A 144,179-nucleotide genomic window follows, 5' to 3' on the forward strand; every position below is an offset into this window, starting at 1 on the left:
ATCAATATAGTTAACAATACAGAATATTTTCAAGGGCTGCAAGGCGGACAAGGTTTTAGGACTAGTCATCCAAGCTAAAGAAGGAGACTGCATTTCAGTCTCAGAAAGAAACACGTTGTAGAACAAAAATGAAGAGTTATGAGGATGAGAGAATTTAAACAAATGAGGCAGAACGAGCCTGGTATCTGGCCGTAGAGCGATGCCATTCTTCAATACTGTGTATGATACTGCCCTAACGCTGAGGTACATTTGATAATCCTAAAGCCTCTTGTGTTCATAACATTTGGCCTTGTTTCTCTTCTCCCTCAACAAACTTCTTTCAGATGTATCGATCATTTTTTAATATCCTTTCTGACATGAAACTCTGTAAGAATGATAAATTTACATTTCTGAATAGAAGAATAAGGTATTTGTAGCACTAATTTACCATTACAGCATTGCCTACATCAGCAACATTAGAAACAATTAAAAATAAAAAGTAGCTGGAACGTCAGCCGCAGCTACAAGAACTGACGTCCAGATAGATGAGATTTGGTAAACTTCAGCTTGTTCCTGCTGCTCTACTTTCAGACAATAACAGACAAATACAAACAGAAATAAATTTCCCAGTATCTCCTACTCTTAATGGGTAATTTCACAGTAATTATAAAGTCAGCATTTGCCACACTTCTTCAGAGTTGATGTCAGATGGCGGAATAAAGGGATTTCTTTAAAATTATTTTCAGTAAAAGCCCATTGAAACTGTCAGCTGTTCATCTCCATTTTCTTCCTACGTCACGCTTTCCTCTGGAGGAACACCGGTTCCAACCTGAGTTGGAAAGCATGACTTGCTTTGGTTATCACACGAACACATGTTCAAGCAAAGGAATTTCCTGCAAGAACGTCAGCTCCTGGGTCAGCTCATGGGTCGGGACATGGATCAGTGGGGTCCACAGGCAGGCGGAGCCACGGCCGGGACAGGGCGGCAGAGAAGCACCACCATGGCATAGGACATGGGCTCAGGTTGGGCGCCAGTTAATGTTTTAGTTTCGGCTGCCACTGGCAACAAAAGCACCACACGGCCGCCCCTCCCCCCGCCGTGGTGCGGAGGAGAATGGAAAGAAACAGGCAGAAAACCGGTGGGTCGGAATAAGGGCAGTTTAACAGAACAGCAGACAAAGGGAACAGTAACAACAACGATACAGATAAGGAGAAAACACGACAAAAACAGACCCGCTCTCTCAGACCGCACCGCCGCTGCACGCTCCCGAGCCGTGAGTGAGCTCCCGCCGCGCCGCACCGCACCGCACCGCACCGCTCCCCCCTCCCCCCCGCCCCGGAACCCACCGTGACATCACATGGTATGGAATACCGGGCTCTGTTTGTCCAGGTGGGGTCAGCCCCCACCCCCCAGCTGTGCCCCTTTCCTGGAGTCCGGTGAAAATTAACCCTGTCCTGGCCAAACCCAGGACAAACGTTCCAGACATTAGCAAGAAGAAGGATCAAAAAAAAGGAGGGGGGGAAGTATTTCTTCCAAAATACATTTTTTTTACCATAGATCTCATTACCACTAGATTTCCTGAATACCAGCTGTCCAAAATGGTTCAGTAATTAGACAAATTCATGAAAAAAGGTTCAGGAAAATTTCTGATTCAGATGATGTACAAGTAATCCCACCAGCACTAGTGCCCACCTTCTGGAAATCAGTAAATGGCAAACTGCCAGATGCTGGAAGACTGTACAGTAGAAGTGACAAAACATATCTCTATGTGTTTTGTTTTGTACTTTCCTAAGTACTTGCTAGGACAGATGAACCATTGGTGTGACGTGGTACAGCCACTCATACGGTCTTGCATAGCAAGCTATCTGTTCGTTTTATCTTGTGGATACAATGACCACAAAACTGGATTGAACTTTCTTACTGACACAAATGTTTTGCCAAGCCCTAAGCCAAGCCTGTATCTTGAATCTCTGTCACATGGTCAAAATTTATTTGTGTCTCTTGATTCATCAGTAAATTCTACCTGTATTACAGCAATGCTGAACCACATATTTTGAAGCCTTACTCCTCTATGCCTGTGAGATGCCGAGTGATTGTGGTCGCAAGTACTAAGAAACACGACTGGAAATAAATAAGTCTCTGAAAATTTGTGTCTCATTTTATGCCTATTAGATGAAGTCCTATTTCGCAGCTTCCCTTACTCCTACGTTCCTCACTTTCTCACACTTCAGACTCTTCTTAAAATGTAGTATTGTGAAGTGGCGTCGTCTGGAACCAAGCCGGGCTAAGAGCAGGATCCACTGATCTGTGAGGACAGGCTGGTCTGACCTGCAGGATCAGCAGGGCCTCTGAATTTGTGGTTTAGAAGTAGGCTTCTAACTCCTTCACTCTGTCCAGTTGGACAGATGACCATAAGGGGCATCCAGATGGTCAAACCATCATGTCCCCAGGTCAGTGGAGAGGATCAAAGACAGGTGCTCTAAATGAAAGGCAGGCTCTAAATAAAAGAAACAAGGTTACACCAGAGCAGAGCCCTTACCTACATCAGTGAAAAAAGTGGTATCTCTGGGAGAAGAACTATTTCTGTAGAGTCAGAGAAACATACTTCCACATGGTAGTCCCATTCACCAAGTCGAGTTTTAGCTAAAGACTCTCAGGAGGAAAGAGCTCTGGAGTGAGATAAGCAGGTAAGAAAAGCTGTGTACACACCCTTCATCTGAACAAACCAACCAATATAATCACTGAATCACAATATAGCAACAAAATCCCAGCAGATTTTTCTTGTACAGGATTCATTCTTGCACATATTGGCAGCACCGAGAAATCCACACAGGACAAGAGCTGCGAAAGTGTTCCAGCCAAGGTTGGACCAAGCCTAAAATTGAGTATGTTCAGAGGATATTGTTAGTGCCTAACAGAAAAGAGAGAAATGAAAGATCACATTTTGGAACAGCAGGGAAAACAATATACTTTTTAAAATGTTTTCAGTCCCATCCATCTTCTGACAGTAAATTTTGGCAGTCTTAAATGTGTTAGTTTGCATGTTTTTTCGTTGCTCACTTGCATAGTCTCTCATAAGAAATGTTATACCTATACATACATATCTATATGTATATATATAAAAGCAGGCTTTATTCCATAACTTAATGAATGGATAGAGATACTTCCAAGGGATGTTACTCTGCATTTATCTTACAATAAAATATTTTTAACATGGAACACAACAGCATCTGCTTTCTTTTTCTCCCTGAAATCCCACAACAACCAACACACAAAATGCCTCTTATCAAAACATTTGTGGCACTAATGGATTTAAAAGCTTTGCCTATCCTTTGACTCTGAAACCACAAGATTTCTCAAAGTAAAAGCTATTCACAAAAATAGCAGAAGATACATCTGTTATTTATTTTTGTAAGAGTAAGCAGTCTTCAGTAAGAACATGTATTTCTGAACAGCTGTTGAAATGCTGAGGCAACTACAGTTTCTACGTAAGAGCCAAATGGAACTTTAGATATGCTGAAAAAATATCATAAAGCTACTTCTTTTGTAATTAAATAGCAAAACCAGAAATCTTAAAATATATGTAAAGACATCTAGTCAACTCCAAATTGACTAAATATTCCCTCCTTTTGACCTACAAGTTCATTTCTGTGAAGGGCTACTTTGTCATAAATTAAGGGAACTTTGAGTCAAAATGTAAAAGAACTCTATTTTTCTGTAAAGGATTTTCATTTCAGGACAGGAAGCAAGTTTTCTGGCAAACTAACACTGGCCCGCATCCACATTAGAATGGAGCACAGCCCAGTAGAAGCAGATTATGGGACAACACAGCTCGCATGGAGGAGCTTAAGGTCACATTGTACACACTTGGTTGGGAGAGGGACCCGAACTCAATATCTATTATAGAATCATAGAATAGTTTGGGTTGGAAGGGACCTTTAAAGGCCATCTAGCCCAGCCTCCCTGCAGTAAGTAGGGACATCTGCAACTAGACCGGGTTGCTCAGAGCCCTATGCAATCTGGCCTGGAATGTTTCCAGGGACAGGGCATCTACTGCCTCTCTGGGAAACTTCTCCCAGTGATTCACCACCGTCATCATAAAAATTTTTTTCCTTATATCCAGTCTAAATCTGCCCATTTTTGGTTTAAAACCATTATTAGTACTAGCACAGCAAAGATCTCTGGCAGTATAGATCTCTTGGTCAGACATTGGAATAGGCTGCCCAGAGAGGTGGTTGAGTCACCATCTCTGGAGGTGTTCAAAAAACGTGTAGATGTGGCGCTTCGGAAGATGGTTTAGCAGGCATGGTGGTGTTGGACAGATGGTTGGACTTGATGATCTTAGAGGTCTTTTCCAACCTATGAGTCTATGATTCTGTGATTCTATGATACAGTTTGTTTAGCTTCAGATGAAAGAAATCCACTTTGTACACTGCAAGACTGCTCTGTAAAATGAGTCAAAGTGCGGCAAATGGGGATGACTGTTTGACTCAAATGAGGAAACTGATTGATTCAAATGAAAGCACCATTGTTTCTCATATCTTGCCTGCTAACCTCAAATGAAGTCGATACCAGATGTGTACAGATGAGTAAGTCACAGGATTATATTCCAAGAGAAATTCACTTTTTAAGAATTACACCTTTGGCCTTGTTCAGGTTACCTGTCAAACTGTCCAGCATAAAACTCCCCCTTCTCCATCTTCCCCAAACATATGCAATAACTATTTCTTTCTTCCCAAAGAGCACCTGCCATAATTACACCTTATCTAGGTTTGCTAGGTGAAATCCCTGGAGTTAGCATCCTCACCCTTGGCATTCAGTCCACAAGCCTGCTTCCCTACCCTAGTTTTACTATACCCTTCATTGTCTTCTTTATTTCCTGGAAGACAGTTGAAATCCTAACAACTGAATTGTCCCAAGAATCTAATTTTTGCAAATGCTGGCAGTTATCTAGATGCCAAAAAATTTAATGTTTTGTCTCCAAAAAGATATATTTCACAAGAGCTTATTTGTATAGCCGACTTTATAATTCACATGTCCTCATGACCTTTGCTGGAAGTTACTCTGGATAAATTTAACTCAGATTTTGCCAGTGTCAGTTTTGACATCCATCCATTCAAATGTCTCCTCTGGAAAAATTCATGAGGCTAATAAACACATCTTGCAAACCCCAGTCCTAATCCTAACCTCAGAGCTGCCAATCCATTTCTTGGAGTCTGACAGACTGTATCTGTTGGGTAAAGTCACTTTTCAAATACTTGCACACTTGCTCATTCACTGGATTGTACTGCTTCTGCAACAGCAACAATGAAGCAAAAAGCATTTCTGAACTACAGCCATACTACTTAACAGCCTGATTTATTTGAAGTACCAAAAATTGTTCATAGACTAGGCTAAACAGAAGTGAGGACACATCTTATTTTGTCCCTTCCGTTATGAAAATGGTAACACCCAGCAGAGGAGTGGAGGGAAGAGATGGATGTGGTAACATCTGACACTGCCTCTGCTAAAAGAGACAATCACAGAATCACAGAATCACAGAATAGTAGGGGTTGGAAGGGACCTCTGTGGGTCATCTAGTCCAACCCCCCCGCCGAAGCAGGGTCACCTACAGCAGGCTGCACAGGACCTTGTCCAGGCGGGTCTTGAATATCTCCAGAGAAGGAGACTCCACAACCTCCCTGGGCAGCCTGTTCCAGTGCTCCGTCACCCTCAGAGGGAAGAAGTTCCTCCTCATGTTCAGACGGAACTTCCTGTGCCTCAGTTTGTGCCCATTGCCCCTTGTCCTGTCACTGGGCACTGCTGAAAAGAGCTTGGCCCCATCCTCCTGACACCCACCCTTCAGATATTTGTAGGCATTTATAAGGGCCCCTCGCAGCCTTCTCTTCTTCAGGCTGAACAAGCCCAGTTCCCTCAACCTCTCCTCGTAGGGGAGATGCTCCAGTCCCCTCACCATCCTTGTAGCCCTCCGCTGGACTCTCTCCAGTAGCTCTTCATCCTTCTTGAACTGGGGAGCCCAGAACTGGACACAGTACTCCAGATGAGGCCTCACCAGGGCAGTGTAGAGGGGAAGGAGAACCTCCCTTGTCCTGCTGGCCACACTCTTCTTGATGCACCCCAGGATCCCATTGGCCTTCTTGGCAGCCAGGGCACACTGCTGGCTCATAGTTAACCTGTCGTCCACCAGGACACCCAGGTCCCTCTCCGCAGAGCTGCTCTCCAGCAGGTCCACCCCAAGCCTGTACTGGTGCATGAGGTTGTTCCTCCCCAGGTGCAGGACCCTGCACTTGCCCTTGTTGAACCTCATCAGGTTCCTCTCTGCCCAGCTCTCCAGCCTATCCAGGTCACGCTGAATGGCAGCACAGCCTTCTGGTGTATCTACCACACCTCCCAGTTTGGTGTCGTCAGCAAACTTGCTGAGGGTACATTCTAACTCTTCATCCAGGTCGTTGATGAAGAAGTTAAACAAGACTGGGCCCAGTACTGACCCCTGAGGGACACCACTTGTCACCAGCCTCCAACTAGACTCAGCGCCGCTGATGACAACCCTCTGAGTTCTGCCATTCAGCCAGTTCTCTATCCACTTCACTGACCACTCATCCAGCCCACACTTCCTCAGCTTCCCCAGGAGGATATCATGGGAGACTGTGTCGAATCCATGAGCAGAGGCTGAGGTTGGGTCTAGATCTGGAATTTAAGAGTAGTTATATCCATAAGTAAAAAAAAAATAATAAGTATTTGATGTCTTCACTAGACAAGCTAGGTCAGTCTATTCTATGGGCCCATATTTAAACTGGAAAAACTACATTATGATTAAAATATCCGAAGGGTGGGTGTCAGGAGGATGGGGCCAAGCTCTTTTCAGTGGTGCCCAGTGACAGGACAAGGGGCAATGGGCACAAACTGAAGCACAGGAAGTTCCGTCTGAAGATGAGGAAGAACTTCTTCCCTCTGAAGGTGACAGAGCACTGGTACAGGCTGCCCAGGGAGGTTGTGGAGTCTCCTTCTCTGGAGATATTCAAGACCCGCCTGGATGCAGTCCTCTGCAGCCTGCTGTAGGTGACCCTGCTTCGGCAGCGGGGTTGGACTAGATGACCCACAGAGGTCCCTTCCAACCCCTACCATTCTGTGATTCTGTGATTAGCGTTAAATAATCAGAATCAAAGTTGAGTTGCCAAGGAAGAGTTGACTGCCCAATTATTGGGGCTAGTGTGGTGACTAGACAGGATGGATAAGCTAAGATTAGGACAGGCAGTGCCCCTGGGGAACTGGCAAGCGTTGTGGCAAAACGGGCAGGCACCACCAGCTTAAAAGTGATAGCTAAGCCCCAGGATCAAGGTAGCAAATTTTGGTGAGTCAGTAGACCACCCAGGACTGGCAAAAGTAACCAGGTGAATTTTAAGGCCATGGTTGGTTTTGGGGTCCCCAGCAGGTGTCAGCAAGCTAGGAACAGCTTTTGTGTCAGAAGATGTTTCAGGGTGTGTTTAGGATGGGTGCTGCCAGGCATCACACAGCACAGGTGTCGATATCTTAGAAAAACAGTTCAAACCACTAGTTGCAAAGCAGTCACCAAAGTTTTATTACCATTACTACATCTCCATAACTTTAGGCTTCAAATGGGACAAAATCACACATTCCCCATCATATGACTAATTGTAGTAGCATTAACAGCTAAGCAACATATATGACAAGGCTCTGAAGTTCAATGAATGGAGAAAAATTGGCTTTTAACATTTATAAAGATACTGAAAAAAGACATTTTTTAAATTCTAGATTGGAATCCTCCCAGTCTACTGAACATATTTTGTATTTAAACTGATGTAAAAGGTAAGAAGGAGACTTGGTAATAAAAGTTGGATAGCCTGAGCAGGGCTGTGAACATCGGGTCACAGCAGATTCCCGAAACACAGCTGCTGTGCTGCCTTGACCACTTGCGTTTCAGTCTAGGTACCGGTGGTATTGTAAATTCTGAGTCCTAGCCACTGTGAACAGGCTTTGCTAGCAGATTACAAATATTGTACTCTCAGGTCTGAACCCCAAATGGCTGCGAGTGCCTCTGCTCTTTATTCTTTTAACAGTTGTTGACAACAGTGGAAGTGTGGCTCAGTTTCAGTTGTGGAGGGTCAGGCTGTCTGTTGCCTTGAGGTCAGATCCATCCGAGGTCCATGTTTGAAGATTCTAGCTCACAGCAGCATATTCCATTATCTAACACTGGCCTCAGCACTGGTCTTTGTACAATTCATCTGCTTCCAGGATGGGATCTTCCAAAGAGGTGAAACTGGCAGCATCAGACCATTGGAATAAGCTTCAGCTTGTGGGAGAAGGATGCTGTAAGACTCTTCCCAACTGACAGTCTCCTACCTGTCTGTTGTCGTCAGTTGTTATACACTTCAGGTATTCAACATATTTTTCTGCTATTAAAAGTATCTTAAAATAATTGCACTGTTCATTTATTAGCTATTAAAAATCATGTGTCTCTTTTGGGGCAATCCCACCTCAGAGACATTGTTCACAGTAAAGTGTGGGCTTGTGAGTGAGGCTTCAAAAAAAAAACTGTCTCATCATACAAGAAAGCAGCACTTCTAACCTACACAAGTGAGACTCATTGATTTCAATACGTTTTAGAGTCTCAGAGTTGTTCATTTGACTTGTGACTAGTATTAAATCATTCTGTGGTTTGAGGTTTGGGGAATTTTGAACAAAAGAAATGTGCATTGCGGCCAAAACTATTCAGCAAATTTGATACAAATGTACGAATATTTTCCATCAACCTGAACCAGCAAACTGTGCTGAGCACCGAAAAAGCAGTAGTGTGAAACCAAAAATTACTAACACGGGTCGTTTGCAAGCAACATTTCTCTGAACTAAGAAGACAAGTATCCCATGCTCGTACATGTCAGTATTATTCTTCCCACGTTCTAGGCTGAGAGTAACCAAGGTCTGAGAGAAGAATGCTCTCTCAAGTTAAATTAAATGTTCCGTAATGAAAGCCCTTGGAGATTACACACCAGGAAAGGTCATGACACAATACAATGCACACTTCCACAGTGCAGTAAGATAGAACCTTTCACCCAGAAATACACTTCAGCAGGAAACAAAGAGGATTTTTTAATCGGGTTTTGTATAGCAAGATCTCATCAGTAACTTCAGGCGCATCAAATGATTGCCTATATTACTTCCTTTCTAATGGAAAGTCCATCAAATCTAATGCATAATTTGGATATTTGCAAGACTGCTAATGTTTTGCCACTTTGAAGATTTTTTTTTCCACTTGAAAAAGAGGTAAAATATCAGCAGTAGCTGCTGAAGCAACCACAGCAAGCTTGTAGAAAAGTATTCTTAAAACCAAATATAAAGTCTTCCGTGGGGGTGGTTCACCACTTCCTTTGGCTGCCATGCAGGAACTCATTTAGCAGAGAAGATAAAAACAAGAGCTGAGAGCAGAATAATCAGAAACTACAGATGGCTCTGGATCGGGATTTCTTGACACCGTGTACTAAAGAATTACATCCTCAGTTGTTTGTGAGGCACATGTAAGATGCCCCACATTTGTTATTGTTAATTGTGGATTATTTCTTTCTCTGCAGCATAATTTTGGTTTTATGATGTGCAATGACAATTCAGTTTCAACTTCAGCTTTGTATAAATTTCAGCAGAAAGATAATATTCTAATAGGAGAGCCCCAAAACGGGAGTAAATCCCATAAATCTTTGTTGTATCTGCCAGACACGCATTTACAATGATTATTTTCCCAAAAAGCCCTTTGTAAGTATTTGCATCACACCCAAGCAAACCATCACAACTCAGAATACCAAGTGTTAATATCTCTAGCATTTTTTTGTTGTTGTTCTTTTCACATTACTGAATTTCCTCTTCATGTTAGAAGCACAAAGGAGGACCACAGATGAAGAGCCACTCAAATGGTATTCCTTTTCAGGCAAAAACCAAAACATTATGCTTATCTTGAAGGCAGCCTATGGTTGTAGAGTCTTCAGTCCAGTCAACTAAAATGCAAATTGTTTGTACAGGTTCTCTTAACAAGAATGCATTCAAATCCCCACAAGAATACATTCAAATCCTAACAAAAGCCATAAAAAAAGAGGTGGAATAAATACACTTTGGAGAATAAATATTCATTCTGGTCCTTGAGATATGGCAGACTGGAGAAATCAGTGTGCTAATGTAAGGGTCTGAATCCCTTTGAATGGTCAAACCAAAGCCTCCAGCTCAGTGAACACCTTGTGCTCCGCTGTTTAGTTCCTCTGACTCCACTGGAGATAAGGCACAGCTAAGATGAGACAAAATTTACATGGAAAAAGAGTCCCCTGCAGCTTGAGAAAGTAAGTTACCAGGTGCTTCCTATAGGTCACAGTTCTGCTGTAAATGTTAGGGAATGACAGAGTTTCAAGTAATGTGCTCCAGTCCAGAGTGATCTGCATGCTCCACAAAGACATGTGACAGTAGTAGGTACTGTCCATGCTAAACGTTTGTGGCTGGGAAAGGAGTCAGGGTGAATTAATTACTGTCCTTGACCTGTCTTCACTTGACTTTGTCAAGCATCAGTTCAAGCACACAAAAATACCTGTCATTGCACCATTCTACGACAAAGGCCCAGGCTACTGCACTAAACGCAATGATACTTCCACAGGGAAGTCATGGGGAAGAAGTGGGAAGTCCTTTTGAAGCCAGTTTATCCTGAAGATGTATCAAAATGTCACCTCTAATGGCAGGAGCCTTGGAGCCAATGCCCTAGGAAAGAAAGGGCAGCATATTGCCATTATTTCCATAGACAATATTTAAAGCATAGGGACTTTGGATACCAGTAGGTGTGCAGCTGAAAGAACTTTTGCTTCCGCGAGGTTTAGCGCAGAACCTAAGTGAGAACGTTACTTAGTGTCTCAGCATAGACTTTGAGGAGACATTTTGAAAGGCTTGAATAAGAGAGAGTTTTTTCTGAAGTGAGTTATATAACCTGAAGAGTGCATATAAAGCTTTTGTTGGTAATGTATGCAAACCCTCAACCCCATCCAGCATTGATGTAAAATTGCTGCCCATTCAAACTTACAAACTATTTTTAAATTAAATATTATAATTTACCATTCTGTGACCTTCTGTTGCCTTTATATATGTCCAAAGGCACTTTGGATACCCATTCACTGGGACAGTAAAAATAAATATTATTTCAGACACATTTCCAGCAGCCACAGTCTGCAGACAAACATTTACGGGCACCCCAAGCCTCCACCACAATCGTCCTAACAAACAATACGTCAACATCAAAATGGCTAGTTATGAACCAACACCAATCCAAGCTTAACAGGTTTTGAATCATAATGCGAGAGCAATTGTGCTAAGTCCTTACATGAGTCCAAGTCATCTGCCCCCTCATACGAAAGTCTGAGAATTGCTTTTGCCACCTGATATCTGTATACCATCTGTCCCTCTCCTCGAATATCATGTGTGCAGCAGGTGCATTAGAGTCAGTGGTGGCATGCACCATACCAGGCAAATCAGATTTATATTTTTCTGTATCTGAACACTGTGAACACAGAAATCCCAAAGCAACCTCCAACAATCTGTCCTGAAACACAAGCAACTGAGCCATCAATATTGCAACATCCCAGCAGAGACTATGGGACATTTAATAGAATTAAACACATAACAACATTGACTTTTACCATCAAGGACACATAAGAGGCCACTCCGTAATCATTATCACCTTTAAATCAGGTCACTGGAAAGAAGGAAGATGGCTACAGGCGAGCTTTAGTTCAGCTCCACTCTACATGTTACGAAGGATCACAGAATCACAGAACAGCACAGGTTGGGAGGGACCTCAATGATTATCTGGTCCAGCTTCCCGTGGGAAAGCGAGCCTAGATAAGATTATCCAGCACCCTGTCCAATTGCGTCTTGAAAACCTCCACTAAAGAGGGATCTTCAGTTTCTCCTCATCGGACAGGTCCTCCAGCCCTTTGATACACCAAAGCTTAGCTTGGACGCACCAAGAAGCACAGTAAAGGCAAGTTTAGCACATGTTACTAGAGCGGATGAAGGCAGGACGGTTCTGCTAGCAACACAGATGTCATCACTGGATGCAAACCTGGGCATTAAGATGGTTGTCATCATAGATGTTCCATCAACTGAAATATAAATCTTTGAAAATTAAATCTAAGTAAACTGCCATCTTTCATTGCCTGTAAAATTACTGAGGCAAGCTGTATGTACAATTTGAAGCTTTTGCTTTTCCCCTCAAAATAAGTTTCCGGAATTGTTACAACATTGCTCTAGGGATTCTGTTCAGTGTATGGATGTTCACAGGCTGCAAAGTAGGCACAGCCTAGCTACCAACTGGTAGACGTTTCAGAACAGCTCAAGGGAAAATGAAGGAATGCAATTCAAAGCTGTGTACAGAAGATAAAACTTTCATGTCCCTTATTTTAAAAAACTAAGTAGATATTTGTGCATTCCTTGCAGATGGCTTTGATAATCCAGCTCTTATCTTCCATCGGCATTTCTGTGTTCACAAAGTAAGTCCAACTGCACAGTTGAATTGTAACACTCAATCTAGCATCAGAAACCACATCATTTCCACCTCTCACGTAAAGATCTAAAGAGAATTTACTCTTTTTTTCTTTTTTTTTTTTTCATCCTGTGAGGGAATTTGAATTCATTGTTTCCAAAAAGACTCAGAGTTGTCCATACTGAATTCAGATTTCAATTCTCCTTGCCTCTTAAAGATAGCTTTGTAAAGTGGGAAAAGATAAGGTCTTTCTGCCCACATATTTAAAAAAAAAAATTCTTTCTCAATTATTGCAATTTTTTGTAACAGTAACAAATGAGATTATGAACATTTACATACACATGCGAACATATATAACTTGAAAATTCCATTTTATTTGCAACTTGCTAGCAGAGCAAGCATCTATGCTTTTATTGGGGTAATAAATACAGATATACAATGCTGTAATAATCTTTCATAAATGATGGTTTTGTCAGTTCTCAGAGTAAATAAAAAGCCATTATAAGTTCTCTTCTCTTAAAGGCCATATTGACTTCATTCTCTGTATCAGCAAAAAGCAGGATGGCAAAATAAGGAGGACAGAAAAATCTCTTGTTTTTTTCCCTGAGGTCTTCACGGGGCTCCAGATAGGAAAAAAAGGATGAGAAATACCACAAATTTAGAACATCCAGCTCCTTCAAGCAAGGGAAACTGTAGGTTCAGATTTGAAAATCTACAGGTTGAATTAAGAGTAATAAACAGTATCTGCTGTTTGAGCAGCACTGGTAATTTGTTCAGATTATTCCACTCTCGTGGTTTAGCCCCAGCTGGCAACAAAGAACCACGCAGTTACTCTCTCATTCCTCCCCCCCAGTGGGATGGGGAGGAGAATCTGAAGAAAAAGGCAAAACTTGTGGGCTGCGATAAAAACAGTTTAACAGAACAGCAAAGGGAGAAGAGAAGAAAATAACAAGAAAAATACTGATAAAAAGAATATACAGAGTACAGTTTTCTCACTGCCCGATGCTCACCTTGCTCCTGAGTAGCAACTCACCCTGCTCCAGCCAGCTCCTCCACTTAAATACCAAGCATGACATCACATGGTATCCAATATCCCGTTTGACTGGGAGGTCTGGGTCAGCCCAGCTGGCTTCTTGTGAAAATTAACCCTATCCCAGCCAAACCCAGGACATCCATGTTTGTATTTCCTTTTCCTGAGTGGAAAATAAGTTCAACATCAACTCTCGTATTCACATGGATTTTTCACATTAATATCCTACATGCTTATTTTTCCTCCAGCATTTCTCCCAATGGGAAAAACAAACCCATTTTAGAAAACAGATATTTCAGAATTATCTTATGAAATCCATCAATATTAAACTAGTGCTGGTATATGAAATACCACATTGTACACAGAGGGTTTGAAGCGGCTTACAGATCTTAGACCTACGTTTTCCTTTGTTTACTATCTCCTCATATCCAGTTCTTCAGATCTCCTACATTTGGCACTCAAATGTACTTACCTTCCAGTGAGTAATCATTGTACCTCATGTTCCCTGGGGTACAATCATTTACACCTGCTTCCTAGAGTACTCCTTCTCAACATCCTAGATGTGTTACTTGCATGTCTGCTGAACAAAGACTGATGCTTTCCTTCCAAACCATCCTTATATTCACCTCTCAGACAGAAGCAGATCTGGTACAAGCATTCCAATAAACTTGAGCTCTGTGCTTGAACTTCTTATTGATCTTTCACCATCATTTTCTACCATTACTAGTTGGAACAAACAAGGGTTTATACAACACTAGTAAGGTCAAATCAGACGGGTTTTAACAAAAGCTTAAGATTTTAAGCTATAAATTGTCCCTAGGTGAGCAATCAGGATGTTGTTGTTACCACTTCCTCTAACTCTGACTTCAGACACGTGCTGACCTTGCACAAAATTTATATTTGTTTACATCATAAAGCTGCGATTTAATGTTACACCAAATAAATTCAACCTTCACCTAAACTTTACCCTTCTATGCTATTTGTATAGTGCTTGAGACGCCTTTTTGTCTAGAGCTGTTCTCTTTAAAAGAATACATTGCTTCTAGCTCACCTTGAATCTAAGACAAGTAATTTTGCAAGTAACCTTTTGTAAAATTAATGAACTTGCTTTGCAATTTATTTCCAGTCAAACAATATTAAAAAAAATGACTTCATATTTGAAGAAGTATAGATCTGCTGAGAACATCTTCCACAAAGAAATATTGCTGGCAGTTGCCCAACACAAACTGGTACTCACTTCATTGAAATCTTTTGGTGAAAAAAAAAAAAGATTTTTTTTTTTAAATTGCACAGTGTTAAAAAAGGCAATGTATGGCACTGTATAGGCTTTTCTCTTCTCACCGCATCACAAGTGATTTTTCAGTTATTACTGCTTGGACTGGGTCTGGCTGGGGTGGAGATCATTACCTTCACAGCAGCCCGTGAGGAAGGACAGCTGACCCAAACTGACCAATGGGATACCCCCTGCCATATGACATCATGACAGCAATAAAATCTGAGCAAAGAGAGTTTTCGGGGAGGGAGGCTTTGCTTGGACACTGTCTGGGCATCAGTCTGCTTGTGGGAGGTGGTGTGTGGTTGCCTTTGCACCACTTGTTTTGCCAGGCTTTTTTTATTTTCTTTCCTTCACTTAAACTATGCAAAATCATGAGTTTTCTCACTTCTGCTCTTCCTGTTGTCTCCCCCATCCTGCATGGGGGGCAGTGAGCAAGTGGCTGTGTCGTGCTTAGCTGCTGGCCCACCACACTGATTTAACACACAAGAGGTTTTAGCACTTGACATGAACTATTTTCCTTAGAAGTAATGACAAATTTGATTTCTGATACCATAAGAACAGGCAGCGGGCCTTGAATACTGCAACAGATACTTGCATTTTCAGTTCAATTCTGAGAAAGAGATATTGAAAAGCATGGCTGGGATGGACTGTTCCAACTGCAAGTTTCAAATCGCTAGATGTTTTAACAGCGGACTCCTCTAATGGGTTCCACTGGGTACTTTCCAGCTGAGCAGAGGCAATGTAACGGCTACCATGCAGTAAATTACACTGACATTTTGTTAGATAAAGGTTGTGTTGGTTTTGATAATTCATTTCTTTTTCACCTTCACAACAAAATTCTATCTGTGGTTACTAGAAAAGCTGCTGTAAAATGAAGGTCAGTAGATATTACTGGGGAAAGAAAGAATACTTTGTAAAATGGCTGCATCTCTGAAACGACTAATGACCGGCCACAATGACACTTGGATCTACCAATTCATTGTTTCACTGATTTGCTTTTCTTAACACTCTCAAGACTATATTATAAGTAAGAAATACAAAAGGAAGGAAGCTAAAGAAAGGCAGAGCTGTTACACTAAAAAGTGTGAAGATGTGGGGGATAATGCCCGTCAGTCAGTACTGTAGGTTTCCTATTACGAAGAAGAACACCATGCTAGCTGCAAGAATTCATTTTTAGCTGGTGTTTGTTTGATAGCCTCAAGAATGTTTCCAGTGGCATCCCTAGAGGACAAGTGTCACATCAGAGAAACCACACTGAGCTAGATATTACCTAAGGTTAATAAATAAAAAGTTGAAGCCAAAGCCTGAGAGAAAATGATAGCTGAACTATCAAGGAAAGCAAAGAGTACCTAAAGAAAGAACATTTCTTCTCAGTGACTGCTAAATAACACTTAATAGTGAAAAAAATGCCCACAAGGTCAGCCACCATCTGATGAGTTTGTGGAATTTTTTTCCTAGCAGATTACAGCAGATAATTCCAGAGGTACTTGTCTTTGAAAGCAAAAAAATATGAGATGATAAATCTGTGACTGTTTTGGCATAGCTGCACTTGGGCAGAGAATTTAAATGCCAAGATGTAACTCACTGGCAGTCCTTGAAAACCAATGGTATTGTAAATCAACGTCAGGGTGTCGCGTCTACTCTCCATCTCTTCCTCTTACCACTTCATCGCACAAGGTGGAAAAATGAAGACTTGCTGCACAGCTGACAGGAACTAAAGAATATATCTCTACACAAGTGTCCATTACATTCCAACTCAGGCCTTCATATATTTATTTTGCAGAGAGAACCCAAACGACAGAAATGCGAGGAGCAATGAGAGCTGTGACTTTCAGTAAACTCCAGAAGCACTGCTGTAATAAGCCCAGTGGGCAATCTCTGGCATAGAAACAGCTGATCAACAAAAACAAAGGTCAGGATCTAAACCAGCTATCCCACAGTCCTTATCCAGATACATCTCTTATAAAATCACAGTTTGGTTGAGAAGTAGGTGGTAAATGATTGATAAACCAATTTTACAAGAATAGCATCACAGGGGAGAAAGAAGGGTTTTTTTCATTACCACTCTTCTAATAGAACTAGTCTAGAAAATGTTCCCGGTACTTCTACAAAAAACAAAAATAACACAAGGTTTACAGAATTGGCAGTTATTTATGAATAAGAAGAGTTACAAATAACACATGTATTAGGCTAGTATCTGGTTCACCCCGCTGAAACAGCAAAAGGGTAAGCAAGTTAAAGGCAATTTGTCTATATGCTACAAATCTGCAAGGAACCAAAGTCAGGGTCCCAGTAAGTATAAAACAAATAAAAGTAAAAAGAGCAGATCACGATTCTACATCATGGAAGACACTGAACATGAGAGATTGAAACTAACAGTATTACTGATAGTTACCTAAGCCTGCATGTCATTCTTGAGGCAAACAGAAACACTTTAGTTTTAGAAGAAGATGAAACAAATCTGAAGAAAATAGACTGCATTCTCAGGGGGATGTCAGCTTCCGCTTCCTGGCTTAGATTCTCTTTCAGTTGTAAGTATTTTAGCTATCTTTACAGAAAAAAAATGGGGGATGACCTGCTTTACATTTATTAATGGTTTCTTTTCTAAATGCAAAGAGCTGACTGTACTGCACCCAGACAGCTCCTCGGTGACTGACACGGACACATGAGTTGACTCACCCTCACCCACATGAATATTTTTTCATTTGCTGGAATATGACATCCTGACATTCAAGGAAGCTCACAATGCTCAAAACATAAAGTCTCACAGACTCTCCAAAGTCTTCTGAAATGAAGCTTTCACCAGTCTTGTATAGAGAGTGCTAGTACTTGACGCTGGCAGCAGATCTATCTTGGTGGTAAGCTATCTCTTGCTAACATCTGAAGGCAAGATGCAAAGCCTACTAAAGTCAGTGAACAGCTTTTCAGTAATTTTAACAAGATCTGCATCAAGTTCAGGAAGACTACACCTGACGTGCAGAGATGACCTACAACAAATGCTACTTACAAGTCCTGTCAAAACCAGAAGATTTAAATTCAGCTCTTCAGCTTGGATTATTGCAGAAAACATGTACCTTGAAACAAAATCTGAAATCCAGGTTCTTCATGAGAAGACGAATGTAATATTGATGCCACTTTCTGTGTTGGCTAGGCACTTTGTTGGCTAAGTTTCATTTACACTTGTATGGCTTAGTGCTCTGCATTTTGTTGCAGCTATAAAATCCTCGTTCATACTTTGTTAAAAAAAAAATTGCTTTCTGCCTTTTCCTACCAGTAAAATATCATGCCAATAGGCAGTTAGGTGCCTCTGGAAGAAAAGAAATGAAGTTCATATTAGATCAAACAACAGACTTTATTTTTAACATCACCTGCATCAGGGAATGAAATAAAACACATTTGTCACTACATCAGTGAAAAGGCAATTCTAACATGCAGCTCTGTCAGTTGGAAATCTGATTTCTATCAGCATGGTGAGTCCGAAGGTGTCAAAAATAACTACAAACTCTCTTAGGAGATTTTGTAAAGCTGATGCAAACGACATGTCCATTCTAATGTCTCACTATTAGATAGAAGCCCAAAACTTTATCATTAAAATGCATCACAATTTGAAGAAAACCTAGGTATTTTTTTCAAGTTACTAAGAAATAGCTAGAACCTCTTGACTAAAAACCTATACTCTATGAACCAACCAAAACCCACCCTCAAAATTTAGATGCATTTCTTTCTCCGTTTATCTGGATTTTCTTTCTTTACTGTGAATTCTGTCTCCTCTGACAATACCCAGCAGGGGGACTCCCGTGTGGCATCACTGCGACCATACCCAGGTGTCAGGCAACTTCTTCTTTCTTCCAGTACTGAAACAGCCCACCCCAAGCCTCACATGAACATGGGCAGACATCTACGCGTGCTTCCCCAAACTTTCAGCAAAAGCCAAACACCTCTTCCTGTATTTGCCACGGAGTGCTGGGTTGTTGCCAGATAACTGTGTGGGTGGCAAACCAGGCTGCCAGCTGTCACCCTCCTGACCCAACAACCACTGCTGTGGGCAGTGGAGCAGAAGATTTTACTGGGATCTGCTATTCCCAGCCTTTGGCAGATGGACAAATAACCCAAAGAAGACCTTCCAGGATATTGCCATAAAATGAAAAATACACTGTGATACTTAGAATAGAATAGCATAGAATAAAATAGAATAGAAACATAGAATCATTAAGGTTGGAAAAGACCTCTAAGATCATCAAGTCCAACTGTCAATCCAATACCACCATTCCTACTAAACCATGTCCTGAAGTGCCACGTCTACACGCTTTTTGAACACCTCCAGGGATGGTGATTCCACCACTGCCCTGGGCAGCCTCTTCCAATGCCTGACCACTCTTGCAGGAAATGTATTTTTTCTAATATCCAATCTAAACCTCCCCTGATGCAACTTGGGGCCATTGCCTCTGTCCAGGGTGTTTAAACAAGAAAATATAAACTAGGAAGATTACGGTAACACTGTATTTGTTGGTGGTGGCATTGGTGTAGTGTGTGGTATGAAAAAAGCAAGAGACCTCAAAGAAAAATCATGTGGCTAATTAGAGGACTACAATCCACTTAATTTATGCAAGTGAGACTTTCACCATGATATTTTCATCTGAACCAAAATTTGGTAGCAGAGAGATCTTCCACATAGCACACAATGGTTTAACAAGACTCCATGGCTGGAAATTGAAAGCAGAGCCACAGGAAAAAAATTGTATTTTTTTAACAGTGAGGACAGCCTCACTGGAATTGTGGGGGACAGTAAGTGAGAATCACTTCACCTCATTTTAGCTGGACAGAAGTTGAATACTTAGTTTAAATTAGGGTGGGTGCCCTGTATTGCCAACAGATAACATACAAAGGGTGATTCCTCCCTTCTTTAACATCTATCTCACGACACACTGGAGGTCCGTGTGTGCCTCCATTGATTCTGAAGAGCTCACTGTGAAGCAGTGGGCAGGATACCTGTAATAAAGAGCTACAGCTAAATAAGATGAATCCCACTCTACATGTGTGTGTATATACATTATATACATTTACATGGTATATATACATGTATACATACAAGTATACACACATACATCACGACACATTATTGAGCCCAGCGATATCAAATAGACTTAAAAGGGAAGTCCTTTTGTTTGAATCTAGGAATCTATTTTAGCAGCTTTCAGCAATGCAGTTCTTCCTCTGTCAGAGCTCATGCTTCGGTTTCTTGTAGCTACCTGCAACCTTCAAGCTAGTATCCCACTCAGCTTCTGATTTCCTGCACACCAGCCAGTTCAGACAGTCCTAATGGAAGGATGATCTCCGTCCTCACCTGCCTTCAAGCGCATTACTGGGAGACCAGATACACTGACAGACTCCTTAGATTTGTGCCGTTGTCAGGAAAAAGACTGCATTAGTTAATTTTATTTCTTCTTCCTATTCATTAGGGGGTTAGCACTCACAGTGATGTTCTATGGCTAACAGCAACCAGTTATAAGCATGACCGTGTACTCATCTGAAATGAATTTGTTATGATGCACCCATCCACCACTTATAAATGAGGAAGAATTTCTAAGTAAATCAGGTGGTATTATACCAAAGCAAGTAAATACGATCAAATTCTTTTGGGAAGAAATATCTGAAGAACTGAAGCAATATGTGTGTGATGTCACTTCCCTCTATTATGAGAATGAGGTAACTTTTCTAGACCATTCATGATTTCTTCTGCTCAAAACCGGGATCATCCTCTTATAGTTCCCAACTGAATAAACTTTAGTGGAAAGGTGTCGTGTGCAGCAGTGCTATGTGACTTTTACTTTTAAGCCACTATTTCACTCACGACTTGGTTATTACTCTTGTCTGCTTGCATTCATTCAAAGCAATCCATTTCATCAACAGCAGAAAAATCTGAGTCCTTAGTATACTTCATTTTTATGCAGCACAGTTCTCATGGTTGACGTTTCTCTCACAATCCTTTTCGCTTCTGTTTCTATTTACATATTATAAGTCACTGAAGCCCAAATATACAGTGTATGCTGAAAGATTTAAAAATATATCATCAGTTTAAAACTTGCAAGATGACAAGCAGAATTATTTGCTTCATGGTGGCCAGAGTGACATACCCATAAACTGCTAGTTGTCAGTGTCCAGGTTTTGTTCATCCCATACGCTACATCAGAATACCCATACTCACCTTTCACGCATACCTTACTTTTACAATTTTTGTACGGAAGTACGCTTTCTGAAGCAAAGATCAAATACAACCATCATATATATACATATAGAATGTAAGACTACAGATACTAATGTAATGGGATGAGAGATAAGAGTGTTACAAAGCAGAAACGGATCCACAATAATAAACAGAGTTTGATTGTGGTCGCGATATCCATGCCAAACAACAAAAGATGCTTGCACAGCAAACAGTTCTCCATAAGCACAAATCACCTACAAATGATGGAGAAAGTGGAGCCATTTTTATCTCATTTTGTGACCGAATTGAGGTTGATCTGCATTGTGTGAGATATTGCACAAGGACAGCAAGAGGGGCAGCCTCACTCGGAAGAAATTCAGTCCAAATAATCAAGAGATGGAAGGAGAATCAAGACCCTTGAAGAGTTTAAAGAGTCCCACCAGATGAAGTGACCAAATGAAGGCCACAAAGCAGATAAGCAAGAACACACTCAGTCTCCTTCCCATCTACAGAGTTAATGCCTTTTTGTTGAGCACATGACTTCATTGAACTTCAAATAACAGTGCTGTGTTGTACTCCTTTTACATTGATTTCTACATAAAAGACAGCAAGAGGGGAAGGAAGACATAGGAGAAGTACACCTTAGGTACAATGCACCACAAATGCTGTAAGAGCTGTGAAAAAGCAAACAAGCAAACAAAATACAGTGCTGCAGCTCTGATATTCCAAGGGAAAAAGATCTTCTTGGTCCTTATGTTACTGGAATAAAACAGTATTTTTAGGTACAGAACTGTGCCAGTCTTTATCCTCTTCCAGCCAATATTCTGTTTATGAACTTTGATTTCTCTCAGATCCACCTTGATCCTTACATAGCAATTAAACACTGGGCATTATTGAGCCATGTACCTAATGGTCCATGACAGGGTTAGTTTATTACCTTGATTGTTAGACTTAGATAAGAAAGCACACTTTTTTTTTTCCACATGGATGCATTTAATTTTTTTCCTGTACTCATTCTGAGCAGCTTTTTGAAGACCTAAAAATGAAATGGACAAGTAACGTTATTAAGATCTGGGATCTACGTCCTCAGTGCATTTTTAAATAATAACCTGTGCTGCTAGCCTATTTACAGATATCAGCCTTTCTAGAGTACTGCTGTATCTGCATACACTACTGATACAAAATACTATGCCTGTAAAAAGGAGAATAGTAAAAGCACCTGCTACTGTACTTCTCTCATGTAGTCTAGGGACATCTCTAATTACTGTTTTCAACTATGGACTCAAAACACGTGAACTATTGACCAGGAGATGCTAATGATTATTGCTGTCACACATTATAAAAGCTTGAAGGTTAGTAAAATACTTCTGCCCATAAGCTGGTAAAGAGCTGAAGTAATCTGATGGAATCTGAGGTGGGTGCCCAGCTCACTAGCGTTTGAATAAAAGCAGCAAAACTTCCTTTTATCTGGCACAAAGAGAGACACCATCACCGCAGTACATGAGAAAAAAGGCAGGGTTGTGTTAAGCTATGTGATGCTACTAAATAACTAAATACCTAAATAGAAAAATACTGAATACTAAATACAAAAGGAACAAAACTTCTAGATTGTTTAATACAAAGGGAAAGGGTAAACAATAACTTCATTTCAGAACAAGTGGCAGGAAGAACTTTATTTCCTTTGTTCTTCCTTTATCTTTTCTTTCCTCAGTTTCAGAAACGCTAATTAAACTCAGATACAGTTCTTCAGGATTTAAGCTCTAACTCATTAGTTGCAACAAAAAATCTCAGGTCAATGGACAATAAAATAAAAATTAAATACAACCAGGAGCATGTTACTGATACAAATCTTGACCTGACGTGGCAAGAAAGGGAACAATTAAACAAGCTTGAAGAAAGCCTACACAAGAATTATTTTTTGTTTATTCAGTATATTTGGTCCCATTAATAAAGTAGCTTTGTAGGGAAGGTTAAATACGGATGTCTTAACTTATACTGATATAAAACTTCAGACTTCACACTGCACCAAGCATGAATTTTGTATTTACTAAAATGTAAAAATAATGTGCCTTTGGCTCAGAAAAACAAAAAAGTACTCTATTAATTTCAGGGAGTTACTGCAGAGACTAATTTCACCCAATACTATTAAATTCTATGCAAGCTATTTTCCTTCTTCTCTCTGAATGCCATGCGTAGAGATTCAAATCCACCGCAGCTGTATCGCTCTTTGTCTGTGCTTTCACAGCTTCTTTCGGTCTACTGCTTCTACATTTGAGGCTTCTAAGTAAGAGCATAATTAAAGAAGTAAACAGAGTGCAAAATTCATTAATGAGTCTCACTCACAAAGCAAGGAGCTGCTCTATTTAACTCTTCTGGCTTGTTCCTGGAATCTGTTTTGGGGGACGTACACCTCCAAAAATTGCTTCCACAGCTTTTCAGCAGAGGGGCCATGTCATTGTTAAGTGGTTTAATGAACGCTTCAGTGATCCAAACAGTCTTCAGCTGCTAGAAAATAGCAGTGAGATTAGCAGTGAAATCACAGAATCACAAAATCACAGAATGACAGAATGGTAGGGGTTGGAAGGGACCTCTGTGGGTCATCTAGTTCAACCCTCCTAAATAAACAGCATACCAAAAAAAAAAAAAAAAGAGAGCTACTAGGAAACATCCAGTCTTTCTCTTTCTACAATTCTGCAAATTTTGAAGCATGTAAAAACACACAGATTCTAAAATTAACTCCTTGTGTTAAGGGATACAGTACTACCTGCGGAGAAAGTGAGACGAGAAGCAGTGAATGCACTGACATTTACTGACGAGGCTTTCCCCCGAACAGAGATCTAATACCTTGTTTGTTTCACAATGAAATGACGATTTCGCTGTTTAATGCAGTGTGCCACAGGGTCTGTTGCCTTCAGGAGTCTTTTAAAAGACAGTTACTTCAGAAACTGAATGCTGCCTCCATGTTCTTCCTCCCTCCTTTCAATTCAGTTCTGAAGGAACAGATGCATGGTCAGGTAGAATATCGATCTCCATCAGCCAGAAGAAGCTTTTTTATATGTAAAACAAAAGTGACAAGATTACCGTAAAACTATTCCTAAGAACTACAGACTTCAAAACCCCAGAAATCTGGAAAACTATTTTCACATCTAAAAAGCTGTATTGGTCCACCTTCCAGCTCCTGACACAAGTTTCTAGGTTTAGTTGCAGAATATCTAGTTACAGAAACAATAATTTAGTTGCAGATCAGGTGGAGGAGAAAGGTCCATGGAATGTGGGAAGAGGGGCAGGCCACTTGGGAAGAGTACAGGAATGTGGTCAGAGCTTGTAGGGATGTGATGAGGAAGGCCAAAGCCCACCTGGAATTGAAGCTGGCAAGGGATGTCAAAAACACAAGAAGGGCTTCTTCAACTACATCAGTAGCAAAAGGAAGGCTTGGGACAATGTGGGGCCGCTGCTGAATGAGGCGGGTGTCGTGGTGATGGGGGATAAAGAGAAGGCAGAGCTACTGAATGCCTTCTTTGCTTCAGTCTTCAGTGCCAAGCCAGGCCCTCAGGAATGCCAGGTCCCGGAGGTAAGAGAAGAAGCCCACAGAGAGGATGACTTTCCCTTGGTCGAGGAGGACTGTGTGAGGGATCGCTTAAGCGATCTGAACGCCCACAAATCCATGGGCCCCGATGGAATGCACCCACGAGTGCGGAGGGAGCTGGCGGATGTCACTGCTGAGCCACTCTCCATCATCTCTGAGAGGTCCTGGAGGACAGGAGAGGTGCCCGAGGACTGGAGAAAGGCAAATGTCACTCCAGTCTTCAAAAAGGGCAAGAAGGATGACCCATGGAACTACAAGCTGGTCAGCCTCACCTCCATCCCGGGAAAGGTGATGGAGCATCTTATCCTGGAGGTCATCAACAAGCAAGTGGAGGAAAAGAAGGTTATCAGTAGTCAGTATGGACTCACCAAGGGTAAATCATGCCTGACCAATCTGATAGCTTTCTACCATGGCATGACTGGCTGAGTAGACGAAGGAAGAGCCGTGGATGTTGTCTACCTAGACATCAGCAAGGCTTTCGACACAGTCTCCCATAATATCCTCCTAGGGAAGCTGAGGAAGTGTGGGCTGGATGAGTGGTCGGTGAAGTGGATAGAGAACTGGCTGAATGGCAGAACTCAGAGGGTTGTCATCAGCGGCGCTGAGTCTAGTTGGAGGCTGGTAACTAGTGGTGTCCCCCTGGGGTCAGTACTGGGCCCAGTCTTGTTTAACTTCTTCATCAACGACCTGGATGAAGAGTTAGAATGTACCCTCAGCAAGTTTGCTGATGACACCAAACTGGGAGGTGTGGTAGATACACCAGAAGGCTGTGCTGCCATTCAGTGTGACCTGGACAGGCTGGAAAGTTGGGCAGAGAGGAACCTGATGAGGTTCAACAAGGGCTAATGCAGGGTCCTGCACCTGGGGAGGAACAACCCCATGCACCAGTACAGGCTTGGGGTGGACCTGCTGGAGAGCAGCTCTGAGGAGAGGGACCTGGGTGTCCTGGTGGATGACAGGTTGACCATGAGCCAGCAGTGTGCCCTGGCTGCCAAGAAGGCCAATGGGATCCTGGGTTGCATTAGGAGGAGTGTGGGAAGCAGGTCGAGGGAGGTTCTCCTTCCCCTCTACACTGCCCTAGGGAGGCCCCATCTGGAGTACTCTGTCCAGTTCTGGGCTCCCCAGTTCAAGAAAGATGAGGAGCTACTGGAGAGTGTCCAGCAGAGGGCTACGAGGATGGTGAGGGGACTGGAGCATCTCTCCTACGAGGGTAGGCTGAGGGAGCTGGGCTTGTTCAGCCTGAAGAAGAGAAGGCTGAGAGGGGACCTAATATATGCTTATAAATATCTCAAGGGTGGGTGTCAGGAGGATGGGGCCAAACTCTTTTCAATGGTGCCCAGTGACAGGACAAGGGGCAATGGGCACAAACTGAGGCACAGGAAGTTCTGTCTGAAGATGAGGAAGAACTTCTTTCCTCTGAGGGTGACAGAGCACTGGAACAGGCTGCCCAGGGAGGTTGTGGAGTCTCCTTCTCTGGAGATATTCAAGACCCGCCTGGACAAGGTCCTGTGCAGCCTGCTCTGGGTGACCCTGCTTCGGCAGGAGGGTTGGACTAGATGACCCACAGAGGTCCCTTCCAACCCCTACTATTCTGTGATTCTGTGATTCTGTGATACCTGTCCCGTACCTGTAAGCTGAGTGCATGATCGTGGGATATGTACCTCAACGGCATTTCAGTCTGTACTCCTACTTCTTACACCTGCAGCCTACAACATTTAAAATAATATTTACAACGACCTTCCTTTTTATGCTTTCAAAAGTGTTCTCTTGTAATGCTATCTTGCACAGAAACTATGGCAATATAATTATACTTACATGAACTCTGAAATAACAAAGGGAGAGGAAGAAATTTTAACACCTCTTGATGGAAGATGGGCAAATGTTAATGTAAAAGACAAGATAAGGATCAGAAGTTAAGCAGTTGAGGTAAGTAAGAAATCATGAAACACTTTCCTAGAAGAGGAAATTGTGTCTCTAAATGGAATGCTGGGCGGGAAGTTGTACAGGGAGAAGATTCAAATACCGCACTACTTGTTTGTTTAATTGTATTGGGCCTTTGATATAATAAAACAGCTAAGACACCGGAAACACTACTAGAGAAGGGAGAGAAGGGACACTGGAGGAAATGAAAAGAAGTTCAGTACTACTATCACTCCTGTAGTTTTCCGTTTCTTTTACTATTATTATTAGTATTAATAGTAGCAGTATTAGAAGCAAAGAAGTTTACTCAGTAGTGCTAGTTAAATCTATTTAACCTGAAATCGCCCTTCCTGATTTACTCAACGGGTTTCTCGGCTTATTTAAGACTTCTTTTACTACTGCTATAGGCAACAGCCTCCCCCTGTCAAACCACTGGACAGAAAGTGCCAATTGCATCACTGACATAACTCCAGTAAGTCAGATAACAATACTGGAGGGAAAAAAAGAGAACAAAAATCTACAACAACTCATAAAATATCACATTTTGCTTCAAAATTTTATCCTTTTTTTTTTCCCTAGAGACAGCAAGGGCATGAATCAGAAACAGAAAAAAAAGGCTGGTGTAGATAACTCACATGGTAAGCACACCACAAAAGCAGCAACCTGATGGAAATCACATTCTGAGACAGAACCTTAATGACTCAGATATTCTGAATTACTTTTCAAAAGGAAGTGGTTATTTCTGTATGGGGGAAAGTGTATCGACTGTCACATGACACTTCATTATACTGGCACTCAGGGCTCTGCTTCAGTCATCTATTATTGCTAAAAAAAATGCAGAAGGCACTTTACACATTTCTTAAAACTGCCACTGCAGGAGTGCGAGATCAAACCCTACACTTGTGTCACCTGGCAAGATGCTGTTCTTCAGGGTTTCTTTTCAGCAGTGGGACTACCAGAGTACGGGTGGACAAAAGACCTCACCCTGCCCAAGGATGAGAATGGAACTGAGGTGCACACTGCCAATAGACATGAACCATTGTGTTCAGCGTAGGCCAAGACATGCTGGTAACCAGTTTGGTTGTCCAGCATTTAGTGTCTTTGTTCATCCTCAGCAGCTGCATGAACCAGGAATCTGACACCACTGAGGATGTCTTTCTCATTCTTGCCCTAATCCTCCTAATCTTAACACTAATCTTAGTTCTCCTGCAACAAAAAGTTCTGTCTTCCCTTGTTGGTCTGGCGTTAGCTGTTAAAGCAAGAAAGTTCTGACTTTAAAGGGGAAGTGCCAGGCTTTTATGACCAGAGACAATTCTTCCCTCTAGGCATTCATTTATATAAATAGAAATAGGATCAGCGGAAGGAGCAATGGGACAGAGTTTACCTTCTTTAGTCGAACCTCTGGCCTTGTGGGTTTCAAGTGTTGGAGCTCATAGCTTTGATACGGATGGAGGACTTGCTGAAGTCTCTCTTGCACATAGATCTGGAGAAGGAAAGTCATGCATTCATTCTCCATCATTTAGAGATGCACTGGACTCTGAAGGAGGACCACGGTAAGGTAACATTATTATAGAATTTTGTATGATACAAACATCTTGCTTTAACCTCAAAGCCAAATGTCACACCAGCCATTTATTATTGGTCTTGTGAGATGATTGCATTTTTATACCTGACTTCTTACAAGAACAGGCAATAACTCATTAATTCAGCGCCTGTCCGCTCTCAAGCCACGTGAATGGAGCTAACATCTTCGCAAACGATCTGGATGGTGGGGCAGAGTGGACCCTCGGTTTGCTGACGATACCAAACCGGGAGGAGTGGTTGATGCTGGGAGGAATAACCGATATGCCACTGGCTTGTGCTGTCATCCAGAGGGAACCTCAACAGGCTGGAGAAACAGGCTGACAGGAAGACCACACAGTTCACCAAATGTGAAGTCCTGCACATGGGAAAAACAACCCCAGGCACCAGTATACGCTGGGGGCCACCCAGCTGCGAAGTAGCTCTGCAGTAAAGGACTTAAGCGTCTCCGTGGACTAGAAGTTGAACATCAGCCAGCAACATGGTCTTGCAGCAAAGAAGGTGAATAGTATCCTGGGCTGCATCAGGAGGAGAGTTGCCGGAGGTCGAGGGAGGTGATCTGTGCCCTCTGCTCCACACTGGTGAGACACATCTGTGGTGCTGGGTCCAGCGCTGGGCTCACCAGCACGAGACAGACATGGGCATACTGGAGACAGTCCAGCGAAGGGCCACCAAGACGAGTAAGGGACTGAAGCATCTCTCCTGAGGAAAAGCTGAGAGCTGGGACTCTTCAGCCTGGAGAAGAGAAGGCTTGGGGGGATCTTATCAATGTATATAACCACCTGTAGGGAGGGTGCAAAGAGGACAGAGCCAGGCTCTTTTCAGTGGTGCCCAGTGGCAGGACCAGAGGCAACGCGCACAAACTGAAACACAGGAGACTCCTGTCTGAACATCAGGAAACACTTTTTCACTGTGAGGGTGACCAAGCACTGGCACAGGTTGCCCAGAGAGGACGTGAAGTCTCCATCCCCAGAGATATTGAAAAGTCATCTGGACATGGTCCTGGGCAACTGGGTCTGGGTGGCCCTGCTTGAGTGGTGGGATGGACAAGATGACCTCCAGAGGTCCCTTCCTACCTCAGCCATTCTGTGATTCTGTGAATGCACGTGACAAAGGACTCTCGACAATGTGGATATGCTAATGAAGGATTAGGCATGAGATATTTGCATACTGATGTAGATGAAAAAACACCAGAAATAGATGACTAGCATTCATCTGTTCGTATCACATACGAAACACGCAGCAAGAGGACAGTCAGGTTGCTGAAGTAAGCACTCAAGAGTCATAAACTGGCAGAATTAAGATTAATGGTCCAAACTTTTTTTGTGCACGTACATATATTACAAGGCTGATTATTAAATACATCATACAGTGTCTTCTCCGCTCCTTCTGGGACTTTACATATGAAAAAGACATTGGAGTATTTTGCTCCAAATTGTAAAATCTGATGGTAAAATGTAGAACAAGGAAATACGTTCCATGAGCAATTAAAAATATACAGCTCAGAATACAAGAAATCATAGAAATTGTCTTGTAAGCAGAATAAACATAACCTCCTTAAATGCTATACCTCTTGTTCATTTCTTATTACTTTGTCAGCTTTTTTCCTTTCAGTTTCATCTCCCAAAATACCCAGAAAATTGGGTTCTCTGTTTTCTACTAGAAGAACTAGGTTTTCCTTGCATTTGTTAAAATCTGGGTATATATCACCCTCTGAATGGCTAGATTTGCTCTTCTCTGTAGGAACTGATATTTCCATCTGATATTGTAAAAAGAAAACTCAAGGTTAAAACATGTACTTCGGAAAATAAACGTTATCCACATCATAAAGAACTGAAAGAGGAAAAAGAGGACACATTTTTTCCTTTCCTTTTTGATTTTCCTTACAAAAGCAACCAAACAGACAAAACCAAACCCATTAAACACAAAGAGTGGAAAGAAAAACCACTGCCTTCGTTGATCAGCAATCAAACAGTTATTTTCAGAAGGATGTGTCTGAACAAAGCTCTCCTTTTTCTATAGTACAAGATCTTGCCAGACAAATGGAACAGTAGATAATGACAATAATCCAGGACTGTAGTAAATGTGAAGTATAAACAAATGAAAGTGTAAAAGCTATAGTCTATTATCTTGAAATGTAAAACCTTTACAGTTACCTTTAAAACTGTGTGAATAACACCACGTCTGAGCACGAGTTGGAGAGAAAAATTTTAGCATGCCCTGAATATAAAGAATGGCAATTCTCTCATCAGTGAGACACAGTGGCATTATTCTGGAAGACAAGCTTAACAAAAACATAAATTACTGAGGTTTTCAATGAAAAATAACACTTTTGTTCAACAGCGTAATGGCTGATAACTGAAAGCTATGTAAAATATCATTAAGGCTTGGGGGATTTTACTGAGAATTACAAAGCTGAGTTAAGAGCATTCCAAATGAAAGGAATGAGCTAATGCAGTAGCTTCAGTGACACCTTCCTCTAAAACTATAGACGGACAGTGTGGGATAAGGTTCTGTCAGACAAATGTCAGAAAGTCAATAGGAAAAATAAATCTTAAATACCTTCAGACAGGTCTCTGTCATTTTTAGCATCAGCCAACCTACCTTCTAAACAAAAAAGCTCCATGTGCCTCACTCATTTTATTACCGATTCAGTCTCTCTCAGTAAGGTTACACACACTGGGACAGAGGTAGGATCAAGCTAAGCAGGCACCAGGATTTGAGCTTGCATTTTCGGACAGTGCTGAGCTGTACCACACAAGCAGGAGCACATTGCTCAGCACTAACTCAGGTTTCTTGACGTGGCACTTCTTACTTTGCATGGGAGCTAGTTTCCTCAGCAGAGTTTCACTACAGTAAAAATACAAACACTCTGCAGCCAAGTGAGGCAGCGATATTGAAGCCTATTCACAGTATAGCCAACATCTAAAGAGAAACAGATATAGAATGTTGCTCTTTCGTTGGTGTAGTGTGATTTTCCCTGAGTGAGCATGCTTGAAATACATTTCAGGTGTGTCATATATTAAATAATTTCAGCAACATTTATTAATTTAAAAAATTATTCCCACTTTTCACACTGATTAAACATGAAATACTGTTTCTTTTATAAAACAGCACTGTTTTAACTGCCAAAACCAGAAAATTGCTTTGACGTTAATCAGCCAAGATAGATAAAACCGAATTTTTTGTGCTAATAGTGGCATACAGACTCAAAGCAGTTCATCCACTCTCTTCTCTCTCCTCCTCAATTATCTCCTTTTCATGTACTTCCTTATCCCCTGTGCTCAAAATGTACTCACTGCTTATTCTTTCCAAATTTCTCTCAGCTCATCTGGAATTCCAAAATATTGAATACTTAGTTTTTGTAGGCTACTGATAGAGTTCCTGGCATGATTATAAGAAATGCCTGATGAATGGATGCTTAACTCTTTTCTTCTGAGCTGGGTAATACAATTCAAAAGAATATTCTTCAAAGTAGTCTCTCCAAAACTCCAGGACACTTAGGGTTCTTTCCTTTTCTCATACGTGTAAACCCACCGTTACTCAAGTCTTCTCACATACAGATTTTAGGGAATCTAACCTGCCCTTAGATGCACATTTCAACAGTCTTTGGTGTCGTGTTTCACTGCGTAGGATTTGAGTGTTTTCACATAAGTTGTTTTGATATTTTTTTGTAGTTCAGATACACCTCTATCCAATAAGTGACTACAGACGTACAGGTGTTTGCACTCAAAGAATTCAGTTTTTTGAAGGAAAGACTGTGAAGTGGTAATTCAGATGGAGCTTTTGTACACTTTTTCTTTCAGATGGTATTTTGGGTTGTTTCAATCCCTGCTCTCACAACCTTCTCTTCTTTTGTTTCTATGTAAATGTCAGCCAATTTGACACGTGTGAAGAAATATTCATGGCATACGATCATATTCTTTGAAAAACAGACACACTGATCTTCCTTTTCAAAAAAACCAGCTGCCTAATTATACATGCAGAGGGCATAAGCAATTGTGTAACACACACTCTCTGTAACTATAAGCCACTTTATACGTGGTTTCCACTACAGCAGATAGAAAAGCATGTTGCCTAAATAGGTGTTAAGGAATGACATATCCCACCCGTATCTCTTAGATGGTCATCCTTCATATTCCATTTCTATGAATGGAGTGAAACACACAGTTCTAGAAAGAGATTCTAAAAAAGATTGCTTAGAATAAGCAAAAAAAAAAGTATCTAAAAAATGCTGAGATCGTCTATAACCTTGTTTAAATGGAAACATATACGGTTTAATCCCACATCAAGGGCATGATTGGGATGAGCTGTTTTCTCAAAGCTGATGTGGCATTATTCCATATGAGTTTCTTATACAGGCTACCACGAACTTTATCTTTTATCTTTGACACTGAATGGCTCATACATAAAATGTGCTAACATTTAAAACTGGCAGAATTGGGTAAGGCAACACTCTTTACTGGTTTGTGTATGTGTAAATAAAGCACTGGTCATATCAGTGAAAAAATAAACAGTATTTGAAAAATAAGACTTGAAAAGTGCAAGTAGCTTTTAGCAGTGATTATTAAGACCATATAATTTTTTATTAGTTCATGTTTAAAATCCATATATTCCAGTTTGCTGTGTACTAACATCAGATAAATATTATATATAGTATTACAAGAATTGTCTTTTCATCATCAAGTAATTTATACACTAAATTCTAAATTAGAGGAACCAGATTATGCTAACTCTAGGAACTGCACGATCTTTTTTTCAGTGATTGCATCTCCTGTTGCAGTAGGAGTTGTGGAATTGCATATGACCCTCAAAGATAACTGAACATTGTTTTTTTGTATATGTTTTCTGTACTTCTGAGAACTTGGAGAAACTGTTGAGGATGGTGGTCTGTGCGGTATTTGAATTAGTTCCTTTGCACACTGAAAGAGTTTTATTGAGTGCATTGTGCGTGCACCTGAAGCGTTGCACTGATTTTTAAGCAATTGTGTGAATTCGGTGTACATATTCAGCATTGTACCAGATAATCCAGTGCAAAGAAAGCTTAATACTCTATCAAACTGCATTACAGGCTGAGTGAAATTACTCTTAACTGTCTGTTTTTGAATCTGACAGTTGGAGAGAGATTACAGATATGTATCAGGTATATCATTGTAGTCAATTGCACTATTAACTGAAGCAAAACTTTAATAATATTTCTGTGCAGTAATAACAACAATCTTTTTTTTTCCTTCTTTCTACTTCTCTCCATTGTTCCTTCAACTGATGGTCTTCCTATAATTGGAGGGGCATTTAAGAACATGAGTATTAATGTTAGCATTTAATTCTAGCTGGTTCAGCCCAAGCAAACAGCTGCTAAGAGTCATTGCCTCCACATACAGGGTTTTTCCCCTAAGCACGCGTAAATGTCAGGAGTGGGTATCTCACAACGATTGCTTCTACTGCATGTGTGGGAGTATCTAGCACAACCAGGCAGCAGTCTATTTATCCTATAAGTGCCCATCAAATTCTAAAATCATTCTAAAAAACATCTTCCTGAAGACCTGTATAAATTTTAGCCCAGATAAGAAGCCAGTGTGAGTCATTCATTGATTCAAAACTATTAGCACTCAGTCCCTGACCACTGCCACTACCCAGAAGGTTCTAACCAGTTTGACACAGACAGTTCTGCGTCTGTGACTGTTGGGGTAATGTGCAGCCACTAAAGAGGTAGATTTCAGTTGCAAAGCTTTCAACAATTTCTAGTTGTTAAAAATAGTTTGCAAACATAGAGTTCTCCAGTCACATTCATGCAATTAACAGACCCCACGCTCTATCTGTAATCTATCCAAATCCCCATGCATATAGGAGCTCATCCATAGCAAGGTGATTTTCTTCAATGTGTTCTGAAGTCTGACTGTTTTTATAAGTTCCATTAGCGTTATTGCAGGTTAGCCTAAATAGCCTAAAACCCCTGTAATCTGAAATTTCCACACATTCGTACTTGTTGAGTGCAATGGCAAATTACTGGCTTGTTACAGAAAGTTATGCTTTGGAAATGAATGGTGTTGGCATCTCTCTCCTATGCCAGAAGACTTTGCCTGTCCTCTAGCAGCATGGCTGATGAAAACTTTTATCAGATTAGAAAAGAATTAACTGTCATGAAAGGGGATGAGGGGTGATGGAGGGGTATGCTCTTGGGAAACTGATAGGTAGACAGCAAGTGTACCCAGGATTCTCGATGCAGCAAGCAATACCTGCCTTGAATTACAAGCATATGTATGCTCAGTACCCCTGAGAAGCAAAGGAGAGAATTCTGCAGAGCTGAGAAGCTGCTTTATATGGCAGTTCACTTTTGGACTGCTAGGAATACGTCTGTGTACCTGCTTTGAAAAATGAGCATGTTGTTTCGTAAGTTTTCACACAGTTACACTGTGACGGGCGTTTCTGGCATTTACTTTCTATGAAGTTCTTGCCATGGAGTTAGCACGCCTAACATGCTGCTGCGACTGAAGCAGGATTCCAGTGACACCAATGGTGGACAGTGACCAAACAAGACCATAAGCACTGACAACAGTTTTTACCAGTTCCCCCCGCTCCCGACCCCAGTAATGTGCGCGACATAATTAACTCCATTTTTGGAGACAAGCAGCCACTCTCCGTGACAAAGTGGGTCACGTATCCGTTCCCTTCCCCACATTATCAGGCCCTGAAGGTCCTGTGCACCAAGCAGACAAAACACACACGTCTCTTCTTCCCCTCCTTCAAGGTTCCTGGATGCCTGGTCGGTTACTCCCCTCCTCACCGGCCTTGGAGGTCCCAGGCACGTGGCCATTGCAGTGGTGGTGATGGCCCCGGCACTGGAGAGGGAAGAGTAACAGAAAAAGGCTGAATATGGCCAAACCCCAGCATTCAGATAAGGAGGCCATGTCAGACATTCATGCTGTCCGGGTACGCTGTTCCCCGGGAAACAGAGGTGATACCAATAGGTGGATTGGCAGGTTAGGACAGTGAGGTAGTCGGAAGGGTGAGAAAGCAGGGCTGGAAGGCAAATGCTGAATTGCTAGAAAGTTTGGCACAGATGCAACTAAAGAAATTTATGTCAATGCAAATTACTTTTCATTCCCAGAAGAATAAATTCTCCAGAGGAAATTCGAGTTACAGAAATGTGAGCTATATGTAAGCTGTAAACTGGAACAGTATCGTGTGCACTGCTGTAAATCTCTCACATACAGAAGCCCGTAACTTTTTTCAGTTAGCATGTGCTTTAACTTGAGGCGTGGAATTGCCAGACATGTAAAGGCAAGACAGCTAAGGGTAGGAGGTAACAGTAGGAGGTTATCTGTCAGCCACAATTCACCTACTCATACACAAAAACTCAGAAGCACAAACGTTTAGAAGCACCCTTTGTTAGTGAGAAGGGACAGCTTGGTTGTCTTGCGCAGATCTAACAGGAGCTAACCTGTCCCTAAAGAGAGATTTCTTCCTACAAGCAAAACCAGATTTTCAGTGATGGTGCAGTAGGCTCAAAATCCCACACAGACAAGCACCAGTGAAGTCCCACTCCCAGTGCCAGCTCTAATTCCATTAGAAAGGTAACTTTAGCCTTGTCTGAAATCTGCCAGTCTGACTTGATTCCTCCTGGAATTGCTGGCCATCATCTTGCATGAGTTTAGCCAGAAGCCAGAACCCTTTGTTCCACAGAGAGAAAACAGCTTCTGATTTACTGCAGCTCAGTTGGAGATAGGCTGGCGCTTGTCTCACGAGCCCAGGAGGAAAACCTCCAGTCCCTAACATTCTGTATCGGAGAGACAGTGAGTGTCCACCGCACGCTTTGCTGACCTTCCACTAACCACCAGACGCAGGGGCAGCTTTAGCTTACAGCGCTTTTTCAGCTGCAAGCTGCTTTTCTCGGAAAGCAAAGCCTCTCAGAAAAACAACTGGACTGTATCAAGATCATCTGCTTCCTCTTCTTTCTGAAGCACTATTAAACCGTTTTCTTTCTCAGCGTCACTGACAGTGGAACATTCCATCACATCACCTCTCTGGTCTCCTTGCGCAGGGACCCAACGTGCTTATTCCCTGTGTATGTCAAGGCAGCTCCTTGTTTCACAGACTTCTCCTAACTGCGCATACTGCAACGTCTCATTAGTCAGAACAGAAGGATACTAGTATTCAGCCTCTCCCAATTTTCTGTTTGGTGTACTAGACTCTGTTCCTGTTATAAATTCTGTGCGTATACAGCTGCTTACATGGTAAAAATTTCAAAATGGAGACAAAAGTTGGTATATTCTTATTATATACTCTGTGATTGACACAATTCTCCAAAGATTTGCACTTTTCACTGTTCTAGGTACATACAAAGAGAAAGATCAATGCATGACTGCTGATCATGTGGAAGTCTATATCCTTGTAAATAGCACTATGTCAACAAAGGTTGTGGTGAATGACTTCACGGACCCCAATCTTGTGCTCGATCAGAATCATTTTACTGCTCAAGTGAATACCTTATATACTAATACAATAGTTACTAGAGCCAATCAGGTTTGGGCTCGTGGCCTTGCGAATGGCAGTTCATGGTTGCTGTTTTCCAGGATCTTTTGCAGCTGGATGTGTGAAAACAGCTTATCTCCTGAGAACAGAGAAGGGAGGTGCAGGACGCGCTGATCTTTCAGGGTCATGAGACAGTGCTGTTCTGTCTCAAATTATATGGTTTCCCACAAAAGGTCGCAAAGATATTCACCGGGGCCGCAAAAGCCGCAAATGAACTAACTGTATCCCAGCACATCTTGGAAAATATTAGGTGAAGTATAAACAGTGTGTATCAGTCAGCATTTAAACGTAGAGGGTAACTAAGAATATTTATAACTAACTGCTAACTGCTGCTACAATAATTGTCCTCATGTGCAGATGCCATACATCAGATGCAATGTTTGAACCTCCCATCTTCCTAAAAATCAAGAATGTCGCGTTGAGGCATATATATCAGACTTTTACCCCTTCTAACATAATTAGTTTCAGCAGTGATTTCACTATTACCATTTGATCCTCAGATATCTCTGACTTAAAATCAAACAGTAGGACAACAGCTAGTAATTTCTTGCTTAATACCTCATAGCATTTGATTCACAATTAGTTAAAATCGAGTAATCACTCTGTCATAATGTTTAGGTTACTCTGGAATGAGGGATACCACACCTTAAATCTATGGCCTACTTATGTTTCTGTTCCGAGAAGATTCTTACTGTGGATCTGATTCCTAAGTCAACCACAGAAATACAACTAGCTTAAACAAATTGCCTTCATACGAGTAAATACTATCATAACCAATAAATAGAATAGTAATAGAAAAGTAATATGTGCACTGTCTGAAAAGTGTACATTTAGATTAACACGTTGTAAGGTCACTTCACCTATTAATTTTTGCAATTAGATTAAAACACTGTGTTCAATTAAGCCCTTGTATCCTACAACAAAAAGAGCTAAAAATTGGTTGTAGCATATTGGATTTTAACATTTTGTTCCTTCTTTCTAATTGATAAACACTTCTTAACTGAAAAATTCATCCTAGGATGGAGGACGTATAGGAACTAACCTGTAAGTAGAAGAACAGGACACCTAAACTATCCCAGTGTGACACTTGAAGGAACTTGTTCCATGGGAGTATACACATAAGGAAGTAGGAATCTTCATATACAGTATGGATACTTTAGATGTGTAAATATGACCTCAGACATAGTTACCAATTTTTCAAATATATTTCATATGCCTCACACGCAAATACTTGTTTCTGTACAGTCAGTAAGTATATACACAAATTTTGTTGGCACCATGTAGGCAGCCATTTTAAAAAGTTACTGGCTTTATGCAGATCTGATGCCCATGAAATTAGATCTAGCTATAACTTAGCTAAACTCACATCCATTACATAAAACAGTACTTCCTTTCCTGATTTTTCAATTTTCAATGACACCATACATGAAGCTGTTAATTTAAAAACATAGGCCAAAAAGAGTTGATTATTATTTTCTGGTAACTGGAAACTTGAGTGAAATTTTAAAATTAAAAATTTGGTAATTTCCATTGTTATTATTTTATGAGCTCCACTATACAAAGATTCCTTGAAAAAACCAATATATAGCTATTTCTTACTTGTATTACAGCTACATCTAGAAATACTCTAAATTGTTCTGTTAGGCAAGGATGTAATTGCTAATACGAATGCAGAATATGAGCCTGCTGAGTAATATACGCATTACAGTCTTCTGTTGATTTTTATAGGTTATGCATACAATTTCATTTACAGGAACAACTGTTAGCTCTGCCTGATAGAAATATTTATTTAAAGACAAGATATAGGTAGGAGGCTTATATTAAGTCATTGCAACTAATAATCACAAATTGAGAAATTGTTTTACGAAAATAATGAGAATGATACATTCCTCAATAGTGTGATTAACTGTTTGTTTAAAACTGTCAGGGTAAACAGCATGAAAAATTGCCCAAGCTTGAAATGAAAGACAGTCCCCCACGCAACAGCTGGGATTATCCTGCACAGGCTACATCACGGGTGTCAGAGGAAGTTCTGTAGGTATGACGAGTGTAATCACATCTTCCTGTTTGTTCATTCTTATGGGACTTTTTTCCTTTCTCTAGCTCCTGTAAAAGCACCTATGCAAACATCCAAAGGATACCTAAACAGCTGCAAAAATACAAAGATGTTTGTCAATGTGCAAATTTTTGTCCATCAACAGTCAGAGATATGCTGCATAAACCGAAGCTCATTCATTACTGAGAACCCTTATGGAAGTTGGCTGTAATTCACTAAGCAGGGAAAATTATTACATGCAAAGTATTTTCAAATTCGAAATGGGACAAAAAGTTGTGTGTCCTTTGAAAATCAGTTTCTTCTCTCTTCTTACGGAAGAAACTTAATAACCAACAAATCACCTTCCAAAAATGAGGATACTTTTAGCGTTGCTCAAAAAATAATGTAACTGCTGAGTATACCTGATAATGGCGTCACTCAGTACGCTGGGCTCAAGACAGAAATCCATACTTGTTTTATGGAAAGGCACCAATTGTAAATGCAGACAAGTATAAATTGGCAGGTTTTTCTCGCATTTAAATATAGGCAATAATACGGAATTGAAATTAAAGGACCACAGTTAGACTGACAGAGCGTTCATGTAGCACTTGTTCCCATGCTACTGAAGTTAGAGGGGTGTTTCGCCACGGCCTTTCAGGGACATAAACTTCAGCTTGCAGAAAGGAGAAAAATGCTGGTGCTGCTTAGCTGATTATTACATACTAAAAAAGACAGGCAATCTGTCAGAGCAGATACCGATAAGGACAAAGACATACATGAAAAATCACATTTGGAAAATGACAAGCAGTTTTTCAAAGCAAACAAATGGATTTTTACGTGTGCTTCAGCCCCAACCCTCCCCCCCCCCCCCCCTTCATTTTTTTATTATGATTTGACTCTTACGTTTCCTTTGGAAAAATACACCATTTGCACAGCTGGTCTGTTTTCTGGGCCCCGTATCCACTTACGCCCTTGCAGTTGCTGCCCTGTTTCATGTGGAACACGCATCGTGGCAGCTACAGCTGCCATGCAGTGTTCTACGAAAAGCACACTCCCGCTTGCCTCTGGTGTGCTAAGATAATATGCCACCACCTCTGTGACTGAAACTTACCGCTTTGTTATTTTTTCATCTGTAGCACGCTTTATAGACAGCAATTAACTAACAACAGCTTTCCTTGGGAATGCCAGATATATGACCGTGCAGTCTGGGTTCCGCTTACCAACCAGTTGCATCCAGTCTCTAGACTTGTTCTTGAATTTTCAGGTTTGTCTGTAAATGAAAACACAACACTGACAATTCCGAGTTAGTACCGACCCAGGGCTGTGTAAGAGCACGCTGCACCGTACAACGCTCTGAGAACAAGCCAGCACAGGTGCACCCGGATTTGAATGTGGTATGCCTCAAATAACGAGCCTGATCTCTGACATATACCGCTTTGTCAATGTATTTTCTGATAGTTACTGAGAAGTAACAATTACACCTAGAAAATCTAAATGCAAGAACCAGTAACATTTCATTATTTGTGCCTATTTTTAAAACATCTACAGCAAGAGGTTTATGTGCAGCGCTAGGACATCAGCCTAAACCTAGCAGGTAAAACAGATCTGAAAGTCAAACCACAGTGGCTTTTCTAAAAACCAAAATCCTGCAACCTCGTAAAAAGCTGTAGAAAGATGCATCAGTGAATATGCATTTTCTCAGACACATACAGAAACGAGTGAAAAGCATTTGGCCACAGGAAAATACTGTAAGTAGAACAATTTGAGTATTCTGATGCACTACCGCATTGGCTTTGCCCTACACAATATCTTTTTTTCGCACTCTCCTATGCTATGTATACTTTTAATGGCATTAGCCTTTAACGGCATGTTTCCGTAGAACTCGATTAGGATTCGCGGAAGAAAACACTGTCTGTTTTGTCGCTGTAGCAGGTCTCAAACACCCTCCTCTTCAAAGGTCTGAAAGAAAAAAAATTGGGCACTGACTCACCAGGCGAAGGGTGGCAGCAAACAAAACTGCTCGCTCCCTGTCAGCACAGGCCAAGGTGCGGCCAGGAGGCTGCACAACGCCTCCAAACCGGGCACTGCTGAATGCTGCTCTCTTGCTTAAAATGGTTGTTCATGAATAATTCGCTTGCCGCTACACCATATGACCTAAGATGCATATTCATTCAGATGAATATAGTAGGTTTCCATCGGCATGTCGCAAAACACCACGTTAACTTTCAGGAAGACAGCAAATGGTCTAAAACCAGAAATGTATCGAACTGAAAATACAGTACGAAATGCACAGTATTTTGAAAATTCGCTGGTAACGTGGTAATAATTAGATTATAATGCATACCGACACCAGCGTATTATGCTCAAAAAAACCCACAGATTTTTTAAAAGTCAACAGTAAAATAGTTACTCTTCGATTAAACTAGTAAGTTCTGCACAACATTTAAATGGTAAGGCACAGAAAATGTATGCTTTCTAATTCTCCAGAAAACTGCAACGCAACAGGTTCTGAGCAAATCTGTCAGGATGTACAAATAATAGAGGTAGGAAAAGCATTTCCATTGATGTTCACGACTGGGTTGTGAATCATGGCCACACTCAGATCAGCAAGGAACAAGATTTGCCAGGAAGACAAGATTTTGAGCATCAATATTCTAACTAACATAAAGCTTCACACTCATGAGGCTGAGTATCGAACTGTAACATCAACTGGTTGCTGAACGGAAGAAGATTTGCTGCATGCACTGAGGGCTCTTGAAAAGGGACTGAAGTACCACACGTCTATTTACACCAGCAAACCTATGAAATATGCAAAATTAGAGGGGGGAAAAAAAAGGACTTCTTTTCCAGATGCAGCCTGAAGACAGACAAGCAAAAACCTATGCCCCTATGTAATGGTGCTGATCTAAAACTGAAAAGACAAAGTGAACAATTAAAGGCAACTATACAACAGCTTTAAAAGCCACTTGAGAAGGCAGACAAAATAAACCAAGAGAACGGCATCACATAGTAATAAAAATTGATACCTTAAGGTAGTTGGTTCACATATATTTTTGCATCTGCTTAAGAGACAAAAATAAAGGTAGTAACTCAGCAGTAATTTCTTTACAAATTTTAAAGTCGTACACATACTGTCTCTTAAGATAGGATACAATTTCTATTGGTATGGGGATTTTAGTCTTTTATTTGGGCTTGATTCATCTTCAGCCTAAACATTTATTTGAAAGGATATCAAACTACATGAGAACGAAATGTGTAGGGACAAAAGGTTATGGAAGGGTTTGGAGTTGGAGAGAGATAATTTCTCATGTGACAAAAATATTCTTGAAAACCAGTAATAATCAGGAAGTCATTAAACAAAAATAACATTTGAAAACTGTTGATCTTTGAAAAAGAAGGGAAATATTTTTAAAACAGCTTATCATTAATGATCTATTCAGAAATTCAATGAAAACAAAATATTCAATGCAAACAAAAGTTTCTGATTTGTACCACGAACATGGCAGAACCAACAGAACAGACCTAAAATTAAATATGCAGACAGCAATGATGACTGTTCAATGATTACCTTATGATAATCATTCTGGGAGCACAATCAGCTCTATTTGATAAGAATAGAAGAAAATATAAACAAGATAGAAATAAAGAATTTAAGTCACCGGAAACACAAATATCAGTATTCAAGTTCTTGCCCAGACTCTGCCCACCATTCTACCTCCCCAGCAATACACGTGGCCTCCCACGGGGTTATTAACAGCTACGCAGGTAGGAAGAATTAGCACTCACGAGGAAGAACTTCACTCTGAGGGTGACGGAGCCCTGGCCCAGGCTGCCCAGGGAGGTTGTGGAGTCTCCTTCTCTGGAGATATTCAAGACCCGCCTGGACAAGGTCCTGTGCAGCCTGCTGTAGGTGACCCTGCTTCGGCAAGGGGGTTGGACTACATGACCCACAGAGGGCCCTGCCAACCCCTGCCATTCTGTGATGCTGTGATTACACTTGTTCCTCCGTCCAAATACATTCATGTAAATACAGCCCCACGAGGGCTTGTATAACGGGAGTAAACCTGCAAGCCTTCAGAAAGAGGAAACACAGGGCGATGTGCGTTACCTGCAGCGCCAAGCGACCCGGGACAAACAACTTTGCCTGCAAAGCGAATAGAAATGGTGAGCCAGGGGCAGCGATGCAACAGCTCGGCTTATCTTACTAGAAGCTCTCATTCCTTGCCAAATTTAAAACTGCTCTCCCCAAAGTAAATCTCCTCCATGAGTGCCGCAGCCACATGACCCGCTCCTGCAATTAAATTCTTAGCACAGCTGTCCTTCCAGTTCCCACGCAAACATACACATGCTCCTGCCCTGGAAGGCACTTGGAAAAGCCTGCCTTCTCAAGGGAATCTTATAAATATTTACACTGCATTTCTATATTTAGGCATATCACTTCTACAGCAGCAACTATGCTGCGTTAAAATCATTTTATTTAAGCGTCTGTCACGGAAAGCAAACAGCAGCAAATAGAAACCCACAGAGGCAGGATTATTTGAGACTACATTTACAGTACTGAAGCATGGTAATACAAAATCAAAGCTCCAAGAGTCTGCTGTCGAAAATGCAATCTCTTAACCAGAAAACCGGCAGGGTACGAACGTGTTACAATGCTGTCCACCACGGGCTAGAGCCAGCTTCTCCTTTCACTGACATCGGGCGCAAACCCAGCGTAATTCGTCTGATCTTGGCGGCGTAACTAGAAGCAGGTTTTGCCTTTAGAAGGCAAGGTACGAAACTTCGGCAGGCAAAAAGAGGCTGGCTGGAGAGCGCTGAAAGCAGGAGCAGCAGTTTGTTTCAGTGGCACCAGGAAAAATTCACCTAATGCTTTTGGGCAACGCAAAGCTTTGAAAACCTGAAAGTTTAGATGCCTTCTGAGAGCTCTGGAGAAGACAAGCAAGTGTCAACGTGCCGCTATCTGCCAGCTCTTTTAACACCGGGGTGGTGGAGGGGGGGAATAATACCCAAAAGACATCTTCGCCTTGTACTGCCTGGTAACGTCTGTCGCACGGCGCCTCCTCCATCGCAGAGCTACCGAAGGGCGAGGTGGTCCTGGCGAAGTTATTAATAATGAAGGCAGGCCCGGGGGTGTGAGGGTGAGTAGCAGGAAAAAAGCGAAATTTCAGGAAAGTGCAGAGAAAATCTTTTTGGCAGCGACAGAGTCGCAGCTCTCACAAGATAAACAGTGCTTTGCGTACCCCGGGGTGCGTTTTATTCTTATCGCTAGCACACCGGGTCTTTGCAGCGACACGCAAAGGAAAGGGTCCCTTTTAAAGCCGATTTCCCTAAGGAAACCAACCCCGCGCCCAGCATCGCGGCCCCGCAGGGTGAAGTCACCCGGGCCCGCAGCCGCTGAACGGGAGCTGCGTCCTCCCACGCCCCGCGGGTTCCATCCCCGAGGCCCGGGGGGTCCGGCCAGTCCGAACCCCGCCAGAGCTCCGGCACGGCCCCGTCCGCGGCTCAGACAACACCTGGATGTTCGCGCCGCTCAGCCGCTTCCCCTCTTTCCTTTCCCCTCGAGAAGATGGAAGGGGGGACGCGACACACCGCGTCCCACGCGGGGCCGCCCCCCCCCGCGCACACGTGTGCGCCCGTCCCCGTGCGAGGGGGAGGGAGGGGGGAGCGGCGCGCAGGCGCGCCGCGGCGCGGCCCGTCCCGTCCCGCTCCCCCGCGCTCCGCGTGCGGCCGGGCGGGAGCCGCTCCCCTGGCGGCCGCCGGGGCCGAGGCAGCCGCGCCGGGGCCCTTGCGGAGCGCAGCCCCCGCCCAGCCGGGTATTGTTCCCAGGCCGGCTCCGCCGGGGAAGTTTTGCCCTCGTCCCGGCTCCGTTCCCCGCCGGGGCGGGGCGGGGTGGGGGGGGAGCCGGGGCCCCTTTGTCGCCACCTCCCCGGCGTGCGGCGGCCGGGGGAGGGGGGCCGGAGGGGGACGGGGCGGGGGGGGGGGGCGAGGCTCAACATGATGGCGGCCGAGGCCGGGGGTGAGGAGGGCGGCTCGGTTACCTCAGCGGGGACGGCGGGAGCCGGCGCGGAGCCGGGGCACTGCCTCGCCGTGTGCCGGGGCAAGGGGCCGGGGCCGCAGGGCCCGTTCCCGCCCGGCTCTGGAGGCGGCGGCCCTCAGGGCGGCCCGGCTTTGTGCTCGGTGCTGGGGCTCCTGGAGCTCGGCGCGGGGCCCGCCCCGCCGGCGGCCGGCCCGGGGCAGGGAGCGGAGTCGGCCCGGGCGAGCGATCCCGGCACCGCCGCTTCCTCCTCCTCCTTCCCCCCGCTGCCGCCGCCGCCGCCCCCCTCGTCCGGCGGGCTGGGGACCGTGGACGAAGGGGACTCGCTGGACGGTCCGGAGTACGAAGAGGAGGAGGTGGCCATCCCGCTCAACGCGCCCCCCACCAACCAGTGAGTAACCGCCGCCGCGCCCGGACGTCGTTCGTATGTGTCCCCCACCCAGCCCCGCTCCCTCCGCCGGTCGCCGGGCCCGGTGCGGAGCGTGGCTGTGTCGGTGGGACTCCCCCTGGACGTCCCGCGGAAAAGTTTCGCTTCCCAGCGCCGCGTCCCCCGGTTCCGCCGCGGCAGGAAGGCGGCCGCGCCGGGGGGTGCCCGGGGAGGGGAGTCCCGCGGCGGGCCGGGCTGTGCGGGGCTGCACGCCCCGGCCGTGGCTTGGGAGCCCGTGCTGCCGTGGTGGCTGGGGTCGGGTCCTGGAAAGAGAAACAAAACAGAAAACAAAAAACCCCAAAAACCAGGCGCTGCAGTCTAGCCGAGTTAAGTTTTTTGGTTTTTTTGTTTTGTTTTTTTCAGTGTTTTTTTCAAGTTTTCCTAGCGATCCTGCAAGCTGCCAGGAAGAGTGAGCTGTTCCGGTTGTGGTTTGACTGCCTGTTGGGGAGACTTCCAGTCTCCGGTAGCGCAGTGGTCTACTACGCCATAAACATTAATTAAAAAAAAAAAAAAGAACAAGAAAAGCTATCCACGGCGTGTAATAATTGATACGCCGTGCCATCAAGTGATAACTGCATGGTTTTCTATTTAGAGGAAAACTCCAACCAGTAATCTTTACCTTTCCTCTTGCATATACAGAGATAGCTAAAGTGACACGCACGTGTTCAGTGTTTTTTTTTTTTAAATTCAGGCAGTCTTGAAACGTGGACTGAAGATGAATTATAATACTGAATTATAATATATTTATAATATAAATTCTATATTTTAAAGTGTTGGCCGAGAGGCTGCTTTTCTAAATAATGTCTAACTGTTCGCTGCTCAGCCAATCTGAAACGAAGTTGTTTTTGATAAGGTTATTTTTGGAGAGAGGAGGCAGTTGGAAAAAAATAAATTGTGAACCTGCAGTTACGTTTTGTTGTACTTGCCCATCCATTAGGTTAATCAGGATTCCTGCACTGCTGGTAATACAAAGAATCCTGCACTAGAGGCAGACCAATTCTGTGTTTATATTGTGTGAAATATAAGATCAGATAATGTTGCCCAGAATTCGTGTGATTAGTAAGTACTCTAAACACAACGTTTGGATTTAACTGTAGAAAGTCTGCAGGTTTGCGTAAGGCATTTGCAAGGCTTTTATTTAGAACAGAAAATAGCTCTCGAGCAGGTACCGTATTCTCCCCAAAATAAAATTGCTTTCATATGAATCTAGAAATATGTTGTTACAGTGACTGTAGTCGATAGTTCAGGGTTTTGAGATACGGGTCGGCAGATGTAGTCGAGATACAGATCAGAAAGTTAATCTGAAAACCCATCTGAATTTGGGTTCTTTTTGACATTCTGTCGCAACTCCACTGTCAAGAGAGTTAACTTCGGCACTATTTCACGTGCTTCCAGGATTTCAGGAGTCATTGCAGCTGTAAGGAGGACATAAAACGTGATGTTGCAGGATTTCTTTTAAATTGATGTCTCTAACCTTGACAGGTTTCCTAGTCCCTAGTTTCTTTTAATTTCTGGTCTGCTTGCGGAAGTTTGTAAACATTAGGGCCGTGTTTTGTGGAGACAGTATCTGAATAGCCTTAAACTTGCAGAATTCCCTGACTAGCTAGGAGTAGGATTAGGCAGATCTGACAAAGGGTAAGGAGGGAAACAGAAGCACAGAAAAGCAAAGTTACTTCGTCAATATTGTGTGCCAGATCAGTGAGATGCAGAATTCTGGTCTTCTGGTTTTCTCACTGAAAGATCGGACTGCTTCTTCCGTTAGACCCGGCTAAGTTCCTCAGAGAACTGAGGAAAAAGCCAAAAAGCAAGCTTTCTTGAAAGATTTTTAGAAAGTGGGGTCGTTATTTATGAATAGTCACCTGTTTGATAGTAAATAATTGTTACCACATCTACAGTCCTGAGTAGATTTTGCAGTCAGAATATTGTCTTGTAAGTCCTGTGTGAACGAGGTCGTTAAAACTGTCATGAAAGAGGGTGTTAGATTTCTGACAAGGAGTACCTGCTAGTGGAAGAGTGCAGAGGTCCTGATTTGGTTTTGGTTGGCGAGGCTACTTACCTGATTCAGACAAAGGGAGCACTGAAGTCTGCTCAGGACCAGGGTCTAGCTCTGTAGTTATATGTTCTTCTCTTCAGGATACTTCAATACAGAAGCATCCAGGAAATAAAATACATTTAAAAAATTGGTTCGGAAGTTCATACCTCCATATAGTTAACCTTGTTCTTTGTAATTTTATCCTTGGTGTGTGACTTTTCTGTGACAAACATGAAAGTGGCTGATTAAAATAGTTAGAAGCCTTTTCCCCTTGCATTCATCTCTTACCTCTTTTATACAGCATCCATTTTTACCATTCTGGGTTATGTCATTTAAACTGGCCATATGTCGATAGTAAATTGTATCCTTTCAGTCCTGCTGTTTTATGTTGGAAGTGCCCTTTCTTTGTAGTCATGCCATCTGCTTCTACGGAGTTGAACTCTTGAGTTATTACTAAAAACAAAGATCAGTATTGTCTGTCGTCCTATATAAGGAAAGGTCCGGTAGAAGTCTTTAAGAGCAGTAATCGATCTTGTAATTTGAACTTGGATTAGATTTCTGCAGTTGAATGTGATTACAAAACTGCTGTTCCATTTGTTAAAGTATGACTGCCAGCTCCACCCTTTCCCACTTCCTCCTAATTCATTCAGTTTTTATAGGAGGCGTGCAGGGTTGGCTGGATGGACAATTCCACGATCCTGTCAAATGGTTCTGTTTCTTTGTCTTAATTGCTTCCAATATATTATGCGTACATCAGAAAAATTGAGAGTGCCCTCAATCCTGGCCTTGGTGTATGTGACCTAAAATTACTGTTCTCCTGCATAAGAATGAAAAGGCGTTGTTTCTTTCATAACAGTAACGACCCACTGGGCCTCTTTGCCTTCCCATGGGCAGACATCGCGTTTCAGGATTTACTGAATGGCTGGCTCCAGTGACTCCGAACAAAAACACCTCGTAAAAGCTGCTGCTAGTGTTTCCTACTCCAATCCTAGATTAGACTTTTAAGTATAAAATAAAATGAAGCTTGCTGCATAAACCACCTAGACACATCTTTACCACTTTTTAATCTCCTGACTGGTTTTGCAAATGGAAAGAAATGAAAACCCAAACCAAACAACATTGGGCTGAGTTCCCAGTTTGCAAGTGTGAGGCCATGAATATGTTAACAGACCGAATGTGTTTTTTAAACGTTAAGGGGTTTTTACATACTGTTTAGTTGACATTCTGGCTTTCACAGTGACTAACCTGAAGAGGTGGGAAGTGAAGCAGATGCAAGGTCTGCACTTCCCATCAGGATGCTGTAAATTGAGTTTGTTCAGGGTAGTCAGGATGCGTTCGTCTTTGCTAGCAAGCACCTAGTACACTTAATTTCCTCTTCTCTTTTCCATGTACTTAAGGAAGAGGGCACTATGGCTTCCCCTAGTGTGTTTTCTTTAATCTTCTAGCAGTGGGAGGAGATTGTTAGCATGTAACAGGTTAGCTTTATTCACAAACTCAAAATCCCCCAGTAGTGTTGATTTTTATCTTTGATCCGGAGTGAAACTGACTTAAGGCTTGTCTGTTCGGGGGGTGCGTGTGGTTTTTCGTTTTTCTGGAGTGCTGCAGTAGCGTGTTTATGTTGTAGCTTGATATTAGGGAATAAAGTGGGCAACTCTGTGTTTTGGTCATTTTTTTTGCCGTGCTTTCTACCCAGTTTGCAAACCTCACTGACGGAGGCTGAAATAGTGCAAGGAAATGCCTTCGGATTTAGTGAAAGAATGCCGTTTAATCTGGTTGTAAGCCAGTGGTATGTGGAATAGTTCAGTTATTTATCTATAATTTGATTAAAAATCTTAGTTGACAGTATTATTTTGGATCCTAGTGTTGCATTAAGGTGGCAGAAGCAGTTCCGGTATATTCCATCAAAACTGACATTTTCATACGGTGTTTTTTGAGCCGCGGTTGTTGGTTTGAAATGGAGATGAGTTGAAATCGAAAGCAATCAACCATACAAAATGAAACAGGCTGTGAAAATACTGTCTGGTTAAAACAAACCTTACCCAAAGCACATGTAATCTTACCGTCACTCGTGGTGCCTGTGGGGGCAACATAGTAAGGAGAAAAAGAGCTGAAGATAGAGAGATGGGTAGAGAAATATTAAATAAGCATGGATTGCATGAAAGTAGAACATTTTACTACCTGAACATAGTGTGAAGTTGTGGTTTCTTCACATGAGTGTTGAAGGTGGTGAGTCCGGAGTTCTGCAGCATTTGTTTATTTTAGTAACTCATGAAAAGGATTTTTTTTCTCAGTAATGGCTGAAGGCCCTTTTCCATACTGATGAATGAATCTGTTGCACTGAAAATTGAGAGGAAATAATATTGGCATGTTTGGTTAGGTGCTGTATCAACAATAAATTAAGTGTGATGTAACTTGATTTTGGTGTATGAGGTTTCTGTTTAGCAGCTAATGTGGTTAGTAGGTCTTGATGATCCTAGAGGTCTTTTCCAACCTGAATGATTCTATGATTGTATTTATGTAAACTTTTTTAGATAAAGAATTTCTTTATTAATTCCTGTTGTCTACCGAAGGGTCACACCTTATTTTTCTAAAGTTGATGGGCAGTGTACGGATTTGGCCACTTACAAAATAGGCCTGAATATAAATCTGTTTTTGGTTCTGGCTGAATATGTGGTGCTCAAAGCGTAGCCTTAGATGAATGGTTAAAAGCAGCAGAGTAAAATCGTATGCAACCATATATAGGAAGTGAAGCAGTGAGTAAACAGAGTATGTTAGGTTCAGATATAAGTGAAGACTTTAGATGAAGAAAATAAGAAGTAGAACAGCATTTGATGCTACAAAAAGTTTGAGGAGGGTTTTTCAGTAATTTAGTCGCTCTTTGTAGTTAGCATCAGATGATGTCATTTTGTTTAAACAGTGAGTAGAGTCTCTTGACCTGCACTTTAGCAAGTTTTCATTTGTGTCATATGTTGACTCCCATAACTTCTATAACATGTGGGACTTAAGCACTTCATCTACTGGCCTGCCCTGACGAGAAGCGTAATACTGTGCGGTATTTCTTCGCCTTTTCTTGTCCTAATGTTTTGTGGCTGGGGAGTGGAGAGGAACACAAATTTTACCAGTGGGGTCATGGGTCTCTGCAGTGCAGGACCCAGTCTGTTGATTCAGCTGTAAGTTCTCAGGACTGCTGTAGTACTTTTCCAGTTTCTCACATATGTGTCTTTCTTCTTCAGCAGAACTCCATAAAATCCTGGTATTTGTCTCACTGGTAGGCACGGTAGGAGGGAAGAGAAAGCATCTTGTCATAACACTGTCTTTGTGCTGCGTGGAAGTATTGCAGCGAAATGATTCTGCGTTCCTCTGTGTCCCTCTGCAGTATGGGCAGTACCAGTAAAATGTTACCAGTGCTTGACAAGTTTTGTATACTTGTCCTGTTTTTTATATACCATATAGATACTGCAGGCAGTCTTTAATATTTTTTATTTTTATGTGTAGTATCTGCTCTGCCCCTTTGGAGCAGACAGAGGTTTCTGTTCTTACATGACTCTATCTTTAAATTAGGTTTAATGTTGAAGGTGGTGAGGAGTAGTCAGCATGGATTTATGAGGGGGAAATCATCCTTAACCAACCTAACAGCCTTCTACAATGAGGTCCTTGGCTCGGGGAGAAAAGGGGAGAGTTTACCTCAACTTTGGTAAGGCTTTTGACGCCGTTTCACGTGGCCTCCTTGTAGACAAGCTGGCAGTGTACAGGTTAGAGAAGTGGACAGTGAGGTGGATTGCTGAGCGGCTGGGCCCTGAGGGTGATGGTCAGCAGCGCAAAGTCTGGGTGGAGGCAAGTCACTAGTGGTGTTCCCCAGGGTCTACCCGGGGTCTAGTGCTGTTTAACATTTTCTTGAATGACCTGGATGCTGGGACAGAGTGCACCCTTAGCAAGTTTGAGGACAGTGCAAAACTGAGAGGGGTGGCTGAAACACCAGGTGGGTGAGCTGCCATCCAGAGTGACCTGGACAAGCTGGAGAATTGGGCTGCGAGGGATCTCGTGAAATTCAGCGGAGGGAGTGCAGAGCTCTGGCGCTGGGGAGGGATAACCCCAAGCACGTGCTGGGGGCTGACCAGCTGGAAAGCAGCTCTGCGGAGCAGGGTGTGGGTGTCCCGGCAGACAGAGCCGGCAATGTGCCGTCATGGCAAGGAAAACTTAACAGCATCTTGGGCTGCGTTGGGAGTGTTACTGCCAGCGGGTCGAGGGAGGTGATCCTTCCCCTCTGCTCAGCACTGGTGAGACTCATCTGGGCTGCTGTGTCCAGGGCTGGGCTCGCCAGCACCAGAGAGATATGGGCTTACTGTGAAGCAGGCCCAGTGCAGGGCCACCAAGATGATGAAGGGACTGAATCACCTGTCAGATGAGGAGAGGCGGAGAGAGCCGGGACTTTTCAGCCTGGGGAAGAGGAGGCTCGAGTGGGTCTTATCCGTGCAGATAAATACCTGATGGGAGGGAATGCAGATGAGGTCCGCAGTGGTGGCCAGTGACTGAGCAAGAGGAAATGGAAACAAAAAACCTGAATTTCTGTCTGAATACAAAAAAAAACCGCCTTTTTTATGGTGGGAGTGGTCAACAGAGGTTGCCTGGAGAGGTTGTGGAGTCTCCATCATTGGGGATGTTCATTACCCAGCGGAACATGGCCATGAGCAACCTGCTGTAGCTGACCCTGCTTGAGCAAGGCAGGAGGGAAGGTTGAACTAGACGATCCCGTGTGGTGACTTCCAGCTTAATGATTCTGTGTATGTATAAATATACTATTTGTTGTTGAGGATCAGTGTTCCAGGACCGATTTGCTGAGAATTGTTACTTGAAGTAGACAGGGATAACATCAGAGGCTGTAGCTAATAGGGAAGACTTTAAAGGAAAGTACAAGAAATCCTTAGATTGGTAAACAGAGTATTTAGTTGTTTTCTGTGTAGGCCAATCTCATAATGTCTGCTGTAAAAGCTCAAGAATTTACCCTTTAAAAAAAAGAAGTCTTTCTAAGGTAGCTAACAGTGCTGTTTAGTAAGTTTGCTCGGAATGTCTACCCTCTCCTTCTAAGGTATGTTTTTGTTACAATTATTGGTGTGTATGTATGCAGTTAATGTATGCAATTAATGTATGCAAACCAATGTTGCAAAATTAACTGGCAAGCTCCAGCTGTGTTTCAGGAACAGAGTATTGAGGTCACCAGGACACTCACTGTACCCAGTCAGTGTTCTGTTAGCAGTCTGATTCTTGTCATGATCAGGCCCTGAAGAATGCATTTTCATCTTGAAATTCCAGTATGTTCAGCTGCTTCTTAGGCCAACTTCGTACCAAATCAATTCTTTTTGTTAGGATTTCCTTTTTTTGTTAAACTGAAATAATAATAGTTGTTCATCCTCAAGTGCTAGCTGTTTTTTTGTAAGTATACAGTTTCATCAGAGTTGATATATATAAGCATAGAACTGTAAAACAGCCCATGTTGGGAGGAACCTTGAAAGATCATCTAGCCCAGCCTTATGTGGGAAGGGGACCGTGTCTGAGATTATCTAGCACCCTGTCTAATCGCATCTTGAAAACCTCCAGTGAGGTTTTCCTCCCTCCTTAGGGAGGTTGTTCCAGTGAATGATTGTTATCACTGTAAAAAAAATTTAACTGCTGGAATACTGTGATGAGGTCCCCTTAAGCCTTCTCGTTTTCAGGGAGAAGAGGCCTAACAGCTCAGTCTTTCCTCATGGGGCAGGTTCTCCAGCCCTTTGATCATTTTTGTCGTCCTCCTTTGGCCTTCCCCCAGTCTGTCTGCATCTTTCCTGAATTGTGGGGACCAGAACTGGACACAGTACCCCACGTGCGGTGTGACAGCTGGGTAGTGTGGGGTGGTCGGGTCTCTCTGCTAGCAATGCCCCTGCAGATGCAGCCTGGGATCCAATTTGCCTTTGTTGCCGCAGCAGCGTGCTGCTGACCCAGGTTCAGCTTGTTGTCCACCGGGACCCCTGGGTCCCTCTCGGCAAGGCTGCTCCCCAGCCACGCAGATCCCAGCCTGGACTGGTCTCTTCGGATATGTCATCCCAGGTGCAGGAGCTTGTGCTAGTCTGTGTTAAACTTCATAATATTCCTGCTAGCCCACTCTTCCAGCCTGCCCAGGTCTCTCTGTGAGATGCTCACCCTTCTGACGTGTCCACCTCACCACACAGTTTGGTGTCATCAGCAAGCGTGGTGATAGCGCTTTCAATCCCATCATCCAGCCCATTTATGAAGAGGTTGAACAGCGTGGGGCCCAGTATTGATCCCTGGGAGACCCCACTTGTGACAGGCTGCCAGCCAGAGCACAAACCACTGTTCGCCATGCTCTGAATGCGGCCCGTGGGCCGATTCCCTGCCCATCTTGCAGACCACCCATTCAGTCTGTACGTTGCCGGTTTGTCCAGTCAGTGTTGAGGTGTTAGCTATATGTAATTATATTTGAAGAAGTTGAGTATGTAACTACATGGGAATATTTAAAATGTTACAGTTTTCTGCTAGGGATTACTGTCGCTGGCTCAGCAGGGGTGGTTGTATGATTTTCTTATTAATAGCTACTAGATACTTGGACAAGGGTTTCCTCTGTGAACTTCCCCTTGCAGACTATACTGCTTGCTTTTTCACAGTAGTTTCCAGGAACTGTCTAAGTTTCACCAACCTTTGATAATCAGTTCAGGAATCATGTGGTAGTTCTGTATAAATTTGTGTGAGATTTTTTTTCTAAAATTTTCGCCTCTTTTACAAAATCAGCCTCTTGTTTTATGTAAAATTATGCATATGTATGTAAATCTTCACTCGTATGTAGGTTATGCACAAAAGGATATACTGTCTGTGGCCTACTCATTGGGCTTTGCGTGTTTTTTTGTAGATAAATTGCATCATCTTTTTCTGTGTATAAAATTGTAAGAGTAACCATAATCAGTCAATTTGTTATTTTCTTTATGCCAGCTGTTAGTAGAGTGACACTGGAGATGTTACAAGATTCAAGCTTGGATACTTACTTAATCCAGAATGTTAAGGACTTGCCTGCATTGTCCTGTGCAAACCACACCTTTTTCCCCCAGTTTTTTTCTTGCATAGATTTTTTTGTGCTTTCTAAGCATCTGTGGAGAGTTTTTCTTTTTGTTCTTTCCACTCCTTGACAGTAAAAGGTGTGCTAGAGAAATGTCTTTATTCATCCAGAAGCAAAAGGTTACCAAGCCTCTGTAGTGATCATGTCGTTATATATTCAAGTCTAGAAACAGGGTGTTTTTTCTGCTTAGTTGTATACACAGTTCTGTGACGTCATGCTATTGGATTTGTTTTGTATGGATTGAACTTTCTAGGTTGTATTCCACCGCTGTCGTTCTAGTGCATGTGGGAAGTATTGGACATCCTTTAATTCAGGTGTTGTACCTATGTTTGACTTTTGGTGTATGACTGTCAGGGTTTTCTCGTTGCAGAAGCGGTTAACTACCCATGGGTGCAATACACCTCTCTAGGGAGGCATTCCAGCTTGCCAGAGCAGATGTGAGTGGAGAACAAAACAAAAACCTGTGCTTGGTTGGAGAGGGTGAGGTGTGAGGAGGAGGAGGAAGGTTAAGGAGCTGCTGGTACATCTAATGCAGTTAAAGGCAGACAAGATGAACAACATCTTAGAAATTCCTTAATTACTACACAAGAGTATCTGCCGTTTTGTGTAGCAGTAATGTTTTTGTAGTAGTTGCTCTTAGTTCAAACAGAAAAAGGCCCATTTTTGACCTGAGGGCACAAGTAGGAAGCATGTAAAAATGGGAAGCTTCTTGCTAAAAACTAATGAGATCCAGAATTCACTTCCTAAGCTGAGATCCAGAATTCACTTCCTAAGCTGAGATCCAGAATTCACTTCCTAAGCTGATCCTTCAGTAAGAAAATGCAAGCTGCTTTAAGAGCTATTTTTCAACCAGTTAAGCTATATTTCACTTGTTTATTGATGTCTCCTGCAAAAAGGAGATGGCAGTCAGTCTTCAGTAGGTGTATATCAGGTAGGATTGGAAGGAATCTTTTGTCTATGTTGGACATTATGCTGTTGTCACATATCTGTTTCTTTTGAAGCTTATAACATTGTTTGTTACATCGGTTGAAATTTCTAGAACTTTTCTATCCTTAGTTAAGTTATTTAAATGTATTCCTTCTTGACTGTATGCTTATCTTGCTCTTTCGTCTTTGCATAGTCTTTTTGTTAAGATGTACTGAGGTTTTTGGTTGATCTATTTTGTTCTAGCCTATGGTTGAAGTAAATGCTCCTGAAGTGTTTTAACAGCTTCTTTTGGAGGTGTGCGCAAGTCCTACAGTTAGCAGGCTGGCACAGCTGGTGTACAGAGGAGTACCTATGGTAGTGACTTTCCATGTTAGTTGGCTGGTTCCTAGTCTTGAAGTGCAGCATGGTTCCGTTCCCACGTGCTGTTCCTAGCGTAGGGGGTTTTGGAACAGTCAAATGAGAAGAGCAGAATTATTCTTCATTACACTTATGTGGGTATGCTTACATGCATTGTACAGCATCTTAGAGAGATGCATAGGGATGCAAAAGGGATAAAACCCCCTCCCTTCCTTTCCTAGAATAGTATGTAACACTCAATTTCAGGTATACTGGACAAAGAACACTTACTTCAAGTTAGTTTCAGCTCTTGTTTCATTATCTTAAAGGTGCATGCAGCGTAGCCGTTGATAGACATTTGCAGAGCTTTTTCTGGCAGGGAGTTATTTGTGGTGTGGAGAACTGTAAAGACCTCATCAAAAGTTGGTAACTACTGAATAGTAACTAAGACAACAGAAGAAGGACGTAAATTTAGTAAAGTCTAACTGAAACTTGCCTTAATTTAAGGTATCCCCAGAGATGGGGGATGAAGTGTTAAAAGGCAGAGTCTGGATAAAAGTGGTAAAACTACTAATGCATTTTAGGCTGAGAGAAACTATAAGACTGAAATGAAACTTTGAACAGTGAAGAGGAGCATCAGCTCTTCGGATGGAAAGCTTGAGAGGGGATGGTTGGCGTTAACAGGGTAAGAAGAAACAGTACAGGATATTTTGTTGTGGTTTTTTTTTCCTCCGGTGTCTTATGAAACTGTACTTGAGATTTCTGTGTGCCATTAGAAACTGAGAATTTTCCCAGTTCAAGGTAATCATCTTTGCTCTTTTGTGCTTCTAATGGCAGCAGAGCTTACGTAATCTCAGGAGGTGATAACAAGAATCTGTAACGAAAGGTACTGAGGCAGTGATTGAATTGATAGGAGGGGAGCTCTGACCATGACTCCTAGAAGTTCTCCATTCTTACCGGTTTTGTTGAAGCAGGAAGATATGGCTAAGAAGAGCTTTGAGTGAAGTGGATATGGCATTGGATGTCTGTTTTTCCTATGCACTGTAACGTTTTTATAGACGGAAATAGAGAGGTCGGCAGCTATTATCAACATCTACATTTGTACCAGGTTGCTGAAAACCACTTTTACTCCCCTGCAACTCTTTCGCCTGCATTCCCTCCTCCCTAACCAACTATGTTCCTGAGCAAAAATTTCTGCGTACTGTAACAGCAGAATCCTGTAGTGGAACAACAAAGCTTCATAATATTTGCTTTTCCCACATGTAAAAAGGAAATATGTAAATAAAAGGATTTGGTTGAACAATGTGACATGCTTCCAAACACAATAGCAGCTGCCTCCTTCCAGATGGTAAATTCACCATCTGCTACCTCTTTGTGAACCCCCTGTGCCTAGCGTGGACCTTGTGGCATGTCCATGTTGGGGGGCCAAAAGTCCAGTTACTGTCCCGTGAGCTTCTGAAAGGGATGCAGTGTAGTTGCGTTCCTGCTCACAGCAGAAAGTGCTGGCTGGGCCTAATGAGGCTGGTGTGACTGGCTGTCTGGTACCCAACATCTTCCGTGGAGCGGAGGAGAATTAAGGGGCTGTTGTTTGCAGGCCAGCGGTAACAGCTCTAACTTGCAGCGCTACTCATTTCATGAGGTTCATGACCTGCCTTACGGCCGTGGCCCACAGGATGTGGCTGTAGTGTTGGGACCATTCTCCTACGCTGCTGTGTACACGTGTGTATATATAAGCTTATTTGTGAAGTTGTGTCTGCGTTCTTTCTGTTTGCTGTAATTACGGTTGTGATACATAGGGTTGTAGTTTTAAACATGCTGCTTTTGGTTTAAACTGGCAGATGGGAGTATTTTTTTGCACAGTTTCAGACTGGTTTGTGAAATGTGGAAGCCTGTTACTGGTATTCTCATAGAAGCAAAATAAAGGTTGCAATTTAGGTGACAAGTTTGCAAGTTTTTTTACAGCAGTTAAACGGGTGGTCATGGAAAAACAACCACCTACATTGGGATCTGTAGTTGGTAAGACTTTTTATAGTTCAGTTGCTTGATAACATTCTGTTGCAAGGCTGGTTGCATTTTCTCTTTTAATGTATAATCTCTTTTAATCTCATAGTAGCTGTTGTATTCTCATGGCAGTAACTGTGATTCAGAATGTCATTTAATTATGTTTGCTCAAAACACAGTGAAAACAGTAGATTGTCAGAATTTAAAAATCTGCAAGGTCAATGTTAGAAATACAGAAGTGTTCCTAGGCAGGGCTAGGCAAGCCATCAGAGATGACTGACTAGAAATGATAGGGATCTTGTCTTTGGCAATGATAGAGGGTATAGATCTAAGTGGTAGTGAGTTACGGTTTTGAGTGCATGCGTTCGATAAATCACAGCCACAGGGGCAACTTTAAATTTATGAACAGCTAGGCAGGTTTTTTATTTGATACGCTCCTAACCAAACCTGAATTCCTTTCATGAGACTCGTAGTGCACTGTGGGTAGGACTCTGTTTCACATCTGTTCAGAAGCTGTGTTTGAGGTAGATCAAGAGACCTGGTTAAGTGTTGCTTCTGACTGTGACCACGTTGAACTTCAAGCTGTTAAAAATGCTGAAGTGTTTGGTCTGGACCTGTACAACTTAGAATCATAGAATCGTAGAAAGTTTTGGGTCGGAGGGGACCCCTAGAGGTCATCTAGTCCAACCCCCCTGCAGCGAGCAGGGACACCACTAACTAGATCAGGTTGCTCAGAGCCCTGTCCAACCTGGTCTTGAATGTTTCCATGGATGGGGCCTCCACTACCTCTCTGGGCAACCCGTTCCAGTGTTTCACCACCCTCATTGTAAAGAATTTCTTCCTTATATCCAGCCTAAACCTACCCTGTTTTAGTTTAAAACCATTACCCCTCGTCCTGTCACTTCTGTCTCTACTAAACAGATTGTCCCCATCTTTCCTATAGGCTCCCTTTAAGTACTGTAATGCTGCAATCAGGTCTCCTCACAGCCTTCTCTTCTCCAGGCTGAACAAGCCCAACTCTCTCAGCCTGTCCTCATAGGAGAGGTTCTCCAGCCCTCGGATCAACTTGAAATGGTGCAGAGCCTCCAAAGAGGGAAGGGTAGTTTCTTGTGATGTATTCTTACAGAAACGCTGAACTCGAGCTTCGTTGAGATGCCTGATTGAGGGTTAAAGCCAGAGGATCTGTGATTTGTTTTATTTCAGAATTCATGATAGCCTGGTCCCAGCCTTCAGAGTGTTCTGCACTCTTCATGCTCTGATGAAATTACGAGGAGGGCAGGTTCTGTGGTTTAGTCATTTCTGTTGTGCCTGCTTTAGATAGCATATGAAGTGTTAGATATATTCCTTTATAACTGATAATACAACATAAGTGATCTTAACATTTGTCATTACTGTGAATTTGTGCTCAGTACATTAGCCAGTATTCACAGGACAATTGATCTATGGATGTGTTTCAAAGCAAAAAAATTCCCCAACCTTTTAACAGAATTACTAAAAACAACATAATGCTGCTTCTTAATTGAGCACTTGGTGTCCTTAAATCAGATTGAGTACTATGTTTTTGTAAAATAGTCTCTTTATTGTTTACTATCAAACTACTTGAAGATAATGATGAAAAGTTGCAGAGTGCATCTTCATATAATACTGAAAACAGGTGATAGCTGGATGAAATGTAAGACGTGCACTTCTAAAAATGAAGTCTGTCAACATTCTTTCACTGTATACTGCTTGAATAAAGTGGTTCTGTCTAGTGACGAAACTCTACTCTCTGGAAAAACGCGGTTATTTCCCGAGAAGCATTTTGCATACTCTAATGGTTAATCTTAAAAGCTTGTACTTCAGTGTGTATCCTGTTTTTTAAAGATGTGTGCTATCTACAGAGGCTTCCTGAGGATATCACTTGAGCTGTTTTCTGCTGTCATTGCTTGATATTGACTGCTTTACTGCCATTTGTATCTTTGTATCAATTTGTAGTTAAATTCGGTGTTAATGCATATTTCTGTAGCTAGTGATACAGAGTAATTTGTTCATTACAGTAATGCATAGCGAGCTGTAAAATACCACGCATTTTGTACTGGCTGTTAATATTTCAAACATGTGCTCAGTGACACCGAATTTAATTCCACGTAGAAGTTAACTAGACATTTTTATTTCAGAAAACAAACCTTTTCTGAAATGGGGGAGCAAATTATTTTTAACCCTGCTTCTACTTTACCAGGTAGTAAATGTCTTCTGTTGTGCTTGATATAGAACTGTTGAATGGGAGAGAATATATGTAGCCTGCTCAGTATTAGAGGAAATGATCTCCAATATGTGGGCTATACCAATGTATACGTTGCTGTCACCAGCAGGTAGGGTGTCCTCTATGTTCAAAGCTTCTGGTCTTAAAATTTGAGTACCCAGGTTCGTGCTGTCATAAATCCTGGTCCCTTACAGTAAGGTTTAATGTTTTGTTTGCAAGTAATCCCACCTTTTTGTTTTCCTAGTATATTTTTTACTAGTAATTTGCATTCTTATTAACACTCCCACCTTCCCCATTTTGAAAGAATGCCTGAAAGTTTGGCATTGTGGTGCACTGTGTCTCTCAACAGAGTTAAGATTGTTTTTCTCAAGTGGGTGATAAATCGGAACAAATAAAAGCTTAGTGAACGTATTGTTAGTTTAAAATAGGCTTCATGGAATGTTGATTTCAAAGAATTTCTCGATCAGGAAAGTGTCTTGGGTCTGGGGGGAGTTTCTTATTCGTGAAAGTCGATCTGTGCAGAATAGCGAAGCCTGGTTGATGTGACATGTGCTCGGAATGAACAAACTGAGGTTCCAGTCGTGCTGTGCACACTGTCAAGCCGAGTATTTCATCCTCGGTACTTCGAATAGACGGTCTTGGCTTCGTTTCATTTCCTGTAGGACGCTCCTGGTTGGGGTGGTGTGATCCGCTTTTTTGCAGACCGTCTTTAAGTGACAGGTCTCTACGTCTGTGTGCGGGGCTGCGCTGCTCTGGGGTGGGATGAGACAGGATCTCCCTAACCTAACTTGGCCTGCAGCAGCCTCAAGTGCTGTGTGTTGTGCAGACGCAACAGCGCTTTTTCTGGTTTAACTTGTTTTGATCAGGATGAGGAAGAGAAGCAAAGGAGAGCCATACTAGCAAGCACACGGCTTTGCCGGGGTAAACACTATGCTGATGCTGCTTCTGCTGTTGTACCTGATGTTTATCGGTTTAGTCGGATTTTCTTTCCGATAAAAGCTCTCAAAACTTTTGATTCTATTTTGTAGAAAAAAAAGATGCTTCTGGTCAGATTTTATCAGCAGTTTTTTGGAACTGTAATCTGTGCAATTTTGGTATTCTTGGCGATATTAGTTCAAAAGGTCATTTACGTGTCTTTTCCAAAATGCTTTTTTGTGACTCTGACAAGACATATGTGAACAGTTAGAACTAAAAGGTGGCTGGTCCGAAGTGGTAAATTACCTGAATTGTCTAAAAGAGTGGCTCTGTGGAAGCTGTTTTCTTGAGTGTAGAAATCAAAGGTTGAATTAAGCACGGTTAACTGATGGATGCAAAGCTATTAAATTATTACAGTAAGTAGCTCTGGAGCATGCTGTGGCTTTGTGAAGGTGATGAGAACAATGCTTGGTTTTATATCTGAATGGCACTTTCCATTGCAGCTTTTTTTATTTTCTGTAAACCCTCATACTTGATCAGTTGGAATAGGATGAGTGTTCTGACAAAAGCTGTGTAAATAAAGGTAAGACAAATGAATTATTGAATGGTAACAGTCTAATCTTTACACTGAAGTGTTCCTTTGTCATATTTTGCAGTCTCTGATTTGCCACACATCTGCGCTTGCTTTTCATTAATAGGGTACACACTGTGGTTATGAAAGAATCTTTTGGGGCTGGATGATGGTCTGGCGACTGCTGTCACTCCCATTCAGTGAAGGCTCTGCTACAGCAGTATCTGTGTCAGCTGAGAAACAGATTGTTACAATTCACTTGTCAATATATGCTCTGGGAAAATCCAGGCAGAAATGAAGCCTGTGTAGGCTTAAAATACAACAGTCTTCCAAGTCACATCAGTCACCTCTGGTTCTGTTTATTTAACATATGCCAATTAAGGAGGACAGAAAAGCTGATGTTATATATAGAGCATCCACCCCTTGGAATGGGTTGTTGAGAGACGCAGGTTATCTGAAAACCTGTGCTGTCTTAAAAATAGCGTATATTGGAAATAAGTAAATCGGGAGGTTGAACATGTAAAGATGTGATAACTTTGAAACAAAGGTTTGGAGTTACATCGGTTTTGACTGAAAGCTTTTCTTAGTTTCATAGGTCTGTTCTGTGAGAATAAACAAACTTTGTTCTAAGGACACCCTTTGCTATTCTTATTTCAGGTGGTATCATGGAAAACTTGACAGAACAATTGCAGAAGAACGTCTTAGACAAGCGGGAAAACCTGGAAGTTACCTTATTCGAGAGAGTGATCGGAGACCAGGTTCATTTGTGCTCTCATTTCTTAGTAAAACAAATGTCAATCATTTTAGGTGAGAATTAAATGTTTTATTTGAAAATACTGTAATCTGTTTATTTTTGGTTTTAGAGCACAATAGAGTACAAACAGAAAACAACTGCATTATAATTATTTTTGACTCTTTATTCTTGCATGGTACAACTTTTTACTTGTCTTTAATTGTCATAAAATATGCTGCTTAAAAATTATAGACTAAAGAACAAAAATATGAGGAAGCTAGTAACATCTAGATAGAGAAGTCTGTCTAAAACAGTTGTAGCTTGAAGCAACATGCAAGTTTCATTAGTCAGTCAAGGAGATTGTTTTGAGTCTGTTCCATAGAAGCCACTGTAGCTCACAGGACATACTTAAAGTGCATGGATATCTCACCGCTTCCTTAATTTTGAGGGACCCTCCCCACCCACAACAGAAACAAAAAAAAACCAAGAAGATACAAAGAGGTTATATGTTTAAGAGTCCAGAGTTTTGCTGGAAACAGCTTTCAGTATGTGTTAGAATTAGTTGTTCTGAATACAAGTAGCTCTTTATCCAAAGTTGTAACTGGGATTATTTTACCATTGCTAAACTATGTACATTAGTAGGTTAATTTATTCTTTAGTGTAAATGAGGTGTATTCTGAGAAGATCTTTAAGGTGTCAGCAAGGGAGTGCTACAGTATAATGTTCATCTTTACGAAATAGAACAGGAGATGTTTCTTCAGCGGTAGAAGAAACCTTTGTCCGTTGTCTTCATATCAACAAACAAATTCAAAGCAAATTCTGCAACTTCTGAAAGTGAGAACTATCCAGAATACCAGCATATGAGCCACTATGTGCGTGGTTTACAAATGTAGGCAGTTTTTGGTCACATCTGCAGTGTGATGAAGTGTGATTCAGAGGTCCTGATCTACCATTGACGCGAAGGCGTAATTCTCTTAAGTGCAGACAAAGGAGCACACAAATAGTATCTCATATTTGCAGCTTGCCATCTGAGCTGTCAGTTTCAGCTTCCTAGCTATACTGAACTAGTTTGGGAACTAGTTACTGTTTAGCCGTAGCTGAAAAGTAAACTGTGCTAACACTTGCTTTCTAGTGCAGTTTTAGAGTCCTTATTAAAAATAACTTCTCCTTTTGAAGCCAGTATCAGGTTATTGACTATTGGTTCATGCCCACCATAAAAGTCTTTCTGGCATCTCAGGCAGGAAATAGTCTAATGATTTCTGATTCCCTAAGGAAGAGGGTCCTTACAATATTTTCAGACCTTAAAGACTCTTTCATTCTGAGATCCATAAAACACACAGAGAGAGATATCCAAAGGAAATTAATTTGTTAGTTAATACTGTTCTGCAGAGATTGGACATGTTTTCAGTTTCATTCTTTGACTGTCAAGTGTATATTTTTGTTTGTTATTAGATAGGCACATATTACACTCAAGAACATTGTCAATGTCAGGAATGACAGGGTTAAAGTAATTTCAAGCAAATACAGGGATGGATCTACTATATCCCACAGAGCAGAAGTGCTGTTTCCACCAAAGCTTGATCTTTGCCAGTTGCAGCCCACCAGGAATGGCTGAAACTTCCATTGCTGAAAAATGTCACTCATTTTGTTTCCTAAAAATGTTTTCACATTAAACTCTGCTTAGATTTATGTGCAACTGAAATCCCAACATTTTACATGAAAGTTTGCTACTCTCTTTTCTTTTTGTGCCTCTCGTAAGTTGCATATAGATATACATGCTGATTTAGCATACAATCGATACATAGCATGAGTCTGTCAAAACTAAATTTTTTTCACCGAACTGTTACCTTTTTGGTGATTCAGAGTGATACAAAATATTTTGATGAAAAATACTTCTCTTTTACTCTTGTCCTTCAGAATTTTCTGTGATTATAGAAGTCTTTTTGTATTTGCTAGCTCAGTGTTGCGAAGAAAAGTTTCATTTAAGCGTGACGAAATAATAATCTGAAACACCAGATTTCATTTAGAACCTAATCTCTGTTGAGTAATTTACCAAGGAATCTTACAGAAAGTATGCCAAAAGATCTAGCCTATGTCCTTAAAGTTGTATTGTTTTCTGACTTCCCTTGCAGTGCTATGTGCTTAAAAACTTTAGATTTCATCTCTGAAGATTCGTACTTGTCTACATGTTACATCACTGTTCGGGAGAAATAATTTAGTTAAAGAACTGACTGAGAAGGAACCTATGGAGGGTTGGACTAGATGACCCACAGAGGTCCCTTCCAACCCCTACCATTCTGTGATTCTGTGAACATTTTTGGGCAGGAATGTGTCAGAATATTGACCTACTAAAGAAAAAGTGTAAAAATTGAAGAAACCAATAAATAGTGTACTCATTTGGGATGAAGGACAAGTTTCTTGGCAATTGAATGTGTGGTGTTTCTTTTTTACCCCCTTTTGTTTTTGAGTTGTTCACAATCTTTGTTAAGAGGTCACACATGAAGTAGAGCACTAAGAAGACTCAAATATGTTTATTCTGATTACAGTAATTTATTTTGAAGCATCCTTAAAATAGTTTGTCTGTCTTCTGGAAACTGGAGAGACAATTAACAAGAGCTTTGAGATTTTAATTTGTTTTATCAACTGGAAAAATTGCTTAGCTTGGTAATAATTTGTTTCTCAGTGTCATACATTTTTGTAAGAATGCAAGTGAGCTGCAGCTCAGGACTCCTGTCTGATCTCTGTGTTGCTGGAAAAATTCAGGTCTGCTCGATGCTATCAATTTACATGATGTGATCATTTCTTTGGGTTGTCTGGTCAAAAATATTAAAGGTGTTTCAGATTAAATACTGCTTCACTTTTGCAAATGACTTTTGAGTGTAACAGAAATGTTTAAAATACTGTTAACTCTCTTACCTGAATCAGTAATTTTTGGCTACTTTTAGGATTGGTATTGCCTAGCAGTGTGAGCAGACATGGTACTACTTCCCATTTTTGAGATGACAATGCGTTAACAAATCTCTCCACTTTCAGAAAAACACAACCCTTAAAGAAAAAAATGAACAGTTTTGTAAGAATTCTTTGTTGTGTTAAACTACTGAAATGGTTTTGTAAGTTTTTTCCCCATTAGTTAACAAATTTTTAAATTCACTGTAAGGAGATACTTCAGCTATTCCAAAGAAATTTCTTAATATGGATGCTAAACTAACTGTGACTGATTTCTGAAGGTGTTTGGTTTTCTGCATTGTATTATCAACTGCAGTTATTTGGTGTTAAAATATGTTAATACCTTGTTGAATTTGCTTACGCCTGTCATAGAAGGCGTATATCCTGCATGATACAAGTCACAATGCTGTTATGACTACCAGTGCAGTATTCCAGTTTTTCAGGACACTCACATTTTTCTGTTTAATTTCATTTAGTTCTGACAAATGTACTGGTTAATCAGCACTTCCTTTAGAGTCTTAAAATACCCGTGTATCATGCGATATATATGTCCGCAATTCTTGATGAAATATTCATTAGCTAAGATACACTTAAATGTTTTTAGAGAGCTTGTAATACTGCATTTTGCTGAATGTAGACACCACTTTAAAAAATTAAACATTATCCTAATTTTGTTTTTCTTTAAAAACAAAATGGTAGCCAAATTTTTTCTTATGTCAAGCTTCTTTTTATGATTTTCATAAACAGGATTATTGCCATGTGTGGAGACTATTATATTGGTGGACGTCGTTTTGCTTCACTCTCGGACCTAATTGGTTATTACAGTCACGTGTCCTGTTTGCTGAAAGGGGAAAAGCTCTTATATCCAGTAGCACCTCCAGAGGCAAGTAATAAATTTTTTGAGTGTCATTTACTTAAATGTTAGTAACTTTAATCACCATTCACAGTTTTCTTTGGGAAAAGCATTGAAGAAAGTTTCCTGTAGTTCTGCGTGGGCTTAGCATATGTTGACATAGAAGGAATATAAAAATGCATTCTTACTGATACGAAGTAATGACTAAACAAAAAAAAATTGCTGTTTAATGAAAATGCATAATGAGAAAGCTAGATGTCAGGTGTTGCTGTTGTCTCCAAATGTAGTAATAGTACTGTAAGTAAACAGGGGTAAACAAGAGCATGTGCAGTTCTTGGTTAGTAAAGAGCACCACTGTAAGGTAACCTCTCCTATTTTGCATGTCTAACAACGGCTTCAAAATATGCAACCTGCAAATAACCAAGGTTCCTGAATATGGGGCTTCTTTCACATGCCCGTCCTTAGAACAGTACAAGTAATTATTACTTTAATTAAAGTGAAACAAAACACTGCGTAATGCTCCGCCCAAAGAAAACCCAAAACCTGCATAAAGATGTTTCTGAATGTTAAACTTCTGGAAATTTCCACTTGAAGTGGAAGAACGTTTAGAAGCATACTTCTGTGGTAATTATCTTACTGCAAAGTTAGCTTGAAGACAATAAATATACCCTATCTGCCATGATGATGTAATGATGAAACAATATGAGAGATCTCGTAGCTAACTGTATGAATTATGCTTTTCCCACTCTCAGTGAGAGCTCAGGTTTTGAGCTTTGAAAATATAAAACTGTCAAGGGAGATGTAAGTGGATGTTACCAGTCCTTTGCCTCAGAATAGTGTAACACTGAGGAGAAGGATTCTACGCTACAAAGAGGGAAAAGTATTATCTTTGCTCTCTTCTCTTAAATTGTAGCCTGTGGAGGACAGGAGGAGAGTTCGAGCAATTCTACCTTACACCAAAGTGCCAGAAACTGATGAAATAAGGTATGTTTTAATAGTAGTAGCAGTTGTGAAATTCTCAGGAGTATTTATAAATGCTCATGATTTAAGTATGTGTTCATATGTGAGTGCTGTCCAGTAGCATCTTGAACTTAACACAGGTTAAATGATGATGGCTTTCTGTGTTGTGTTTTTTTTTTTTTTTTGTTGGAAATAGCAAAAAGACTTCTTATTCTAGGTATATTTGTTTGTATTAATTGTAAGGGAAGTTACATTAGGTTTACAGAAGTAAAATTGGTAACATTATAATACTTAAGTACGTTTTACAAAGCCCTGCATTTTTCTCCAAGAGGGTAAATTTGTGTATGAAAGAATTATGTGCAGAAATGGCTCGTGTAAATGTGTGAAATAATAGGCTTTTTTCCTAAACTGCCACAGAGCTACCTAATAGCAGATAAATACTTCAAGCCAAACCACTTCCGACCACTAGAAAGAGAATGTGAGCATTGACTACTCAGAAATGGAAGAATAGAGTATTTAATGCCTTCTTTGAAATAAGGAAAAAGGAGCAGTGTTAAAAAAAGTTTTGCCTTTAATGTTCTAGTATTCATTTTCTTACTGCTATCCATAAAATCCAGCAAGAATGATTCTCTCTTCCCTGCTCATCCCTCCTATTTTTGGAAAATCATACTTTTAAAAAGTGTTATCTCCTGTCATTGTAAGGTCTTAAACTACTGAATTGCAGGCCTGTCCCTCATATTCTCATAGTTTTCTGTTAACTGTTACTCACTTCCTTTCTAACATTGCTACCTCAGTAATTTCTTAGGGATTGTCTGTACTCGCCGCCTTTCTTGCATTTTTGTGAAATGCCATGTAGAAAGGAAACAAAACCAATGGTCTCATATCCGATAAAAAAGCATGTGCTAGTCTCTTGGAATTGGTACTGCTTTCTTGAGATGGGAGAATTACTTTTCTTTCAGATGATAAAGTAGGAGGATTTGGAAGAGATTGGTAGTGTTTTCTAGTCTCTCTAATGAGACCGTCTTGGTTTCAGAAGCTGATTTACTCCACCGAGTTGGGAATTGGCTTGGTTTGGGGAGTATTAGCCTAAAGTGTAGAGAAAGGTGTATGAGAGCTTTATATCCTCATGGAAATTTATCCCACGGCTCACAGTCCAGTCCTATCTGACCTCTTTAAAGAATGCTGTGAGGATATTTGTCTTCAAGATTATGTTTTTCTAAGCAGTTGAGAAGGTGGCAAGACATGGAAGGGACTCTCTAATTGTGTATTTCAAGTAAGGCTTCCCGCTATGTGTAAGAATAAAAGAGAGATTGAGTACACGAAGTGCATTATTGCACCTACCAACTTAAGAGGAAAAAGCATTTTACTACTTTGCTGTCATAACAAAAATTTTAGAAAACTATACCTTTTCTCCCTCATTTTGGATACAACTAAAATGCAACGTTCTGTGCTTTGGTCTCGAGAGCCACATGGCTAAAATAGTTGTATTCATGGCATAGCTGGAACCAAAGTTCTCTGTTTGTTCTAGGTCAAATTAATATGCTCTTGAATAATTTGTCCATTTCAGAGAATCTTGACTTAAATTTTTAATCTTATAGTTAATATTTAGGAAGTTTGAAGTATTAGAGGGTTAATTTCAGCCTGTGTTCCATGCAGTAACTTAATGTATAGTTCTTTGCAATAGAGCTGATGGAGGGTGCTCTTGCTGTCTGTAACCCATTCTTAGTATTCAGGTGTATTAGCAGCTGAATTTATTCTGTGTTTTCAGTAGCGGTTTGCTGGGTTTTGTTCTTCTTGCTGTTTGCTTTGTGCTTGAGTTTATGCCTTTTTCTGTTAGCATACCTCAAATGAGAGAAATACCATAGAAATTTGCTGTCTAATTTTGGAGTGAAATAGTAGTTAATGAGCTTCAAATACTTCATTGCTATTTGCTGTATCCTGATGCATCATCAAACTTGATTGAGAACTCTTGCTGTGCTGCAGTGAAAGGTTATCATCTGATCTGATTTTGGGCTAACACTTAAGGAGCAACACGCTGACCTTCCGAAAATGAAACTCCCTTAAACATGTTAATACTTCTTAAGTGTGCTTTTCTTGTAGCTAATTGCATGGCCTCTCTGGTAGCTTTTCTGTGCTGTTTTTGTAGGACTTGTCTTCATATGTGAGGACATAAAGAATAAATATTCCACAGGCTTTTATTGTACAAGATCAGTTTTGGATGAAAGGAGTATTATTTTCTTACGGACTATTAAGGGTATCTCTGGTTATTTTAACTGTGTTTAGTATTTGATCCCTCTTGATAAAAGAACAATATTACTATCTTTTAACATTGTTGTGGTGTTGTTTTTGTTTTATACATTCTTGGCATGCTTTGAAGTTGACAGAACTGAAGTAAGTATTAGATACTAAACATAAATAAAAAATATAAATACTTATATACAGTAGCCTATTAACTGATGAAGAATACACATGGTCTACTTGGGATTTCAGTTCACGCGTTTTTCACAAACAGGTTTTCTCAAACATTTTGCGGAAGTTATACTCAAGAATTCATTGTGTTCGTTAAACTTTGTGTTGTGATTGTATCTCCGACTTGTATCTCTGATTTAAATCTTGCTGTAACCCTCTTCAGTTTCCTCAAAGGAGACATGTTTATTGTCCATAATGAATTGGAAGATGGCTGGATGTGGGTTACGAACCTGCGGACAGATGAGCAAGGTCTTATTGTAGAAGACCTGGTAGAAGAAGTGGTAAGTAATTTTTGTATTCAAACATGTTAAATGAATGAGATTTTTCGGTAAAATAATACTGAAATAAACCACAACTAGTGACATTTAATTGCCCGTTTTCTAGTGATGTGCTTTTGTAAACTTAGTAATTGGATCTACTAATTTTAAAATAGTGTAACAAGCCTTTAAGCTTAATTCAGTATCAGAAAAGTACTTACATATTGTCCAAAGAGAAGTACAAATGAACGGTACTGTAAATTTACTAGGCATTTTCTTAAACTTGACTGTCCTGGTAAAGAATCTGCTATTCATTTAATTGAGTTTCTTTTTTTATATTTGCCATGAAACATTCACAAACTGTACGGAATGGAATTTTGCATTGTGGTAGGTCTGTCTCTGTTGAAGGATGAAATGTGGTTAAAAATGTATTGATGAGTTTGTTACACCTACAAGGTTTTGTGTGGGCTCAGGAAACTAACCAGGTGACCTGCAGGTAATTCAGTTACTCTAGAGGAAGAGATGGTTTGATATACTTCAGAAGGGAAAAAGAAAAACACCACCAGAGAAGAAAAATATTTTGTTTAACAAGCTCAGCATTGCTTTGAAGTCAAATATTATCAAATATTTTTGATAATATTTTCCTGCACAGTACATGTGTTTTGCTGATAGTAGTGTTACCTGCAGATGCTTGTCACAGATACGTGTCAGGATGTGAATGGCTGAATTGAAGTGGCAGTACTGGACTGCTGAACTGTAGACTGATACTTCAGTGGTCAAGTTAACCTTAGGAAAGCCGAGATTTTAAAAGTTACTGCCTCTAAAGAGGGACTTGAAACATGACAGAAGCAATCCTCTAAAATAACATATTTTGGCTGAATTTCCACTTAGTGAATGAAGAGGGAAACTTACAATCATAGAACTGCAATAAGCCCTTTAGTTAAAATATTTCTCGAACTTTTTAATGTTTTTTCCTGCGGAAGGTCTTAACCTATAAAGTTTGTTTTTTTTTTTAAATGAGCTGTACTGTTGTCATGCACTTAATCTGTTAATTTTCTTATTAGGGAAGAGAAGAAGATCCACATGAAGGCAAAATGTAAGGATTTTTGTTTTGTTATTAAAAGCAATTGTAACTGTTTGTAAATCTCAGCTATGAGATTTCCCAGCTTTTGGGAAGGTGAACCAAAGAGGCCTATTTTTTTCATCTCAAGACTTTTCTCTATACTAGCTGCTGAAGATGCACAGATAATTAACATGAGAGTCCTGTAATAAGTATGCTCATTGCTAATGGGTTTTGCAGTGTTAAAATCTTAAATGAGTACTTGTATAATCACGTTCAGCCAAAATATGCACAGTGGAGTATTTCTTGAAGATAGTGTTTGCCTCGGAGGTAGCCTTGTTTCAGTTCTGCACAAGTCTAAATGCTGTAGGGAGAGCAAAGTACTGTTAGAAAAATGACAGTGTGATAGTTACAGCTTGACTCAATTTGATTCATATGGTAACACTTAGGCTTTAAAGAGAAAGCCAGAGAGCTAGAAGATTTGTTCGATTTGCTTAAATACTTAAAATTTTTAAAAAATTCAGTACAGTTTAGAATCAACAATGTATTGATATGTCAAGCTGTTGATAGGTTATTTGCAGTCGTAAAGAAGAGTGGCAAAAGAAGGTTCCAAAAACTTTCTAGTGTCTTGATTGTTTCCTCTGTCCTCCATTTGCTTGCCATATTTGCACCTGCTGCTTTTCATCTGTTGCCTGGTTTGTGGTCTGCAAGAGGCTGATGGCTGGAGGAGGCATTTCTTGTTATCTTAGCAGGAGAAGGAAAAATCGCTGGCATATTTGTTGTTTGTTTACTGTTTGCTAGTGTTCTGCTAGTCAGTTTGGCAGTAGGGATGCCTTTATATGTAGGATTTTTTATTTATGTATTTGCAAAGTAGTTTGTAGCAGATGCTTAGAGCTTTGATACTGTCTGTCCACGGTTATTTGTGTCATTCAGAGGAATCCTGGGGAGACAGGGATTCCTTCAAACATTCCATGGGCCAGAAATTATCCTCTAAAAGTAGTATGAAGTTAGAACTAGAGCTCTTGTACAAAAAAGGCTGTCTTGTTAGCTTTCCTTTAAATGACAGAATAAGCTATTCAGTTGTAGCATGTCAGGCTGTTCTGTATAGTCGTAAGTATCAAGGCTGGGACTGGACAGAGGCTGCCGAACTTTTTTAGGACACTGTTCTGACACAGAACTCTGTGAAGCTGAGATCAAAGCAGTTTGTATTGAATAGTCTTAACAAAGCTAGATTTTATTTCCGCAGCTTCTGGCAAAATTCAGTTTGAGTTTTTCTGTACAGGCTTTAATCTCCCTGTTTGAGCTTTGGATTTCATGATTCAAGTAAATTGCTGTATGAGACTGACTTCAAATAATGCCTATCAATTTATCTACCATTTAGGCAATTTATTTTCATCTCTAAACACAGTTGGACTTGAACAACAATGTCAAAGGGTGGGATATTTTTACTGAGGGTGGCAGAGCACTGGAACAGGCTGCCCAGGGAGGCTGTGGAGTCTCCTTCTCTGGAGATATTCAAGACCCGCCTGGACAAGGTCCTGTGCAGCCTGCTGTAGGTGACCCTGCTTTGGCAGGGGGGTTGGACTAGATGACCCACAGAGGTCCCTTCCAGCCCCTAACATTCTGTGATTTATATACCTGTTAATGTTAGTTTTTTCATGCTGCTGATAGAACAGAATCATTAAGTAGCATAATTATTGATTATCTTATCTATATGTATTAGGTCTTTTTAAATAAAGATCAATTCATAGGTGCCAGAGCCTTGGATGTCACCACAGCCAAAAAAGAGAGCTGGTGGTCTTGGTTTCTAATTTTTCTCTTCATCTTTGTTAAGATGGTTCCATGGGAAGATCTCCAAACAAGAGGCTTACAATTTGCTGATGACAGGTACTTGTATTTCTGATTGAAATGCACTGGTAGTGAAATGGCCCGAAGTGGTCCTATTCTTATTAAACTGTGGCAAAACTTTCTTTTATGTGTAAACATAAATGAGTATCATAGTCTGACCAGCCCCTGTGGTTGTTGCCTTGGTAGAATACTACATTGGAAAAAAACTATTGCGGCTGTGAATATTGAGTATGTTTTGAAATAGAGTTAGTTTAATAATTTTTGATTGGAATAATTTTTAAAAGTAATATGTGAGTAATAAATTATTTCACTTATTGAGGTCTTCATCAAAATGCTGTGAAGACTACGCTTTTATATACGTAAAGAAAAATATAAACTTTCTTAGCCCTTTCATAGAACAAATATTTCTTGAAATGAAAACATCAAGATTTCTGACCTAAGTTGTTAAAGAGCATAGTTTGACTATGAGACCAGGAATTGTTAATTTTTGAAAACACATTGACAAACTTTCTTTCGTATGGTCTTCTAAAGAGGTGGCAAAGATGTGGCTAGGTTGCCAGCTATAGCTAAGCCATTTAGCATTAATTTTGGCAGTTCAATACTAGTTCACTAGTTTGAGGTTGCTGTTGGAACTTACCTTACAGACTTTGTATTTCTTCAAGTGTGCAATTCTTGCTAATTTATGTGGAAACAGACTTGATATGGGCTTGTATATAACACTAGGAAAAGTAACACTATTATGATGTCTTTTCAGTTGGTCAGGTGTGCAGTTTTCTTGTGAGGCCATCAGATAATACACCTGGTGATTATTCACTTTATTTTCGGACCAGTGAAAATATTCAGCGTTTTAAAATATGTCCAACATCAAACAATCAGTTTATGATGGGAGGCAGATACTATAATAGGTAAGTATTAATGGTAAAAGGAACTGTGCATATTTTATATTTGTGTAAAGAATTTGCATAACTTGGTCCTGATAATTATTTATTGCTATACGACGGCGGTTTTCTTAATGACACGCTAACCATTTTACCTAACTTGCTTAGTAGTTACATGCAACTGAGGAAGTTGTTAAAGCTTGCGGAAGCCTAAGCACACTTGGTTCTTTCTAAGTGTTGTCCTTCTTTGGATCTGTAATGAGGAGAATGCTGTGTTGTCTTGGAAGCTACTATTTGTATTCTTGCCTACTGAAAAAGGAAAATAAAAATGTTAAGTTCCATCAGCAACATTCAATAGGGTTTTCAAATAATAGAAATGTGTATTTACAGGAGTGGGGAAAAAATACATTCATTGTTGGGGTAAGTCCAAAACTGCATTGTAATATGTGCATGATGCTTGGGTCAGAAGTACAGATTACTTCATTTAGAGTGAGCAAACTTGGGATGCATTTGTTTTGTTATCGATACAAAAAAAGTAGTAAGTTGTACTAAAAGAAAGAACAAGAGATATGTTTTCCCTTTTGTGGGAGAAGCTATCAGTACAGCTCCATCCTTGATCATCTTGTTTTTGGAGTTGTCATGAAAGCAAGACTTTTCAGTAGCGAAAACTCACCTCCCTCTTTTTAACAGAGGCTGTTGCTGGCCTCACAAAATCAGCACTTTTCCAGACTTGCTCACCTACAACCAGGGCATTCTTCATCCCAGTAGAGAATTTCTCTCACTTCCAGTTTGGCTTCTGAGTGGGTAGACATCGAGCAGCTGGTGTTTCTGAGAAAATGCCGAGGTCTCCTCACTAAGAAGTTGAGTGGACTTTTTCATATGACTTCAAATGGATGATGGTGTGAGGCTAAACAATTGGAACCTTTTGAATTTATGCATACCCAACACCCAGGCTGTTTGAATAGCTTCTACGTTAATCAGTCTGGCCTTCAGACATCCGCATTGAAAACCAAGCTAGCTGCAGTGTCGGCCTTTCATGAAGGTAAATGCTCTTTTGCCTGTTCACCAGTTACATGGCTTATGAGGAGGATGATAGCCCCCACTCTAGGTCGTGTCTAACTAGCAAATTAGTGGGACTCTTATTAGTCTCACATGGTTTTGCAGCATTAAATAGTATACCTTCGGAAAGTTACTACATTAAGTCCGTTTAGATTACTTTAGAATATAGTGCTGGATTCACTTCAGGCGTGTATATAAATTACATTTATCTGAAGAAGATTCTTTCCATGGTGTTGAATGGAAAACAAGATTGTAAGGTTAATCAGCACTAAGTTACAACAAAACACTTTTAGATTTTTTTGTAATATTTTGATACCTAGTTTGCAGAGATCGTGCTCAGTGTGAAAGAGAATTCTTAGTAGTTTTAAGTCTTCATTTTTGTTGCATGTTTTGGAGAATTACTACACATTCAGTCCAAATTAGTATGTGCTGCAAGTTGGTAAACTTCCTGGAAGTTCAAACAGCTAATGAAGAATGCAATGCAAGATAATAAGGCCACAAAAAGAAGATGGTAACTGCCAAAATTCTGTAATGTAAGATCTACTGCAGAGGGCAGTAAATAAGGAGCAGGGAAGAGGGAATAACTGTGGGCTTTTTAATTATTGTATTAGTTCATTTTGTGGGGACGCTATGACAGAAATCTTTAAATATGTGAAGACTTAATGTGATTTGGTTGTATGGAATAATTGGAAGTGGCTGAAAAAAACAAGGCATTGAATCCAGAACAGATATATACAAAGCATGAATTTACGCAAGATAATGAAACTATTTATAAACACATCTTGGTGCAGAGAGTTCTGTTGTTGTGGCTTATCTAAAAACTTAGTGTTTGTCTTCAGGGTGAAAATGTCACATCTAGGAAGTGCTCTTTCTTGTTTAAATGCCTCTGTCTGACAGTTTCCATTAACTGTAAGCTTTTTTATATTAAGCTGTTTCAATAAATGCTTTCAAGATATCTCCTTTGAAATCTGATACTAGTACTAGACTAGATCTTTACAAAATCGTCCTTGGTAGTAGAGTATTTTTAATATTCTCTTACAGTTTTGGTGAGCTGTAATTGGAGTAAAAGATAAAATGAAAGCCCTGTGCTCTTTGTCTGCAGAGTATTGATTACAGTGTAGTCTCAATAAATTATAGACCAAGATTTTCCATACAGAAGTAAGCAGCTAAAGGATAGTAAGGAACCACAAAATGAAAGAAGCTCGTTTTATTCCTTGGATATTTTGAATATCGAGACATGGGACTGGAACCACGATAACCTGTATAAGCAACAGTATGTCTGCTTATATTCCCAAAGAAGTTACTCCAGGTGATCATAGGAAAAGAGGTCCTGGGTATGTCTCAGGTATCTCATGGTCTGTGCTGTGTAAGACCTTTTTTTTTTCCCCACCAACCTGTTCCTTTTGCATGTGCTCCCACCACTCTGTATGTAAATGGCTTCAAATTTCTGTTGATGGGTGTGACCAACAGGCGGCTTGCAGTCTGTCAGAGATCTGCTTTCATTATTCTGTTCTCTTGTATCAGCCCTGCAGGACAGCCAACCTGTAGTCTTTTAGCTGTCCACTTGAAGGTCCCAATATGTAGCACCTACATTGTATATGTATTGTGGGAATTATGTTCACTGTGTAACGAAGGAGTATTTTTCCATGCATTTTAGCAAAGCGTTTAACTTTTGTGGATCTTTCTGTTTATTCTATGGATGACAAATAACTTCATTAGTCATCTTTTTACCTTCTCGTGGAAAAACTGGCGAAGCCATTTCTTGGTGGTTGTACTGAGTCTGACTAGGGCGGAGTTAATTGTCTTTTCAGCAGCCAGTATGGTGCTGTGATTCAGGCTCATGGCTAGAACAGTCTGGATAACACACCAGTGTTTTGGCTTTTGCTGAGCAGTTCTTGCAGTGCTGAGGCTTTCTCTGTTCTCCAGAGACCCAAATTGACCAAAGAGATATGCTCAGCAATAAAAACCAGAGGGGATGCTTTGTCCTCCGAGATGCATGTTGCTCAGACTGTCTGAGCATCAGTCTGCTCCTGAGAGGTGGTGAGTGGTTGCTTTTGCATTACTGGCACCCACACCCCCTTCATTTATTAAACTGTCTTTATCTTGACCCACGAGTTTTGTCACATTTGCTTGTCCTGTTTTCCCCCGTGTCCTGAGGGCAGGGAATGGGCAAGCACTGTGGGATGTTTAGTTGCTGGCTGGGGTCAGCCCTCCACAGGCCTTTTGACGTCCCCTCTTCCTCCTCCTCTTTTTGACCTTCAGTTGCGGAGCGTTACGTGGCAGGGAATGTCCCTCTGCCTGGCTCAGGCCAGCTGTCCTACTGTGTCCGCTCCCAGCTCCTTGTCCACCGCTGTCCTTCTTGCGGGGGGTGGGCACAGGGTAGCGTGGGGAAGAAGGAAAGCCTCAATGCTGCAAGTATGGCTCAGCAATAGTCAGAACACTGGTGTCTACCAACACAGCGTTTCAGTCACACATCTAAAACGCAGCACTGCATGTGCTGCTGTGAAGAAATCTAACTGCATCTGAGCAGACCTTGTACAGTCGTGACAGTTATTAAACTGTGTTGTGAGATCTCAGTCTGAAGATGTGCAATTACTGGTGTACAGCTTTTAGTGTGCGGGTGATTGAACGCTGGGACAAGTTACCCAGAAAGGTATGGAGTCTCTGTTCATGGAGATGCTCAGGATGTGGCTGTACAAGGGCCAGAGCAACCTGCCATCGTTGACCCTGTGTTGAGGGCTTGGGCTAGGTGGTTTCCAGAAGTGCTTTCTGTTCTCAGCCGTGCTGTGAACAACTGTCACGTGTGTTTCGCAGTGTTTTTACATAAGATACCACTTATTAATGTTTCAATTCCCATTTTGGAACGTGTGGTAGGGAGAATGTACTAGGCCATTTCTCCCGTCCTTTTCTCTCCATCTGCCTTCTTTCCAAAATTCAACCTGCATAAAAGGTAGCATTCAAAAAAACCTGTAAAATTAGGGGTGGTTCTTTTTCTAGTGATTGGTGTCAAAGGAGAACGTAAGAAATATTGGCCCAATAGTTTATAGAATGAACAAACTTTGAAGTTATCTTGAGTTTGAGAGACAGCACCATTTGAAAACTTAGACAGTTGGAAGAAAATTTTATTTCAGCTAGTAAATTAATCTAATCTGTATTGTGATGGGCTGAACAGTAATGGGTTGAGCATTAATTCTTTGTCTTTATAATTTAACAGTGTCTAGAATGGTGTTGCTTAGTTCTACTTTCTGGATTTGTTGTTATTTGAAACAGCACCTGTTGGAATAACTCTCAATTTGCACTTTAAGTATTAAAAAAATGATACTGCTCACTATAGTGAGATACTTTTAAAATCATCCAAGTAGCCGACACCTGGGGAATTTGACAAGCTAGGCATTTTAAAGTTACTGGAGTAACTGTAATGTGGTGTTGAGATCCATCTTTATTTCTGTATATCAAACCAAGTTTAGCTTTTTTTTTTTTAAATCCAGCCTTATTTTTACCTTCCTTGATGCATGTTGTGTAAGTAGAATTTTTGTTGCTGTCAGACATTGAAGCAGGCTATGATTCATTTTCCTGTCCCCTAGATAAGTTTTGTGGTCAGTTGGATTTCATGCTTGATGTTTCACATGTTAGATAATTCCGATCACTTGCAGATTCACGTTCTGTAGTGTACTTGTCTGGAGATACCTGGCATCTTTATGTTTGCAGTTAGGCATATGAGCTGTCATAGTGGTAGGGCAATATACAAGTTACCATTTGAATCGAGTTCACTTGCGGGAGGAGAGGGCTGCGGACCCAAGCTCTTGGTTGCTCCATCAAGGCATAAAGTCCTTGTCTGTTTGGTGCTCAACTACAAAACAAGTTTTCAAATACAGCTGAGTTTATTCTTCAGCTAATTTTACAAAATCAGAAGAAACTGGGCACCTGCCCCTTATACTGAGGACCTCCTGCTGGTGTTTTTAACCAAGGAAGGAGAGGAGGCATTGGTGGTCAAGGTATTCTTGGTCTGATGAGTCAGAAAATTTATATAATGCTGTTTTACTTGTTACAAGATGTCGGCAGTAGCTATTCAACATGCAAAATATAATGACCAAGTCATTATTTTCTGTAGTGTGGCAAAGTTTACATTTTTATGCAGAAAATGGCATATGCAGATTGTATCTCAGTGAAAATTGAAATAAATTATTAGATTTCAGTAATGGTGAAAGAGAAATTCATGTCATACCACATACCTGAAAAACAGAAATATTTGTGGGAAGATTAAGTATTTTAGCAAGTGTGCACTACTTCATAGCTTTAGAATGAGAGAGAGGAGAGCTTTTATCTGTCACTTTTTCTCTCCTGAGCCTTCCAACCATAATTGCCGCCTGGATCTGGTGATTAGAATGAATGCTTCCCGCTAGAAGAGTGCTACTGATCGAGTATTTCACAGAATAGCTCAGTGGTTTCCAAGTATAATCTGAATAAGCTGTGCTACAAACCTTTTCTGTTTTCTATTCCTGTCCTCCTAGAAGGAAATTGCTCTGCACTTGTGGTATCTCCCATTCCCCTTCCCTAGTTACTCCAGGACTTTGGTAATTATTGCCAGTGAAATACCAATTTTCAGCCAGGTTGGAGAGCTGGTAATGCACATGTGCTACATGAATGTGGAAAAAACAGTGTCCTCATTTGGCATTTTAAGCAACTAATTAAAATATTTTGCAGAGTTTAGAATTAATACATTCTGAATACAGTTTTGTGAACTTTCTTGACTTCAGTATATTAGTAAATTCTCACAGCTACAAATGAGATTAAGATGTTTAATGCTTGATTTTATTAAAACTTCGTGAGAAAGTTTCCTGTGTTTGTATGGAAAAGCAAATTCTCAAGCAGAGGAAAAGCTAACCTGTTTAATATTTGAATCCTCTTTTTCTTATTGGAACAGTATTGCTGACATCATTGAGCACTATAGAAAAGAACAGATTGTTGAAGGATATTACCTTAAAGATCCTGTTCCAATGCAGGTAAGATTTCATCTCTGAGTGTTTGTTGTTGAGGACACAGACATAAACATAATCAGATCAATTTATGAACTGAATTACAGCAGAGATACCAATGGTAGTTAAACAGCGTCATCACCAATTTTAATGGTCTCAGCTTGTGTGTTGCATTTTGTCCTCAAGTGCATTCAGTTATCAAAGGTTGACTTGTAGCCAACAGAAAATATGGTAAGCTCCATCTGTCCTCTGCTGTGTGTCCCTAGCTCTGGTCCCTGGCCCAGCCACGCTGTGCCTTAGTCCCGTGTTGGGGGGAACCAGGCTGTCCTCCTGTCTGCTGTGTAGGGTTTTTCTTTTGCCAGAGGAAACTTGTGTGCACAGAAATGCTTCCGGGGTGATGGCAGGGCTTCTTCTGGAGTGCTCTTGACCCTTGAAGTTCATCCTAAGAGACCATGAGTTATAAGCACACTACATCATCTAGCTTTTCATAAGCTTCCAGCTAGTTATAAAGTATACATGTATATGTTGTTCTCCCTCTGTTCCCAAACTTTCCTGTTTCAATGGTTAGCAATTTGCCTTTAATTTCCTCCCTAAATAGAGTTACGGACAATTCATACACCTTTGTGAGATCTGTCATACTAATACGAGAACATTTCTTGTATTCTCCCATAGTCGGCTCACTAAGCTAACCGTACCAAAGCTGATCCTGTCCCTTTGCCATGTTCTCATAGTTGCCTTGCTGCTGTCAGTTTTGGTGCGAGCTCGCCTTTCCTGAGTGTGGTGGACTAGAATAGTTTAGAGTACCATGTCATGGGTAATTCCCTTTCGCTCTGCAAAATACTTAACAGAAATATCCTAGAATAGGTGTCATTTTCTGTGTTGGGTTGACCCTGGTGAGTAGCCAGTGGCCCACACCTTTGTTTGCTCACTCCCCTCTCCTGCTGGGTGGGGTCAAAAGCAAAAAAGCCTCCTGGATTGAGATAAATGCAGTTAATTTATCTCAATTAGTCACAAAACTGAAACACAGTGCCATAGGGGCTGCTGTGGCAAAAGTTAACTCCATCCCTGCCAGACCCATACGTTGTCATAGCCACAGTATAGCATAGCTCAGTCCTGTCACTGACTCAGCTGATAAGTTTCTCACTTTCTTTGCTCCTGGTAGGTACCAACAGGTGTAACTTGTGTTGTACTGGTAGACCTACACCTCGTTACTCTCATCTTTCCCGTACTGCTAATTGTGTTGTGTTGTCAGTACTTCCCAGCTGTTCGCTGCAGTTACCTCGCCTTGGTAATGTGGTTGGGACAAAAAGAAAATACGAATCCTGAGACTGTGCCTTGAACAGCTTCAGTCGTAAATTTCCTCATACTCCATCATTCTCTCTTGAATCATGGCAGTAATTGTCTTCGTTTTAGCTTTTTGCATATGCGTTTACAGTTTCTGCTTTAATAATCTTCTCTGCATGGACTAATTTTCCATGTGAGACTACTTCAGATCCTTTTAACCTATTCAGATATATTTGTGACTTTCTTTGTTTAAAAATTTAGTGGTCAGTGGTGTAATTTATGTTCAGCTTTGTGTTATCTCCCTTGCACATGCTACCATGCTCTTGAGGGGAAAAAAATTCAGGTCTTGCAGATTTTTAGAGCCAATCTGATTGACTTCCTGTGTCTCATATGAAATTTGCGATATTTGTGACTAGATCGGTTGTTTTGAGCAACTGTTGCTTGCATAGTTATGTTATGGAGATTATCTTGGATGTTGCTTCCATTCTAGGTTGTGTAATTCCTGTTAGTGTTACCAAACTATCTTTTCATTTTGCTTTTGTCATGTTGCTCAAAATCATAATTCGTGTGGATATATGGGCAGGAAGAAAAGTAGAATATTTAGTATCAGCCAGTTCACATCTTGCTTTTCACCTCGATGCTGTTCTCACTGCTTGACAGTCTTGCTTTTCATGTTTTCTTATGGCTAAAGAACTTTTGCTGATCAGCTTACTTGGTAAGGTCAAACTTGGCTTGGCTTTTGGCGATTCTCATTTGTTACTTGCGTTTCCAGATCCAACAAATTTATTTGGGAATTTATCCCTTTTCTGTTTCCTGTTTATGCTTTCTTCTCTTCTGTTGAGTCCTACTCAGTTAGGACGTGTGAGTTCTAATGAGATTAATGAGGGACCATACAACTTTGTGTGAGTTGGTTTTAATTGTGATCTGCACCGTTCTTTTTGCTTCCGAGTTTATTCAGGATTACTCAGTCCCAAAAGCTTGGTAGAAGACAGTTAGCTTTGAACACTTGCATAAATTTAATAGAAAACACAGTGAAAGATGCTGCTTTTTATTTAATATGAAAAAGACACAATGCTACTTCGTAGCAGTTGGTCTGTACTGAAAACTTTTTTCTTCTATCATAATTCTGGAAATATGGAAATAGTTATATTACATTTCTAGCAAGGGTATTGTATGACAAATTATATTGCTTTACTAAAATGCATGAGAGAACAATAGTAGTGAGTTGGTAGCGTTCAGTAAGAGTATCCCGTTTGCAGTTTCATAATGTGCATAGTATCCATGTTTTAGCGGGAGTTTCTGAGCTTAAAGTATGTTTTTCTTACATGTTTACCAGCACCAAGAACAAGTGCTTAATGATACACTGGATGGAAGAGAAATCTACAATACAATTCGTCGGAAAACAAAGGATGCTTTTTATAAAAATATTGTCAAAAAAGGTTATCTTCTGAAAAAAAGTGAGTTATGTTTACTTCTGTGGCAGTTTTTTCTAAAACAAATTGCAGATATGTACCACAAAATATCTAAAGTTGGAAGGGAGCCATAAGAATCACCAAGTCCAACTCGCTGCTCCTCTCAGGACTACTTAAAACTAAACTGTATCACTAAACGCGTCATGCAGAAGCTCCTTGAACTCTGGCAGGTTGGATGCCGTCACTGCTTTCCCGGAGAGCCTGTTCCAGTGACCAAGCACGCTCTCAGTGAAGAGCCTTTTCCTCAAGTCCAGTCTGAACTTTCCCTGGCACAGCTTCATTCCCTTTCCTCATGTCCTGTCGCTGGTCACCAGGGAGAAGAGATCAGCATCTCCTCCTCTCGTGTCCCCGGTGAGGAAGTTGTAGGCTGCGATGAAGTCATCCCTCAGCCTTCTCTTCTCCAAGCCGAACATGCATACGTAGTGAATTTAGTGGAAAGGAAAAAACTGAAGTGGGCAAAAGGTTCTGGAAACTATGAAAAGTATGAAGGATCTCTTTCGTTAAGTAGTATGTGAATAGAACAACATGATGGATAAAATTATGTGCAGTGTGAAAATGTTGATTGGCAGCTGTGCTGAAAAAAAATCAGAGCACAGTACAAAAACTAGGCATCCTTGTCAAAGGTAGCATTCAAACTCATTAAATGGAGTATATTTTCATAAAAAGTGTTTGAATGTGATACGGAGCTCATCAAGTTCTAGCTGATAGAGTAGGCTAGAGAGGGCCTAGTATAAATCTGTATATTCGTTGTAGAGCACAGCTGGTTTAATTTTGTTACTCCAAGTTCCTGTGTTTTAAAGCTTAAATTTAAAATGCATATTTTGCTGTACAAGATATATAATGACTTTTTTAGGGTTCTCAAATTGACAGTCAACATAACGTACAATGAATACATTAAAAGCTGGCTGGAGGTGGGCCTGCATGAACCGCATGAAGTTCAACAAGGCCAAGTGTAGGGTCCTGCATGCGGGTCGGAGCAATCCCAAACACAAGTACCAGGCTGGGTGGAGCGTGGCTCGAGAGCAGCCCTGAGGAGAAGGACTTGGTAGGTACTGGAGGATGAGAAGCTCAACATGAGCCATCAATGTGTGCTGGCAGCCCAGAAAGCCAACCGTATCCTGGGCTACATCAAGAGGAGCGTGGCCAGGAGGGCAAGGGAGGGGATTCTGCCCCTTAACTCCGCTGTCGTGAGACCACACCTGGAGTCCTGCATCCAGCTTTGGAGCCCCCAACATAAGAAGGACATGGATGTGTTGGAGCGGGGCCAGAGGAGGCCACGAAGATGATCAGAGGGCTGGAGTACCTCTCCTACAAGGACAGGCTGAGGGAGTTGGGGCTGTTCAGCCTGGGGAAGAGCAGGCTCCAGGGTCACTTTAGAGCAGCTGCCAGTGCCTGAAGGGGCCAACAGGAAGGATGGAGAGGGACTTTTCACAAGGGTGTGTAGTGATAGGACAAGGGGGAATGGCTCTAAACTAATAGGGGGCAGATTTAGATTAGATATTAGGATGAAATTCTTCACCATGAGGGTGGTGAAACACTGGCACAGGCTGCCCAGAGGAGTGGTGGCTGCCCCCTCCCTGGCAGTGTTCAAGGCCAGGTTGGATGGAGCTCTGAGCAACCTGGTCTCTTGGAAGATGCCTCTGCTCTTTGCAGGGGAGTTGGAACCAGATGATCTTATGGTCCCTTCCAACCCAAACCATTCTGTGATTCTGTGAACTGCTGTTGGGCAAGTCTTTGAAGTTCTGAGGAAGCTAGTACCTTGCCAAGTGTTGTATTTGTACTTTTTTAAAAAAATCAACATTAATAGAAGCAGAAAAGCTATGAATAATAAAATTTCTGCAAATGACAGAGACCATAAGTAGAAGGTAACTTACAGATAATGATCTTGATAGGGACCAAAAGTGGGAAAGAAAGTATGATTTTAAATCCAGCCAAATACGGAAGAGATATTGGAAAAAAACCAAACCACCCCAAACTGTAGACCCTCCTAACAGGATGAGGAAAGCATCTCTTCTATTGAGAAGGCTGATTCTGAGAGAAGGTGTAGAGGGATGTCATAGAGTGAGGAATCAAACAAGAATGAATTGAAAACCTTTAGCTAAAAGAGATCATTAGATACTTTAAATGTGCAAACCGGAGTGCTGAGTAGGTGTAGAGATACGCGCGTAGCTGCATATGGAACAAATTCAATAGAATCGCTCTTCCATCTAGAGGACAGAGTGTAATAACTGGATGTTAGATTTGTCTTACTAAATATTATATATATATATGTAAAATTTAATAAATATTATAAATATCTCAAGGGTGGGCGTCAGGAGGACAGGGCCAGACTCTTTTCAGTGGTGCCCAGCGACAGGACAAGGGGCAGTGGGCACAAACTGAGGCACAGGAAGTTCCGTCTGAACATGAGGAAGAACTTCTTCCCTCTGAGGGTGACGGAGCACTGGAACAGGCTGCCCAGGGAGGTTGTGGAGTCTCCTTCTCTGGAGATATTCAAGCCCCGCCTGGACAAGGTCCTGTGCAATCTGCTGTAGGTGACCCTGCTTCGGCAGCGGGGTTGGACTGGGTGACCCACAGAGGTCCCTTCCAACCACTACCATTCTGTGATTCTGTGTGTCTTTTCAAAACGGTGCTAGTACTTGTTTATTAAGTTTGATGATGGATTTATGATGATCAAAGTATAAAATTAAGGCTGAAAGCTTTTTCTGTATGGTGCTGTGACTGGTGCATTAATTAGACGCAGACAGTTCTGAATTTATTGTAGCCGAGTTCTTGGATATGGTTGTGTTCAGGGCATGGATCTGATTTAAGTTTGCGTATAACGTATTCCTATTTCTTCAGCCATCCTGCTTTAAGATACTGTGATGCAGTCTTTTAAACATTGGTCAGAATTTAGGGGTACCTTTTTCATGTCAAGAGTGTACCTTAATTAAAATTGTAATAAATAGGATCACAGCATCATTATTTGCAAACTGTAGATACAGTCCTAATACTGTCCAGGCAGCTCGTGTGCACTTGCTTAATGCTGTTGAAATCAGTGAAAACGTGTAGAGAACCTTTTGCAACTCTACCTCCATCTGTGAAGAAGGTCTAGTTTTAGCCACATGTTGCATAAAATTGAGTATGAACACTGACAGCACAACTTTAATGTGATTACCTGTACATTGTTCTTTGTTTGCAAATTGACAAAACCATTACTACCCTCTTTTGTTGTCTTCATTTACAGAATTTATGCTTTCTTTTAAACAGTATTGTAACTTTTTGCTCTGCTCTTCTACAGGTAAAGGAAAGAGATGGAAAAACTTGTACTTTATGTTAGAGGGAAATGATGCCCAGCTTATTTATTTTGAAAGTGAAAAGCGAGCCACAAAACCCAAAGGACTAATAGACCTTAGTGTGTGTTCCGTCTACGGAGTGCATGACAGTTTGTTTGGCAGGTGGGACACTGGTGTTTAATTCTCACGTGTGCAGCAGGAATGCTGACGGCTAGTTTGAGGCATGTACGAGGTACGGGCAATGTGTCTCTGGCGAACAAGTAGCCCTGGCTTGCACTGAGGCTCTTGGCTCGTCCCAAGAGTCTGTAGTTGACGTGGGTTGCGAGAGCACGTAGACAGATGTACCTGATGAACAGTAACTTGTTTAGCCATGGGAACTCACTCGCTAGCAGCTGTACATTAAAAACTTCTAATTAGAAATTTTAGAATTTAGTATTAAAGTTTTATTGTGAAATAAGATGCGATAATGATTCAAGCTTTTTTTGCATTGTCACTTTTTAGTATCGAGTGCATTAATTGTTCTATGTTTCATTTTGCAGACATTAGAGATTATGAACTGAGGGTTTTAATCCTTTTGAACCAAGAATTGACAAGATAAAGAGTTTTGTCAATTCCAGATGTACAGTCTTTTGATAGGCATTTGAAAGCTAAGTTGGTTAGACAGAGTCTATAAGTGCTTTTTTGTTTAAGAACAAGTACTTTTGTTAGATTGGTCCAACTTGGTAGTAAACTAGTTCATATAAGTCAACATCCTTAGAAATTGTTTTTGTACAATTACTATAGTCAGAGATAATTTTCACATCAAATCTTATTTACTGTAATACTTTGATATGCAAAATATGCCAACTGCAAGGGATGTGATTATCAGCAAAGAAGTTGAGAATCAAAAGTGTTTTGGATATTATTGGTAATTAATAAGGAGTTTGCGTATTTGTTGGTAGTTACAGAAAAATCTCCACCGTCTTGTATTATAATGTCATATGGAAGAAACAGGTACACTTACACCTACAATCGTTATATAGAAATTCTGGTTATTCCATGGATCTTAATATTTATTAAAAAAAATGATACCTAGTCAACTTCAAGTTATTTTTGTGAAAAAAACTTAAAAAAAATTGCTTGAAATTAGTGGCATTTCTTAAACGGCAAAGACTGGTGCTTTTGTTTGATCTAGTTGGGGGTTTCTGTCTTTTTAACTGATTTTTTCAAAATTATTAAACTAATGGAATGAGGAGCATAGATACGAAGAGTACCAGAACAGTAATTAAAAAAATTACCGAAATGTTTCTCATGTAAGTTGGCAATTATGCCGGAAGCTTTGGTGTACATAGTAAACAAGGAACACTGATTTACACAGCGACTGTCTCTCAAACAGCTTTTAAGAAACGCTGTGCTGAGGGTTGAAGTGCAGCTGGGCAGTAGGTGGTACTGGACGTGGGTAGGAGGGTTGCATCAGATTGGGAAGTGGTTAGTGGGGAGCTGTACCTGAGACAAAGCTCCTCCCGCATTTTAAGCAGCTGGTGAAAACTGCCTTTGCCCTGTTCTCAGAAGTGCTGTGAAGCCTGTAGCTTTGCCTGGTTCTTTGGTGGCTGTGATTTCATTAGCCCCAGACCTGGCTGCTTTGGCGGCACGGCCACGGGGTGCTGTGTCAGCGTTTCTCCAGGCAGTGACACAGGTGTGGGAGTTGAAGGCTGAAACTCCTGTGCAGATGAAGTGGGATCCTTCACACAATGCTGGTTTGGGAGGCCGAAATGTCCTTGAGCACAGTGTGGAAGGTCAGGAGTGAAGTGTGCACTTTAAATAGCGCAATGTTGCAATTTAACAACACAAAGTATTTTTTATTGCCTTTTTGGCAAATGAGTGGAGGTACATAAAATGGCAAAGACACTGTAATTGCGTCTGAGGTTGTAGAGGTTTGTGTCGCATACATCCAAGGAGTAGTACGTGATCCAGGACATATTTTATGGTCACGAGAACCATGGCACACATTTAAGATAGGGGATTCCTTATGTTAATACTGTTTCCTGAACTCCTGAAAGAAGAAATCCTTCATGTATGATTAACTGATTGGGAACTAATGTTGAACCTCAGCTGCTTTGAAAGTCTCTAGGAATAGTCCTCGTTGACAAGTCTTTTCTGTTACCAGATGGCAATTTTTTTGCCTTGACTGTAAGTCAGTGTACATGCCTATTCAGTACAGGCCATTCTAAAAGTTTCTTAACATTCTGAAACAGAATAGCTGTACTGAAGTGTGGTTTTCTTAAAATGACCTAATACATTCAATCCAAATTGCAGTTTTGAGAATTCAAACTGAGAAATTCTCTAGTTTGAGTTCTTCCTCTTTTCATGTGTGATGATGCTACATGTATATACACAAAAATTAATGCAATGTTCAATGCTTCTTACAGACAAATAGCAGAAATGTATTAGTTCATTGTAAACTTTGTTTTGGCACAGATCAACAAGTGAAGGTGTCCGTTGATAGTATGAACATTAATAAAACTTGTATTTTTTTGTTTTGTTTATTTTTAAGGCCAAACTGTTTTCAGATAGTAGTTCAGCACTTTAGTGAAGAGCATTACATCTTTTACTTTGCAGGCGAAACTCCAGAACAAGCACAGGTGAGAGCTTTTGTTGGTAAATATAATTTAAAAAGCAATTTTTTGTCACGTGGTGTTTAATGATACTGCCCTTCTGAAGCAGGAAGCAAGTGTTCAGCAGTGTTGCGTCTGTATTAGCAGGTGTCGTAACGGAGAGGTAGCGGTTCTGTAAGGGGAACGGTTGGTGCTGAGAATCCAGCACTACGTTACCTGCACTTGGGGGCTTTGCTTTGAGCAAGTTCCAGTCCGGCCCCATGGACTGAACTTCCATTATTTTCCATCAGATGTTTCTGGAGAACATATTTTTTTGACATAGTTCAATTCAGAAGAATAATTTACTCTCTAAGACTTGTTATAAACCAGAGCATGGGAAGTGGAGTTTTACTTCAAAGGTATATTCCCGATATGAACTAAAGTGCTAATGCACTTATGTGTTCCCAGTGACCAAAATATGTTGAACAGCTGCCTTTTGCATTTATTTGTCCTGTCCATAAACTGGTGTTTGTTCATAATCTTGGATCCTGATCATGCACAAAAAGTAAGGTTTTCTGGTTTTAGTTGGTATCCTTTAGTTACTAGCTCTCTAGCAGTTACGTTTGCTGATGAAGAATTGAATGACAGGAGCCTAATTCTCTGAAATTCACTCACCGGCAGCAGTGCATATCTAATATGAGGCAATGTCCCTATTCATTAAGTTGTCCACAGCTTTGAAATACACCTGTTGTGTCAGAAGTTAAGCTTTCCATTTGATTTTATCTGGAATTAAAGCTGTTCAGAGCGCTCATAATAGATGGCTCTTCACTAGAGCATGAAGGCTGTGTGAATTTAGTGTGCTTTTTGTGCTATATGTCAAAGAAAGCACAAATTGTTAATACAAATTTATGCAAGCTGTGAGAAGACATCAGAATGACGCAGTGGCATTTGTCACACAACTCTTCATGTGCTGTCTTTGAGAAGCAGCATGCTGTATGGTAATTCAGAATATATATATTAATTTCCACACTCATTACTGTACATTCATTTTTGTCCAATCTGCAGTGTCTTTTGTGTTCTAGAAATTAAAAGAATTAAGAGTGTGTAGAAGACAGGATATCCTGTCTTGTTCGCTGAACATTTGGTATAATCTGCTTTTGATCTGCTTAACAGGCTGTTCACTGCTTTTATACAGAATACAGGGGGTTTCTTATAATATGGCTTTGCGCCGCAAAAGTTTGTAGATATTTCTCTTTTGAGAATGTTCAGCTTACTTTACTCTGTGACATTTCTTAGAACAGTTTTGTTTGTATGTTAAGTCTGTCTTATAATGAAGTAAAGAAGTATTAAAGCAGCGCTATCCTGTGAATGGCATGTTGTCTTTATGGTTTGTACAGAACAAAAGCGAATGTAAAATGTCCCCTTATGTGCTGCTGTCTCTGTGCTTGCTGTGGCACGTTCTTCATTCGCACTGCTGTAAGCTTTGGCATTTAAGGGGAAAGGTTTTCTTGTTGTGAGTATGGAGGCGTGCTATGCATCCAGGAAATACTTGTTGGAGTATTTAGGAGGCATTTGTTCCTTCGATGGCTGCTCCTTCTGAGAATAGGGAAACAAGCAACTGAAACTTTGTGATGCATAGTTGAAAGCTTTTCCTTCTGTGGAAGGTTTTGAAAGCTGAAACGTGCAGCAAAGTGGCTGAGCTGAGAATAGCTGCAGTTCATGTTCCTGTATTTTTAAAAGGTGGAGGGTATTGTGAAGGGCAAGATTGAAACAGTGTTGTGGGTTTTTTAATGGCATTGTTAAATTCTGCTTGGCTAATTGGGAATGGATGGTGGATCTTTGAGACACAGACTTCAGAAGGCTGTTAGTCAAAAATGAATTTTTGTGCTTTGCAAGAGCTGTACAAAATTCAGTGCCTCTTAGCAGCTTATTGCTTTAAAAAAAATACAAAGGTTCCACAGTCAGTTTGGTGTAAAACAACCTGTTTATTTCTTTGATCAAAACAGAATCCATCCATCCACTCTGCTTTGTGCATTTGTGAGCGAAGTGGGGAATGCTGGATATATGCTTCTGTGTTTCTCTGTTAATGCTGTTTTAGTTTTTTTGTTTGTGTTTTTTTTTTAAGTAGACGCAGTATAATGACTGCCATACAGAAGTACTGGAGAGAATAATCAGAAGTTTGGCTTCTTAGCTATAATTTTCTCAGAAGCAAACAAGTTTTACTTCATTTTATATACCATTTGCAATTTCATGTAATCTTAGTAGACTGGAAAATTTGTAAAGGACTCACTGTATATCCATTAGTAATGCTTGATATTTCTAAAAGAGAAAATGGTTTAGATTTGCAAATCCTTTATTGGGTTTTGCTTAGTAAAGATAAGGATTTTGCTTTAATATTCAAACTTGCATACTTTGGAATTACAGAAAACCTAGGTTTTGCCAAGCTAAAGAAAAAACCTCAGATACTGTTTTTAGATATGCGTGTTCCACTGCAAGAAACTGTATCTGTTTTATTACACTGTTCTGCATCCTTCTCTCTTAGGACTGGATGAAATCTCTGCAGATGTTTTGCAGTTTAAGAAAAACCAGTCCAGGAACATCAAACAAACGTCTACGTCAGGTGAAGCTGATGTTGCGGGGTTGGTGGTGCCTGTGGAGGAGTGTTGTGTCTCCTCGTTGCAAAATGATATTGATAAATTTCAGAATTTTACTTTCAACAGTCGTAAATACCGCCTGTGCTTCCTTTGCTTTTTGGAGTTACACACTACCCTTGTGAAACCAACCAGAATGACCTGCAGTTTGTTGTAATATCGATATACATGAAACCCAGAATGGCTTTAGGCAATCTACAGGTGCTTTGTTAGGTATTAATTTCTGACCACATTTGAGTAAAAGTTTAAGGAAGTCAACATTTGTATCATCTCAGCTTTTAAAATTTACCACACACGGGAAACTACAAGTTGGACAGACTTATGTGACGTGTAAACAAAAAAATTGTCTAACTAAAGTTACTCATTTTGAGTAATGTGCTGAACCTTCCTTGTGGCTTAATTTCTCTTGGCCTCTTGAAAGTACTGTGTTTGCCAGAATTTCCTCAGAGGTGGAGGACAGATAGTCATAAATGGCCAAGTCTTTGGAGAATAACAGGAAAATACTTCAGGAATCCCTGATATTTTTGAATGATAGGGTTATTGAGTGTAGTTGTTTTAACAGACAGTGGAGAAAGGAATAAAATAGGATTTTTTTCAGGATGCACAACTATTCTGTAGTTAACATTAAAGATGTCTGGATATTTTTGAATAAATGAACTAAATTAGGTAAATTCACAGGTAAAGTGACACGTGAAATTGGGGGCTTCAAGCTGCAAAAGCGAAGCAAAAAGAGTGGCAATCTGAAGTAATTCTTTACTTTAAAAGGTGAAGAAAATGTTTGTTTACATAATAGAATGTAGTATGTTGCACAGGGGGGTTTTATGTAATCTGTTAGGAAAGCACTGAAAAAGTCATCGTGTCTGGAGTTGTCCGTGGCTGTCATTCAAGGTGCCCGTCTTTGATTTCAGTAAAATTGTCTTGTGCATAGACAAGTTAGTATTTGCAAATCCTAATGTCTCAAAGATAATTTTAAAAGAAGAAAACAAGATACCTTAAAAACATGGAGCTGGAGATTTGTTTTCAGTAATTATTTGAGTTACACTTACTTTGCTGCTGGTGCCTCTTAACATGTTGTTCCATTACTTCTGTTCCTTTTATTAGGAAATTTTAGTTTGTATTCAGTTTCGTATATTGACATGAAGCCTCCCCATAAAGAATAAAATAATTCATTTATGTGTTTTGCATTTCTATTTTAGCAACAAAAATTAAGTTTTCTGTATTTTTTTGTGTTTTTTAGGTCAGCAGTCTTATTTTGCATGTAGAAGAAGCTCATACGCTACCAGTAAAGCATTTTACTAATCCGTATTGTAACATCTACCTGAACAGTGTCCAGGTAGCAAAAACGCACATCAGGGAAGGGCAGAACCCTGTGTGGTCAGAAGAATTTGTCTTTGAGTAAGTCTTAATCTTCTTGAATTAACTGGATTTCACTTGTAAGTTGCATTGCATGTAAGATTCTTAACACTGTGTACTGTTTTGCATATGTTTTTTAATAATACTGTATGTGTGTTTATACAGCAGCAACCTTTCAGTGAAATTCTGCATGGGCAGTTTGCGTATATTGTGTTACTGGCCTGTTACCTATGCCTCAGTGCTAATTTCTTGATTTTCTTTTTTTTATTTTTTGAGATCTGTAGGGAGACCTTGACCAAAGTAGAAGAATTACTACTCATTTTGGATGCTCTTGGAGAACCTAATTCCATTTCAAACCTTCCTCCTTCCTCTGACTAGAAAACTGTCTGCATAGCAGGAGGAGAAAAAGATATATTCCCTCTGACAGACAAAAGGGCTCTAACTGCAGTTGTGAACATGTTCTTGCACTGTTCTTTTATTTATTTGAGCTGGAAAACTCATTATCTCTCTGCACCAAAGCTCTGGATAGTAAAAGAATCTTTAAAGGGATAATTCTTGAATGGGATACTTCAGCAACTTCTTTGAAAGTTTTTTTGCAATTTCCTCGTCTCTGTGTAGAGTAAGGAGGTTTTGTTGGCTTTGGATGCATCCAGCTGATGGGAGGAGATAGGTTTCCTTGTCCAGGTCAGGAGCAGGAATGGCCGAGTTTCTCGAGCGGAGTTAGCTATGCTCTTAGAACATAACCCAACAGCCCTTTCATTTTGGGATAAGGATTAGACTGTCAGCTTGAACGAACACGTACCTCTGCTTACATCCCCAGCCCTGTTAAATATGTAAAGTGCAGGAGCGAAAACAATGAGCTAACCAGACCTTACCTACCCGACCTATGTGCTGTGTTGCCTGAACAACCCTTGAACTCTTCAAAAGCGAGAGAACTGGTTCCTTTCCTGAACGTTCTTCTTTTCAGCCACAGCTGTTAAATGTGGACTGCTATGAAGTGGAAGTCATGTGAGGCTGGTACTACTCATCTTCCCAGTTAATTGGGTTAAGTCAGCTTTTCTGCTTGCTCTTCCTGCCATGTAACACAGATTGAAGGCCCAAAACTCTGTTACTGGTCTCACTGCTTTACTTCTTTCATCGTAACACATATAAGTTAAATACCAAAATGATACCACCATGAGGGCTGTTTCTGCAGTATTTTAAAATACTTCCTGAGTTTTCAAGTCTTCGACTTTGAAGTTTGTGTGTTATGAGTACTCCATAATTATTTTAGTATTTTTGGTTTTAAATAGCATTTCAAATAGTCAAATGATTCTAAAGAGTTTAGTATCAATTCTATTTAATTTTTTCTTTGTTTCTCTAGCTGTAAGTTGCATAAGGATTTATTCAAATATATATAATATGGCTTGAAAAAAACCAAAGCCCTAGAATGTATTAGTAGACTTCACTTGCTGCTACTGCCGGCTGGGATGCTCGGGTATGATTAGACAGCTGAATTAGTAAATCTTTTAGGACAGTACCACACAGCGTTGAACTGGAGTGGAAGTTCTGGTTTAGTTTTGCACCATGATAGTTGGTTAACTTCAAATTAGTTCACGCTGGAAAAGAAACATTTTTATGATGGAGGTGGTCACCTCATGCAGGCAATCAATGGAGCAAAGCATTAGCCAATGTCTTTCCTTTTAGGCACAGTTATTGTCTGCAGTAGTGCCAGTGCTGGTTTTTGACACTGATAGCTGAGATTGTTGGACTGTGCTAACATGGCAGTGACTCGCGGCTGCAAAAGTAGGATTTAGTATGTACATGTATTGAGCAGTTCCCTCTTTCTCAGTGTTTCAAATAGCTTTTATTCTGAATCAGGTACTAGAATTTGTTTAGGGTTTTTTTGATGGCTCTGTTTTGTTTTGGCAGGGTTAGACAAAGGCTTCATAGTCAGTTCAGGTTCATTTCCAGTCTGAGGACTGGAACCAAGCCTAAGTTTGAACCACTTTCCACTTGGATTCCCGTGTTATAATTACTGACAATCTAAATACAATCATGTTACTAAATATTGTGCCCAAAGTTTCATTAGCAAATAAAGCAGTAAGAAGCCTCAGTCTTTTTTTTTTTTTTTTTACTAGTGTTCATTATGTAAAATATTGTGATTCTTTTTGGATTGAGATCGTTGTCAAAAGAATTTGTACCTGTGTCTGGAGGGAAGAGATCAACTCTTGTTTGTTTTGATGATTTTCTGTACATTTGTTTCTCTTTTCAAATGTGCTAGATTGTAAAGTATAAATATTGTAAATTTTTCAACTAATAGCAGTCTCTTACTGAAGGTAGCCTACTAATTCAGTGTAAGCTGCTAAATGGGAAAAAGTCTTGTTCCTTTAAAGTTATTGGATATAAATTAAGATAGCAACTGTTCTGCAGTCTTTGTACAGACATTTCTCTTCTGACCTTTTTTTTAAATTGAGGCAAGATTATAGTATTTATATTACAGATGTGAAGTGCTACTATAACCACAGGGAAAAATTAAATCATCAGTTTATTCCAGATCCTGCCTTTCATTCACCATTCCTCTCACTGAGATACACATGCATACATGTGCAAGCAAAGGAAAACAAAAACCACATTACTTAGTTGCAGGTACAGGAGCTTTGACGCTGGAGAGAAATATTCTAGGAAAGTCGTTTGATTTTTCTGGTCTACAGATGTAGTCCCACCCACACTGGTGATAAGTAGGTGGTGGTGATGAATTGTTTTTCACACTACTTGACTGATTTGAATGCATTAGCTTGTATCAGTTTATCAGCTCCAAGGAATATGCAGTAGGCAACAGGTATGTCCTGAAGTGAGCATTATAAATGTGATGTTTTTCTGCTCCAGTATCAAATGATACCCTGCTATGTATTGCAACACTGGGGCAATGGGAAGTCTGCTGGAACTGTTGACAATTTCCGCAGGGCAGTGTGGTGTACGGGCTTTGCAGAAATGTGAAGAAAACAAAACTCTTGGTTTTTAATGTGAGGCACTTAAAAGCAAGTCTCACTGGGAGGCGTGGAAAGAGGGGGTGTTTGCCCGGGAGCTCCAGGCTGACAGGCTAGATGTGAAGCATCGCCTGTGGACCCCTGCTGGGGCGTGGTGGGTGGTTTCATTGGCAAGTGCCCAGGCCCCTGCTGTGCCAGGCAGCTCTGCTCCGGAGGGGCCGGCACTCCTGTTGCGGGAGCTGCAGTCCCGGTCAGTGCCTGCCGATTTCAGCGCTGCTGAAAGGTGTTGGTCGTTTCTTGAGTTGACTTTCATCATTATCTAGAATCACAGACTGCTTTGGGTTGGCAGGGACCTTATAGACCATCGCGTTCCAACCCCCCTGCCATGGGCAGGGACCCCACCCACCAGCCCAGGGTGCTCCAAGCCCCGTCCAACCTGGCCTTGAACCCTGCCAGGGAGGGGGCAGCTACAGCTTTTCTGGGCAGCCTGGGCCAGGGCCTCACCACCCTCATAGTGAAGAATTTCTTCTTTAGATCTAATCTAAACCTCCTCTCTTTCAGTGTATAGCTATCACCCCTTGTTCTATCACTGCAGTCCCTTATAAAGAGTCCTTCCCCATCCTTCCTGTAGGTCCCTCCAGGCACTGCCAGCTGCTCTAAGGTCTCCCTGCAGCCTTGTCTTCTCCAGGCTGAACAGCCCCAGCTCTTCCAGCCTTTCCTCCTAGCAGAGGGGTTCCAGCCTTCAGATACAGGCAGCAAGTCGCTTCGGAACACTTTTTTACATAATTTGCATAAAGTGTTCCAGCCTTAGCCTGGGAGTTAGTGTGAAAGAAATACAGCAGTGTTTGAGAAAGCCATAGCAACACTATAATAATAAACAGAAGTAACTAAGTGGTCAAGGAGCAGACCTGATGGAAAGAGGACAGTGAATTCTAAACACTTACCTATTTTTTAGTTTCTGACTATCTGGATTTGCAGGGTAGCACTTTTCTTCTCACTACTTGGGTGTTATAAAGAAAACTGTGTCAATACCTGTGCAGCATTTTTGGATGTATGGGTATACATTCTTTACAGAATACTTTGTATTTCTTCTTCAGTTTACTAGAGTCTGAAACCATTGAAGAGAGAATCTGGGCATAAATCTTCATTACTCTTTATTAATACTCTTGCTGAAACAAGATGATGTGTGCTGAAAATAAACTTTTTTTTTCAATAGTAGCACTGTTTTGCTGGAGATAACTTACTTGAACACTGTTTTTTTTCCTTAAGTGCTTATGCGTTGCCAGTTAAGCCGATTACAAAAAGGACATGCAACAGATGAGTGGTTTCAACTCAGTTCCCATGTACCATTAAAGGGTATTGAGCCAGGATCTCTGCGTGTCCGAGCACGGTATTCTATGGAGAAGATCATGCCAGAAGAGGAGTACAATGAGTTTAAAGAGGTATGAAGTTGTTTCACTTTCCTTGGTTTGTCTGTCAAAACTAATTTTGTTTGACAGTTCTCAATAACACTGGTTGACATAATTAAATAATATTTATGCTGACATCTGTGTATCACCACAGATACACGATACGGGTTTTTCCACAGCTGTTATATGTTAGGAGAAGCTTGTGAATATTTTAAAATTCTCCTTTTCTTTCAGCTTATACTCCAGAAAGAACTTCATGTAGTCTATGCCTTATCACATGTTTGCGGACAGGACAGAACACTGTTGGCTGGCATCTTATTGAAGATTTTTCTTCATGAAAAACTTGAGTCCTTGTTGTTACGAACACTAAATGACAGGGAGATAAGCATGGAAGGTACTGCACTAAATTACACTAAAGTTTACTGGAACTCTGGGCAGGTGGGGAGGGAAGGGCTCTGGTGCCTTCCTTTTTTTCTCCTCCTTTAGTTACAACATGTATCAAAGTGCGAACACAGCACATTTTTCCTCTGCTTTTTGTTGTCTCCTTTTCTCAACTTTTCACTTTGCTGTCTTTTTTTTCTTTTTTTTTCAGATGAAGCTACTACCTTGTTTCGTGCCACCACTCTAGCAAGTACACTCATGGAGCAGTATATGAAAGCCACAGCAACAAGTTTTGTTCACCACGCACTGAAAGACTCGATATTAAAGATAATGGAGAGCAAGCAGTCCTGTGAGGTGATACCCTGAACTATGTTTTTAAACATTTTGGCTTGCTGCCACAATTATCTACTGGTTGTTGTGTTTTATGTTTACATTAAATGTTGGCTTCAGATACATGTATTATTCTCTCAGAAGTAAACTTTGTTTACATGAGAAATACAGGAACTGAATTAATTAAAAGATTCCCCCCCTACCCCCCCTCCATTTGTGGCTTTGAACTATATCCGTAGTAGAATTTTTTAAGTTTTTTAATTAATATTTCTTTAAATTATCTATTAATTCTTTAGCAATTGTAGGCTGTTCTGTAGCAGTTACTGAATGTCCTAACCTAAGTAACTTCTAGTAAACTCACGGTATCATAGAAGTCAATGCCTGAGCTTTAGTTTTAATTTAAAACTTCTTGATATTGAATGATTGATACTGGTCCTGATACTGCTTTTAAAATGTTGCTTCTACCTTCTGTGTTTAACTTAATTGTGGAAAGGATGGGAGTCCTCAGAAATTTGGATTGAGTGAGACGAAAAGGTAATGCAGTTGGATAGGCGTGAATATCTGAGCTGTTAAAACCCTAGTGTATTAGAACTTCAAACCACTGCTTCATCACATTTCCTGAGTAGCCATTGAAACAGACTCGTGAGTTCTGCAAGACACTTGTGCAGCAGCAGAATATTTAATTTACTTTGAAGTAGTATTCAGTGTGTAATATTATAAAACTATATATGTAGTTCTAGTTAGGAGAAGAAACATAATCTTTTTCTTTTTTTGTTTTAGTTAAATCCCTCAAAGCTAGAAAAAAATGAAGATGTAAACACTAATTTGGCACATCTACTTAGTATACTTTCAGAATTGGTGGAGAAAATATTCATGGCTGCAGAAATACTGCCTCCGTAAGTCTGCACTTTTCTGTTCAGATTTGTATTTGAAAATTCCTGTTTTATTTCAATTACATTGCACCTTAAAATGATATTTTTACTGGTTAATTTTCTGCTAATCACTCATAAGACTAAGTGCACATAGAGGAATATAGACGAAGAAAATAAAAATAACGCTTTCAGGAATTAATGGTGCTTTTTCCGAAAGCCTCTGGCTAGCATACATGCTCTTCTTTGAATGAGAAGCTACTAGACCTAAGAGATCAGGGAAAGAAGAATAAAAATAATCAGTCTCACATTTCCACAAAAAGGTAGAAGACAGTAGCAGATGGCAGACAATTATACATATTTAAGTTGATTACAAATTCTTTCCAGTTCTCCTTCTCTGAGAAAGAGATAGAATTAACACAGCATATTAAACATACAAACAGGTAGTCATAGAATGATACCGTACGATGATTGCTTCTGTCTGCTAGGGGAATGCAGATTTTTCTTTTTCCTTTTTTTAATTGCTGAAATAACTTGTGTTCACAGTTTAGATTTAAACCATCTAATAAAAATTGGATAGTACTAACGGTTTTCTTTCACTGTGTCATTAGCTTTTAGAGTAAACAAAATCCTCAATTTTGAGACAGCAGAGTAACACAGAAGTGTTCCTTTTGTGTTAGTACTGACAAGGTTAGCATAGTGTATGTATATACACCATATATATATACTGTTCAGTGTATGATGCAGCTCTCAACGTTTTCTGAAATACACTACCATTTTCCCATTTTGGGGGCAGGCAAGAGGACTATTGCTATGGTTGCTTAACTTTTAAAGATCTAACCCTTATTTATGGAAACAATAGTTAAGAAGAGAAAAATTATTAAAAAAAAATTAAATATCAAACCATCAAAATTGTCTTTTTTTTTAAAAGGAAATACTAAAGAAACATGAAAGAGTTATAAAAGATTTAATGCACACATAGAATTGTGTATTAATGTAAGGTTTTTCCTTGTCATTTAGAAATTTACTTTTTAATATAAACTTAAAAATGTAGAAATTGACTTTTTATAAATTTATTAACTTATAAATTAACTCTTAAAGTTAATTTAAAGCTTATGTCTAAACTATAAATGTAGAATTGATGATAGTCCTGCATGAAGTAGGTTGGTCTAGATCCTTTCTGACCAGCTTTTTTGACTCTATAAGTTTAATGGAATGAGCTATTATTTTTGCAGGACGTTGAGGTATATTTATGGGTGCCTACAGAAATCTGTTCAAAACAAATGGCCTGCTAATACCACCATGAGAACCAGAGTTGTTAGGTAAGTTACTTGTTGCTTTATTCTGAAAATAATGTGCAGAGGGCAGCACTGTTAGTTTGTATGTGTCTGTGTGAGGCACAAGGATGCAGGCTGCTGTCATCAGCTCCTGGAGCCAGAAGGCGGTCTTCTGCACGTCGAAGTACGGGCCGGTGCAGAGGGTTTGTAGGAGGCTGGCTTTCTGCGTGCTCGTCAGCAGGTCCTCAGAGTGGTGGAGAAAGCAGAGCATGTCCCCTGGCTGCCGATCCTCTCTGCACATGCACTCCAGCTGCACACGCAGGCGGGAGTTCTTCACCGGCATCTCCGCTTTGGTGCCCAGCTGCAGGTGGAAGCAGTGCCCAGGGGGTGGCTCCAGGGGCACAAGCAGGCGATAGACAAACTGCTCTTCTTCACAGGGATCCACGACTTCTTGGAAGCTGCCCAAGCTGACAGGTGTCTGCAGCTGCGGCATGAAGTCAGAGTTGGAGAGCTTTTGGCAGACACAGAGAAGCTCGTTCACCAGAACTTTCACCTCCCTGCATGCTGCTTTCCTGTTCGGCAGTGGCCACGACGTGTACTTGTCCACACACCTGTCCCTATGGAATGGGTCTTTCTCCTCTTCCTCCTCAAGGCTTCTGCACCCGCCGTGCTTGCTGCTGCTGGCTGCCTCAGAGGTCCTTCTCCTGAGCCACCAGCAGAGCCTGCAGAGCAGGACCAGCACTGCAGCAATGATGCAGAAATGCCATTGCTGCAAGGCAGCGCAGAGCAGGGCTCCCCAGGCAAAGACGCTCTGCTCCTGGATCATCTTCAACTGGATCCTCTGCTCCTGGTGCTGCAGCTCCTGCAGCATCTCAGTCATTTTCCGGCTCAGATAGTCCGCGCGCTGCTGCATGCGCTCGTGCGTGGCCTCGTCCAGCTCCTCAGCAACGAAGTGCAGCTGCTGGGCGATGGTTTGTGCAAGCCCAGCAAACAACTTTGCCATGTTCTGCAGGAGGAGGGAGTTCAGTATATGTGGGAGGGAGGGAGTGGGGACAGCCAGCGGCATGGCGGACGACCTGGACTTCGAGAGGGCGGACGCAGGGTTTCTCGGCCACCTTGCCCATGCAGTGCTCAGCCCTGCGCAAGAACGGCTTCGTGGTCCTCAAGGGCTGGCCCTGCAAGATCGTCGAGATGTCCACCTCCAAGACGGGCAAGCACGGCCACTCCAAGATACCGGGGAACTCCACCTGCCCCCCCCAAAACGCCCCCCGAGGGCTCCTCCAGCTCCTCCTGCTCCTCCTCCTCCCCCCGCCGACGTCTACCTGGTGGGCATCGACATCTTCACCGGGAAGAAGTACGAGGACATCTGCCCCTCCACCCACAAGACGGACGTGCCCAACATCAAGAGGAAAGACTTCCAAGTGGGGGACTGGGGACCCCAAACCCACATACCTTGGGGTGTGGGGACACCAAAACCACGTGTCTCAGGGTGCTGGGGCCCCACAACGATGTGTCTTGGGTTATTGGGACCCCATAACCACGTGTCCTGGGGTGGTGGGACGCCAGAACCAGGTTGTTCAGGGTGATGGGACCACATGATCACGTGTTTCAAGATGGTAGGACCCCATAGCCACGTGTCTCAAGGTGGTGGGACCCAAAGACCCCATGGCTTGGGGTGGTGGGACCCCAGAACCAGGTGGTTCAGGATGGTGGGACCCCATAATGACGTGTCTTGGGGTGATGGGACCCCACAACCAGGTGGCTCAAGGTGGTGGGACCCCAAACCCACGTGTCTCTGGGTGGTGCCCAGTTCAAGAAAGATGAAGAGCTACTGCAGAGAGTCCAGCGGAGGGCTACGAGGACAGTGAGGGGACTGGAGCATCTCTCCTACGATGAAAGGCTGAGGGAGCTGGGCTTGTTCAGCCTGAAGAAGAGAAGGCTGCGACGGGACCCAAGAAATGCTTACAAATATCTCAAGGGTGGGTGTCAGGAGGATGGGAAGAAGAGCAGCTCGGTGTTAAGGTTAACCCAGCATATCAGCAGAGACTGGTCACCTGCCGCCCGCCTCTCTGCAGCCTGGTGTAAGCTATGCACCTTCTTCCCACAGCGCTATGCTCACGGCCTCAGACAGCGAATGGCTGGCGCATCCAGCCCCCGTTCTCTCTTGGCTCTGTGTATTTCGAGGCAGCTTTCAAGCAAAGAAACATGTATTGGCATCTTTGCCCAGGCTACAGGTCCCGCAGGGAATGGAGTCTCTTGAGGAGGGAGGGTGGTCGCTGTCTGGGTGGTAACGTGGTCTCTGTCGCAAGCCTCCTTGCAGCGAGCAGACTCTTTGGCCAACTCGCGCGCTCTCGCTGGCTCGCCCTCTGCCTTCGGCCACCTGGCGCTGCTGGTAAGATCGCCCTTCGCCTACCGCAAGCACACAAATGTGTCCGAGTCGCCGTGCTGCAGCGCCAAGACCAGCTCAATGGAGCGGGATCTCTTGAAGATGCTGGTCATCTTGATCTTGCAGTAACGTGTGGAGTGCAGCATCATTAGTCTGTATGTGTCTGTGTGAGGCACAAGGATGCAGGCTGCTGTCATCAGCTCCTGGAGCCAGAAAACGGTCTTTTGCACGTCGAGGTACGGGCTGGTGCAGAGGGTTTGTAGGAGGCTGGCTTTCTGCGTGCTCGTCAGCAGGTCCTCAGAGTGGTGGAGAAAGCAGAGCATGTCCCCTGGCTGCCGATCCTCTCTGCACATGCACTCCAGCTGCACACGCAGGCGGGAGTTCTTCACCGGCATCTCCGCTTTGGTGCCCAGGTGCAGGTGGAAGCAGTGCCCAGGGGGTGGCTCCAGGGGCACAAGCAGGCGATAGACAAACTGCTCTTCTCCACGGGGATCCACGACTTCTTGGAAGCTGCCCAAGCTGACAGGTGTCTGCAGCTGCGGCATGAAGTCAGAGTTGGAGAGCTTTTGGCAGACACAGAGAAGCTCGTTCACCAGAACTTTCACCACCCTGCATGCTGCTTTCCTGTTCGGCAGTGGCCACGACGTGTACTTGTCCACACACCTGTCCCTATGGAATGGGTCTTTCTCCTCTTCCTCCTCAAGGCTTCTGCACCCGCCGTGCTTGCTGCTGCTGGCTGCCTCAGAGGTCCTTCTCCTGAGCCACCAGCAGAGCCTGCAGAGCAGGACCAGCACTGCAGCAATGATGCAGAAATGCCATTGCTGCAAGGCAGCGCAGAGCAGGGCTCCCCAGGCAAAGACGCTCTGCTCCTGGATCATCTTCAACTGGATCCTCTGCTCCTGGTGCTGCAGCTCCTGCAGCATCTCAGTCATTTTCCGGCTCAGATAGTCCGCGCGCTGCTGCATGCGCTCGTGCGTGGCCTCGTCCAGCTCCTCAGCAACGAAGTGCAGCTGCTGGGCGATGGTTTGTGCAAGCCCAGCAAACAACTTTGCCATGTTCTGCAGGAGGAGGGAGTTCAGTATATGTGGGAGGGAGGGAGTGGGGACAGCCAGCGGCATGGCGGACGACCTGGACTTCGAGAGGGCGGACGCAGGGTTTCTCGGCCACCTTGCCCATGCAGTGCTCAGCCCTGCGCAAGAACGGCTTCGTGGTCCTCAAGGGCTGGCCCTGCAAGATCGTCGAGATGTCCACCTCCAAGACGGGCAAGCACGGCCACGCCAAGATACCGGGGAACTCCACCTGCCCCCCCCAAAACGCCCCCCGAGGGCTCCTCCAGCTCCTCCTGCTCCTCCTCCTCCCCCCGCCGACGTCTACCTGGTGGGCATCGACATCTTCAGCGGGAAGAAGTACGAGGACATCTGCCCCTCCACCCACAAGACGGATGTGCCCAACATCAAGAGGAAAGACTTCCAAGTGGGGGACTGGGGACCCCAAACCCACATACCTTGGGGTGTGGGGACACCAAAACCACGTGTCTCAGGGTGCTGGGGCCCCACAACGATGTGTCTTGGGTTATTGGGACCCCATAACCACGTGTCCTGGGGTGGTGGGACGCCAGAACCAGGTTGTTCAGGGTGATGGGACCACATGATCACGTGTTTCAAGATGGTAGGACCCCATAGCCACGTGTCTCAAGGTGGTGGGACCCAAAGACCCCATGGCTTGGGGTGGTGGGACCCCAGAACCAGGTGGTTCAGGATGGTGGGACCCCATAATGACGTGTCTTGGGGTGATGGGACCCCACAACCAGGTGGCTCAAGGTGGTGGGACCCCAAACCCACGTGTCTCTGGGTGGTGCCCAGTTCAAGAAAGATGAAGAGCTACTGCAGAGAGTCCAGCGGAGGGCTACGAGGACAGTGAGGGGACTGGAGCATCTCTCCTACGATGAAAGGCTGAGGGAGCTGGGCTTGTTCAGCCTGAAGAAGAGAAGGCTGCGACGGGACCCAAGAAATGCTTACAAATATCTCAAGGGTGGGTGTCAGGAGGATGGGAAGAAGAGCAGCTCGGTGTTAAGGTTAACCCAGCATATCAGCAGAGACTGGTCACCTGCCGCCCGCCTCTCTGCAGCCTGGTGTAAGCTATGCACCTTCTTCCCACAGCGCTATGCTCACGGCCTGAGACAGTGAATGGCTGGCGCATCCAGCCCCCGTTCTCTCTTGGCTCTGTGTATTTCGAGGCAGCTTTCAAGCAAAGAAACATGTTGGCATCTTTGCCCAGGCTACAGGTCCCGCAGGGAATGGAGTCTCTTGAGGAGGGAGGGTGGTCGCTGTCTGGGTGGTAACGTGGTCTCTGTCGCAAGCCTCCTTGCAGCGAGCAGACTCTTTGGCCACCTCGCGCGCTCTCGCTGGCTCGCCCTCTGCCTTCGGCCACCTGGCGCTGCTGGTAAGATCGCCCTTCGCCTACCGCAAGCACACAAATGTGTCCGAGTCGCCGTGCTGTAGCGCCAAGACCAGCTCAATGGAGCGGGATCTCTTGAAGATGCTGGTCATCTTGATCTTGCAGTAACGTGTGGAGTGCAGCATCATTAGTCTGTATGTGTCTGTGTGAGGCACAAGGATGCAGGCTGCTGTCATCAGCTCCTGGAGCCAGAAAACGGTCTTTTGCACGTCGAGGTACGGGCTGGTGCAGAGGGTTTGTAGGAGGCTGGCTTTCTGCGTGCTCGTCAGCAGGTCCTCAGAGTGGTGGAGAAAGCAGAGCATGTCCCCTGGCTGCCGATCCTCTCTGCACATGCACTCCAGCTGCACATGCAGGTGGGAGTTCTTCACCGGCATCTCCGCTTTGGTGCCCAGCTGCAGGTGGAAGGAGTGCCCAGGGGGTGGCTCCAGGGGCACAAGCAGGCGATAGACAAACTGCTCTTCTTCACAGGGATCCACGACTTCTTGGAAGCTGCCCAAGCTGACAGGTGTCTGCAGCTGCGGCATGAAGTCAGAGTTGGAGAGCTTTTGGCAGACACAGAGAAGCTCGTTCACCAGAACTTTCACCACCCTGCATGCTGCTTTCCTGTTCGGCAGTGGCCACGACGTGTACTTGTCCACACACCTGTCCCTACGGAATGGGTCTTTCTCCTCTTCCTCCTCAAGGCTTCTGCACCCGCCGTGCTTGCTGCTGCTGGCTGCCTCAGAGGTCCTTCTCCTGAGCCACCAGCAGAGCCTGCAGAGCAGGACCAGCACTGCAGCAATGATGCAGAAATGCCATTGCTGCAAGGCAGCGCAGAGCAGGGCTCCCCAGGCAAAGACGCTCTGCTCCTGGATCATCTTCAACTGGATCCTCTGCTCCTGGTGCTGCAGCTCCTGCAGCATCTCAGTCATTTTCCGGCTCAGATAGTCCGCGCGCTGCTGCATGCGCTCGTGCGTGGCCTCGTCCAGCTCCTCAGCAACGAAGTGCAGCTGCTGGGCGATGGTTTGTGCAAGCCCAGCAAACAACTTTGCCATGTTCTGCAGGAGGAGGGAGTTCAGTATATGTGGGAGGGAGGGAGTGGGGACAGCCAGCGGCATGGCGGACGACCTGGACTTCGAGAGGGCGGACGCAGGGTTTCTCGGCCACCTTGCCCATGCAGTGCTCAGCCCTGCGCAAGAACGGCTTCGTGGTCCTCAAGGGCTGGCCCTGCAAGATCGTCGAGATGTCCACCTCCAAGACGGGCAAGCACGGCCACGCCAAGATACCGGGGAACTCCACCTGCCCCCCCCAAAACGCCCCCCGAGGGCTCCTCCAGCTCCTCCTGCTCCTCCTCCTCCCCCCGCCGACGTCTACCTGGTGGGCATCGACATCTTCAGCGGGAAGAAGTACGAGGACATCTGCCCCTCCACCCACAAGACGGACGTGCCCAACATCAAGAGGAAAGACTTCCAAGTGGGGGACTGGGGACCCCAAACCCACATACCTTGGGGTGTGGGGACACCAAAACCACGTGTCTCAGGGTGCTGGGGCCCCACAACGATGTGTCTTGGGTTATTGGGACCCCATAACCACGTGTCCTGGGGTGGTGGGACGCCAGAACCAGGTTGTTCAGGGTGATGGGACCACATGATCACGTGTTTCAAGATGGTAGGACCCCATAGCCACGTGTCTCAAGGTGGTGGGACCCAAAGACCCCATGGCTTGGGGTGGTGGGACCCCAGAACCAGGTGGTTCAGGATGGTGGGACCCCATAATGACGTGTCTTGGGGTGATGGGACCCCACAACCAGGTGGCTCAAGGTGGTGGGACCCCAAACCCACGTGTCTCTGGGTGGTGCCCAGTTCAAGAAAGATGAAGAGCTACTGCAGAGAGTCCAGCGGAGGGCTACGAGGACAGTGAGGGGACTGGAGCATCTCTCCTACGATGAAAGGCTGAGGGAGCTGGGCTTGTTCAGCCTGAAGAAGAGAAGGCTGCGACGGGACCCAAGAAATGCTTACAAATATCTCAAGGGTGGGTGTCAGGAGGATGGGAAGAAGAGCAGCTCGGTGTTAAGGTTAACCCAGCATATCAGCAGAGACTGGTCACCTGCCGCCCGCCTCTCTGCAGCCTGGTGTAAGCTATGCACCTTCTTCCCACCGCGCTATGCTCACGGCCTGAGACAGTGAATGGCTGGCGCACCCAGCCCCCGTTCTCTCTTGGCTCTGTGTATTTCGAGGCAGCTTTCAAGCAAAGAAACATGTTGGCATCTTTGCCCAGGCTACAGGTCCCGCAGGGAATGGAGTCTCTTGAGGAGGGAGGGTGGTCGCTGTCTGGGTGGTAACGTGGTCTCTGTCGCAAGCCTCCTTGCAGCGAGCAGACTCTTTGGCCAACTCGCGCGCTCTCGCTGGCTCGCCCTCTGCCTTCGGCCACCTGGCGCTGCTGGTAAGATCGCCCTTCGCCTACCGCAAGCACACAAATGTGTCCGAGTCGCCATGCTGCAGCGCCAAGACCAGCTCAATGGAGCGGGATCTCTTGAAGATGCTGGTCATCTTGATCTTGCAGTAACGTGTGGAGTGCAGCATCATTAGTCTGTATGTGTCTGTGTGAGGCACAAGGATGCAGGCTGCTGTCATCAGCTCCTGGAGCCAGAAAACGGTCTTTTGCACGTCGAGGTACGGGCTGGTGCAGAGGGTTTGTAGGAGGCTGGCTTTCTGCGTGCTCGTCAGCAGGTCCTCAGAGTGGTGGAGAAAGCAGAGCATGTCCCCTGGCTGCCGATCCTCTCTGCACATGCACTCCAGCTGCACACGCAGGTGGGAGTTCCTCAGCGGCATCTCGCCTTCGGTGCCCAGCTGCAGGTGGAAGCAGTGCCCAGGGGGTGGCTCCAGGGGCACAAGCAGGCGATAGACAAACTGCTCTTCTTCACAGGGATCCACGACTTCTTGGAAGCTGCCCAAGCTGACAGGTGTCTGCAGCTGCGGCATGAAGTCAGAGTTGGAGAGCTTTTGGCAGACACAGAGAAGCTCGTTCACCAGAACTTTCACCACCCTGCATGCTGCTTTCCTGTTCGGCAGTGGCCACGGCGTGTACTTGTCCACACACCTGTCCCTATGGAATGGGTCTTTCTCCTCTTCCTCCTCAAGGCTTCTGCACCCGCCGTGCTTGCTGCTGCTGGCTGCCTCAGAGGTCCTTCTCCTGAGCCACCAGCAGAGCCTGCAGAGCAGGACCAGCACTGCAGCAATGATGCAGAAATGCCATTGCTGCAAGGCAGCGCAGAGCAGGGCTCCCCAGGCAAAGACGCTCTGCTCCTGGATCATCTTCAACTGGATCCTCTGCTCCTGGTACTGCAGCTCCTGCAGCATCTCAGTCATTTTCCGGCTCAGATAGTCCGCGCGCTGCTGCATGTGCTCGTGCGTGGCCTCGTCCAGCTCCTCAGCTACGAAGTGCAGCTGCTGGGCGATGGTTTGTGCAAGCCCAGCAAACAACTTTGCCATGTTCTGCAGGAGGAGGGAGTTCAGTATATGTGGGAGGGAGGGAGTGGGGACAGCCAGCGGCATGGCGGACGACCTGGACTTCGAGAGGGCGGACGCAGGGTTTCTCGGCCACCTTGCCCATGCAGTGCTCAGCCCTGCGCAAGAACGGCTTCGTGGTCCTCAAGGGCTGGCCCTGCAAGATCGTCGAGATGTCCACCTCCAAGACGGGCAAGCACGGCCACGCCAAGATACCGGGGAACTCCACCTGCCCCCCCCAAAACGCCCCCCGAGGGCTCCTCCAGCTCCTCCTGCTCCTCCTCCTCCCCCCGCCGACGTCTACCTGGTGGGCATCGACATCTTCAGCGGGAAGAAGTACGAGGACATCTGCCCCTCCACCCACAAGACGGACGTGCCCAACATCAAGAGGAAAGACTTCCAAGTGGGGGACTGGGGACCCCAAACCCACATACCTTGGGGTGTGGGGACACCAAAACCACGTGTCTCAGGGTGCTGGGGCCCCACAACGATGTGTCTTGGGTTAATGGGACCCCATAACCACGTGTCCTGGGGTGGTGGGACGCCAGAACCAGGTTGTTCAGGGTGATGGGACCACATGATCACGTGTTTCAAGATGGTAGGACCCCATAGCCACGTGTCTCAAGGTGGTGGGACCCAAAAACCCCATGGCTTGGGGTGGTGGGACCCCAGAACCAGGTGGTTCAGGATGGTGGGACCCCATAATGACGTGTCTTGGGGTGTTGGGACCCCACAACCAGGTGGCTCAAGGTGGTGGGACCCCAAACCCACGTGTCTCTGGGTGGTGCCCAGTTCAAGAAAGATGAAGAGCTACTGCAGAGAGTCCAGCGGAGGGCTACGAGGACAGTGAGGGGACTGGAGCATCTCTCCTACGATGAAAGGCTGAGGGAGCTGGGCTTGTTCAGCCTGAAGAAGAGAAGGCTGCGACGGGACCCAAGAAATGCTTACAAATATCTCAAGGGTGGGTGTCAGGAGGATGGGAAGAAGAGCAGCTCGGTGTTAAGGTTAACCCAGCATATCAGCAGAGACTGGTCACCTGCCGCCCGCCTCTCTGCAGCCTGGTGTAAGCTATGCACCTTCTTCCCACAGCGCTATGCTCACGGCCTGAGACAGTGAATGGCTGGCGCACCCAGCCCCCGTTCTCTCTTGGCTCTGTGTATTTCGAGGCAGCTTTCAAGCAAAGAAACATGTTGGCATCTTTGCCCAGGCTACAGGTCCCGCAGGGAATGGAGTCTCTTGAGGAGGGAGGGTGGTCGCTGTCTGGGTGGTAACGTGGTCTCTGTCGCAAGCCTCCTTGCAGCGAGCAGACTCTTTGGCCACCTCGCGCGCTCTCGCTGGCTCGCCCTCTGCCTTCGGCCACCTGGCGCTGCTGGTAAGATCGCCCTTCGCCTACCGCAAGCACACAAATGTGTCCGAGTCGCCGTGCTGCAGCGCCAAGACCAGCTCAATGGAGCGGGATCTCTTGAAGATGCTGGTCATCTTGATCTTGCAGTAACGTGTGGAGTGCAGCATCATTAGTCTGTATGTGTCTGTGTGAGGCACAAGGATGCAGGCTGCTGTCATCAGCTCCTGGAGCCAGAAAACGGTCTTTTGCACGTCGAGGTACGGGCTGGTGCAGAGGGTTTGTAGGAGGCTGGCTTTCTGCGTGCTCGTCAGCAGGTCCTCAGAGTGGTGGAGAAAGCAGAGCATGTCCCCTGGCTGCCGATCCTCTCTGCACATGCACTCCAGCTGCACACGCAGGTGGGAGTTCCTCAGCGGCATCTCGCCTTCGGTGCCCAGCTGCAGGTGGAAGCAGTGCCCAGGGGGTGGCTCCAGGGGCACAAGCAGGCGATAGACAAACTGCTCTTCTCCACGGGGATCCACGACTTCTTGGAAGCTGCCCAAGCTGACAGGTGTCTGCAGCTGCGGCATGAAGTCAGAGTTGGAGAGCATTTGGCAGACACAGAGAAGCTCGTTCACCAGAACTTTCACCACCCTGCATGCTGCTTTCCTGTTCGGCAGTGGCCACGGCGTGTACTTGTCCACACACCTGTCCCTATGGAATGGGTCTTTCTCCTCTTCGTCCTCAAGGCTTCTGCACCCGCCGTGCTTGCTGCTGCTGGCTGCCTCAGAGGTCCTTCTCCTGAGCCACCAGCAGAGCCTGCAGAGCAGGACCAGCACTGCAGCAATGATGCAGAAATGCCATTGCTGCAAGGCAGCGCAGAGCAGGGCTCCCCAGGCAAAGACGCTCTGCTCCTGGATCATCTTCAACTGGATCCTCTGCTCCTGGTACTGCAGCTCCTGCAGCATCTCTGTCATTTTCCGGCTCAGATAGTCCGCGCGCTGCTGCATGTGCTCGTGCGTGGCCTCGTCCAGCTCCTCAGCTACGAAGTGCAGCTGCTGGGCGATGGTTTGTGCAAGCCCAGCAAACAACTTTGCCATGTTCTGCAGGAGGAGGGAGTTCAGTATATGTGGGAGGGAGGGAGTGGGGACAGCCAGCGGCATGGCGGACGACCTGGACTTCGAGAGGGCGGACGCAGGGTTTCTCGGCCACCTTGCCCATGCAGTGCTCAGCCCTGCGCAAGAACGGCTTCGTGGTCCTCAAGGGCTGGCCCTGCAAGATCGTCGAGATGTCCACCTCCAAGACGGGCAAGCACGGCCACGCCAAGATACCGGGGAACTCCACCTGCCCCCCCCAAAACGCCCCCCGAGGGCTCCTCCAGCTCCTCCTGCTCCTCCTCCTCCCCCCGCCGACGTCTACCTGGTGGGCATCGACATCTTCAGCGGGAAGAAGTACGAGGACATCTGCCCCTCCACCCACAAGACGGACGTGCCCAACATCAAGAGGAAAGACTTCCAAGTGGGGGACTGGGGACCCCAAACCCACATACCTTGGGGTGTGGGGACACCAAAACCACGTGTCTCAGGGTGCTGGGGCCCCACAACGATGTGTCTTGGGTTAATGGGACCCCATAACCACGTGTCCTGGGGTGGTGGGACGCCAGAACCAGGTTGTTCAGGGTGATGGGACCACATGATCACGTGTTTCAAGATGGTAGGACCCCGTAGCCACGTGTCTCAAGGTGGTGGGACCCAAAAACCCCATGGCTTGGGGTGGTGGGACCCCAGAACCAGGTGGTTCAGGATGGTGGGACCCCATAATGACGTGTCTTGGGGTGATGGGACCCCACAACCAGGTGGCTCAAGGTGGTGGGACCCCAAACCCACGTGTCTCTGGGTGGTGCCCAGTTCAAGAAAGATGAAGAGCTACTGCAGAGAGTCCAGCGGAGGGCTACGAGGACAGTGAGGGGACTGGAGCATCTCTCCTACGATGAAAGGCTGAGGGAGCTGGGCTTGTTCAGCCTGAAGAAGAGAAGGCTGCGACGGGACCCAAGAAATGCTTACAAATATCTCAAGGGTGGGTGTCAGGAGGATGGGAAGAAGAGCAGCTCGGTGTTAAGGTTAACCCAGCATATCAGCAGAGACTGGTCACCTGCCGCCCGCCTCTCTGCAGCCTGGTGTAAGCTATGCACCTTCTTCCCACAGCGCTATGCTCACGGCCTGAGACAGTGAATGGCTGGCGCACCCAGCCCCCGTTCTCTCTTGGCTCTGTGTATTTCGAGGCAGCTTTCAAGCAAAGAAACATGTTGGCATCTTTGCCCAGGCTACAGGTCCCGCAGGGAATGGAGTCTCTTGAGGAGGGAGGGTGGTCGCTGTCTGGGTGGTAACGTGGTCTCTGTCGCAAGCCTCCTTGCAGCGAGCAGACTCTTTGGCCACCTCGCGCGCTCTCGCTGGCTCGCCCTCTGCCTTCGGCCACCTGGCGCTGCTGGTAAGATCGCCCTTCGCCTACCGCAAGCACACAAATGTGTCCGAGTCGCCGTGCTGCAGCGCCAAGACCAGCTCAATGGAGCGGGATCTCTTGAAGATGCTGGTCATCTTGATCTTGCAGTAACGTGTGGAGTGCAGCATCATTAGTCTGTATGTGTCTGTGTGAGGCACAAGGATGCAGGCTGCTGTCATCAGCTCCTGGAGCCAGAAAACGGTCTTTTGCACGTCGAGGTACGGGCTGGTGCAGAGGGTTTGTAGGAGGCTGGCTTTCTGCGTGCTCGTCAGCAGGTCCTCAGAGTGGTGGAGAAAGCAGAGCATGTCCCCTGGCTGCCGATCCTCTCTGCACATGCACTCCAGCTGCACACGCAGGTGGGAGTTCCTCAGCGGCATCTCGCCTTCGGTGCCCAGCTGCAGGTGGAAGCAGTGCCCAGGGGGTGGCTCCAGGGGCACAAGCAGGCGATAGACAAACTGCTCTTCTCCACGGGGATCCACGACTTCTTGGAAGCTGCCCAAGCTGACAGGTGTCTGCAGCTGCGGCATGAAGTCAGAGTTGGAGAGCATTTGGCAGACACAGAGAAGCTCGTTCACCAGAACTTTCACCACCCTGCATGCTGCTTTCCTGTTCGGCAGTGGCCACGGCGTGTACTTGTCCACACACCTGTCCCTATGGAATGGGTCTTTCTCCTCTTCGTCCTCAAGGCTTCTGCACCCGCCGTGCTTGCTGCTGCTGGCTGCCTCAGAGGTCCTTCTCCTGAGCCACCAGCAGAGCCTGCAGAGCAGGACCAGCACTGCAGCAATGATGCAGAAATGCCATTGCTGCAAGGCAGCGCAGAGCAGGGCTCCCCAGGCAAAGACGCTCTGCTCCTGGATCATCTTCAACTGGATCCTCTGCTCCTGGTACTGCAGCTCCTGCAGCATCTCTGTCATTTTCCGGCTCAGATAGTCCGCGCGCTGCTGCATGTGCTCGTGCGTGGCCTCGTCCAGCTCCTCAGCTACGAAGTGCAGCTGCTGGGCGATGGTTTGTGCAAGCCCAGCAAACAACTTTGCCATGTTCTGCAGGAGGAGGGAGTTCAGTATATGTGGGAGGGAGGGAGTGGGGACAGCCAGCGGCATGGCGGACGACCTGGACTTCGAGAGGGCGGACGCAGGGTTTCTCGGCCACCTTGCCCATGCAGTGCTCAGCCCTGCGCAAGAACGGCTTCGTGGTCCTCAAGGGCTGGCCCTGCAAGATCGTCGAGATGTCCACCTCCAAGACGGGCAAGCACGGCCACGCCAAGATACCGGGGAACTCCACCTGCCCCCCCCAAAACGCCCCCCGAGGGCTCCTCCAGCTCCTCCTGCTCCTCCTCCTCCCCCCGCCGACGTCTACCTGGTGGGCATCGACATCTTCAGCGGGAAGAAGTACGAGGACATCTGCCCCTCCACCCACAAGACGGACGTGCCCAACATCAAGAGGAAAGACTTCCAAGTGGGGGACTGGGGACCCCAAACCCACATACCTTGGGGTGTGGGGACACCAAAACCACGTGTCTCAGGGTGCTGGGGCCCCACAACGATGTGTCTTGGGTTAATGGGACCCCATAACCACGTGTCCTGGGGTGGTGGGACGCCAGAACCAGGTTGTTCAGGGTGATGGGACCACATGATCACGTGTTTCAAGATGGTAGGACCCCGTAGCCACGTGTCTCAAGGTGGTGGGACCCAAAAACCCCATGGCTTGGGGTGGTGGGACCCCAGAACCAGGTGGTTCAGGATGGTGGGACCCCATAATGACGTGTCTTGGGGTGATGGGACCCCACAACCAGGTGGCTCAAGGTGGTGGGACCCCAAACCCACGTGTCTCTGGGTGGTGCCCAGTTCAAGAAAGATGAAGAGCTACTGCAGAGAGTCCAGCGGAGGGCTACGAGGACAGTGAGGGGACTGGAGCATCTCTCCTACGATGAAAGGCTGAGGGAGCTGGGCTTGTTCAGCCTGAAGAAGAGAAGGCTGCGACGGGACCCAAGAAATGCTTACAAATATCTCAAGGGTGGGTGTCAGGAGGATGGGAAGAAGAGCAGCTCGGTGTTAAGGTTAACCCAGCATATCAGCAGAGACTGGTCACCTGCCGCCCGCCTCTCTGCAGCCTGGTGTAAGCTATGCACCTTCTTCCCACAGCGCTATGCTCACGGCCTGAGACAGTGAATGGCTGGCGCACCCAGCCCCCGTTCTCTCTTGGCTCTGTGTATTTCGAGGCAGCTTTCAAGCAAAGAAACATGTTGGCATCTTTGCCCAGGCTACAGGTCCCGCAGGGAATGGAGTCTCTTGAGGAGGGAGGGTGGTCGCTGTCTGGGTGGTAACGTGGTCTCTGTCGCAAGCCTCCTTGCAGCGAGCAGACTCTTTGGCCACCTCGCGCGCTCTCGCTGGCTCGCCCTCTGCCTTCGGCCACCTGGCGCTGCTGGTAAGATCGCCCTTCGCCTACCGCAAGCACACAAATGTGTCCGAGTCGCCGTGCTGCAGCGCCAAGACCAGCTCAATGGAGCGGGATCTCTTGAAGATGCTGGTCATCTTGATCTTGCAGTAACGTGTGGAGTGCAGCATCATTAGTCTGTATGTGTCTGTGTGAGGCACAAGGATGCAGGCTGCTGTCATCAGCTCCTGGAGCCAGAAAACGGTCTTTTGCACGTCGAGGTACGGGCTGGTGCAGAGGGTTTGTAGGAGGCTGGCTTTCTGCGTGCTCGTCAGCAGGTCCTCAGAGTGGTGGAGAAAGCAGAGCATGTCCCCTGGCTGCCGATCCTCTCTGCACATGCACTCCAGCTGCACACGCAGGTGGGAGTTCCTCAGCGGCATCTCGCCTTCGGTGCCCAGCTGCAGGTGGAAGCAGTGCCCAGGGGGTGGCTCCAGGGGCACAAGCAGGCGATAGACAAACTGCTCTTCTCCACGGGGATCCACGACTTCTTGGAAGCTGCCCAAGCTGACAGGTGTCTGCAGCTGCGGCATGAAGTCAGAGTTGGAGAGCATTTGGCAGACACAGAGAAGCTCGTTCACCAGAACTTTCACCACCCTGCATGCTGCTTTCCTGTTCGGCAGTGGCCACGGCGTGTACTTGTCCACACACCTGTCCCTATGGAATGGGTCTTTCTCCTCTTCGTCCTCAAGGCTTCTGCACCCGCCGTGCTTGCTGCTGCTGGCTGCCTCAGAGGTCCTTCTCCTGAGCCACCAGCAGAGCCTGCAGAGCAGGACCAGCACTGCAGCAATGATGCAGAAATGCCATTGCTGCAAGGCAGCGCAGAGCAGGGCTCCCCAGGCAAAGACGCTCTGCTCCTGGATCATCTTCAACTGGATCCTCTGCTCCTGGTACTGCAGCTCCTGCAGCATCTCTGTCATTTTCCGGCTCAGATAGTCCGCGCGCTGCTGCATGTGCTCGTGCGTGGCCTCGTCCAGCTCCTCAGCTACGAAGTGCAGCTGCTGGGCGATGGTTTGTGCAAGCCCAGCAAACAACTTTGCCATGTTCTGCAGGAGGAGGGAGTTCAGTATATGTGGGAGGGAGGGAGTGGGGACAGCCAGCGGCATGGCGGACAACCTGGACTTCGAGAGGGCGGACGCAGGGTTTCTCGGCCACCTTGCCCATGCAGTGCTCAGCCCTGCGCAAGAACGGCTTCGTGGTCCTCAAGGGCTGGCCCTGCAAGATCGTCGAGATGTCCACCTCCAAGACGGGCAAGCACGGCCACGCCAAGATACCGGGGAACTCCACCTGCCCCCCCCAAAACGCCCCCCGAGGGCTCCTCCAGCTCCTCCTGCTCCTCCTCCTCCCCCCGCCGACGTCTACCTGGTGGGCATCGACATCTTCAGCGGGAAGAAGTACGAGGACATCTGCCCCTCCACCCACAAGACGGACGTGCCCAACATCAAGAGGAAAGACTTCCAAGTGGGGGACTGGGGACCCCAAACCCACATACCTTGGGGTGTGGGGACACCAAAACCACGTGTCTCAGGGTGCTGGGGCCCCACAACGATGTGTCTTGGGTTAATGGGACCCCATAACCACGTGTCCTGGGGTGGTGGGACGCCAGAACCAGGTTGTTCAGGGTGATGGGACCCCATAATGACGTGTCTTGGGGTGATGGGACCCCACAACCAGGTGGCTCAAGGTGGTGGGACCCCAAACCCACGTGTCTCTGGGTGGTGCCCAGTTCAAGAAAGATGAAGAGCTACTGCAGAGAGTCCAGCGGAGGGCTACGAGGACAGTGAGGGGACTGGAGCATCTCTCCTACGATGAAAGGCTGAGGGAGCTGGGCTTGTTCAGCCTGAAGAAGAGAAGGCTGCGACGGGACCCAAGAAATGCTTACAAATATCTCAAGGGTGGGTGTCAGGAGGATGGGAAGAAGAGCAGCTCGGTGTTAAGGTTAACCCAGCATATCAGCAGAGATTGGTCACCTGCCGCCCGCCTCTCTGCAGCCTGGTGTAAGCTATGCACCTTCTTCCCACCGCGCTATGCTCACGGCCTGAGACAGTGAATGGCTGGCGCACCCAGCCCCCGTTCTCTCTTGGCTCTGTGTATTTCGAGGCAGCTTTCAAACAAAGAAACATGTTGGCATCTTTGCCCAGGCTACAGGTCCCGCAGGGAATGGAGTCTCTTGAGGAGGGAGGGTGGTCGCTGTCTGGGTGGTAACGTGGTCTCTGTCGCAAGCCTCCTTGCAGCGAGCAGACTCTTTGGCCACCTCGCGCGCTCTCGCTGGCTCGCCCTCTGCCTTCGGCCACCTGGCGCTGCTGGTAAGACCGCCCTCCGCCTACCGCAAGCACACAAATGTGTCCGAGTCGCCGTGCTGCAGCGCCAAGACCAGCTCAATGGAGCGGGATCTCTTGAAGATGCTGGTCATCTTGATCTTGCAGTAACGTGTGGAGTGCAGCATCATTAGTCTGTATGTGTCTGTGTGAGGCACAAGGATGCAGGCTGCTGTCATCAGCTCCTGGAGCCAGAAAACGGTCTTTTGCACGTCGAGGTACGGGCTGGTGCAGAGGGTTTGTAGGAGGCTGGCTTTCTGCGTGCTCGTCAGCAGGTCCTCAGAGTGGTGGAGAAAGCAGAGCATGTCCCCTGGCTGCCGATCCTCTCTGCACATGCACTCCAGCTGCACACGCAGGTGGGAGTTCCTCAGCGGCATCTCGCCTTCGGTGCCCAGCTGCAGGTGGAAGCAGTGCCCAGGGGGTGGCTCCAGGGGCACAAGCAGGCGATAGACAAACTGCTCTTCTCCACAGGGATCCACGACTTCTTGGAAGCTGCCCAAGCTGACAGGTGTCTGCAGCTGCGGCATGAAGTCAGAGTTGGAGAGCATTTGGCAGACACAGAGAAGCTCGTTCACCAGAACTTTCACCACCCTGCATGCTGCTTTCCTGTTCGGCAGTGGCCACGGCGTGTACTTGTCCACACACCTGTCCCTATGGAATGGGTCTTTCTCCTCTTCGTCCTCAAGGCTTCTGCACCCGCCGTGCTTGCTGCTGCTGGCTGCCTCAGAGGTCCTTCTCCTGAGCCACCAGCAGAGCCTGCAGAGCAGGACCAGCACTGCAGCAATGATGCAGAAATGCCATTGCTGCAAGGCAGCGCAGAGCAGGGCTCCCCAGGCAAAGACGCTCTGCTCCTGGATCATCTTCAACTGGATCCTCTGCTCCTGGTACTGCAGCTCCTGCAGCATCTCTGTCATTTTCCGGCTCAGATAGTCCGCGCGCTGCTGCATGCGCTCGTGCGTGGCCTCGTCCAGCTCCTCAGCTACGAAGTGCAGCTGCTGGGCGATGGTTTGTGCAAGCCCAGCAAACAACTTTGCCATGTTCTGCAGGAGGAGGGAGTTCAGTATATGTGGGAGGGAGGGAGTGGGGACAGCCAGCGGCATGGCGGACGACCTGGACTTCGAGAGGGCGGACGCAGGGTTTCTCGGCCACCTTGCCCATGCAGTGCTCAGCCCTGCGCAAGAACGGCTTCGTGGTCCTCAAGGGCTGGCCCTGCAAGATCGTCGAGATGTCCACCTCCAAGACGGGCAAGCACGGCCACGCCAAGATACCGGGGAACTCCACCTGCCCCCCCCAAAACGCCCCCCGAGGGCTCCTCCAGCTCCTCCTGCTCCTCCTCCTCCCCCCGCCGACGTCTACCTGGTGGGCATCGACATCTTCAGCGGGAAGAAGTACGAGGACATCTGCCCCTCCACCCACAAGACGGACGTGCCCAACATCAAGAGGAAAGACTTCCAAGTGGGGGACTGGGGACCCCAAACCCACATACCTTGGGGTGTGGGGACACCAAAACCACGTGTCTCAGGGTGCTGGGGCCCCACAACGATGTGTCTTGGGTTAATGGGACCCCATAACCACGTGTCCTGGGGTGGTGGGACGCCAGAACCAGGTTGTTCAGGGTGATGGGACCACATGATCACGTGTTTCAAGATGGTAGGACCCCATAGCCACGTGTCTCAAGGTGGTGGGACCCAAAAACCCCATGGCTTGGGGTGGTGGGACCCCAGAACCAGGTGGTTCAGGATGGTGGGACCCCATAATGACGTGTCTTGGGGTGATGGGACCCCACAACCAGGTGGCTCAAGGTGGTGGGACCCCAAACCCACGTGTCTCTGGGTGGTGCCCAGTTCAAGAAAGATGAAGAGCTACTGCAGAGAGTCCAGCGGAGGGCTACGAGGACAGTGAGGGGACTGGAGCATCTCTCCTACGATGAAAGGCTGAGGGAGCTGGGCTTGTTCAGCCTGAAGAAGAGAAGGCTGCGACGGGACCCAAGAAATGCTTACAAATATCTCAAGGGTGGGTGTCAGGAGGATGGGAAGAAGAGCAGCTCGGTGTTAAGGTTAACCCAGCATATCAGCAGAGACTGGTCACCTGCCGCCCGCCTCTCTGCAGCCTGGTGTAAGCTATGCACCTTCTTCCCACAGCGCTATGCTCACGGCCTGAGACAGTGAATGGCTGGCGCACCCAGCCCCCGTTCTCTCTTGGCTCTGTGTATTTCGAGGCAGCTTTCAAGCAAAGAAACATGTTGGCATCTTTGCCCAGGCTACAGGTCCCGCAGGGAATGGAGTCTCTTGAGGAGGGAGGGTGGTCGCTGTCTGGGTGGTAACGTGGTCTCTGTCGCAAGCCTCCTTGCAGCGAGCAGACTCTTTGGCCACCTCGCGCGCTCTCGCTGGCTCGCCCTCTGCCTTCGGCCACCTGGCGCTGCTGGTAAGATCGCCCTTCGCCTACCGCAAGCACACAAATGTGTCCGAGTCGCCGTGCTGCAGCGCCAAGACCAGCTCAATGGAGCGGGATCTCTTGAAGATGCTGGTCATCTTGATCTTGCAGTAACGTGTGGAGTGCAGCATCTTTAGTCTGTATGTGTCTGTGTGAGGCACAAGGATGCAGGCTGCTGTCATCAGCTCCTGGAGCCAGAAAACGGTCTTTTGCACGTCGAGGTACGGGCTGGTGCAGAGGGTTTGTAGGAGGCTGGCTTTCTGCGTGCTCGTCAGCAGGTCCTCAGAGTGGTGGAGAAAGCAGAGCATGTCCCCTGGCTGCCGATCCTCTCTGCACATGCACTCCAGCTGCACACGCAGGTGGGAGTTCCTCAGCGGCATCTCGCCTTCGGTGCCCAGCTGCAGGTGGAAGCAGTGCCCAGGGGGTGGCTCCAGGGGCACAAGCAGGCGATAGACAAACTGCTCTTCTCCACGGGGATCCACGACTTCTTGGAAGCTGCCCAAGCTGACAGGTGTCTGCAGCTGTGGCATGAAGTCAGAGTTGGAGAGCATTTGGCAGACACAGAGAAGCTCGTTCACCAGAACTTTCACCACCCTGCATGCTGCTTTCCTGTTCGGCAGTGGCCACGACGTGTACTTGTCCACACACCTGTCCCTATGGAATGGGTCTTTCTCCTCTTCGTCCTCAAGGCTTCTGCACCCGCCGTGCTTGCTGCTGCTGGCTGCCTCAGAGGTCCTTCTCCTGAGCCACCAGCAGAGCCTGCAGAGCAGGACCAGCACTGCAGCAATGATGCAGAAATGCCATTGCTGCAAGGCAGCGCAGAGCAGGGCTCCCCAGGCAAAGACGCTCTGCTCCTGGATCATCTTCAACTGGATCCTCTGCTCCTGGTACTGCAGCTCCTGCAGCATCTCTGTCATTTTCCGGCTCAGATAGTCCGCGCGCTGCTGCATGTGCTCGTGCGTGGCCTCGTCCAGCTCCTCAGCTACGAAGTGCAGCTGCTGGGCGATGGTTTGTGCAAGCCCAGCAAACAACTTTGCCATGTTCTGCAGGAGGAGGGAGTTCAGTATATGTGGGAGGGAGGGAGTGGGGACAGCCAGCGGCATGGCGGACGACCTGGACTTCGAGAGGGCGGACGCAGGGTTTCTCGGCCACCTTGCCCATGCAGTGCTCAGCCCTGCGCAAGAACGGCTTCATGGTCCTCAAGGGCTGGCCCTGCAAGATCGTCGAGATGTCCACCTCCAAGACGGGCAAGCACGGCCACGCCAAGATACCGGGGAACTCCACCTGCCCCCCCCAAAACGCCCCCCGAGGGCTCCTCCAGCTCCTCCTGCTCCTCCTCCTCCCCCCGCCGACGTCTACCTGGTGGGCATCGACATCTTCAGCGGGAAGAAGTACGAGGACATCTGCCCCTCCACCCACAAGACGGACGTGCCCAACATCAAGAGGAAAGACTTCCAAGTGGGGGACTGGGGACCCCAAACCCACATACCTTGGGGTGTGGGGACACCAAAACCACGTGTCTCAGGGTGCTGGGGCCCCACAACGATGTGTCTTGGGTTAATGGGACCCCATAACCACGTGTCCTGGGGTGGTGGGACGCCAGAACCAGGTTGTTCAGGGTGATGGGACCACATGATCACGTGTTTCAAGATGGTAGGACCCCATAGCCACGTGTCTCAAGGTGGTGGGACCCAAAAACCCCATGGCTTGGGGTGGTGGGACCCCAGAACCAGGTGGTTCAGGATGGTGGGACCCCATAATGACGTGTCTTGGGGTGATGGGACCCCACAACCAGGTGGCTCAAGGTGGTGGGACCCCAAACCCACGTGTCTCTGGGTGGTGCCCAGTTCAAGAAAGATGAAGAGCTACTGCAGAGAGTCCAGCGGAGGGCTACGAGGACAGTGAGGGGACTGGAGCATCTCTCCTACGATGAAAGGCTGAGGGAGCTGGGCTTGTTCAGCCTGAAGAAGAGAAGGCTGCGACGGGACCCAAGAAATGCTTACAAATATCTCAAGGGTGGGTGTCAGGAGGATGGGAAGAAGAGCAGCTCGGTGTTAAGGTTAACCCAGCATATCAGCAGAAACTGGTCACCTGCCGCCCGCCTCTCTGCAGCCTGGTGTAAGCTATGCACCTTCTTCCCACCGCGCTATGCTCACGGCCTGAGACAGCGAATGGCTGGCGCATCCAGCCCCCGTTCTCTCTTGGCTCTGTGTATTTCGAGGCAGCTTTCAAGCAAAGAAACATGTTGGCATCTTTGCCCAGGCTACAGGTCCCGCAGGGAATGGAGTCTCTTGAGGAGGGAGGGTGGTCGCTGTCTGGGTGGTAACGTGGTCTCTGTCGCAAGCCTCCTTGCAGCGAGCAGACTCTTTGGCCACCTCGCGCGCTCTCGCTGGCTCGCCCTCTGCCTTCGGCCACCTGGCGCTGCTGGTAAGATCGCCCTTCGCCTACCGCAAGCACACAAATGTGTCCGAGTCGCCGTGCTGCAGCGCCAAGACCAGCTCAATGGAGCGGGATCTCTTGAAGGTGCTGGTCATCTTGATCTTGCAGTAACGTGTGGAGTGCAGCATCATTAGTCTGTATGTGTCTGTGTGAGGCACAAGGATGCAGGCTGCTGTCATCAGCTCCTGGAGCCAGAAAACGGTCTTTTGCACGTCGAGGTACGGGCTGGTGCAGAGGGTTTGTAGGAGGCTGGCTTTCTGCGTGCTCGTCAGCAGGTCCTCAGAGTGGTGGAGAAAGCAGAGCATGTCCCCTGGCTGCCGATCCTCTCTGCACATGCACTCCAGCTGCACACGCAGGTGGGAGTTCCTCAGCGGCATCTCGCCTTCGGTGCCCAGCTGCAGGTGGAAGCAGTGCCCAGGGGGTGGCTCCAGGGGCACAAGCAGGCGATAGACAAACTGCTCTTCTCCACGGGGATCCACGACTTCTTGGAAGCTGCCCAAGCTGACAGGTGTCTGCAGCTGTGGCATGAAGTCAGAGTTGGAGAGCATTTGGCAGACACAGAGAAGCTCGTTCACCAGAACTTTCACCACCCTGCATGCTGCTTTCCTGTTCGGCAGTGGCCACGGCGTGTACTTGTCCACACACCTGTCCCTATGGAATGGGTCTTTCTCCTCTTCGTCCTCAAGGCTTCTGCACCCGCCGTGCTTGCTGCTGCTGGCTGCCTCAGAGGTCCTTCTCCTGAGCCACCAGCAGAGCCTGCAGAGCAGGACCAGCACTGCAGCAATGATGCAGAAATGCCATTGCTGCAAGGCAGCGCAGAGCAGGGCTCCCCAGGCAAAGACGCTCTGCTCCTGGATCATCTTCAACTGGATCCTCTGCTCCTGGTACTGCAGCTCCTGCAGCATCTCTGTCATTTTCCGGCTCAGATAGTCCGCGCGCTGCTGCATGTGCTCGTGCGTGGCCTCGTCCAGCTCCTCAGCTACGAAGTGCAGCTGCTGGGCGATGGTTTGTGCAAGCCCAGCAAACAACTTTGCCATGTTCTGCAGGAGGAGGGAGTTCAGTATATGTGGGAGGGAGGGAGTGGGGACAGCCAGCGGCATGGCGGACGACCTGGACTTCGAGAGGGCGGACGCAGGGTTTCTCGGCCACCTTGCCCATGCAGTGCTCAGCCCTGCGCAAGAACGGCTTCGTGGTCCTCAAGGGCTGGCCCTGCAAGATCGTCGAGATGTCCACCTCCAAGATGGGCAAGCACGGCCACGCCAAGATACCGGGGAACTCCACCTGCCCCCCCCAAAACGCCCCCCGAGGGCTCCTCCAGCTCCTCCTGCTCCTACTTCTCCCCCCGCCGACGTCTACCTGGTGGGCATCGACATCTTCAGCGGGAAGAAGTACGAGGACATCTGCCCCTCCACCCACAAGACGGACGTGCCCAACATCAAGAGGAAAGACTTCCAAGTGGGGGACTGGGGACCCCAAACCCACATACCTTGGGGTGTGGGGACACCAAAACCACGTGTCTCAGGGTGCTGGGGCCCCACAACGATGTGTCTTGGGTTAATGGGACCCCATAACCACGTGTCCTGGGGTGGTGGGACGCCAGAACCAGGTTGTTCAGGGTGATGGGACCCCATAATGACGTGTCTTGGGGTGATGGGACCCCACAACCAGGTGGCTCAAGGTGGTGGGACCCCAAACCCACGTGTCTCTGGGTGGTGCCCAGTTCAAGAAAGATGAAGAGCTACTGCAGAGAGTCCAGCGGAGGGCTACGAGGACAGTGAGGGGACTGGAGCATCTCTCCTACGATGAAAGGCCGAGGGAGCTGGGCTTGTTCAGCCTGAAGAAGAGAAGGCTGCGACGGGACCCAAGAAATGCTTACAAATATCTCAAGGGTGGGTGTCAGGAGGATGGGAAGAAGAGCAGCTCGGTGTTAAGGTTAACCCAGCATATCAGCAGAGACTGGTCACCTGCCGCCCGCCTCTCTGCAGCCTGGTGTAAGCTATGCACCTTCTTCCCACAGCGCTATGCTCACGGCCTGAGACGGTGAATGGCTGGCGCACCCAGCCCCCGTTCTCTCTTAGCTCTGTGTATTTCGAGGCAGCTTTCAAGCAAAGAAACATGTTGGCATCTTTGCCCAGGCTACAGGTCCCGCAGGGAATGGAGTCTCTTGAGGAGGGAGGGTGGTCGCTGTCTGGGTGGTAACGTGGTCTCTGTCACAAGCCTCCTTGCAGCGAGCAGACTCTTTGGCCACCTCGCGCGCTCTCGCTGGCTCGCCCTCTGCCTTCGGCCACCTGGCGCTGCTGGTAAGATCGCCCTTCGCCTACCGCAAGCACACAAATGTGTCCGAGTCGCTGTGCTGCAGCGCCAAGACCAGCTCAATGGAGCGGGATCTCTTGAAGATGCTGGTCATCTTGATCTTGCAGTAACGTGTGGAGTGCAGCATCATTAGTCTGTATGTGTCTGTGTGAGGCACAAGGATGCAGGCTGCTGTCATCAGCTCCTGGAGCCAGAAAACGGTCTTTTGCACGTCGAGGTACGGGCTGGTGCAGAGGGTTTGTAGGAGGCTGGCTTTCTGCGTGCTCGTCAGCAGGTCCTCAGAGTGGTGGAGAAAGCAGAGCATGTCCCCTGGCTGCCGATCCTCTCTGCACATGCACTCCAGCTGCACACGCAGGTGGGAGTTCCTCAGCGGCATCTCGCCTTCGGTGCCCAGCTGCAGGTGGAAGCAGTGCCCAGGGGGTGGCTCCAGGGGCACAAGCAGGCGATAGACAAACTGCTCTTCTCCACGGGGATCCACGACTTCTTGGAAGCTGCCCAAGCTGACAGGTGTCTGCAGCTGCGGCATGAAGTCAGAGTTGGAGAGCATTTGGCAGACACAGAGAAGCTCGTTCACCAGAACTTTCACCACCCTGCATGCTGCTTTCCTGTTCGGCAGTGGCCACGGCGTGTACTTGTCCACACACCTGTCCCTATGGAATGGGTCTTTCTCCTCTTCCTCCTCAAGGCTTCTGCACCCGCCGTGCTTGCTGCTGCTGGCTGCCTCAGAGGTCCTTCTCCTGAGCCACCAGCAGAGCCTGCAGAGCAGGACCAGCACTGCAGCAATGATGCAGAAATGCCATTGCTGCAAGGCAGCGCAGAGCAGGGCTCCCCAGGCAAAGACGCTCTGCTCCTGGATCATCTTCAACTGGATCCTCTGCTCCTGGTACTGCAGCTCCTGCAGCATCTCAGTCATTTTCCGGCTCAGATAGTCCGCGCGCTGCTGCATGTGCTCGTGCGTGGCCTCGTCCAGCTCCTCAGCTACGAAGTGCAGCTGCTGGGCGATGGTTTATGCAAGCCCAGCAAACAACTTTGCCATGTTCTGCAGGAGGAGGGAGTTCAGTATATGTGGGAGGGAGGGAGTGGGGACAGCCAGCGGCATGGCGGACGACCTGGACTTCGAGAGGGCGGACGCAGGGTTTCTCGGCCACCTTGCCCATGCAGTGCTCAGCCCTGCGCAAGAACGGCTTCGTGGTCCTCAAGGGCTGGCCCTGCAAGATCGTCGAGATGTCCACCTCCAAGATGGGCAAGCACGGCCACGCCAAGATACCGGGGAACTCCACCTGCCCCCCCCAAAACGCCCCCCGAGGGCTCCTCCAGCTCCTCCTGCTCCTACTTCTCCCCCCGCCGACGTCTACCTGGTGGGCATCGACATCTTCAGCGGGAAGAAGTACGAGGACATCTGCCCCTCCACCCACAAGACGGACGTGCCCAACATCAAGAGGAAAGACTTCCAAGTGGGGGACTGGGGACCCCAAACCCACATACCTTGGGGTGTGGGGACACCAAAACCACGTGTCTCAGGGTGCTGGGGCCCCACAACGATGTGTCTTGGGTTAATGGGACCCCATAACCACGTGTCCTGGGGTGGTGGGACGCCAGAACCAGGTTGTTCAGGGTGATGGGACCCCATAATGACGTGTCTTGGGGTGATGGGACCCCACAACCAGGTGGCTCAAGGTGGTGGGACCCCAAACCCACGTGTCTCTGGGTGGTGCCCAGTTCAAGAAAGATGAAGAGCTACTGCAGAGAGTCCAGCGGAGGGCTACGAGGACAGTGAGGGGACTGGAGCATCTCTCCTACGATGAAAGGCCGAGGGAGCTGGGCTTGTTCAGCCTGAAGAAGAGAAGGCTGCGACGGGACCCAAGAAATGCTTACAAATATCTCAAGGGTGGGTGTCAGGAGGATGGGAAGAAGAGCAGCTCGGTGTTAAGGTTAACCCAGCATATCAGCAGAGACTGGTCACCTGCCGCCCGCCTCTCTGCAGCCTGGTGTAAGCTATGCACCTTCTTCCCACAGCGCTATGCTCACGGCCTGAGACAGTGAATGGCTGGCGCACCCAGCCCCCGTTCTCTCTTGGCTCTGTGTATTTCGAGGCAGCTTTCAAGCAAAGAAACATGTTGGCATCTTTGCCCAGGCTACAGGTCCCGCAGGGAATGGAGTCTCTTGAGGAGGGAGGGTGGTCGCTGTCTGGGTGGTAACGTGGTCTCTGTCACAAGCCTCCTTGCAGCGAGCAGACTCTTTGGCCACCTCGCGCGCTCTCGCTGGCTCGCCCTCTGCCTTCGGCCACCTGGCGCTGCTGGTAAGATCGCCCTTCGCCTACCGCAAGCACACAAATGTGTCCGAGTCGCCGTGCTGCAGCGCCAAGACCAGCTCAATGGAGCGGGATCTCTTGAAGATGCTGGTCATCTTGATCTTGCAGTAACGTGTGGAGTGCAGCATCATTAGTCTGTATGTGTCTGTGTGAGGCACAAGGATGCAGGCTGCTGTCATCAGCTCCTGGAGCCAGAAAACGGTCTTTTGCACGTCGAGGTACGGGCTGGTGCAGAGGGTTTGTAGGAGGCTGGCTTTCTGCGTGCTCGTCAGCAGGTCCTCAGAGTGGTGGAGAAAGCAGAGCATGTCCCCTGGCTGCCGATCCTCTCTGCACATGCACTCCAGCTGCACACGCAGGTGGGAGTTCCTCAGCGGCATCTCGCCTTCGGTGCCCAGCTGCAGGTGGAAGCAGTGCCCAGGGGGTGGCTCCAGGGGCACAAGCAGGCGATAGACAAACTGCTCTTCTCCACGGGGATCCACGACTTCTTGGAAGCTGCCCAAGCTGACAGGTGTCTGCAGCTGCGGCATGAAGTCAGAGTTGGAGAGCATTTGGCAGACACAGAGAAGCTCGTTCACCAGAACTTTCACCACCCTGCATGCTGCTTTCCTGTTCGGCAGTGGCCACGGCGTGTACTTGTCCACACACCTGTCCCTATGGAATGGGTCTTTCTCCTCTTCCTCCTCAAGGCTTCTGCACCCGCCGTGCTTGCTGCTGCTGGCTGCCTCAGAGGTCCTTCTCCTGAGCCACCAGCAGAGCCTGCAGAGCAGGACCAGCACTGCAGCAATGATGCAGAAATGCCATTGCTGCAAGGCAGCGCAGAGCAGGGCTCCCCAGGCAAAGACGCTCTGCTCCTGGATCATCTTCAACTGGATCCTCTGCTCCTGGTACTGCAGCTCCTGCAGCATCTCAGTCATTTTCCGGCTCAGATAGTCCGCGCGCTGCTGCATGTGCTCGTGCGTGGCCTCGTCCAGCTCCTCAGCTACGAAGTGCAGCTGCTGGGCGATGGTTTATGCAAGCCCAGCAAACAACTTTGCCATGTTCTGCAGGAGGAGGGAGTTCAGTATATGTGGGAGGGAGGGAGTGGGGACAGCCAGCGGCATGGCGGACGACCTGGACTTCGAGAGGGCGGACGCAGGGTTTCTCGGCCACCTTGCCCATGCAGTGCTCAGCCCTGCGCAAGAACGGCTTCGTGGTCCTCAAGGGCTGGCCCTGCAAGATCGTCGAGATGTCCACCTCCAAGATGGGCAAGCACGGCCACGCCAAGATACCGGGGAACTCCACCTGCCCCCCCCAAAACGCCCCCCGAGGGCTCCTCCAGCTCCTCCTGCTTTTACTTCTGCCCCCACCGACGTCTACCTGGTGGGCATCGACATCTTCAGCGGGAAGAAGTACGAGGACATCTGCCCCTCCACCCACAAGACGGACGTGCCCAACATCAAGAGGAAAGACTTCCAAGTGGGGGATTGGGGACCCCAAACCCACATACCTTGGGGTGTGGGGACACCAAAACCACGTGTCTCAGGGTGCTGGGGCCCACAACGATGTGTCTTCGGTTAATGGGACCCCATAAACACGTGTCCTGGGGTGGTGGGACGCCAGAACCAGGTGGTTCAGGGTGATGGGACCCCATAATGACGTGTCTTGTGGTGATGGGACCCCACAACCAGGTGCCTCAAGGTGGTGGGACCCCAAACCCACGTGTCTCTGGGTGGTGCCCAGTTCAAGAAAGATGAAGAGCTACTGCAGAGAGTCCAGCGGAGGGCTACGAGGACAGTGAGGGGACTGGAGCATCTCTCCTACGATGAAAGGCTGAGGGAGCTGGGCTTGTTCAGCCTGAAGAAGAGAAGGCTGCGACGGGACCCAAGAAATGCTTACAAATATCTCAAGGGTGGGTGTCAGGAGGATGGGAAGAAGAGCAGCTCGGTGTTAAGGTTAACCCAGCATATCAGCAGAGATTGGTCACCTGCCGCCCGCCTCTCTGCAGCCTGGTGTAAGCTATGCACCTTCTTCCCACCGCGCTATGCTCACGGCCTGAGACAGTGAATGGCTGGCGCACCCAGCCCCCGTTCTCTCTTGGCTCTGTGTATTTCGAGGCAGCTTTCAAGCAAAGAAACATGTTGGCATCTTTGCCCAGGCTACAGGTCCCGCAGGGAATGGAGTCTCTTGAGGAGGGAGGGTGGTCGCTGTCTGGGTGGTAACGTGGTCTCTGTCGCAAGCCTCCTTGCAGCGAGCAGACTCTTTGGCCACCTCGCGCGCTCTCGCTGGCTCGCCCTCTGCCTTCGGCCACCTGGCGCTGCTGGTAAGATCGCCCTTCACCTACCGCAAGCACACAAATGTGTCCGAGTCGCCGTGCTGCAGCGCCAAGACCAGCTCAATGGAGCGGGATCTCTTGAAGATGCTGGTCATCTTGATCTTGCAGTAACGTGTGGAGTGCAGCATCATTAGTCTGTATGTGTCTGTGTGAGGCACAAGGATGCAGGCTGCTGTCATCAGCTCCTGGAGCCAGAAAACGGTCTTTTGCACGTCGAGGTACGGGCTGGTGCAGAGGGTTTGTAGGAGGCTGGCTTTCTGCGTGCTCGTCAGCAGGTCCTCAGAGTGGTGGAGAAAGCAGAGCATGTCCCCTGGCTGCCGATCCTCTCTGCACATGCACTCCAGCTGCACACGCAGGTGGGAGTTCCTCAGCGGCATCTCGCCTTCGGTGCCCAGCTGCAGGTGGAAGCAGTGCCCAGGGGGTGGCTCCAGGGGCACAAGCAGGCGATAGACAAACTGCTCTTCTCCACGGGGATCCACGACTTCTTGGAAGCTGCCCAAGCTGACAGGTGTCTGCAGCTGTGGCATGAAGTCAGAGTTGGAGAGCATTTGGCAGACACAGAGAAGCTCGTTCACCAGAACTTTCACCACCCTGCATGCTGCTTTCCTGTTCGGCAGTGGCCACGGCGTGTACTTGTCCACACACCTGTCCCTATGGAATGGGTCTTTCTCCTCTTCGTCCTCAAGGCTTCTGCACCCGCCGTGCTTGCTGCTGCTGGCTGCCTCAGAGGTCCTTCTCCTGAGCCACCAGCAGAGCCTGCAGAGCAGGACCAGCACTGCAGCAATGATGCAGAAATGCCATTGCTGCAAGGCAGCGCAGAGCAGGGCTCCCCAGGCAAAGACGCTCTGCTCCTGGATCATCTTCAACTGGATCCTCTGCTCCTGGTACTGCAGCTCCTGCAGCATCTCTGTCATTTTCCGGCTCAGATAGTCCGCGCGCTGCTGCATGTGCTCGTGCGTGGCCTCGTCCAGCTCCTCAGCTACGAAGTGCAGCTGCTGGGCGATGGTTTGTGCAAGCCCAGCAAACAACTTTGCCATGTTCTGCAGGAGGAGGGAGTTCAGTATATGTGGGAGGGAGGGAGTGGGGACAGCCAGCGGCATGGCGGACGACCTGGACTTCGAGAGGGCGGACGCAGGGTTTCTCGGCCACCTTGCCCATGCAGTGCTCAGCCCTGCGCAAGAACGGCTTCGTGGTCCTCAAGGGCTGGCCCTGCAAGATCGTCGAGATGTCCACCTCCAAGATGGGCAAGCACGGCCACGCCAAGATACCGGGGAACTCCACCTGCCCCCCCCAAAACGCCCCCCGAGGGCTCCTCCAGCTCCTCCTGCTCCTACTTCTCCCCCCGCCGACGTCTACCTGGTGGGCATCGACATCTTCAGCGGGAAGAAGTACGAGGACATCTGCCCCTCCACCCACAAGACGGACGTGCCCAACATCAAGAGGAAAGACTTCCAAGTGGGGGACTGGGGACCCCAAACCCACATACCTTGGGGTGTGGGGACACCAAAACCACGTGTCTCAGGGTGCTGGGGCCCCACAACGATGTGTCTTGGGTTAATGGGACCCCATAACCACGTGTCCTGGGGTGGTGGGACGCCAGAACCAGGTTGTTCAGGGTGATGGGACCCCATAATGACGTGTCTTGGGGTGATGGGACCCCACAACCAGGTGGCTCAAGGTGGTGGGACCCCAAACCCACGTGTCTCTGGGTGGTGCCCAGTTCAAGAAAGATGAAGAGCTACTGCAGAGAGTCCAGCGGAGGGCTACGAGGACAGTGAGGGGACTGGAGCATCTCTCCTACGATGAAAGGCCGAGGGAGCTGGGCTTGTTCAGCCTGAAGAAGAGAAGGCTGCGACGGGACCCAAGAAATGCTTACAAATATCTCAAGGGTGGGTGTCAGGAGGATGGGAAGAAGAGCAGCTCGGTGTTAAGGTTAACCCAGCATATCAGCAGAGACTGGTCACCTGCCGCCCGCCTCTCTGCAGCCTGGTGTAAGCTATGCACCTTCTTCCCACAGCGCTATGCTCACGGCCTGAGACGGTGAATGGCTGGCGCACCCAGCCCCCGTTCTCTCTTGGCTCTGTGTATTTCGAGGCAGCTTTCAAGCAAAGAAACATGTTGGCATCTTTGCCCAGGCTACAGGTCCCGCAGGGAATGGAGTCTCTTGAGGAGGGAGGGTGGTCGCTGTCTGGGTGGTAACGTGGTCTCTGTCACAAGCCTCCTTGCAGCGAGCAGACTCTTTGGCCACCTCGCGCGCTCTCGCTGGCTCGCCCTCTGCCTTCGGCCACCTGGCGCTGCTGGTAAGATCGCCCTTCGCCTACCGCAAGCACACAAATGTGTCCGAGTCGCTGTGCTGCAGCGCCAAGACCAGCTCAATGGAGCGGGATCTCTTGAAGATGCTGGTCATCTTGATCTTGCAGTAACGTGTGGAGTGCAGCATCATTAGTCTGTATGTGTCTGTGTGAGGCACAAGGATGCAGGCTGCTGTCATCAGCTCCTGGAGCCAGAAAACGGTCTTTTGCACGTCGAGGTACGGGCTGGTGCAGAGGGTTTGTAGGAGGCTGGCTTTCTGCGTGCTCGTCAGCAGGTCCTCAGAGTGGTGGAGAAAGCAGAGCATGTCCCCTGGCTGCCGATCCTCTCTGCACATGCACTCCAGCTGCACACGCAGGTGGGAGTTCCTCAGCGGCATCTCGCCTTCGGTGCCCAGCTGCAGGTGGAAGCAGTGCCCAGGGGGTGGCTCCAGGGGCACAAGCAGGCGATAGACAAACTGCTCTTCTCCACGGGGATCCACGACTTCTTGGAAGCTGCCCAAGCTGACAGGTGTCTGCAGCTGCGGCATGAAGTCAGAGTTGGAGAGCATTTGGCAGACACAGAGAAGCTCGTTCACCAGAACTTTCACCACCCTGCATGCTGCTTTCCTGTTCGGCAGTGGCCACGGCGTGTACTTGTCCACACACCTGTCCCTATGGAATGGGTCTTTCTCCTCTTCCTCCTCAAGGCTTCTGCACCCGCCGTGCTTGCTGCTGCTGGCTGCCTCAGAGGTCCTTCTCCTGAGCCACCAGCAGAGCCTGCAGAGCAGGACCAGCACTGCAGCAATGATGCAGAAATGCCATTGCTGCAAGGCAGCGCAGAGCAGGGCTCCCCAGGCAAAGACGCTCTGCTCCTGGATCATCTTCAACTGGATCCTCTGCTCCTGGTACTGCAGCTCCTGCAGCATCTCAGTCATTTTCCGGCTCAGATAGTCCGCGCGCTGCTGCATGTGCTCGTGCGTGGCCTCGTCCAGCTCCTCAGCTACGAAGTGCAGCTGCTGGGCGATGGTTTATGCAAGCCCAGCAAACAACTTTGCCATGTTCTGCAGGAGGAGGGAGTTCAGTATATGTGGGAGGGAGGGAGTGGGGACAGCCAGCGGCATGGCGGACGACCTGGACTTCGAGAGGGCGGACGCAGGGTTTCTCGGCCACCTTGCCCATGCAGTGCTCAGCCCTGCGCAAGAACGGCTTCGTGGTCCTCAAGGGCTGGCCCTGCAAGATCGTCGAGATGTCCACCTCCAAGATGGGCAAGCACGGCCACGCCAAGATACCGGGGAACTCCACCTGCCCCCCCCAAAACGCCCCCCGAGGGCTCCTCCAGCTCCTCCTGCTCCTACTTCTCCCCCCGCCGACGTCTACCTGGTGGGCATCGACATCTTCAGCGGGAAGAAGTACGAGGACATCTGCCCCTCCACCCACAAGACGGACGTGCCCAACATCAAGAGGAAAGACTTCCAAGTGGGGGACTGGGGACCCCAAACCCACATACCTTGGGGTGTGGGGACACCAAAACCACGTGTCTCAGGGTGCTGGGGCCCCACAACGATGTGTCTTGGGTTAATGGGACCCCATAACCACGTGTCCTGGGGTGGTGGGACGCCAGAACCAGGTTGTTCAGGGTGATGGGACCCCATAATGACGTGTCTTGGGGTGATGGGACCCCACAACCAGGTGGCTCAAGGTGGTGGGACCCCAAACCCACGTGTCTCTGGGTGGTGCCCAGTTCAAGAAAGATGAAGAGCTACTGCAGAGAGTCCAGCGGAGGGCTACGAGGACAGTGAGGGGACTGGAGCATCTCTCCTACGATGAAAGGCCGAGGGAGCTGGGCTTGTTCAGCCTGAAGAAGAGAAGGCTGCGACGGGACCCAAGAAATGCTTACAAATATCTCAAGGGTGGGTGTCAGGAGGATGGGAAGAAGAGCAGCTCGGTGTTAAGGTTAACCCAGCATATCAGCAGAGACTGGTCACCTGCCGCCCGCCTCTCTGCAGCCTGGTGTAAGCTATGCACCTTCTTCCCACAGCGCTATGCTCACGGCCTGAGACAGTGAATGGCTGGCGCACCCAGCCCCCGTTCTCTCTTGGCTCTGTGTATTTCGAGGCAGCTTTCAAGCAAAGAAACATGTTGGCATCTTTGCCCAGGCTACAGGTCCCGCAGGGAATGGAGTCTCTTGAGGAGGGAGGGTGGTCGCTGTCTGGGTGGTAACGTGGTCTCTGTCACAAGCCTCCTTGCAGCGAGCAGACTCTTTGGCCACCTCGCGCGCTCTCGCTGGCTCGCCCTCTGCCTTCGGCCACCTGGCGCTGCTGGTAAGATCGCCCTTCGCCTACCGCAAGCACACAAATGTGTCCGAGTCGCCGTGCTGCAGCGCCAAGACCAGCTCAATGGAGCGGGATCTCTTGAAGATGCTGGTCATCTTGATCTTGCAGTAACGTGTGGAGTGCAGCATCATTAGTCTGTATGTGTCTGTGTGAGGCACAAGGATGCAGGCTGCTGTCATCAGCTCCTGGAGCCAGAAAACGGTCTTTTGCACGTCGAGGTACGGGCTGGTGCAGAGGGTTTGTAGGAGGCTGGCTTTCTGCGTGCTCGTCAGCAGGTCCTCAGAGTGGTGGAGAAAGCAGAGCATGTCCCCTGGCTGCCGATCCTCTCTGCACATGCACTCCAGCTGCACACGCAGGTGGGAGTTCCTCAGCGGCATCTCGCCTTCGGTGCCCAGCTGCAGGTGGAAGCAGTGCCCAGGGGGTGGCTCCAGGGGCACAAGCAGGCGATAGACAAACTGCTCTTCTCCACGGGGATCCACGACTTCTTGGAAGCTGCCCAAGCTGACAGGTGTCTGCAGCTGCGGCATGAAGTCAGAGTTGGAGAGCATTTGGCAGACACAGAGAAGCTCGTTCACCAGAACTTTCACCACCCTGCATGCTGCTTTCCTGTTCGGCAGTGGCCACGGCGTGTACTTGTCCACACACCTGTCCCTATGGAATGGGTCTTTCTCCTCTTCCTCCTCAAGGCTTCTGCACCCGCCGTGCTTGCTGCTGCTGGCTGCCTCAGAGGTCCTTCTCCTGAGCCACCAGCAGAGCCTGCAGAGCAGGACCAGCACTGCAGCAATGATGCAGAAATGCCATTGCTGCAAGGCAGCGCAGAGCAGGGCTCCCCAGGCAAAGACGCTCTGCTCCTGGATCATCTTCAACTGGATCCTCTGCTCCTGGTACTGCAGCTCCTGCAGCATCTCAGTCATTTTCCGGCTCAGATAGTCCGCGCGCTGCTGCATGTGCTCGTGCGTGGCCTCGTCCAGCTCCTCAGCTACGAAGTGCAGCTGCTGGGCGATGGTTTATGCAAGCCCAGCAAACAACTTTGCCATGTTCTGCAGGAGGAGGGAGTTCAGTATATGTGGGAGGGAGGGAGTGGGGACAGCCAGCGGCATGGCGGACGACCTGGACTTCGAGAGGGCGGACGCAGGGTTTCTCGGCCACCTTGCCCATGCAGTGCTCAGCCCTGCGCAAGAACGGCTTCGTGGTCCTCAAGGGCTGGCCCTGCAAGATCGTCGAGATGTCCACCTCCAAGATGGGCAAGCACGGCCACGCCAAGATACCGGGGAACTCCACCTGCCCCCCCCAAAACGCCCCCCGAGGGCTCCTCCAGCTCCTCCTGCTTTTACTTCTGCCCCCACCGACGTCTACCTGGTGGGCATCGACATCTTCAGCGGGAAGAAGTACGAGGACATCTGCCCCTCCACCCACAAGACGGACGTGCCCAACATCAAGAGGAAAGACTTCCAAGTGGGGGATTGGGGACCCCAAACCCACATACCTTGGGGTGTGGGGACACCAAAACCACGTGTCTCAGGGTGCTGGGGCCCACAACGATGTGTCTTCGGTTAATGGGACCCCATAAACACGTGTCCTGGGGTGGTGGGACGCCAGAACCAGGTGGTTCAGGGTGATGGGACCCCATAATGACGTGTCTTGTGGTGATGGGACCCCACAACCAGGTGCCTCAAGGTGGTGGGACCCCAAACCCACGTGTCTCTGGGTGGTGCCCAGTTCAAGAAAGATGAAGAGCTACTGCAGAGAGTCCAGCGGAGGGCTACGAGGACAGTGAGGGGACTGGAGCATCTCTCCTACGATGAAAGGCTGAGGGAGCTGGGCTTGTTCAGCCTGAAGAAGAGAAGGCTGCGACGGGACCCAAGAAATGCTTACAAATATCTCAAGGGTGGGTGTCAGGAGGATGGGAAGAAGAGCAGCTCGGTGTTAAGGTTAACCCAGCATATCAGCAGAGATTGGTCACCTGCCGCCCGCCTCTCTGCAGCCTGGTGTAAGCTATGCACCTTCTTCCCACCGCGCTATGCTCACGGCCTGAGACAGTGAATGGCTGGCGCACCCAGCCCCCGTTCTCTCTTGGCTCTGTGTATTTCGAGGCAGCTTTCAAGCAAAGAAACATGTTGGCATCTTTGCCCAGGCTACAGGTCCCGCAGGGAATGGAGTCTCTTGAGGAGGGAGGGTGGTCGCTGTCTGGGTGGTAACGTGGTCTCTGTCGCAAGCCTCCTTGCAGCGAGCAGACTCTTTGGCCACCTCGCGCGCTCTCGCTGGCTCGCCCTCTGCCTTCGGCCACCTGGCGCTGCTGGTAAGATCGCCCTTCACCTACCGCAAGCACACAAATGTGTCCGAGTCGCCGTGCTGCAGCGCCAAGACCAGCTCAATGGAGCGGGATCTCTTGAAGATGCTGGTCATCTTGATCTTGCAGTAACGTGTGGAGTGCAGCATCATTAGTCTGTATGTGTCTGTGTGAGGCACAAGGATGCAGGCTGCTGTCATCAGCTCCTGGAGCCAGAAAATGGTCTTTTGCACGTCGAGGTACGGGCTGGTGCAGAGGGTTTGTAGGAGGCTGGCTTTCTGCGTGCTCGTCAGCAGGTCCTCAGAGTGGTGGAGAAAGCAGAGCATGTCCCCTGGCTGCCGATCCTCTCTGCACATGCACTCCAGCTGCACACGCAGGTGGGAGTTCCTCAGCGGCATCTCGCCTTCGGTGCCCAGCTGCAGGTGGAAGCAGTGCCCAGGGGGTGGCTCCAGGGGCACAAGCAGGCGATAGACAAACTGCTCTTCTCCACGGGGATCCACGACTTCTTGGAAGCTGCCCAAGCTGACAGGTGTCTGCAGCTGCGGCATGAAGTCAGAGTTGGAGAGCATTTGGCAGACACAGAGAAGCTCGTTCACCAGAACTTTCACCACCCTGCATGCTGCTTTCCTGTTCGGCAGTGGCCACGGCGTGTACTTGTCCACACACCTGTCCCTATGGAATGGGTCTTTCTCCTCTTCCTCCTCAAGGCTTCTGCACCCGCCGTGCTTGCTGCTGCTGGCTGCCTCAGAGGTCCTTCTCCTGAGCCACCAGCAGAGCCTGCAGAGCAGGACCAGCACTGCAGCAATGATGCAGAAATGCCATTGCTGCAAGGCAGCGCAGAGCAGGGCTCCCCAGGCAAAGACGCTCTGCTCCTGGATCATCTTCAACTGGATCCTCTGCTCCTGGTACTGCAGCTCCTGCAGCATCTCAGTCATTTTCCGGCTCAGATAGTCCGCGCGCTGCTGCATGTGCTCGTGCGTGGCCTCGTCCAGCTCCTCAGCTACGAAGTGCAGCTGCTGGGCGATGGTTTATGCAAGCCCAGCAAACAACTTTGCCATGTTCTGCAGGAGGAGGGAGTTCAGTATATGTGGGAGGGAGGGAGTGGGGACAGCCAGCGGCATGGCGGACGACCTGGACTTCGAGAGGGCGGACGCAGGGTTTCTCGGCCACCTTGCCCATGCAGTGCTCAGCCCTGCGCAAGAACGGCTTCGTGGTCCTCAAGGGCTGGCCCTGCAAGATCGTCGAGATGTCCACCTCCAAGATGGGCAAGCACGGCCACGCCAAGATACCGGGGAACTCCACCTGCCCCCCCCAAAACGCCCCCCGAGGGCTCCTCCAGCTCCTCCTGCTCCTACTTCTGCCCCCACCGACGTCTACCTGGTGGGCATCGACATCTTCAGCGGGAAGAAGTACGAGGACATCTGCCCCTCCACCCACAAGACGGACGTGCCCAACATCAAGAGGAAAGACTTCCAAGTGGGGGATTGGGGACCCCAAACCCACATACCTTGGGGTGTGGGGACACCAAAACCACGTGTCTCAGGGTGCTGGGGCCCACAACGATGTGTCTTCGGTTAATGGGACCCCATAAACACGTGTCCTGGGGTGGTGGGACGCCAGAACCAGGTGGTTCAGGGTGATGGGACCCCATAATGACGTGTCTTGTGGTGATGGGACCCCACAACCAGGTGCCTCAAGGTGGTGGGACCCCAAACCCACGTGTCTCTGGGTGGTGCCCAGTTCAAGAAAGATGAAGAGCTACTGCAGAGAGTCCAGCGGAGGGCTACGAGGACAGTGAGGGGACTGGAGCATCTCTCCTACGATGAAAGGCTGAGGGAGCTGGGCTTGTTCAGCCTGAAGAAGAGAAGGCTGCGACGGGACCCAAGAAATGCTTACAAATATCTCAAGGGTGGGTGTCAGGAGGATGGGAAGAAGAGCAGCTCGGTGTTAAGGTTAACCCAGCATATCAGCAGAGATTGGTCACCTGCCGCCCGCCTCTCTGCAGCCTGGTGTAAGCTATGCACCTTCTTCCCACCACGCTATGCTCACGGCCTGAGACAGTGAATGGCTGGCGCACCCAGCCCCCGTTCTCTCTTGGCTCTGTGTATTTCGAGGCAGCTTTCAAGCAAAGAAACATGTTGGCATCTTTGCCCAGGCTACAGGTCCCGCAGGGAATGGAGTCTCTTGAGGAGGGAGGGTGGTCGCTGTCTGGGTGGTAACGTGGTCTCTGTCGCAAGCCTCCTTGCAGCGAGCAGACTCTTTGGCCACCTCGCGCGCTCTCGCTGGCTCGCCCTCTGCCTTCGGCCACCTGGCGCTGCTGGTAAGATCGCCCTTCACCTACCGCAAGCACACAAATGTGTCCGAGTCGCCGTGCTGCAGCGCCAAGACCAGCTCAATGGAGCGGGATCTCTTGAAGATGCTGGTCATCTTGATCTTGCAGTAACGTGTGGAGTGCAGCATCATTAGTCTGTATGTGTCTGTGTGAGGCACAAGGATGCAGGCTGCTGTCATCAGCTCCTGGAGCCAGAAAATGGTCTTTTGCACGTCGAGGTACGGGCTGGTGCAGAGGGTTTGTAGGAGGCTGGCTTTCTGCGTGCTCGTCAGCAGGTCCTCAGAGTGGTGGAGAAAGCAGAGCATGTCCCCTGGCTGCCGATCCTCTCTGCACATGCACTCCAGCTGCACACGCAGGTGGGAGTTCCTCAGCGGCATCTCGCCTTCGGTGCCCAGCTGCAGGTGGAAGCAGTGCCCAGGGGGTGGCTCCAGGGGCACAAGCAGGCGATAGACAAACTGCTCTTCTCCACGGGGATCCACGACTTCTTGGAAGCTGCCCAAGCTGACAGGTGTCTGCAGCTGCGGCATGAAGTCAGAGTTGGAGAGCATTTGGCAGACACAGAGAAGCTCGTTCACCAGAACTTTCACCACCCTGCATGCTGCTTTCCTGTTCGGCAGTGGCCACGGCGTGTACTTGTCCACACACCTGTCCCTATGGAATGGGTCTTTCTCCTCTTCCTCCTCAAGGCTTCTGCACCCGCCGTGCTTGCTGCTGCTGGCTGCCTCAGAGGTCCTTCTCCTGAGCCACCAGCAGAGCCTGCAGAGCAGGACCAGCACTGCAGCAATGATGCAGAAATGCCATTGCTGCAAGGCAGCGCAGAGCAGGGCTCCCCAGGCAAAGACGCTCTGCTCCTGGATCATCTTCAACTGGATCCTCTGCTCCTGGTACTGCAGCTCCTGCAGCATCTCAGTCATTTTCCGGCTCAGATAGTCCGCGCGCTGCTGCATGCGCTCGTGCGTGGCCTCGTCCAGCTCCTCAGCAACGAAGTGCAGCTGCTGGGCGATGGTTTGTGCAAGCCCAGCAAACAACTTTGCCATGTTCTGCAGGAGGAGGGAGTTCAGTATATGTGGGAGGGAGGGAGTGGGGACAGCCAGCGGCATGGCGGACGACCTGGACTTCGAGAGGGCGGACGCAGGGTTTCTCGGCCACCTTGCCCATGCAGTGCTCAGCCCTGCGCAAGAACGGCTTCGTGGTCCTCAAGGGCTGGCCCTGCAAGATCGTCGAGATGTCCACCTCCAAGACGGGCAAGCACGGCCACGCCAAGATACCGGGGAACTCCACCTGCCCCCCCCAAAACGCCCCCCGAGGGCTCCTCCAGCTCCTCCTGCTCCTCCTCCTCCCCCCGCCGACGTCTACCTGGTGGGCATCGACATCTTCAGCGGGAAGAAGTACGAGGACATCTGCTCCTCCACCCACAAGACGGACGTGCCCAACATCAAGAGGAAAGACTTCCAAGTGGGGGATTGGGGACCCCAAACCCACATACCTTGGGGTGTGGGGACACCAAAACCACGTGTCTCAGGGTGCTGGGGCCCCACAACGATGTGTCTTGGGTTAATGGGACCCCATAACCACGTGTCCTGGGGTGGTGGGACGCCAGAACCAGGTGGTTCAGGGTGATGGGACCACATGATCACGTGTTTCAAGATGGTAGGACCCCGTAGCCACGTGTCTCAAGGTGGTGGGACCCAAAAATTCCATGGCTTGGGGTGGTGGGACCCCAGAACCAGGTGGTTCAGGGTGATGGGACCCCATAATGACGTGTCTTGGGGTGATGGGACCCCACAACCAGGTGGCTCAAGGTGGTGGGACCCCAAACCCACGTGTCTCTGGGTGGTGCCCAGTTCAAGAAAGATGAAGAGCTACTGCGGAGAGTCCAGCGGAGGGCTACGAGGACAGTGAGGGGACTGGAGCATCTCTCCTACGATGAAAGGCTGAGGGAGCTGGGCTTGTTCAGCCTGAAGAAGAGAAGGCTGCGACGGGCCCCAAGAAATGCTTACAAATATCTCAAGGGTGGGTGTCAGGAGGATGGGAAGAAGAGCAGCTCGGTGTTAAGGTTAACCCAGCATATCAGCAGAGATTGGTCACCTGCCGCCCGCCTCTCTGCAGCCTGGTGTAAGCTATGCACCTTCTTCCCACCGCGCTATGCTCACGGCCTGAGACAGTGAATGGCTGGCGCATCCAGCCCCCGTTCTCTCTTGGCTCTGTGTATTTCGAGGCAGCTTTCAAGCAAAGAAACATGTTGGCATCTTTGCCCAGGCTACAGGTCCCGCAGGGAATGGAGTCTCTTGAGGAGGGAGGGTGGTCGCTGTCTGGGTGGTAACGTGGTCTCTGTCGCAAGCCTCCTTGCAGCGAGCAGACTCTTCGGCCACCTCGCGCGCTCTCGCTGGCTCGCCCTCTGCCTTCGGCCACCTGGCGCTGCTGGTAAGATGGCCCTTCGCCTACCGCAAGCACACAAATGTGTCCGAGTCGCCGTGCTGCAGCGCCAAGACCAGCCCCATGGAGCGGGATCTCTTGAAGATGCTGGTCATCTTGATCTTGCAGTAATGTGTGGAGGGCAGCACTGTTAGTCTGTATGTGTCTGTGTGAGGCACAAGGATGCAGGCTGCTGTCATCAGCTCCTGGAGCCAGAAGGCGGTCTTCTGCACGTCGAGGTACGGGCCGGTGCAGAGGGTTTGTAGGAGGCTGGCTTTCTGCGTGCTCGTCAGCAGGTCCTCAGAGTGGTGGAGAAAGCAGAGCATGTCCCCTGGCTGCCGATCCTCTCTGCACGTGCACTCCAGCTGCACACGCAGGCGGGAGTTCTTCACCGGCATCTCCGCTTTGGTGCCCAGCTGCAGGTGGAAGGAGTGCCCGGGGGGTGGCTCCAGGGGCACAAGCAGGCGATAAACAAACTGCTCTTCTTCACAGGGATCCACGACTTCTTGGAAGCTGCCCAAGCTGACAGGTGTCTGCAGCTGCGGCATGAAGTCAGAGTTGGAGAGCATTTGGCAGACACAGAGAAGCTCGTTCACCAGAACTTTCACCACCCTGCATGCTGCTTTCCTGTTCGGCAGTGGCCACGACGTGTACTTGTCCACACACCTGTCCCTATGGAATGGGTCTTTCTCCTCTTCCTCCTCAAGGCTTCTGCACCTGCCGTGCTTGCTGCTGCTGGCTGCCTCAGAGGTCCTTCTCCTGAGCCACCAGCAGAGCCTGCAGAGCAGGACCAGCACTGCAGCAATGATGCAGAAATGCCATTGCTGCAAGGCAGCGCAGAGCAGGGCTCCCCAGGCAAAGACGCTCTGCTCCTGGATCATCTTCAACTGGATCCTCTGCTCTTGGTGCTGCAGCTCCTGCAGCATCTCAGTCATTTTCCGGCTCAGATAGTCCGCGTGCTGCTGCATGCGCTCGTGCGTGGCCTCGTCCAGCTCCTCAGCAACGAAGTGCAGCTGCTGGGCGATGGTTTGTGCAAGCCCAGCAAACAACTTTGCCATGTTCTGCAGGAGGAGGGAGTTCAGTATATGTGGGAGGGAGGGAGTGGGGACAGCCAGCGGCATGGCGGACGACCTGGACTTCGAGAGGGCGGACGCAGGGTTTCTCGGCCACCTTGCCCATGCAGTGCTCGGCCCTGCGCAAGAACGGCTTCGTGGTCCTCAAGGGCCGGCCCTGCAAGATCGTCGAGATGTCCACCTCCAAGACGGGCAAGCACGGCCATGCAAGATACCGGGGAACTCCCCCTGACCCCCAAAACGCCCCCCGAGGGCTCCTCCAGCTCCTCCTGCTCCTCCTCCTCCCCCCGCCGACGTCTACCTGGTGGGCATCGACATCTTCACCGGGAAGAAGTACGAGGAAATCTGCCCCTCCACCCACAAGACGGACGTGCCCAACATCAAGAGGAAAGACTTCCAAGTGGGGGATTGGGGACCCCAAACCCACATACCTTGGGGTGTGGGGACACCAAAACCACGTGTCTCAGGGTGCTGGGGCCCCACAACGATGTGTCTTGGGTTAATGGGACCCGATAACCACGTGTCCTGGGGTGGTGGGACGCCGGAACCAGGTGGTTCAGGGTGATGGGACCACATGATCACGTGTTTCAAGATGGTAGGACCCCGTAGCCACGTGTCTCAAGGTGGTGGGACCCAAAAACCCCATGGCTTGGGGTGGTGGGACCCCAGAACCAGGTGGTTCAGGGTGATGGGACCCCATAATGACGTGTCTTGGGGTGTTGGGACCCCACAACCAGGTGGCTCAAGGTGGTGGGACCCCAAACCCACGTGTCTCTGGGTGGTGCCCAGTTCAAGAAAGATGAAGAGCTACTGCAGAGAGTCCAGCGGAGGGCTACGAGGACAGTGAGGGGACTGGAGCATCTCTCCTACGATGAAAGGCTGAGGGAGCTGGGCTTGTTCAGCCTGAAGAAGAGAAGGCTGCAACGGGCCCCAAGAAATGCTTACAAATATCTCAAGGGTGGGTGTCAGGAGGATGGGAAGAAGAGCAGCTCGGTGTTAAGGTTAACCCAGCATATCAGCAGAGATTGGTCACCTGCCGCCCGCCTCTCTGCAGCCTGGTGTAAACTATGCAACTTCTTCCCACCGCGCTATGCTCACGGCCCGAGACAGTGAATGGCTGGCGCATCCAGCCCCCGTTCTCTCTTGGCTCTGTGTATTTCGAGGCAGCTTTCAAACAAAGAAACATGTTGGCATCTTTGCCCAGGCTACAGGTCCCGCAGGGAATGGAGTCTCTTGAGGAGGGAGGGTGGTCGCTGTCTGGGTGGTAACGTGGTCTCTGTCGCAAGCCTCCTTGCAGCGAGCAGACTCTTCGGCCACCTCGCGCTCTCTCGCTGGCTCGCCCTCTGCCTTTGGCCACCTGGCGCTGCTGGTAAGACAGCCCTCCGCCTACCGCAAGCACACAAATGTGTCCGAGTCGCCGTGCTGCAGCGCCAATACCAGCCCCATGGAGCGGGATCTCTTGAAGATGCTGGTCATCTTGATCTTGCAGTAATGTGTGGAGGGCAGCACTGTTAGTCTGTATGTGTCTGTGTGAGGCACAAGGATGCAGGCTGCTGTCATCAGCTCCTGGAGCCAGAAGGCGGTCTTCTGCACGTCGAGGTACGGGCCGGTGCAGAGGGTTTGTAGGAGGCTGGCTTTCTGCGTGCTCGTCAGCAGGTCCTCAGAGTGGTGGAGAAAGCAGAGCATGTCCCCTGGCTGCCGATCCTCTCTGCACATGCACTCCAGCTGCACACGCAGGTGGGAGTTCCTCAGCGGCATCTCCGCTTTGGTGCCCAGCTGCAGGTGGAAGGAGTGCCCGGGGGGTGGCTCCAGGGGCACAAGCAGGCGATAAACAAACTGCTCTTCTTCACAGGGACCCACGACTTCTTGGAAGCTGCCCAAGCTGACAGGTGTCTGCAGCTGCGGCATGAAGTCAGAGTTGGAGAGCATTTGGCAGACACAGAGAAGCTCGTTCACCAGAACTTTCACCACCCTGCATGCTGCTTTCCTGTTCGGCAGTGGCCACGACGTGTACTTGTCCACACACCTGTCCCTATGGAATGGGTCTTTCTCCTCTTCCTCCTCAAGGCTTCTGCACCCGCCGTGCTTGCTGCTGCTGGCTGCCTCAGAGGTCCTTCTCCTGAGCCACCAGCAGAGCCTGCAGAGCAGGACCAGCACTGCAGCAATGATGCAGAAATGCCATTGCTGCAAGGCAGCGCAGAGCAGGGCTCCCCAGGCAAAGACGCTCTGCTCCTGGATCATCTTCAACTGGATCCTCTGCTCTTGGTGCTGCAGCTCCTGCAGCATCTCAGTCATTTTCCGGCTCAGATAGTCCGCGTGCTGCTGCATGCGCTCGTGCGTGGCCTCGTCCAGCTCCTCAGCAACGAAGTGCAGCTGCTGGGCGATGGTTTGTGCAAGCCCAGCAAACAACTTTGCCATGTTCTGCAGGAGGAGGGAGTTCAGTATATGTGGGAGGGAGGGAGTGGGGACAGCCAGCGGCATGGCGGACGACCTGGACTTCGAGAGGGCGGACGCAGGTTTCTCGGCCACCTTGCCCATGCAGTGCTCGGCCCTGCGCAAGAACGGCTTCGTGGTCCTCAAGGGCCGGCCCTGCAAGATCGTCGAGATGTCCACCTCCAAGACGGGCAAGCACGGCCATGCAAGATACCGGGGAACTCCCCCTGACCCCCAAAACGCCCCCCGAGGGCTCCTCCAGCTCCTCCTGCTCCTCCTCCTCCCCCAGCCGACGTCTACCTGGTGGGCATCGACATCTTCACCGGGAAGAAGTACGAGGACATCTGCCCCTCCACCCACAAGACGGACGTGCCCAACATCAAGAGGAAAGACTTCCAAGTGGGGAATTGGGGACCCCAAACCCACATACCTTGGGGTGTGGGGACACCAAAACCACATGTCTCAGGGTGCTGGGGCCCCACAACGATGTGTCTTGGGTTAATGGGACCCCATAACCACGTGTCCTGGGGTGGTGGGACGCCAGAACCAGGTGGTTCAGGGTGATGGGACCACATGATCACGTGTTTCAAGATGGTAGGACCCCATAGCCACGTGTCTCAAGGTGGTGGGGCCCTAAAGACCCCATGGCTTGGGGTGGTGGGACACCAGAACCAGGTGGTTCAGGATGGTGGGACCCCATAATGACGTGTCTTGGGGTGATGGGACCCCACAACCAGGTGGCTCAAGGTGGTGGGACCCCAAACCCACGTGTCTCTGGGTGGTGCCCAGTTCAAGAAAGATGAAGAGCTACTGCAGAGAGTCCAGCGGAGGGCTACGAGGACAGTGAGGGGACTGGAGCATCTCTCCTACGATGAAAGGCTGAGGGAGCTGGGCTTGTTCAGCCTGAAGAAGAGAAGGCTGCGACGGGACCCAAGAAATGCTTACAAATATCTCAAGGGTGGGTGTCAGGAGGATGGGAAGAAGAGCAGCTCGGTGTTAAGGTTAACCCAGCATATCAGCAGAGATTGGTCACCTGCCGCCCGCCTCTCTGCAGCCTGGTGTAAGCTATGCACCTTCTTCCCACCGCGCTATGCTCACGGCCTGAGACAGTGAATGGCTGGCGCATCCAGCCCCCGTTCTCTCTTGGCTCTGTGTATTTCGAGGCAGCTTTC

General features: G+C 46.5%; 1 protein-coding gene and 1 long non-coding RNA gene across 2 annotated transcripts; one reads left to right on the forward strand and one right to left on the reverse strand.

Moving 5' to 3' along the window:
• Window positions 1-36,456: 36,456 nt before the first annotated feature.
• Window positions 36,457-44,290, reverse strand: LOC142358882 (uncharacterized). The gene is made up of 3 exons (XR_012761922.1): window positions 42,455-44,290; window positions 39,780-39,938; window positions 36,457-38,782 (listed from the first exon to the last, which is right to left on the reverse strand). It is a non-coding gene; the product is annotated as an uncharacterized LOC142358882 (long non-coding RNA).
• A 372-nt stretch (window positions 44,291-44,662) lies between these two features.
• Window positions 44,663-96,288, forward strand: LOC142358877 (ras GTPase-activating protein 1-like). Its single transcript, XM_075411235.1, has 15 exons — window positions 44,663-45,093; window positions 61,913-62,062; window positions 65,682-65,817; window positions 66,701-66,771; window positions 69,380-69,497; window positions 70,538-70,569; window positions 72,368-72,420; window positions 73,136-73,286; window positions 79,243-79,321; window positions 81,915-82,035; window positions 85,331-85,487; window positions 87,859-87,946; window positions 90,441-90,518; window positions 91,787-91,944; window positions 96,141-96,288. The coding sequence occupies exons 1-15, from the start codon at window positions 44,663-44,665 to the stop codon at window positions 96,190-96,192; spliced, it is 1,875 nt and encodes a 624-aa protein (XP_075267350.1). The 3' UTR covers window positions 96,193-96,288.
• Window positions 96,289-144,179: the final 47,891 nt, after the last annotated feature.

Source organism: Opisthocomus hoazin, chromosome Z, assembly GCF_030867145.1.
Source record: "Opisthocomus hoazin isolate bOpiHoa1 chromosome Z, bOpiHoa1.hap1, whole genome shotgun sequence".
NCBI classification, from domain to species: domain Eukaryota; kingdom Metazoa; phylum Chordata; class Aves; order Opisthocomiformes; family Opisthocomidae; genus Opisthocomus; species Opisthocomus hoazin.

What these genes read in the sequence shown, in the direction of transcription:
- LOC142358877 (XM_075411235.1), top strand. Translation starts at nt 44,663, where the DNA reads ATGATGGCGGCCGAGGCCGGGGGTGAGGAGGGCGGCTCGGTTACCTCA. An exon ending in GATCCACATGAAGGCAAAAT is followed by an intron (nt 70,570 to 72,367) that starts GTAAGGATTTTT and finishes ATCTTTGTTAAG; the next exon opens with ATGGTTCCATGGGAAGATCT. An exon ending in AAGATCCTGTTCCAATGCAG is followed by an intron (nt 79,322 to 81,914) that starts GTAAGATTTCAT and finishes CATGTTTACCAG; the next exon opens with CACCAAGAACAAGTGCTTAA.